The sequence below is a fragment of the Bos javanicus genome, chromosome 2, assembly GCF_032452875.1.
Source record: "Bos javanicus breed banteng chromosome 2, ARS-OSU_banteng_1.0, whole genome shotgun sequence".
Taxonomy (NCBI): Eukaryota; Metazoa; Chordata; class Mammalia; order Artiodactyla; family Bovidae; genus Bos; species Bos javanicus.
In genome coordinates this window covers 24,491,645-24,628,948 of record NC_083869.1, presented here as the reverse complement: position 1 = coordinate 24,628,948, position 137,304 = coordinate 24,491,645, and the positions used below count along the sequence as shown (strand labels likewise).

The following is a 137,304-nucleotide window of genomic DNA, read 5'->3' as shown; positions in this document are numbered from 1 at the left end:
GATAGTCATTAAAAGTAAAGCTTGATTTTTTTAACATGTGCCAGTAAGCCAAGTATTGTATAACATCAAAAACGGGATGTAAGTTGAACTTTACTTTTTTTTTTTTAAGTTGAACTTTACTTTTAAAATCTGATTTGTTCAGTGCTCAAGGCAAAATCCCATCTTGGACAAGTGCTAACTTGTCCTTCATCAGCTTTTTTTCATCAGTAAATTCTGTCAAACATGGAAGCAAAGTGAGTAGTACCCTCTGGACACAAAATAGTTGTGGCCACCAGCATACCAATGGCACTAAAGCCAGACCTTTAAAATAAGAGTTCTGCGAACATTTCAGACAGTCTCATCTCAGAAGTTTATATACATAAAACTTGATTTCTGAGAGTACATACACGTACCTAAGTCGTATAGATAGAATAAACCAATGCAAAGTCCTTCTGAAGCTATATGGAAAAAATGTGTTTTCCATCTGGATTTACTATAAGATTTTAAATTTTTTAATTTGGAAATTAACAATTGATGTCTGAAAATGAGCTCTGAGGAGAAAAAATTAGTACAATCTAAATAAATTATCTTTCAACATCCTTCTTTATGTAGAAACCAGAAAAAGCCAATGTGATACCAGTTTCTGCAGTTTTTTTAAGAAAACAATGTTCTATGGTTAAAGGTCTAGTTTATTAGCATTAATCTTTCAGACTTGAAAGGCTGTACTTTCATTTTGAGTTAGAATAAGTCTGATAGTAAGATCTGTACTTAGAACAGGATAGTTAAACACCAGGATAGAGATACATAGAACCGTGTGTGAAACCCATCGCAGCTACCTTTTGGGCTTAGTGGTCACTTCCACCCTGTGGTAGCAGCCTTCATCCCCTTTACCATCCACATACACATAGATGTACAGTGTTTTATTTGCTGCCTTTACCTTTTTCCCTTCCTCCCCTCCACTACTACTTTTTTCCATATCTTCTCCAAGTTGCATTTTCTCTACATGTAATACCATGTTTCCTTTCATGGAAACATGAAGACCGTGAAAAACACTGATGTAAAATGAGGTTGTATTAGACTTGTCTCCAGGCTTCCACCCTGTTCTAATATCTGTGTTTATCCTTTTTACATCTTTTCTCATCATTCTTGAGCTTTTCTACTCAGATGTGGATATAGATGTAGTATATATCTAAAATTTTTTTAAAAATAAATAACACGAAATTCAGTTCATACCTGAGTTAATATATAAGAGGAAGAGAAAAACCCACTATATGTCCCTGTCTCCAAATTGCAGGGGCCTCAGCTTGCTGTACCACAGTCTTATCTACTCTGAAGATTTATCTCATCCACCATTATCTTGTCCACTCGAGTTTCCTCACAGCAAAGCCTTCAATGCTGTATCAAAGAAATAAAGAATCACAGACCTCAGAGGTCAAATGATTGAATTCCTCAAATTCATTCTTAAGTTCTTTTTATTAGAATTTACAAGCCAGTTTAAAAATATTAAATGCTGATTAAGATACCCATACTTCTTCCAAGTGAAATTATTTTATATTTGTATATGATCTCTGTATACATTGAACAGAGTAGCATTTTCTTTTTAACATTTCTAGTATTAAAAATGGTTCTCAAAGATGTACAATATTTCAAGTTGAGGTTCCCATATTAAACCATTTGCCTAGATTTTTTCTTTTATTATTACAACATTCAAATGAATTAATATCTTCAAATTCAAATAAATTAATAATATATATATATACACACACACACACACATATATATATTTGTATCCATGAAGTATCCCAATTCCTGGGAAGTACAGTTATTGAGTCAAAGGGTAGGACTATCTCCATGGTTCAGTTATGTAAACATGCCATATTTTCCAGAATGCTTTGTAAATTACAGATATTAATGTTTGTACTGATTTTAATAGAATTTCAGTGCTATGGTATGTTGGTTTTGTTGTTGTCTCCACAGGTATAAAATCTCAAATTTGTATTCTTTTGCTTAATGGGAAAGCTGAATACTTTTCCATCTTTTTGTGAAATTTTTTCCCTTAGGAATAGGAATTATCCGTTTCATTTTTCAAATTTGACTTTTAGGGGCTATACATTTTTATAGACAGACAGTAGATCCAGAAGTTCACTTGCCTAAGGTCACAATGAATTAGTGGCAAAGCCAGGACTATAATACCTGGCTTCCACTCCTCCATTTCATCTTCTATCAAGTAGGCTGACCAAGTCATAAGCATGCCAACCCACTAGGCTCTTCATAAAGTGGGGCTTTCTTTTATCGCCATCTGGGAAATACCTCACTTGCATGTTTGACGTAGTCACAGGACAAATACCCCAACTGCCCTCTATTGAAAACCTTAAGTATCAGGAAAAAGGATGTTTATTTATAATGACCGAGATTATTGGTGCCTCATTTGAAGCATGGCTTGAAGTTCCTCATTTCCTCTCAACATTTTCAGTTACTCAACATCTACAACTTTCATGTTTCCATATGCCTTTACACCTTCATTGTAATACGCATTTCATTCTCCTTGTATTACGCATTGCAGTAGCGTTACACAGCACACTGAATTTACTCCTTGACTTAGGCAGAGCTGTCTATATAAAAAGTAGTATGCACACAGTACAAAAATGTAAAAGGGCATACTGTGAGAAGTTCCTTCCCCCAAACCTTCAGAAACAACTGCTGTTTTGGGTTTGGGTTTTTTCTTTTTTTGGCTGTGCAGTGCAGCCTAGGAGATTTTAGTTCCCTGACCAGGGATTGAACCCGTGGCCCCTACAATGGAAGCACAAAGTCCTAACCACTGGACTCCCAGGAAGTCCCTAAAGTTAATGGTATCCCAGAAATCATTTGAGCTATGGCTGCATGGTAGCCATTGTACAGATATACCATAAGTTACTCTACCAGTTCCCTATTATTTGTTTCCAGTATTTTCATTACAAACAATGCTGCAATGCATGCACGTTCTTGTACATATGCTGTGTGTAGAGATTAAAGTCCTAGAAATCATGACCTTTAGTCTGAACTCATTCTTACAGTGACTGTACTACTGTTTACAGCAGTTAAAATTATTAACACCAACTAAGGTTACAGATGCTTAATCCTGTACCAGTCTAGAATTAGCTGTGTAAACAAGAGCATTTTGGACCTCTCCAACCATCCTCCTCCACAGCTAGAAATAATGAATTGTCTTAAAGGGCACAGTGATTTGAACACTTGCATAGGCCCATGACTTTCTTTTTGTCTCTTCCTTTAGTCTTGCTCGATGCTGCTGCTGCTGCTAAGTCACTTCAGTCGTGTCTGACTCTGTGTGAACCCATAGACAGCAGACCATCAGGCTCCCCAGTCCCTGGGATTCTCCAGGCAAGAACACTGGAGTGGGTTGCCATTTCCTTCTCCAATGCGTGAAAGTGAAGTCGCTCAGTCGTGTCCGACTCTCAGTGACCTCATGGACTACAGCCCACCAGGCTCCTCCGTCCATGGGATTTTCCAGGCAAGAGTACTGGAGTGGAGTGCCATTGCCTTCTCCTTAGTCTTGCTTAGCTCTTCTCAAACCTTCTCATCCAGAAGAACTGCTCTACAGCAGGGTTTCTCATCCTCAGGACTGTTGGCATTTTGGGCCAGATCACTGTTGTGCTGCCTCGTGTTCAGTCTAAGTTGTGACCCCATGGACTGTAGCCCTCCAGGATCCTCTGTCCCTGGGCTTTCCCAGGCAAGAATACTGAAGTGGGTTGTATTTCCTTGTCTAGGGGAATCTTCCCTACCAGTAATCGAACCTGCATCTCCTGCACTGCAGGCAAATTCTTTACTGCTGAGCCACCAGGGAAGCCCGCTGACCTGTGTACCAGCTGGTTAAGAGCATCTGTGGCTTCTACCCCCAAGATGCCAGTAGTACTATCCCCACCTCCAGCTGTAACAACCAAACATGTCTCCAGATACTGCCACATCTACCCCAGAGGGGCAAAATCACCCTTGGTTGAGAACCACTGCTATATGGGATTAAATATTCATTGACATTTTAGCAATGACTTTTTAATTATGTAACAACACGAAATTCAAAATAAGTAAGAGTATTTGATAAGTAAATTGCCCTCCCTTCCACCCAGTCACCTAAGTCACTTCTCCAGAGGCAATTACTTTTCCCAGTTTCTCTTTTGCCCCTCAGAGTTAAATTATCAGTTTGCAAACATCCATCACTTTGTTTCAATACAAATGGTGATATACTACATGCAGTACTTAGAATCTCTTCCAGTTAAATTGAACTTATCTTTATTAGTACATATCAGAATACTTCAGTTCTAAATATGCTGATTCTAAACAGCTGTTTGATACTTACTCCATAGTTTGGTTTCAGAGTCAGTTTTTGATATTTATTCCATAGTTTGGTTTCAGTTTGTTTAACCCAATCCCATATTAATGGACATTTAGGCCGTTTCTTATCTTCTGCTCTCAGGCAGTGTTGCAGTGAATGTTCTTGTGTGTACTTCATTTTGTACACGTGGTGGGGGTATATATGCAACACAGTGATGGAATCGCTGAGAATGGAAAGGCGTGGACATTTTATATTTGGTAGATTTTGCATACATTTGAGACAATAGAGAAATCTGGACTCTATATTAGATGGTAAAAGATTTTGTTAATTTTATTGTGATCATGGTATTATGATGAGGTAGGCAAGTCACATGCAAAACTATTTAGGACATCTGTAACTGACATTCAAATGGTCCAGAAAAAAAGTATGTGTAAATGGCATACACACACACAGATATTTGTACATAAATAAATATGACAAAAGTCAATTATTGAATCTAGGTGAGAGGGATATACAGGTGTTCATCACTGTGATTCTTTCAACCTGTATGTTTTCAAGTTTTCAAAATAAGACTTGGGAAAGATTGCATATATGAAGTAAAAATAATACTATAAAGTAGGAACAATCAGTGAATAAGGAAGAGTTCTCAGAAATTTAAAATGAGTGTGTCACATAATTAAGGCAATGGAAACTTGGGATATAAAGTTGAAGAAATTTCACAGAACATCAAAAAGAGAAAATAGGAGAGAAAAGAGAAATCAGTGTAGGAAATCTGATGGCTGGCTTTATTTTCAGAGAGGAAAAGCAAACAGAAGGACATTATCAAAGAAAGGGGAGATAGTTCCTCAGAGTTGCAGACATGAATCTTCAAATTAGAAGACTTTACTGAAGGTTGAGCAGAATATCACTAAAGTTTATGGAAAGTTGACTATTTGCCAACCACCTGCAACAGTGAGAATCTCAGTTCTCACAATCCTCAGAGGTACACATGGTATGTATCCTTGAGTGAGGACTAGGGAGATTATTTCGCCCAAAGTCACACAGCTGGGAGGTGGCAGACAGGATTTGGGTTCAGGCAGTATAATTCACTTTCGTTTTTAACCACTATACCACTTCCTAAAAGGATATACATGTACACTAAATTATTAAATTTCAAAACATTGAGCATAAGAGTTCTAGATTCTTTCAGAGGGGAAAACACAGGAAACTTGGGAGAGAAGTCAGAATTTAAATAGCACCAGCCTATCAGTTATACTTCAGGCTGAAAGACAATGGAACAATGAATTCAAAGTTCTGACGGAAAGTTATTTTCCATCTAGAATCCTATACCCAAGTGTGAAAGCAAAAGAAAGGTGGTTTTAGAAATCTATGAAACCAGAAAACTTACTTCATAAACTTTATAATGAAGTTACCAGTTGATCTATTTCAGCGCCATGAAGGCGAAATCAAAGAGCATGCAAGATGTGGAGGACAAGAAACAGTAAAACAAATCTGATCCCAATAAAACGAAATCTGAGGATGGCAACTCAATCGCATGCCTACAAAAGTAATTGGTCCAAATTAGAAAAGGAAATTATGAACTCCAGAAAAAAGAAGTGTAAAGAAAGTGAGAGTCTAAATATAATAAAGTATAATTGGCTTGGGTCTGAGCAGTAACTAGAAACAAAAACAGTTCAAATTGGTTGAGTCGGGTCAGATTGGGAGACAGCAGGATGGGAGACTATTGCTTTTTGTTGTAAACTGTATTATAATTGCATGTTTTTAAAAACCATGTGATACAACATTTTGTTTAATATTACTATATTGTTCAAATAGAACTGTAAACTAAAGAAATTTTAAAAATAAGTTTATCTGAAGAAGATAAGTAGCACCTTTAAATAGACTGTACTCAGGATTTTGACAAAGCAGAAATTGCCAAAAGACAGTGAAGATGTTTCTTTTTAAAAAAAAGAACCTAATAACAACACAACTATACTTCTTTTTTTGGAAACTGATGCTAAAAGGAAGCATAGTTTACCACGTACTTTATTTGGCTATTTCAAAAGCAAACCGTCCCCACTTCTGACACACCGGCCCTGTGAATCAACACACTAAATGTAAAAGCAAAGCTTTGAAATTTTTCATGTCATAATTTGGGAGGCTTTTCATTACCCTGTGGAGAGATTTAATGCCATAAAAGTGTATCACATGAGTATCTGAAGAGCTGTTGTATGTAAAATGCTACAAGAAATACCTTATAAATTTCTTATTTAAAAAAAAATTTTTTTAAGACCTCCATTGTTAAAATGTTCCCAGGCTGGAGAAGGGACTAATCTTCTTCAACTGAAAGGGCCCCACTAGCTTCACCTTAAAACTAGAAGAGGCAGAGCTGGATTAGGTGATCTGTGAAGCCCTTTCCAGTTCTTCAACTGTATTCTTCCTCTTCCCGCTTCATAAAAGACCAGTTGGAAAAATGAGCTTTGGTTGGAGTCTCTGTTCACCTGGACAGTTCTTTATAGATTTTTCATGAATCACATTGGCAGGTGAATCTGCACGGAAGTCTTGGGCTGTGCAGTGTGCCTGCCTGGCTCCCTGAATCCCCCTTTGTGAAGGCTGTGGGGCCACCACAGTGAGGCCTGTTTGCTGTCTGCAACCAGAGCAGCTGCCGCCTTTCTTCCTTTATCCTTTCTCCGGCAAAGGAAAACGCGGTGATGTTTGTGTGTGCTTCAGATGAGGAGAATGCTCTCCAGACAGGTTATTCTCTGGCTTAAAGTGGATGGGGGAGCGCAGCTCAATGGGAAGAGAGGTCAAGGCAGCATCTGCCCCCTTGTTTGTTTCAACAGCTTCCGTCTTGAATATAGAATTTGTTGAGTGAGAGGCAAGCAGAAGTTGAGAAATGCAGTTCAAGCGGTGGTACGTTTCTGCTTAGTTTGTCAGACAGTGTGGGGGACAGAGGTGGGGGGTGGGAGACAAGAAAGGGACACACAGCTAGTCGTTTCTATTATTAAATTCCTTGTTATTTCATAATCTCCACTTCGAAGATTCTTACTGCAGTGTATTCAGGGTGATTGTTGACTAACCAAGGAGTACTGTTTCATGCTTCTAGACAGGGAATACCAAAACTGTAAATATTTTCAACCCCTGATCTTAGTGGTCCAACTGCTTTCTGTAAGAACTGGTCTCACAAAATCCTACAGGACCATATTTTACCGAAACACACTACAGCAAACAGAACCATAAAACCCGCAGAAGAATAAGATAAAAAAATATGAGAAGGTAACCAGGAATGTACCATTATTTCAGGAAGGAAAACACAGTAAAAGGAGTAATCCTACAGAAGGGGGTGAATACTGGGAGGAGAGAAACAAAGGCAGAGTGAAGGCCAAAAGAAAAAAAAAAATGTACAGTAGACAGCGACAAAGGTAATAAATACTGTGTATTCCTGTCCTCTTGAATATGGTTTGCCTAGTCTGCTGCTTTTTATTGTATATAGATGTGTGACTAGTCACAGTAAAAATAGATTTCTTCCCTTAGAAAGTTCAGCAAATAGTACATGCACAGAAGGAAATCTGGACAAATAGGTGTTGTGCTAAGTTGCTTTTAGTCGTCTCCAATTTTTTGTGACCTGATGGGCTATAGCCCACCAGGCTTTTCTGTCCATGGGATTCTCTAGGCAAGAATATTGGAGTGGGTTGCCATGCCCTTCCAGGGGATCTTCCCAACCCAGGGATTGAACCCGCATCTCTTATGTCTCCTGCACTGGCAGACAAGTTATTTACCAATAATGCCACCTGGGAAGCCCTCTGGATGAATATACATCAACTCAGTAACAATGATTACCCAGAGAGAGCTTTTCTGGGGGACTTCTACTTTCTGTATTTTCCATTTCTGTGTTTTTAAAATGTTTTTAAAGAGCACATGTTACATACATGTGTAAACAAACAAAAAAACAGACTTTAAAAAATTCTAAATGAGATCGAGAGCATTTTCCTTTCTCTTCTTTTATAAATGTGGATTCGAGATGCCAAAGGAAGCAGTACTTCGCTTTTACGTCATCTCTGCAGGAAGGATTTTAAACAGGTGCAAGTTTCCTGAGAATTTATTAGCGTTCAGCATTTTTCTCAGTTCTTGGCAGCCAGGGATAGCGAAAATCTGATTCCTCACACCTGGTGTTGCTCTTGTAAGGCTTATAGTCTCAAGGTTACTTGCTCTTTCTTTATGGACAATTTTGTGAGCATGTTAGTCTCAGCTTTCCAATTAATTTCCTAAGAACCAAAATAACATCATAATCTCCTTGGAGCCGAGTATGCACTTAAGTATTTATTGATTGGCTGATTGATCACTAAATTCTCTTGGAAACTTTTTGCCTTTCTGCCTTAATTTGCATGGATTCTTCATTCTCCAGAAGCCTGTAAGCAGGTGCTACTTTTTAGAGCTTACTAATTGAGAATAGATAATAGTTGATAATGGTACATGTTTCTACTTAGATAAACCAACTTTCCTTAGAGCCAGTGCCAAGAAATGAGGTCAGGGAAGCCCGGTCACTTAAGATAAAACTCAGCAGCCACTATGAAATACATTTTGGAGGCTCCTCAAAAAACTAAAAATAGGACTACCATGCTGCTGCTGCTGCTAAGTCGCTTCAGTTGTGTCCGACTCTGTGCGACCTCATAGATGGCAGCCCACCAGGCTCCCCTGTCCCTGGGATTCTCCAGGCAAGAACACTGGAGTGGGTTGCCATTTCCTTCTCCAATGCATGAAAGTGAAAAGTGAAAGTGAAGTTGCTCAGTTGTGTCCGACTCCTAGCGACCCCATGGACTGCAGCCTACCAGGCTTCTCCGTCCATGGGATTTTCCAGGCAAGAGTACTGGAGTGCGTTGCCATCGCCTTCTCCGAGGACTACCATATGACCCAGCAATTCCACTTCCTGGGTATATATCCAAAGAAAACTCTAACTTGGAAAGGTACATGTGCCTCAGTGTTAATACCAGCATTATTTACAATGGCCAAGAAATAACTAAGTGTCCATGAACAGGTGAATGAATAAAAAAGATGCAGTATATGTACATTGGGGCTTCCATGGTAGCTCAGCTGGTAAAGAAGCCACCTGCAAAGCAGGAGACCCCAGTTTGATTCCTGGGTCAGGAAGATCCCCTGAAGAAGGGACAGGCTACTCACTCACTCCAATATTCTTGGGCTTCTCTGGTGGCTCAGATGGTATAGAATCTGCAATGTGGGAGACCTGGGTTCGATCCCTGGGTTGGGAAGATGCCTTGGAGGAGGGCATCGCAGCCCACCCCAGTATTCTTGCCTCGAGAATCCCCATGGACAGAGGAGCCTGGTGGGCTACAGTCCATGGGGTCGCCAAGAGTAAGACACAACTGAGCGACTAAGCACATATGTACAGTGGAATACTACTCAGTCATAAAATATAATGAAATTTTCAATATCTGAAAATAATGAAATGTTGCAACAACATGGGTTGACCTGGAGGGTTATTGAAATAAGTCAGAGAAAGAAAGATACATACGTTATCACTTATATATGGATTCTATAAGATAAACTAGTGAGTATAACACAAACAAACTCACAGATAACAGAGAACAAACTAGTAGTTATTGGTGGGGAGCAGCAAGGGGAGAAGGGCACGAAAGGGGTGGGGGATTAAGAAGGACACAGTAGTATGCATAAAGTAAATAAGCTCCAGGGATATACTGTACAATGCAGGGAATACAGCCAGCATTTTATAATAGCTATAAAGGGAACACGTGTGCTTGCATGCGTGCTAAGTCGCTTCATTCGTGTCCGACTCTCTGTGACGCTATAGACTGTAGCCCCCCCAGGGTCCTCTGTCCATGGGATTCTCCAGGCAAGAATACTGGAGTGGGTTGCCATGCCCTCCTCCAGGGGATCTTCCTGACCCAGGGATCGAAACCAAGTTTCCCGCATCTGCTGTATTGGCAGGTGTATCCTTTAGCATGAGCACCACCTGGGAAGCCCATAAATGGAATATAATCTATAAAATGTTTGAATCATTTTGCAATTAATGTAATATTGTAAATCAACTATAACTCATTTGAAGAAAAAAAGATAACACTCAAATGCATCAGTGAGTGAGGTCTGGGACCAACCCTCATCCTCGTCCTTACAGTCTTCCCACCCCTTCCCTCTCTTGGCCCCTGCCACCATTCCAGGTAGGCTGCTGCCCCAACAATGGATAGGCTGTTACGCTGAAGCACTATTTCTGCTTACAAATCTCCCATAATATCTTTCAAGCCAAGAGGCCAGAGCAGCTTGAAATGAATGCAGGCCAGACTGTGCCTGAGAGCAACTCCCTGGGGACAAAGTTTGGTCTTACCCTACAGCTAAGTTAGCCCTCTCTGGTCCCATTCTTCTCTGCTTAATCACACTGACAGGCTGCTCAGGAGGGTGCAACATGCTCTTCTCTGAGCCCACTTGGATGATGCCTATAAATGGCTATAGATTCACAAAATCTTCAGAATTTCTATGTAGGAGGGTCACAGGCAATCTTGGTGGAAGGGGGTGGAACATAAAGTTTCATTGGCCCAGGAATTATATGATCCAGAAAATGTCATTATACAAATTAAAAATGGGAGGGGCAGGAGGGCCACATACGATTAGAGCCCCTCCCTGCCCCCTGATTTCCTCTAGGCATTGCCAGAGACGAGGGAAGCAGGGCACAGCAGCAAGGAGAAACCCCCTTGATTTCCTATAACTGTCTTGCATATGACATCACCTGTCCTCAAAAAAACATGGAGCATTTATACATTTTCTCTAAGGGTCCCCCTAGATTGGGTGCTAAGTTGCTTCGGTTGTGTCCAATTCTTTGTGAGCCTGTGGACCACAGCCCATCAGGCTCCCCTGTCCATGGGATTCTCCAAGCAAGAATACTGAGTGGGTTGCCATGTCCTCCTCCAGGGGATCTTCCCAACCCAGGGCTCGAACCCACATCTCTTAGGTCTCCTACACTGATAGGCGGGTTCTTTACCACTAGCACCACCTGGGAAGCCCCAGAGATTAGCCAGTAACATGTCTACCATTGTCTCAAGTGGTCCAGGAAACAATATTCTGCCAAACAAGTTGGCTAAGAGAGTGCCCTAGCAACTTTCTGCCTGAACATATATAATCGTGTGAAGCTGGACCTTAACTTTAGGGGGTCCAGTCAGCTACGCAGACAGGTCCCTGTTAAATATGCAACTTGTGCTTATGCAGGACTCCCAGTTCTTGAAAAGGATGTTCATTTGACTTTTTAATAAGTGTAAATAAATAAAAGCATTTCCTCACACTAAAACTGAACACATTGGAGGGCAGGATGGGAAATATTCTTCCCAAGCCATAGAGTAAAATGCTAAGATACGATCCTGATATAAAACCAAAACGCTAATTTTTCTGGTTCAGATGGCAAACTGACAAGTAAGTTCAGGGAGAATGAAGGCACCTGGGGTTGACAGCCCCACTGAAGCTATGCAGGTCCCAGGACACCAGTTTCCCCCAGCAGGCCACTGTAGTGCCCGGTAGGAAACACCACAGTCTCAGTTAGTCTTATGTTTGTATGTAACAAGTTTCTTCTACAGATACATACCTTAGTGTAAGGGCTAAGGGCTTCTACACCTTAGTCTTTATGTTGCATTATAGGTAATCTTCATAAGTATTTAAAAACCTAGTGAGACAAGTTACAGGATGCTGCTGCTGCTGCTGCTAAGTCGCTTCAGTCGTGTCCGACTCTGTGCGACCCCATGGACTGCAGCCTACCAGGCTCCTCCATCCATGGGATTTTCCAGGCAAGAGTACTGGAGTGGGGTGCCATTGCCTTCTCAGGTTACAGGATGATGTCTTTACAAAGCAAAAGTTATTTTCAAAGGGATTTACTTCAGGTAGCAAAATCTCTAGAGCTTTTAAATTGCGAATTGGAATCACAAATTCAGGATCTTCATTATGGAAACCAAAATAATTTCAATTTTACTACAAACTATATACAGTATTTGAAAAAGTTATGTTGTATGTCTATAATAAAATATCATTAAGTAGAAGAAGGAGGAAGGAAAAAATGACTTTTAGAAAATGAGAATATCAGAATTTATTTCTGATTTATCTCTTTAATAAAAGAAGATTAAAAGATATAAAAGGATGCTAATAATGGGGAGGGTGGTGGGAGGGGGGTTCAGGATTGGGAACACGTGTACACCCGTGGTGGATTCATGTTGATGTATGGCAAAGCCAATACAATATTGTAAAGTAATTAGCCTCCAATTAAAATAAGTAAATTAAAAGAAAAAAAAAAGATGCTAATAAGACAACCTTTTAAAAACCGAGGAATGGGACTTCCCTGGTGGTCCAGGGGTTAAAAATCCATCTGCCTTGCAGTGCAAAGGATGTGGGTTCAATCCCTAGTAGGGAAAGGAACTAAGATCCTATATGCCATGGAGCAACTAAGCCTCTGAGACACAGCTAGCGAGTCCATGTGACACAATGAAAAGTCCTGCATGATGGGATGAGGATCTGGCCTGTGGCAACTAAGACTGGATGCAGCCAAATAAATAAATTAATTAAAAATAACAAGGTAAAAACCCTATAAAACAATACTTTCACAATAAAAATATTTAACATCGCAGAATGAACTTCTCGATATAGAAACTGAAGATATTAAAAAGTTACCCTTTATTTCTTGAACTCTGGTTTTGAAAAATTATTCAACATTTTTTTTCAAAAAATACAAAATCTGAAAAATGGTGGAAGTTCAAATCAATGCAGTGCCACAACATAACCTTCATTTCATAGGAAAGATGGGCAGAAACAGAGAAGAGAAGTGAGTCAATAGTAGTTACTCACCTAAATGAAAGCAATCTAATGCCCTTATACCCAGGATCACAGATGTTAGAATTACTAGGGATCTTTTAAAGGGCTTCCCTGATGGCTCAGAGAGTAAAGAATCCACCTATCATGCAGGAGACTTGGGTTCAAATCCCTGAGCTGGGAAGATTCCTCTGGAGAAGTTACTGGCTACCCACTCCAGTATTCTCTCCTAGAGAATTCCATGGACAGAGGAGTGGTCGCAGAGTCGAACATGACTGTACGACTAACACTTTTACGTAGATGCCAGGAGTCTAGCCCTTTATATGGTCGATCAGTATGCATATATCTTATATAAATCGATGATTTTGGAGGACACACTCTGGCAGTTCTCGATCTTTCCAATGTCAGAAGCATATTATGAAAGAAGCTAAATCAAGAATCAGTGGGCAAGTTATTACCTGTGCAAGTTCATATCTGCTTCATTTCTAGCTCATCCTGGATGTCCACATGCTACGCTGAATTTACTGGTGACTTCCTCACTGGATTACAGTATAGTGGTGCCACCTGATTCTCACAGTTTTCTTTTCCTTCTAGTTGAAGGGGGATAAATCGTGCATTTGTTTTTCAAGGATTGGTGGTAGTTTAGTCACTCAGTCATGTCCAACTCTGTATGACCCCAAGGACTGTAGATTGCCAGGCTCTTCTAACCATGGGATTCTCCAGGCAAGAATACTGGAGTGGGTTGCCATGGCCTTCCCCAGGGGATCTACCTGGGTCTCCTGCACTGCAGGCAGATTCTTTACTGACTGAACCACCAGGGAAGCCCAAGGATTGGCTGAGCTGAATCACATAAACATGTGCTCCATTTCAGCTGTTTTGAAATTGGGCTTAATGCCCTCTGACATTTCTCTTGGGACTTCTAGGTTTCTTTTTTCTGCACACTTCTTGAGACGCGGTGCTCTGCTAACTTTCAGGTTCCTTTCCTGCACTCATGTCGTTGGCTTCAGTTACAGCGAGCACAGATTACGACATTAAAAAACTCTCTCCTTGGAACTGATCTGCATTTGAAAAAGGTGGGGCTTGAAGTCACCTGAAAGTATTCTTCATTCTCATCCTTGTGCATCTTATCTACCTCAGTGGAAAACATTTTTTTTCCCTTTATCTTTCAAGGTGACCCGAAAGCATACAAAACTGGGTCTCCAAGAAGTATAGGTGTGTCCTCTTATGAACTACCCAAATTCACTCTCCTTAAAAGTAAAATTATCAGGACCATGGAGGCATTAAAAGGATTGAGCTCTAACTAAGTATTCTAAGATTTGATGTTTCTGATGAGTGGAAAAGCAATTTTGTAACAGAAAGTATGTGATTCTATTTAAAATATTTACATATATTTGCCTGTAAAAGACATAGGATGACTGCACACAGGGGCTGACTGGAGAGTGGGATTGTGGTGTGTAGACAAGGTGAGGAAGGGGATTTACGCTTTTTAAAAAAATCACTTCTGAACTGTCTGGGTTTTTCACTGTGTAGTTAAGTTACATTCTTAAATGTTAATTAGGTGACATCACACACATTCACCAAGAATCCTTATCAGTCTTCACTGCATTTGGAAACTGTTATATTGTTGGTTTGACTGTGTTAATGCAGAGTTCAATTTCTTCACCAGACATTCCTTCATTCCTTGCATATCAGGTTCTTCGATGGGTACCAAGATGAATACTACCTGCTCTGTGACAGGATGGAAATGTGCCCCAGAATGCAGATAAGAGGAATAGTGAATTTGGTAAAAATGGGCACCGTCATCACTAGGGATCCATCAGCTCCCTCACTTGGTTCATAATTGGCCTTCGGAAGCCTTCATCTTTTGGCAGCACAATTAGCAGACATCATCCTCTCATTCTTAAAAGTCACATTTAGGATTAAGACTCCAGTTAACACCACTGAGCTGGAGGTGTCCTCGGGGAAAGAGAAGTCCCTGAATATACCCACTGTGGAACCCAGAATAGATTTTGCAGCTGTACACAGATCCTGTCTTGTCTGTTGTCTCTGCTGAGTAATGTAGATTCTGGGACAGCCAAGGGGGCAGGCAGCTGGTGACTTTGAACCAAATTTTACCTTTCAGCTGAATCCAGGGAAAAATAGGCAACAAAGTGGCAGACGATGATGCAAAGTGCTATGTTGAACGCTAGATTGTGCTTTATTTTTTTCCTCCCAACTTCACGTTTCCATGCACCAAAATGTTGATGCTACAAATATTGGATACCACGCTTACCTGACAGGCTTCTTCCATCCCACCTGGGCGCCGGGGCTCAGAGAGAGTGCGCGAACCGCTGCTGCAGCCCGCCTCTCGTGGCTGGAGCGGGCTCGGCCGGCCGCGGGATCCCCTACTGGCCCGGGTGCCCGAGCCGCTCCGCCGCCAGAGCTCCCGCAGTCAGCCCCCGGCGCGCACGCGCGCTCCCCTCCGGCGGCCTCGGAGCCTCTGGTTTTTGGCAGCGCGGCGAGTGGAAGGCTCCGACGGGCGGGGCGGGGCGGGGCGAGGTGCGAGAGAGTTTGTGGCCACGTGACCGACGCCAACATGGCGGCGCCCAGCGGCTTGCACCTGTTCGTCCGAAGAGGTAAGTTCCTAGAGGTGCGCGAGGGTTCTCATCGTCGCTCACTTGCTACGCAGTCGGGTTCAAAGGGATACACGTCCGCGATCAGACATCTCGGCGTACCAGATTGTGCTTTCAGTCCTGCGGACATATGCAGGCACACGTTACCACTTGTCACAGAAACAGATCCGCGTGTGTTCGTCACTTGCTTAGATCACGTCACGGCGTGGCATCTATTTGCAGTCCCTCATTGAGATTTATGGGACATTATCTGAAGTTTTCTTCGCCCACGTCAGCTGTGTGATTGGTGCAGCAAACTTATTTATTCCGGCTGCAGAGCGATGAACCTACAGTAACGGAAATGCTCCTCGACACTCAGTTGCCGCAGAGAATGCAACTTGTATCTATTGGCATTATCCAACACGTCTTTGGGGCAGCTTGCAAAATGTGATTATTCTCTTCCACTGTCTTAAGAAGAGGAGAAATTATGTCTGTTTAGCTTTAAATAGGTGTCATTCTATTATTCTTGGGTGGTGGTTTAGTCGTTCAGTCATGTCCGACTCTGGGCGACCCCATTGACTTTAGCGCGCCAGGCTCCTCTGTTTGAGGGATTCTCCAGGCAAGAATACTGGACTGCGTTGCCATGTCCTAATCCAGGGGACCTTTCCGATCCAGGGATCGAACCTGGGTCTCCTGCACTGCGGGCGGATACTTTACTGAGTGAGCCACAAGGGAAGCCCTTGTGTAAGTGGTGAAATTTTAGTAAATGTGCAAATAGTTTTGCAGATGAATCTTTGTTGGATTTGAACTGGTTTCTGAATCTTTGTTGGAAAGAATTGGAAAGTTTTTTCAAAACTGGGGGAGGAAGGGAATTAAAATATTTTTAAGAACACTTTAGGTGTCAGGTATGTAGGAACAACAGTCTTGTGAGGCAAATACTACTTTCACGGCAAATAGCTACCATTTTTAAGTGCCTTTTATGTATTAATACGTAATACCGTGTTAAGCATCTTACATGTGCTAACTACTTTTTTTGAGCGGGGGCGGGGTGCCACACGTGGGATATTAGTTTCTGGACCGGGGGCGGAGAGGAGGGGAACTCCAGTCCCTGGCACTGGGAGTCTTAACTACAGAACCACCAAGGAAGTCGTGCTAATTGCCTTTTAAAACTCAATGAGTTCGGCATTATTATGTTTGCTGATGAGAAAAGCGAGACAAAGAGGTTAAGTAATAAGACCATGATTGCACAGATTGTAAGAGGCAAAATGGGCATTTGAATATGACTCTGATTTTTTTTAAGGGTTCATTCCTCTGTCCTGCATGGCATGGTCTCTTCACAGAAATCAGTGTGCAAAGTAGAAAATCAGAGACAGGACAAATATGATGAGTGTGTGTGAAAAGTAAAGAGAAAGATGTTTTTAGAGAAGAACGAGGTTGGTAGGAGGATAGACCTGTTTTTTTGTGTGTTAGTGGAGTGAGGAACCTCGGGGAGATTTGAGGTGAGAGATGTGTAAAGAGACGGTGATGTAGGAAGTAATTTGGACGGGTTGGATGGGAGAGTGGAAACCTATGTGAAAGTACAGCCTTGTGAAAAGTGCACCAATTTACACCTCTTAAGATCTGGGCTCCAATCCAAACTATTTATTCATCAAGTTACTTTTTGTTTCCTCTTTTGACAAGAACTAATGGTGTTTAGACCTTTTTTAGGAACTGCAGGTAATGGTGAAGAGGATCTGGGCAGATAGTCAAGGTAGAGGAAGAGCCAGAACACACACATGCACACACATGTATTAAATGCATACACATATATGTATGCATGTGTATAGAATCTTTGTGGATTATAGAAACAAGATATTCATCATTTTTCTCGCTTATGATTTTGACAAATGATGGTTCAGACAATCTTGGAAAAAGCTCTTACAGAAAAAGCTGTAGTAATGCTTCCCATTACACTCCACGAGGGTTATCTTCTGACTCGAAGTGGAGGATCTTCTGATTAGAAGAGGGAGGGAAAATACGTCATCAGGAAGAAGTCTGGTGATGGGGAAAGCCCCCTTTATGGACTATTCATAACTAGTTTTATGTTGCAGACAGGTTGTCTTGTACTACCTACTCTCCACCCTTCAGGGTTGAAAATGAAGGGTAAATTTATTGAGTCCTCTCTCCTCTTTCTTTCTCCTTTTCACCTTTCAGTTCAGTTCAGTCGCTCAGTCATGTCCGACTCTTTGAGACCCCATGAATCGCAGCACACCAGGCCTCCCTGTCCATCACCAACTCCCGGAGTTCACCCAAACTCATGTCTATTGAGTCAGTGATGCCATCCAGCCATCTCATCCTCTGTTGTCCCCTTCTCCTCCTGCCTCCAATCCCTCCCAGCATCAGAGTCTTTTCCAATGAGTCAATTCTTCACATGAGGTGGCCAAAATATTGGAGTTTTAGCTTTATCATCATTTCTTCCAAAGAAATCCCAGGACTGATCTCCTTTAGAATGGACTGATTGGACCTCCTTGCAGTCCAAGGGATTCGCAAGAGTCTTCTCCAACACCACAGTTCAAAAGCATCAATTCTTTGGCACTCAGCTTTCTTTACAGTCCAACTCTCACATCCATACATGACCACTGGAAAAACCATAGCCTTGACTAGATGGACCTTTGTTGGCAAAGTAATGTCTCTGCTTTTGAATATGCTATCTAGGTTGGTCATAACTTTCCTTCCAAGGAGTAAGCGTCTTTTAATTTCATGTCTGCAGTCACCATCTGCAGTGATTTTGGAGCCCAAAAAAATAAAGTCTGACACTGTTTCCAGTGTTTCCCCATCTATTTCCCATGAAGTGATGGGACCATGCCATGGTCTAAGATGCCATGATCTTAGTTTTCTGAATGTTGAGCTTTAAGCCAACTTTTTCACTCTCCTCTTTCACTTTCATCAAGAGGCTTTTGAGTTCCTCTTCACTTTCTGCCATAAGGGTGGTGTCATCTGCGTATCTGAGGTTATTGATATTTCTCCCAGCAATCTTAATTCCAGCTTGTGCTTCTTCCAGCCCAGCGTTTCTCATGATGTACTCTGCATATAAGTTAAATAATCAGGGTGACAATATACTGCCTTGACATACTCCTTTTCCTATTTGGAACCAGTCTGTTGTTTTATGTCCAGTTCTAACTATTGCTCCCTGACCTGCTTATAGGTTTCTCAAGAGGCAGGTCAGGTGGTCTGGTATTCCCATCTCTTTCAGAATTTTCCACAGTTTATTGTGATCCACACTGTCAAAGGCTTTGGCATAGTCAATAAAGCAGAAATAGATGTTTTTCTGGAACTCTCTTGCTTTTTCCATGATCCAGTGGATGTTGGCAATTTGATCTCTGGTTCCTCTGCCTTTTCTAAAACCAGCTTCAACATCAGGAAGTTCACAGTTCACGTATTGCTGAAGCCTGGCTTGGAGAATTTTGAGCATTACTTTACTAGCGTGTGAGATGAGTGCAATTGTGCGGTAGTTTGAGCATTGTTTGGCATTACCTTTCTTTGGGATTGGAATGAAAACTGACCTTTTCCAGTCCTGTGGCCACTGCTGAGTTTTCCAAATTTGCTGGCATATTGAGTGCAGCACTTTCACAGCATCATCTTTTAGGAGTTGAAATAGCTCCACTGGAATTCCATCACCTCCACTCGCTTTGTTCGTAGTGATGCTTTCTAAGGCCCACTTGACTTCACATTCCAGGATGTCTGGCTCTAGGTCAGTGATCACACCATCGTGATTATCTTGGTCGTGAAGCTCTTTTTTGTACAGTTCTTCTGTGTATTCTTGCCACCTCTTCTTAATATCTTCTGCTTCTGTTAGGTCCATACCATTTCTGTTCTTTATCGAGCCCATCTTTGCATGAAATGTTCCCTTGGTATCTCTAATTTTCTTGACGAGATCCCTAGTCTTTCCCATTCTGTTGTTTTCCTCTATTTCTTTGCATTGATCGCTGAGGAAGGCTTTCTTATTTCTCCTTGCTATTCTTTGGAACTCTGCATTCAGATGCTTATATCTTTCCTTTTCTCCTTTGCTTTCCGCTTCTCTTCTTTTCACAGCTATTTGTAAGGCCTCCCCAGACCTTCATCCCTTTAGATTGATGTAAATTAATCCACTCTAAGTCTTTGGGCCAGTATTTATCATCAGCAGCTGTGTGCACATTTCCCTCCTGGAAAATGGGAAGAAGAGACTTTTTAACTGCTTAAGAAGGGCATAAGGGCCTTGAGCCCTGGGGCACGGCCATACTTGTTGTCTTCCGTCGTGAGCTAAGGGATGGATTAAAACTATGAGTAGTGACGTTGGCAAGGGGAAAGGACATATTAGTCTCTTGGAACATAGAGAGAAGGTAACAAGCCCTTTAGGGATGGAACTGTTCCTAGTATTAACACTGGCAGTAAATCCCAGATCATGGTGCAGAATCCCTAACGGGGTCCCAGGAACTTTGTTTAATCTCACTCCCACCTCCCACTTTATTAGAATCTTTGTTCCAGCTCCCAAAGCTTCCATGTGAGATTCTTAGGTTGCACAGTGAGTATGGGAAGGAAAAGTGTGGGGCAGGCAAAGACGGAGGCATGTTTTCTCTTTTACACTCATGTGCCTTTTATGAGCCAGTCTCTCCTGGCTTGCCCCTTTTCTCTGATTTTCCTGGACTTTCACTAGGCTTTTCTTCTACTTCTAGGTTTATAAATATTAGTGTTCCCTAAGATTCTGTTCATCCCTGTTTCCTTTCCTGATTGTCAGCAATCATGTTCACCCACCTCAAATGACTGCCAAATCTGTACAATTTTAAAAAAAAATCAGCAGAATACCCCCTAGAACCGAACACTGGGCCTTAACTCCCTCTCTCTGTTAAGCATCTTTTCCTGATGTCTCACAGGTCCCTTAAGTTCAACAAGTCCAACATGGAAGTGAGTATTTTCCCCCATGTCTTCTGCTTCTCCATTATATACTCTGTCTCCATCACTGGCATCACCCTCCAGGCACTGCCTCAGTATAAGCATGTAAGTTCTTTTGGTCCTTCCCACCGCCTTCAGCGTCTATGTTCAGTGAGTCAGTAAATCCCATTTCTTGGATGCCTCCAGCTTTTTGCATGGTCTGGGTACGAGTCTTTACCGTCCCTTGTAATTAGTGTCCACTTTAGTCTGTCTTCTTCCCTACAACTGTCTTTCTAGAATTCAGGTCTGATTATGATGCTTCCCTACTTAAAAAAACAAAAACAAACAAACAAACCCCGAGAACTCTTCATTGCTGGTCTAAAGTCTGAATCTCTTAGGATCAAAGGATAACTCCATCTCAGCCTGGCCTCAGTTTACCTCTTCAGCCTCATCTCCTGCCACTTTCCTAAACTCATATCTGCTAAGGTTTGCCATTGAGTACCTCCTTAATTGCTTTGTCTGCTGTGTCCTTTATTCACCCAGCAAATCATTCATCCTTCAAGGCCACACTTAAATGCCATCTCTCCTTTGAAGCTGTCTTTGCTTCTACCCAGGCTGAACTAACCCAGTCTGCTTCAGTAGTACTGAGGGCATGCCTTTATCACAAAGCTTATTACCCTGAATCAGAGTATGTACACTTATATGAAAAGTATTTTACACCTCCATCTCTCCTGCTAGAATGGGAGCTTCTTAGAGACAAGAATCTTATCTTCTTCATCTCTGTCTTCCCCAAATGTGGCGTACAATATATGTGCATAGTAAGTACTCACTTTCATAACTGAATGAAAGACCTTTCAGAATGCAACCTCCTGTAGAAATATTTGTGCACAAAATTTATATTGTAGGCCTAAAGAATAATTTATCTCAAAATGTCAGTTTTTGTCATATGACTGGCATAGATGGTGACTTCATTCCCTGCCCACCCCTTTTATGTTCCATCTCCCTCCAAGATTATTTTTAGGCAATTTTACTTCTGGACACCTTTTTCGGCAACTGTGAGAAATTTTGTTCCATGGAATTTGAGTTGTGAGTCAGACTTATTAGAGATAATTAGGAAAAAGAGGTTGGGAAAAGGGAAGGGAAGAGATCTGAAAGAGAAGCGCTTGAGGTGTAAGCAGTGTAGAAGGCTTATGGAAGTGTAAGCATGAAGAAAGCTTATGGAAGTAAACCTGTGGAGCGAACTGAAACCAGCGAGAGGAGAGGGGGCAGACTGTGAGTAAGTCCAGCAGAAAGCCTAAGAAAGGCACAGTTGGTGGGTATGTGAAATAGTTTGGCCTTGCCAGAGGGCTGTGTGGCCACGTGTATCAAGGTGTAAGGTATACATCAGATCAGAGCAGATCAGTCGCTCAGTCGTGTCCGACTCTTTGCGACCCCATGAATCGCAGCACGCCAGGCCTCCCTGTCCATCACCAACTCCCGGAGTTCACTCAGACTCATGTCCATCGAGTCGGTGATGCCATCCAGCCATCTCATCCTCTGTCGTCCCCTTCTCCTCCTGCCCCCAATCCCTCCCAGCATCAGAGTCTTTTCCAATGAGTCAACTCTTCGCATGAGGTGGCCAAAGTACTGGAGTTTCAGCTTTAGCATCATTCCCTCCAAAGAAATCCCAGGGCTGATCTCCTTCAGAATGGACTGGTTGGATCTCCTTGCAGTCCAAGGGACTCTCAAGAGTCTTCTCCAACACCACAGTTCAAAAGCATCAATTCTTCAGCGCTCAGCCTTCTTCACAGTCCAACTCTCATACTTTTTAGCTAACAATTCTGCTTTTAGGAATTTATCTTGAGAGAACGATAGGATGAGTGTACAAAGATGGATGAATAAGAAGGTAACTTTATAATAATAGTGATTGGGAAATATTCACCAGAATCTGAATCTGAAATGGCTTGGTAAAAGAATGACCAAATAAATTATGGTTCCCCCATGCAATGGGGTGCTATGCAGTCATTAAAAAAGATGATGTAGATGTACTGTGGACTGAAGTATTCACGCGTATATATGGAGGAGAAAAACCTGGGTATAGAACAGTAAATCCTACTTACATCAAGTTTTGCTTCCTTTTATGTATACACGCCCAAAGAGATATCTAGGATGATGTTCACCCAAGTGTTCATAGCAGTTATTTCCAAATGGTGAGATTGGACTGATTTTTATTTTATGCTTGATGTGTTTGAATTTTATACATTGAAAAGATAACATTTTTATTTTCCAAAGCTTTTGTTTAAACTGTATAAAAGAAAAAAGCAAACAAACAAATACAGAAGATAGCAAATGTTTGAATGGGACCAGATCCAAGGGGAAAATGTCTTTTACTGTGCATAATCTCTGCAACAAAGCAAAATGTCTATGTAAATTATAATATAGAAAAGGAACACCTTTACAATTTCCAGGATGAAAAAATGGTAACTGGAAATTACTTACATATACTGTAGTTTAAGATACATTTAAAGCTATTAATATTTTATCATTCTTTTTTAAGCATATATGCAAAATAGTTACAAGTGCTTTTGTTTATTTAAGAAATCTAAGGCCATAGATTTCTTTCATTAAGAATTTTCTTATGATAGTGCTTTTTCAAAAATTTAGCCTCCAGATAGCAGAGGGCTATTGTACCTTAGAAATTAGGTACTTTAAACTTTTGTCAACGACCCGAGATCCTTGGGAAACAGTGGAAACAGTGGCTGACTTTATTTTTCTGGGCTCCAGAATCACTGCAGATGGTGATTGCAGCAATGAAATTAAAAGACGCTTACTCCTTGGAAGGAAAGTTACAACCAACCTGGAAAGCGTATTCAAAAGCAGAGACATTACTTTGCCAAAAAAGGTCCGTCTAGTCAAGGCTATGGTTTTTCCAGTGGTCATGTATGGATGCGAGAGTTGGACTGTAAAGAAAGCTGAGTGCCGAAGAGTTGATGCTTTTGAACTGTTGTGTTGGAGAAGACTCTTGAGAGTCCCTTGGACTGCAAGGAGATCCAACCAGTCCATCCTAAAGAAGATCAGTCCTGGGTGTTCATTGAAAGGACTGATGTTGAAGCTGAAACTCCAGTACTTTGGTCACCTGATGTGAAGAGCTGACTCATTTGAAAAGACCCTGATGCTGGGAAAGATTGAGGGCAGGAGAAGAAGGGGACGACAGAGGATGAGATGGCTAGATGGCATCATCGACTCAATGGACATAGGTTTGGGTAAACTCCGGGAGTTGGTGATGGACAGGGAGGCCTGGCATGCTGCAGTCCATGGGGTCGCAAAGAGTCTGACATGACTGAGCGACTGAACTGAACTGGATGCAGCCCATGGGTGATTTGGAAAATACTATTAATAAGGAGCTTCCTGTGACTTAAACTCTATGTGGATAACCAGAGAACGGAGATGGATTTTTGCTATATGATATTTTTTAACAAATGGCTTTCAACTCTGTTATGGCTTGTTACTACATAAATTAAAGCATGCTTAAGTAACAATCAAATCATGGCCCCAAAGTCCCTAAAGTCAGACTTGTCCCTCAAGTCATATATGCTCCTATGTCTTCCCTCTGCCTGAGATCGCTTTCTTTCACAAAGTTCCTGTCTCCTGTTGAAATTATGAATCATAATGCACAGTACAGAACATGTAGACTCTCGATGATACTTACAGTGAAGTCGTTAACCAGAAAAAGATGTTGGCCTGTTTTGTGGACAATAATGGTATTCATAACATATGTTATTTGGAAAATACAAGTTATAGAGTATTTTAATGCAGTCTCATTTTGTGAAATCAAATACTGATATTCCCATGTGTGTCAAAGTGTATAACACAGAGAGAGAGAGAGGTGGGGTGAGGGAAATGGAATTCATCTAAATAAATATTCACAGTTTTATGAAATGCTCACTTTCCCCAAGCATTGGGAGTCTTTGAAAATGCAGAGTGGATACTATATGCCTCCAGGAATTTGGCAAAGATGGGAGAAGAGTAATATATATGCAGAGTGTCATTTGAACATCATCTTTTTTGCAGTTAAAACAGTTTTTTCTTGTAAAGATTGGTTTTCTTTTTTAGCTTTTGAATGTGCAGAATTTTAAACATACAGAAAAGTAGAGAAAGCCATACATACCCATCACCTAGTTACAACAGTCATCAGCTTATGGAGGCTTGTATCATCTTTTTCCCCAACCACTTCGCTTCCCCAAGCTGGGTTATTTTGAAGCACATTTCAGATATAAAATTCCATCTGTAGATTCTCCATTATGTAACTCTAAAAGCCAGGCGCCTTTAAAAGTTTCTTCGTCTATTGTACTTAACAGTTCTAGAATTTGCATTTGGTTCTTTGCATATACATTTCTCTGTTGAGGTTTCCTAGCTGTTTACTCATGTCTATCTTTTTTTTTTTTAATTTTTTCAAACCCCAAACTAATCAATACTTTAAAAAAAATCAGGTCTAGTTAACTTTAGAAATTATATTCTTAAATGCTTACAAGCAGAATGAAGTTTTTAAAAAAATACGAATTCTATAATAGATTATTTATATCACCTCAAGAGAAATCAAAGTTCAGTTTCTTTGGCTCTAAAAACAATGCAGAGATACAAATTTAGTTTCCAAATATCATGTTTCCTAGTCTGTATTCTAACAAATCTCTCAATCTGTCTAAATGCTTATTTCAAAGTTATTTCTGTGTGCTGAATGGTATATAAAATGTACAAAGTTGTGTTCATATATTTAGTCCCAGGGAGCTAAGTAACTTTAGAGGACCACTACTCCATGTGGTAACAACATTCCTTGATGCTGCTGCTATTACTGCTAAGTCGCTTCAGTCGTGTCTGACTCTGTGCGACCCCATAGACGGCAGCCCACCAGGCTCCCCTGTCCCTGGGATTCTCCAGGCAAGAACACTGGAGTGGGTTGCCATTTCCTTCTCCAGTGCAACTCATGTCTATCTTTTCCTTTAAGTACTTGTACATACATATTTATAATGGCTGTTTTAAAGTCCCTATCTGTCAATCTGTCATCTGGACAAAATCAGGATCTGTTCTGTTTTATTGACTGCTTTTTCTCCTTGGCCATGGTCACATTTTTCTATTCTTCATATGTTATCTAATATATAATTATATATATGACATAATGAATAATAACCTTGTGGAGATTATGTTGCTCTTCCAGGCTTGGTTTTCTTCTTTGGTTGAGTGGATCTGTTTTGTTTTCCTCTAAGTTTTAGAGTGTGGCCCTTACTCTAGGACTTTGCAGAGTTCCACAGAGTTCTTCTGTAAAGGGCCAGGTGGTAAATATCTTAGACTGTTGTGGACCCTGTGGTTTCTTATTGCAACAACTCGAGTCTGCTGCTGCTACTGCTAAGTCGCTTCAGTTGTGTCCGACTCTGTGCGACCCCATAGACGGCAGCCCACCAGGCTCCCCGTCCCTGGGATTCTCAAGGCAAGAACACTGGAGTGGGTTGCCATTTCCTTCTCCAATGCATGAAAGTGAAAAGTAAAACTGAAGTTGCTCAGTCATGTCCGACCCTCAGCGACCCCATGGACTGCAGCCCACCAGGCCCCTCCGCCCATGGGATTTTCCAGGCAAGAGTCCCATCAAGTCTGCTAATATAGTACAAAGGCAGCCTAGACAGTGGGTAAACAAATGAGCATGGCTTATGTTCCATTAACATTTATTTACAAAAAAAGACAGTGAGTTGGGTTGGTTCACAGGTCTTAATTCGCACACCTGTGCTCCGCTTCTGCGTGGTTCTTACTCCCGAGGTCTCAGCGGATCTTTCTGGTTCCAGTTGTATGCCTGTGGGCCTTAGTGAGGTCTTTCTACTCTGGTTGGGCTAAGACTTCAACTTCTTCCAGCCCTGCCACCTCTGGAACCTCTATTCGCTCTCAGCCTTGCAGCAGCCTTAATGTCTGGTCGACCCTGTGTCTCTCTGTTTTCCAGAACCCTCAGTACCCTGCCTCGCAAATCCCAGCTGCTTCACAACCAACCCTCTGCTCTCTAATGAAACAGCAAAGTGCTGTGCTTGGCTTGGGCTCCATCTCCCAATGAAAAATTTGGGATGGTTTCCCCAGGCAGGACACTGCAACCCAGCTGGACTCCCTGTGTGTGTTTGTTTACCCTCAAGGTTCTCTATCTTACATTGTTCAGCAGCTGGTGCCAAAAAAATAGCTCCTTCACATTTTGTCTAGTTGTTTAAGGCAGGAATGAATTCTAGTACCAGTTATGCCACATGGCTTGAAGAGGATGTCAATTTGTTTTATTCAGTAAGTTTATTTTCCCTTTTTTTTTTCAGGAAATTTATTTGTTGAAGCAACTGGTTCATGTGTCTGCCCTAATGGGGCTTTCCACAGTCTGTATTTTGCTGATTGTATGGATATATCCAGTGGGGTCGTTTAAAATGTTCCTCTAAGGACTTCCCTGGTGGTCCAGTGGTTAAGACTCCATACTCGCCATGCAGAGGGCATTGGTTTGACTCCTGGTCAGGGAACTAAGATCCCGCATGCCTTGCTGTGCAGCTGAAACCAGACTATTTCACTCAGAGTAAAAGCCACAGTCCTTATAATGTCCTATAAGGCCCTACTCCTGCTACTTAACACTTTCTAACACACTATATGACTTACTTATTTGTCATGTTATTTTTTGCCTACCTCCTCAACTAGAACAGAAGTTCAGGAAAGAGTTTTTGTTTTGTTCTTGGTGTAGCCCATGTACCTAGAACAATGCCTGGCACATAATAAGCTTTCAGTAAAGATTTATTGAACGAATCAGAGAAAAGTGGCTGGTTAATAATGATACAGTAAAATTATTAATAATGAATCTTTGAGTCAAATAACATGTTAAAATACATAAAGCAAGAGCTGTTAAAAATAAAAGGAAAAATGGATAAAAACCACAATCATAATAGGAAACTTTAACATGCCTCTAATTTGACAATTTAAGTAGACATAATAAGGTTGGATTTCAGAATGTTATTATTAGTAAATTTGATTTAATATTAAATTTGATACTTTGATTAGGGTTCTTTTTACAAATATACATGAAATAGGGCAAAGGATAGTAAGTTATGCCACTAAAAACCTTAGCAAGTGCTAGGAAGAAAAATTGTACATTCTGCATTCTCTGATCATGAAGCAGTAACGCACAGATTAACGAAGAAAGAGGAGATTTGCCTCAGGTGTTGTGGAGACAGAGAAGGAACCCAGATAGCGGGGGATATGTCATTTGCAGTGTACTGGCCTCGGAATACACAGTTCTTGTCTTCCATGAGTTCACAGTCCTTGGTGGAATCAGACATGTAAATGAATTTTGCAATAGAGTAAGAAGGATACACAGACAGAGGTGAGCAAATGGTGCAATGCGATCATCCAGTAGTGACTAAGGGACCTTCGCCTTCACAGAGGAGGTAAAGACGAGGCTGAGTCCTGCTGTGCCAGGAGGCCCTGGTCAGAGGAAGGAGTCAAGAAACAGGGAGGCCCCTGGTCCCAAGGCAGAGGTGGAGTGAGAGCCTCTTTAGCTTTCTGCGAGCTCTGCTGCTCTAATACAGCGGGCAGGCAGGGTGAGAACTAGGGAGCAGCCAGTTGGAGGTGCTCCTTTTGACAGTAGCGTGTACAGGATTGGGGAGCCATCTGAACAGGACAACCGAGGCATGTGTGTGAAAAGAGAGAGAGAAATCAGACTCCTGCTCCCTTAGTGTTGGAGGGATGATGGATGAACATGTAGATAGGTTTTCATGTGGAAGAGGGGACAGAAAATTGAAGAAGCTCCTTGTCCCTCAGTTACTTCAGTTTCTTTCTGTACATTTTTGCCAAGGTTAGAGATGAAATGAGGTAGGGGATTGGGAAATAGGAGGGAAAAAATGACAGATAATAGAATTGCCCAGCAATGTTGAGATCCAAGTGAAATTAGAGACCGTGCATCTGCAGTGGCCCCATTCATTGTCACTGTGTGATTTTCTCCAAATGGGCATCATCCTGTGTGTGTAAAAGAGTGAAAGTAGATAGTTGGATTGATGGAATTTTCCAGATGGATGCACTGGAAGGACTAGGGAGTAAGAGAAAAGGGGAATGGGGGATTAGCAAGAGGGGACTGAATTAGTGAATCCTAAGAGTCTAGTCTAAGCTGGATATTTCCCAAGGGCAAGGACCTTGTCTATTTTTTTTGTTTTGGGGCTCATTATTATACAGTAAATAATCTGTAGAAAGTAAAAAGGAAAGAGGCTGATAATATGGGGCGGGAGGCGGGGAGGAGTGGTCCTAAGATGAGAATTTCCTGCAAGAGCAAGGAACAGATATACAAGGATGAGAAGTGAGGGAACGAGAAAGTTCGGTGGCAGTGGTCTTCTGAACTTGGGTCAGATGGTTTTTAATTTAATTAGAGAAGGAAGCCTAATACATATGACAACCAAAACAGTATGATAGTTTTATTTTTTCAGTCTTTAAAAAAATTCTCTTAATGGAAAAAATTTCAGCTCCCTGGAATATTGTAAAGGGCACCTGGAAAAGATTGCTCAAAAAGATAAAAAATTTGGGGAAGATAGAATTATGAAGTTGTCTATGAAATGGCAGAAGATAGTGGAACAAAACAGTGAATTTGTTGTTCAATGAAGTTCTTGGGGAAAAAAAAAACACAAAAAAACATACAAACCAGTATGATAGTGCTCTGGGAATAAGAGAGAAGAAAGATAATTAAGGGCTGGAGTGATCTCTTCACAGAACTGGGCCTTAAAGGATGAGTAAGATGGTTGGCAAAAAGGTGGAGTGGTGGGGGAGGGTCATTCCTAAGGGGGTAAGGCAGAGCAGTGATGGAGAAAGTGTGTGAATACAGGAAAGTCAAGACCTGTTCAGAGGGTTCTGGAATGGAGGGTTTGGCTGGTGCTGAGAATTTGCAGAAGAGAGTTATAGGAGAGTCAGATTAATATTGGAAGTTAGGGCCAGATGATGGAGACCCTGAAGGCCAGCTTAGGGTTTATCTTACAGGTAGCAGAGACTGATGAAAGTTTTTGACAAATAAGTGAAATGGTGTCTCTGTTTTAACCTGACACTGTTTAATTCTGTTTAACACTGTTTAATTTAAACTGACCTGTTTAATTCAGGTGGTTCCCTGAATGCACTGATGAGTGAAAACTCTCACATCAGTTGGGAGATACTGGCAGAAACAAAGCGATGGGGCCTAAATTAGTGCGTTGACTGCAGGATGGAAAGGAAGAGACGGATGCAAGAGAAATGGTACAGAGAAGGAGGAATCAGGACCTGGGTGTTGGAAAGGGGACCTGAAAAAGGAGAGGAGCTGTCAAAGCATTAAAGAAGGAGTTGGCGCAAACAGAGAACCTAGTGAGGCAAAGAGGCTCAGGAGGAAATTTCAGGATGACTCAGTAAGGGTCAGTAAAATTGACCACTTGGAAGTCATAGTGACTTAGACCAAAATTTTAGCAGTGGAAGAAGAGATGAAAAGTGATGGAAGTGGCTGCAGAGAAGGGTGGGGATTCTTGGGTTCTTTTTTAAAATAACATCTTTGTCAAGGTATAATTCACAGATTTTGAAATTAAAAGACGCTTGCTCCTTGGAAGAAAAGCTATGACCAACCTAGACAGCATATTAAAAAGCAGAGACATTACTTTGCCAACAAAGGTCCGTCTAGTCAAAGCTATGATTCTTCCAGTAGCCATGTATAGATGTGAGAGTTGGGCTATAAGGAAAGCTGAGCGCTGAAGAATTGATGCTTTTGTTTTTCTCTCTCTTTTTTTTTTAATTAATTTTATTTTATTTTTAAACTTTACATAATTGTATTAGTTTTGCCAAATATCAAAATGAATCCACCACAGGTATACATGTGTTCCCCATCCTGAACCCTCCTCCCTCCTCCCTCCCCATACCATCCCTCTGGGTCGTCCCAGTGCACTAGCCCCAAGCATCCAGTATCGTGCATTGAACCTGGACTGGCTGTGGTGTTGGAGAAGACTCTTGAGAGTCCCTTGGACTGCAAGGAGATCTAACCAGTCTATCCTAAAGGAAATCAGTCCTGAGTATTCATTGGAAGGACTGATGCTGAAGCTGAAACTCCAATACTTTGGCCACCAGATGTGAAGAGCTGACTCGTTGGAAAAGACCCTGATGCTGGGAAAGATTGAAGGCAGGAGGAGAAGGGGACGACAGAGGATGAGATGGTTGGATGACATCACCAACTCGATGGACATGAGTTTGAGTAAACTCTGAGAGTTGGTGATGGACAGGGAGGCCTCGCATGCTGCAGTCCATGGCATGGCAGTCAGACACGACTGAGCGACTGAACTGAATTGAATTCACAGATTATACAATTCACACCTACTTAAAGTGTACAATTCAGTGGTATTTAGTGTACTCAAAGAGTTGTGCAGCCACTACCACCATCAATTTTACATTTTCATCACCCCTGAAACAAACCTTTTGCGTGCATGCTAAGTCGCTTCAGTTCAGTTCATTTCAGTTCAGCTGCTCAGTCGTGTCCGACTCTTTGCGACCCCATGAATCACAGCACGCCAGGCCTCCCTGTCCATCACCAACTCCCAGACTTCACTCAGAGTCACGTCCATTGAGTGAGTGATGCCATCCAGCCATCTCATCCTCTGTCGTCCCCTTTTCCTCCTGTCCCCAATCCCTCCCAGCATCACAGTCTTTTCCAATGAGTCAACTCTTCGCATGAGGTGGCCAAAGTACTGGAGTTTCAGCTTTAGCATCGTTCCTTCCAAAGAAATCCCAGGGCTGATCTCCTTTAGAATGGACTGCTTGGATCTCCTTGCAGTCCAAGGGACTCTCAAGAGTCTTCTCCAACACCACAGTTCAAAAGCATCAATTCTTCGGTGCTCAGCCTTCTTCACAGTCCAACTCTCACATCCATACATGACCACAGGAAAACCCATAGCCTTGACTAGATGGACCTTTGTTGGCTTTTGAATTATGCTATCTAGATTGGTCATAACTTTCCTTCCAAGGAGTAAGCGTCTTTTAATTTCATGGCTGCAATCACCATCTGCAGTGATTTTGGAGCCCCAAAAAATAAAGTCTGACACTGTTTCCACTGTTTCCCCATCTATTTCCCATGAAGTGACGGGACCGGATGCCATGATCTTAGTTTTCTGAATGTTGAGCTTTAAGCCAACTTTTTCACTCTTCTCTTTCACTTCCATCAAGAGGCTTTTTAGTTCCTCTTCACTTTCTGCCATAAGGGTGGTGTCATCTGCATATCTGAGGTTATTGATATTTCTCCCAGCAATCTTGATTCCAGCTTGGGCTTCTTCCAGCCCAGTGTTTCTCATGGTGTACTCTGCATAGAAGTTAAATAAGCAGGGTGATAATATACAGCCTTGACGTACTCCTTTTCCTATTTGGAACCAGTCTGTTGTTCTATGTCCAGTTCTAACTGTTGCTTCCTGACCTGCATACAAATTTCTCAAGAGGCAGGTCAGGTGGTCTGGTATTCCCATCTCTTTCAGAATTTCCCACAGTTTATTGTGATCCACACAGTCAAAGGCTTTGACATCAGAGGGCAGACATACTGAAACCATACTCACAGAAAACTAGTCAATCTAATCACACTAGGACCATAGCCTTGTCTAACTCAATGAAACTAAGTCGCTTCAGTTGTGTCCAACTCTTTGGGACCCTGCAGACTGTAGCCCACCAGGCTCCTCTATCCATGGGATTCTCCAGGCAAGAATACCAGAGTGGGTTGCCTTGCCCTCCTCCAGGGGATCTTCCTAACCTAAGGGATCGAGGATGTCTCTTACATCTCCTGCATTGGTAGGCGAGTTCTTTTCCACTAGCACCACCTAGCCATGAAACAAACTTCTTACCCATTAACAGTTACTCCCCTGGCCCCCTATCCTCACCAGCCCTAGGTAACGACTCATCTGCTTTCTGGCTCTGTAGATGTTCTATTCTGGACATTTCAAATAAGTGGAGCCACACAATGTGTGGTCTTCTATGACTGGCCTCTTAGGACAATGTTTTCAAGGTTTATCCCTGTTAAAGTATGTATCAGTACTTCATCCCTTTTTTTATTGCCAAATAATATCCCATTGAGTAGAGTATCACATTTCCTTTACTTGTTGGACATCTGAGTTACATCCAGTTTTTGACTCTTGCAAATAATGCTGCTGTGGACATTGGTGTGCAAGTTTTGTGTGGACATACATTTTGTTTTTGACATAGAGGCCCTGGCTATGTTTAGAAGCAGAGGGAAGGGTGGCAAATGGTAAGGGATAAGGACCGCTGGAAATCCTGGAGAGCAGGGGGCTTCCTAGAGAGAGAGAGGGCCTGAAAGAGGTGGAAAGCAATGGAAAGCAGAGAAGGGGGACATGTCCCCTTGGAAGTGGCGAGAGTGTCTCTGTTTCTACCAGAGGAGTGAGGAACACGTGGGGAGTGCTTTTCCTAGGAATAAAAAGACTTTGAAAATGTACTTTCTGATTATAAAAGTAATACAAAGAAGGCTGTATAAACAGAGGCTAAGAATGTGGGGTGTCAAATCAGGCTCCTTAGGTTCGAATCCTGATGCTGCTACTTACTAGTTAGCAACCATCTTGGCTGCCACACAGTTCTTAATAATAAGCCCTTCATAACTACAGTTGGCTCTTGAACCACACAGATTTGAACTGCACAAGTCCACTTATACATGAATTTTTTTTTTATAGTAGGTACCACAGAGCTACACAGTCCGCAGATAATATTTATTCACAGATGTTCTCCTGCGAGGAGGATCAGCACCCTTGAAACCAGGTTGTCCAATGGTCAACTGTATTCATAGTGGAAGTATTAAGCTACTATAAAAATATATAAAGAAGAGGGAATTCCCTGGCAGTTCAGTGGTGAGGACTCAGTGTTTTCACCTGAGTGGCCTCGAATCAATCCCTGGTTGGGGAACTAAGATCCCACAAGCTGTGTGGCATGGCCAAAAACCAAAAAAGTATAAAGAAGAAAGTAAAAAGTCAATCCAGTCCACCGTTTAGTTAGAATTGGCATTTCTAAAGTGTTTTCCCCCCCTAAGGAGGGCTGCTAGTAATAGAACCATGATTTCTAAAAATTCCTTCTACATCCAAGAGAAAGCTTATTAATTACTGAAATATTAATTTAGGAGAATTAACTTTTGAGATCCATTTGTCTTTCACATTTGGATTCTATTTATTACACTTGTTTATCCTTCTGCTCAGCCTTGTGATGATTCTGAATTTGGGGCATCACATACTCTGTCTCTGTCATCAGTAAGATTATGATTTTCCTATAAGACCAAGTAGAAATAGGTCATGGATGAAAAGAACACCCTCGCCGCACTCCCCGCCAACTGGCTGGTGCATGCAGCTGAAAACCAGCCCCTCTAAGAATTGATGTTACAAAAGGCAGCTCCTCTCTGTTGTCTTCTGTCATTTCTCCCCGACTTTATGCTCTGTGAATAGCAGCTGTTCAGGGCATTGCCAGGCGAGCGCAGGGGTGCTGCAATCAGAAATGCGAGTGAGGGACACAGCAGGAGAAGGCTAGGGCGGAGGGAGGTGTGATCTGCTGATACAGCGAGTTAAGTGGGAGACACGACAGAGAGCAGTACGATGGCCCATGGGGAAGCATGTGAAGGGTGATCAGTTATCTTGATTAAAAAAAGAAGGAAGTCTCATTCACCAGTAGAGAAAAATCACAGCTGCTGAGGAGAGTCTTGTAAAGTCTCTTAGGTGGATTGGTACCTTGTGCTAGCTTCTTTTATAAGGGTCAGATTAACTTTCTAACATTGTCTTCTACTTTAATGTTATTGCTTTAATCATTAGACTACCACCAATTCCTTCAGGCAATAGGAAGCGATTGAAGATTTAATGAGATTCATATTGCTTGTCCTTAAATGTTGATGACTTCCTGCATCCATATTAATCATTCCTGACCTTGATCTTCAATTCCTTCCCAGCACAGATTCTCATCAAGCATACCTAGTGGATCCCACAGTGTTCACCAGACACCTGGTTTGTTTCCAAAAGTACGTTAACTCTGATGTTCAGTGTACATCAGATTTTTTCAGAACCCTTGTCTGCTTTGTCTTCTAATTCTTACTATTAATATGATAAATCTGGAAAATTTAGGGGCATAAAAATCAGCAACTCTGAACAGGGGATTTAGCCTAGTTTAGAAGACTGTTCTGTTCAGCAGACCTTGAACATGCCTTAATTGGTTGTCTAGGTCAGGATGTCCAACTGGCAACTCTCAGACCTCATCCAGGCCACAGAGCGTTTCTGGGTGTCTGAAGTGTATGTGCTCCGGCTGGCGAGCAGCAGGACTCGGCCTTTGTCCCCTGTTCTGGCGGCCCCAGCCTTTAGTTCAGGCCCACCCCCTCCTGCCACGGGGGCCTGGGAAACCCTGGCTGGCCACCTGGTCTCCTCACGCCCAGCATCCGTGCGTCTGCACCCCCACCCTCGCCCCAATTATCCCCCCAGCCACCTTGGCAGATTTTCTGACCAACAGTCCTTCCCTGAACAAGGACCCAGGACAGGAGCTTGTGAGAGAGGGGAGGCCTGAGGATTCTGAGGAAAGATGCAAGTGAGCAGAGGGGTGTGGGAGAGAGGGAGAAAGGATCACGTCAACTGAAGAGAAAATAAATATGACCTTGAGTGTGAGGCGGGTCTGTATATGAGACAATGAGTAGGAAGGAGTAGGTAAGGAGGTGAAAGCTTGTGCTTCTCCATGCCAGTCGCTGAGATGAGGAACAAAAGAGGTAAATTTGCGTGTGAAAGAGGCCACCTGTGAGAGGTTGGAAGCGAAAATGGAGAGAGCAAAACAGCTCTGCTTCGTTGAACCTGACCAGCCACATCACTGGGAAACACAGTCGGACAAAGCATTTTTTTTTCAGCTTTGTGAATATATTTATAACAAAAATACTGTTATAAAAAAGTTAAATCACAAATAGGTGGACCCTTAGAAGCTTAGATTACATTGAGGTTCTTTTAGGATGTCCCAAATTCCGGCTGTGATGATTGTTTTAAATGTGGCTCATCCCAATGGAGAAGTTGAACAGTACCGATTTTGATGACGTGCTTACCATTTTTTAAAAACAAATAATTGGAGTACTTTTTACATACAAATGGAAGTTTTTCATCTTTTTAAATAATCTTCTGTTGATATCATTTAACTGGATAAGTAGCAAGATATCCTTTTTGTGAAGTGCTGCTGCTGCTGCTAAGTCGCTTCAGTCATGTCCGACTCTGTGCGACCCCGTAGATGGCAGCCCACCAGGCTCCGCCATCCCTGGGATTCTCCAAGCAAGAACACTGGAGTGGGTTGCCGTTTCCTTCTCCAATGCATGAAAGTGAAAAGTGAAAGTGAAGTTGCTCAGTCGTGTCTGACTCTTAGCGACCCCATGGACTGCAGCCCACTAGGCTCCTTCATCCATGGGATTTTCCAGGCAAGAGTCCTGGAGTGGGGTGCCATCGCCTTCTCCATTTGTGAAGTAAGTTTTCATATTTACTGATCAAAATCTTTATCCCTTAAAAAAACTTTTTAAAAATAGAAAATTTCCTATTTTTAAAAATTAAAAAAAGATTTAAAAAAATTTTTTTGACCATGCCATGTAGCATGTGGAATCTTAGTTCCCTGACCAGGGATTGAACCAGAATCCCATGCATTGGAACCACACGGTCTTAACCACTGGTCCACCAGGGAAGCCCCCCAAATTTCATACCTTTGAACTCAATTATTTAATTCCACTTTGAGAAGTCTGTATTCAGAAAATAACTAGAGATGTTGCCAAAGATTTTGTTTCAAGGATATCTATTATGGTGTTAACCTATATTAGCAAAGTACTAGAAATTCCTTAAATGTCTAATAAAATAGATGATTAAATTATGATACATCCATAAGATGAGAGAGACTATTATAAAGTCACTAAATTACTTCTTCCAATTTATCTCCATGCTATACTCAGGTGGCATTTTAAATAGCACATTGAATCAGTTCACTCCCCCTTAAAACCTTTCCTTGGCTTTCCATTGCACTAACCATGAAAATCCTAACCTCCAAGGCTTAGTACCCCAACTCTCCAGTCCTTCCACTCCTGTCTACTGGCCTGTCTTTCAGAGTTTCTCATTCCCTAAGCCCTTTCCTCCTCAGGACCTTTGCACAGGAACTGCTCCTTCCCAGTTCTTATCTGGCTAAGTCCTGCTTGTATTTGAGGCCTTAGCTTCATCAAAGGGATTTACTGACCCTCTCTACTACCCCTGAGCATGCAGGGACAACATCCAGGACAGTTCTCTGTACTAGCCCCCAGGGGAGTTAAGCTGCCACCACCTCCAACTGCTTCTGGATACTCACAAAGCCAATGCAGGAAGCCAATGGAGGACACTGCTCAGAAAACCCTAACATTTCCACATTGTGCTCACTAGCCAAAGAAAGAATGACGGATTCAGCTGAAATGATGCCTCTATCACATTCCCTGCTTCAAATCTCCCATGAATGTTTCTAATTGGTAGGGTGAAATTCAGGTGTAGAACCTCCATGTAGGGGAGTCTGGGAAACAGAGTTCTTAGTTCTTGAGTCTCTGCTATACAGAAGATGAATGAGGAGGAGGTTGGAATGGATGCTGAGACGATCATTTTTTCCACGATCACTTACTGTGAGCCATGGCTGTTATACTGGTAATAGTTTTCACACTAACCTTGTCACATCAGTGGATTACCAAGTCTTCTAAGGCAGGAGTATGAGTAATTCCTATACCCTGCCACAGAAAATACACAAGATTCTGTAGAGGCTAAGAACTAAATAACTGTATGAGTGAAATGTAGTCATCTTGCCAAGAGTAGCACCATTATTTGGATATAAGGGAAAACCTTTTAACCCAAAATGAGACAAGGTAGTAATTAAAAGAAAGTCTTTAAAACTCCAAGGAAAATTCACTTTGTTTATGTGAAAAATGGAAGTTTAATTGAGACTGTAGCTACAAATAACTTATTTTTTCTAATGTTGAAAGGAGCATCTAAATGATGCTAACGTCATTGAGTAAGAACAGCCCTATCAGAGAGGTGCAACTGCCATTGATGTTTGAAATGAAACTCAGGGTAGTCGATGGAATTGAGTCCTGTAAACTTGTGTCTGCTTATTAAGAACAGAGATAGATAACTTACTGTAATGATTAAAATAAAAAAGCAGAAAAGTAAAAAAAAAAGTTACTAGAAAATAGATGCATCTGGAAAATAAAGAGGACTTTCATGCCATGGATCACTAAGGTGATCAACTTGTCTTCATGGCCATTGACAAATTAATGAGAAAGTAAGGACTCTAATAAATTGCAGTCAAGATTTGAAGGATAACTTATTCTGTTGGATATAACAAATAAGATAAAACATAATTAGAAATGTTTTCTTTATCTGTGATAAAAGGCTTACTTAAGAGATATTTCTATAAGTAGTACAGAAGTTGGAACACAAGACTGAATGAGGAGTGGTAACTTCAGCTCTGGGTATAATTTGCCATGTGACCTTAGGCAGGTCCCTTAGTTGGCAGCCTATGGCTTCAGCTGCCACTCCTTTGCTGACCCATCTATCTATTCATTCTCCAGAGCTAACTGTCCTCTAGAGTTAGATATAGGCTGCTGCTGCTGCTGCTAAGTCGCTTCAGTCATGTCCGACTCTGTGCGACCCCATAGACAGCAGCCCACCAGGCTCCGCCGTCCCTGGGATTCTCCAGGCAAGAACACTGGAGTGGGTTGCCATTTCCTTCTCCAATGCATGAAAGTGAAAAGTGAAAGTGAAGTCGCTCAGTCGTGTCTGACTCTTAGTGACCCCGTGGACTGCAGCCCACTAGACTTCTCCATCCATGGGATTTTCCAGGCAAGAGTACTGGAGTGGGCTGCCATTGCCTTCTCTGGTATAGGCTATCCCAGTCCTAAACTATATTATGCATTTAGAATCACAAGTCTTTAATGTCTTCCCACAGTTTTTTACACTCCTTATTTTAGAACACAAAGTTCTCCACATTTTGACCCTCAGCCTGCATCTCTGTTCTTGTGATGGGCACTCTTCCCTCAAACCATGACACCTAGAGGTTTTTACAAAGACTGTTCTCTGTGTGAAATGCGTATATCACCACTAGTTTTCATCAGGTATTATGTTTATGCTCATTTTTTAAAACTCAGTACACATAGTTCCAGCAGCGTCCTTTTGGTGCCTGTAGTGCTGTTTTGTATCTGTGGGTTGCATGCATGTGTGTGTGCTCAGTTGCTCAGTCATGCTGGACTCTCTGTGACCGCGGTGGCTCAGTGGTAAAGGATTTGCCTGCAATGCAGGAGACTCGGGTTTGGAGATGTGGGTTCCATCCCTGGGTCTGGACAGGAAGATCCCCTGGAGGAGGAACTGGCAACCCAATCCAGTGTTTTTGCCCAGAAAATCCCATGGACAGAGGAGCCTGGGCTACAGTCTTTAGGGTCTCAAAGAATCTGACACCGAGCAACTAAACAACAACCACTGTGGGTTAATTGATTTATCTTTTTTTCCCTTCTGGGCAATAAATGGCCTGAACATTGGGATTCTGTAGTAGATATAGAGCAAGGTCTGGAACTTTGTATGTTCAATAAGCTTCTTGGAGAATTCTGAAGACTCAGACCTCAGTTTTAGTTGGTTTCTAAGATCTTTCAATTCAAATGTCCAGATTTTTCCTCCTTGCATTTTAACTGGCATTGCAGAGGGGGGAAAGGCGTTTGGGTAGTTGATTAAAGACAAAGAAAAGCATAGGCAGTCTTCTTCCATGCCCACCTTTCCTTTGCTTAATCTGTTCAATTTTTTATTAATTCTGAGACTGTTTATTGAGGGCTTGCTATGAACTGCTTTTCTAGTTATTTGAAACACATCAATGAACAAAACAAACAAAAATCTCTACCCTCAAGGAGCTTGCTCTGATAGGCAATAAATATATTAAGTAAATTGCAGAGTATTTTCAGTTCAGTTCAGTTCAGTCGCTCAGTCGTGTCCGACTCTGCGACCCCATGAATCGCAGCATGCCAGGCCTCCCTGTCTATCACCAGCTACCAAAGTTCACTCAGACTCACGTCCATCGAGTCAGTGATGCCATCCAGCCATCTCATCCTGTGTCGTCCCCTTCTCCTCCTGCCCCCAATCCCTCCCAGCATCAGAGTCTTTTCCAATGAGTCAACTCTTTGCATGAGGTGGCCAAAGTACTGGAGTTTCAGCTTTAGCATCATTCCTTCCAAAGAACACCCAAAGGGCTGATCTCCTTCAGAATGAACTGGTTGGATCTCCTTGCAGTCCAAGGGACTCTCAAGAGTCTTCTCCAACACCACAGTTCAAAAGCATCAATTCTTCGGAGTATTTTAGAAGGTGATAAAAATTGAGGGGATAATGGAACAGAGAGGGATAACTTTCTTTTATTTTGTCAAGACTTAGTAATAAATTACTGGAAAGAATAGTTTATTTAATTTGAGTTGTTTAAATAAGCCATACTTTAAAAGGCAGAATTTAACCTGCACCCAATTGGAAGAGAATCTGGGATTTGCAAAATTCAAGTCTTGTTTCCTTTTATAGAATTGACAATAACTGTCTTTCCCATTATGTTATTACATGTTAGTAGAGAAATAATTTAAGGAATTGCTCTCAAGGAGTCCTAGTAAATTATATGATACAAATTTTTTACCACTATAAAGAAAAAGGAAACAGAATTAAGCCACAAAGCAGTAAAAAGAAGTTTGTGTTTTACACTGATCTGCAAAGGCTGATTTAATTTTATTAATTAAAAAAAAAACAAAAAACAGTTCATTCCAAAGCCTCTTTCCTTATCTCTCCACTTCCCCTTTTTAATTTTTATTTTGGATTTTCATGTTTAGATAGAAAGTTTGGGTCCTTTTAGAATTTATAAGGAAGCCTCATCGTATGGATGAGAAGCACTGGGCTTTAGCTTTACCTCTTTGGGTGCTCAGGAGTAAGCTGGTTTTGTGGAGAAAATCACGTATCCATCTTTACTTTCAAATAACTTCATCAAAAGATCAAATATTTCACTGTAAACAGTCTTAAAAGTCAAACTGATGTTGCCTGCAGAGTCAGCTAAAAGAGTGATGAGTATTGTCTTGCACAGCAGTTGAAATTGTTTTCCAAGTCCTTCCACATGAGGTAGAAAATGACTTTTCTTGCACCCCTTTAAAAAACTATAACTCTGTGGCAATTCTGATGACTGTCAGTTCCTGTGGGGTATTTACACAAAGATACTTTTAAATGAAGAGTCATTTTTAGAGCAATTAGAGACAGAGGCTAGACAGAGACTAGCCCAGCTCGAGGCCTGGCAGGTCGGGGTTAAGGTTTATTGACAGGACAGGGTCAGGCGTCTGCTCCGCCGCCCCTGCCCCTGGTACCTGCCCTCCGGATACACCCAAGACCTCGGCCAGCCAGCCGGCCTGGGCTCCCTGCCATAAGCCACCCCACCCCCACCCCGCAGCCCCGTACAATGCGGGAAGGAAAGAAGAAAGGAGGAAGAGTGGGCGAAGTTTTGCCGAAAGAGTACAGGTCAGTCGTGAGATACAAATTTGAAAACATTCGTTTCTGTTTTTTCTGGCAGACATTGTGTCACATTAGGAAGAAAGAAATTTTAAAACATACAAAGAATTGTCTGTTCCTTTGGCTTTGTAGTTTGCAGTTATTGCATCCTGCAGAAAGAAATTGCCTGGCCAAAGTAGCCTTTTAATTTCATTTTTCAGTTTTGAGTTACAGGTTTCTGGCAAGCTCTCTGACCACTACTGTTACCTGGTGGCGCCTACATTTCATTGTATTGAGAAGTACAGACTGCCTGGATCCAGGCCTGAAGGAGCTGTCTGTGACTGATGTGCGGGGATTCGCCCTGCCCCCTGCAGGCTCTTGCTTTTCCCTTTAAGGGAATCTAAGACTGCGTCCCAGGGTCCCCAAAGGAGTTAAAGAAAAATGTGTTCCGGCATTCTGTTCGGGCAGTGAGCTTGCTCTGTGGTTTTCTGTGCTGCAGCTCTGCTTGCCCAGAGGCTGGTGAACATCCCAGTCATGCCCCTGCTTCTCCAGTGTTGGTAATTAATGCAGGGAAAATTTTTTTGTTTTTATTAAAAACAAGCAGAGACATCTATCAGTACCCACAGTCAAGGCAGAATTTGTTTGACATCTTGTGATTGCTGCTTACAAAAAGAATGACAGCAGTTATTAAACAAATAAGAAAAAAGCTGCTGTTTATGGGTCGTTTGCAGATACCCTAAGAATACCCTTAGAACATTACTGCTTTTGCTTACATGAGTAGAAAATAGTAGTATGAACAGAATCGTTAATTTTTGCAATCTGGGTTGTATGAGATTTAGAATAATAATAAAAATTCAAATATTAAGGAAATGTATTATTTTTAGCTGTGTAATATATGAGGGGCTTTTCCTTTCATTAGAGTATATTTCAAACGTTTGTTTTTATGATTAAAGGGGGAGTATTAACATTCAATGTAATTAAACTTAATTGCATTTCCTATGTGAATTATTTTTAGTCTCTTTTTAAAATGCATTTATGATTCTTTTCCTCTATACTAACTATTCCTGGAGGTTTGCCCTGATAAAACATTATAGACAAATTGTCTGTTTTCTTGGAAACAGTCAGAAGTCACAAATTAGATTTGAATTCAATTTAGAACTTTTAAAGTGAAATTCGGAGATATAATCAAGTACGAAAAGCATAAAACTCTTCAGGGTTTGCGGTTTTGGTTCTCATATCATGTTCATGTGATCTGAGAAAAGATTAGCCCTGGGCTGTTATTCTATTTGAGAGGTGTTGATAATAATTTCAGTCCCTGATGGTGTGGATTTCCATAGGTACTGGGTAAGCATGGGGTTTGCTGGAAAGAGGAGAGAAAGAGCTTCTGCAATGTTGGACAGTCTGTATCTTAATAGGTATTTGGTTACACAGGTGTATACATTTGTCAGAACTCATCAAATGATATACTTAAGATTTGAAGTTTTGTGCATATGTATACTTTACCTCAAAATACAGAAAAAAAGGAACTCTAAACACATACTCCAGTTTGATTTTATACATGTTGAAATATGGGGGAGAAGTTTACTGTCTTTGAAACTTTACTTTGAAATGCTTCCAAAAAAAAAAAGGTGGATAGTGGAATATTTTGTATGTTTGAAAATGTTCATAAAATGTTGGAGAAAAGGTGAAGGTACTGATTATGCTCATTAGAGGATTTGTGTACCTCCATTTTTAATTCTGGGCTTCCCTTGTGGCTCAGCTGGGAAATCCCCTGTTAATTTGAAATTAAGCCACTTGGATTAATATCAGAATTGGGGAGGGATGTGAATGTGAGCCCTTTAGGTAAATAGAAAAATGTACCCACCTCATACTCTAGTATCTTTTGAAAGGCCGTTACCAAGCATGGAAGCCAAGAGTGTCTTTACAAACAAGAAGAGCTCCAAGAAACCCACGTCATGCCCTCAACCAATGACCTCTCTGGGCAGATAGAAGTTGCCTCCACACCCCTACCCATGGAAAAGGACGTGACCTCCTGACACACAATCTTCACTAATGGTAGGCAGGTAAACTGCCTGCTGTATACCTTACACTAAGGCCCTATCACATGGAAAGGGGCTTTCGGTTTTCAGCCCTATCTCAGGGTTTGGCCATAAACACCTCTACTTTTATCAGAATGCCAAGCTATCCCTTCTATCCTGATAGAGGTATCTTTTTAAAGATATATGGGACCCCTGCGGTACTTCTGTTGTATGTGTTTTAATCTCAAAGGGTTAAAAGGGTGAATGGCTTGTGGTGGAATTTGAACCAAACTTTTAAAAGCAAATGATAATGTATTTTAAATGAGGCCATGTTGCTCGGAGCTTAAACAATAAACTGTAAAGTTAAGATTTGAGAGCCTCAAAGATCTCAACTCCTTCAGGGTCTCAAAGTGAACTCTGGCCAGTTAATTTATCTTTCTTCTTTGATTTTCTCACTTGGAAAATGAGAAGTGAAGCCTGACACAAAATGACCAGTCAGGGGTTCTCTGACTTTATTGTTTATAAGAATCATTTCTGTAAGAAACTTCAGTGTGTATAAAAATCATTTAGTTTGTTAAAGTAGAGATCCCAGCTTCCAACACTTGGGTTTTCTGAATTAGTAGGTCTGGGGCAGAGCTCAGAAATCTGCCTTTTAATCAATGGCTGGTGTGATACTGATGTAATTACTGGACCACATGAGAACTGGTATAGGTGTGTTTTGATGGTACTATGTTAACTGATAGATTATTTTAGCTTTTCTTAGGGAAAATTTTAAACATATACTAAAGCAGAGAGCATGGCACAATGGGCATTCCACGGACCTATCACCCAGCTTCACTAATCGTGGTTCATTCACTTCTACCCCTGTCTACTCCCTATACCCTTCCTCCACAGATTATTTGCAAAACAAAACTTGGACATATTTAGTACGCAACTTTAAATGTTGAAAATACTGTAAACAAAATACCATATTAAACATTACAAAATTTGAGCATAATTCCCTATCAAATATATCTTGTGTCTAGATTTCTTTGATTCTCTCTCTCTCTTTTTTTTCCAAGGTTGATTTGTTGGAATCAGGAACCAAACACAGTTTCCACATTGCATTTGATTGATGTATCCCTTTAATCTTTTAATCTAGAGGTTTCCCTTCCCTTTCTTTTTTTTTTCCCCTTGTGATTTATTTGTTGAAGAAACTAGGTCATTTATTCCGTAGGTTTTCTCAGTCTAGATTTTCTGATTTTATCCCCATGATGTCATTTATCATTTTTCTTTCCCCTGTATATTCTATAAATTCCACCACTTCCATCCTGAAGTTTGATCAGATTAAAGTTCAATTTGAGGACTAAAATGCACCATTGGTAATGTCATATCCTTCCATCAGAAGGCACATGTCTGTTTATCTCTCTTTATGTCGTGTTAGCAGCTGAGAGCTATTCTTACCTAGGGAGAGCCCTGTAATTTGACTTAGTAAGTAGTTCATGGAAGAACTTTCTCCTTCTCCCTCATGGATTTTTCCTTTTCTAGGTTAGGCTTTTAAAGCTTTCACAGTGAATCCATAGCTGCCTACTTAGACATTGTGTTTGCTGCAGAAAGCAGAAAAGCTTTCTTGCTTTCACACTTAGCCTCATTTTCACAATATAGTAATCTGTAAAATTTTTCCTAGTGCCTTCAACATTTTTTTCAATTTCTGAAACATCTTAAGATGAATGGATGACCACACAATTGAGCAGAAATTGAGGGCCCTATAATGAAACCACAGTTGCAGGCAAAGTGACCTGGCAGAAGTACTAGTGAGTCAGAGCATCCCATCCTGAGGGGAAGACGATGAGTTTTTAATACCTGTATTTATTTATTTTCTCCTAAAAGCAAACATGAGGTTTCTGAATCAGGGGCAGACAATTCTTACTTAAAGCAATAACTGCATTGGTTCTCTAGACCCCAGTTTTCTCCTTCAGAGTGTGTGAAGGGGTCTAGAAGAATGATGTTGGATATGCCAAGATCGCTCTAGTTACCGGGAATGAATAGGTTCATTTCTTCATTCAACAGCTACATACTTATGGTTACATGTATGCAGACAGTGAGTCCACCCTGGGGAGGATGATAAATACTAGAGTACTCCCAACCTAACACATCAAACCGTAGACCTCTCTGTCTAGAATTAGCCATTGTGTCATCTTATAGGTAATCAAATATATATATATTTATATATTTATGTGTGTATTTGATTTTATATATATGTGTATAATTATATATATATATAGGCATATATGTGTGTATTTGCTTTTATATATGTATATATAATTTTATACACATATAAGCGCATATAGATGTGTTATTTGATTTTCCCCTGACTTACATTGTGATTTCAAAAATCATTTTCTTAAATTATATGGTAGCTCAACTAGTCTTTAGTTCTCAGCCATTTCTGCTTGAGCTATGAGATCCACATAATCCAGCCAAGAATCTTTCTAAAGTGTGTTCTTAAGTCTTTGTTCTGTCCTGAATTGTGTACTACCTGGAATTAAACCAACTCACTTGAAGTGGCAAAAAAAAAAAAATAATTTTCCTCACTTTTATCTACAAATGTCATTTGCACTGACATTTTCATGAAGTTTTCTCATCTCTAGCTTTTCAGGTAGCAAGTTACTTTATACCCACTGTAGAGTTTGCTCATGTGACTAGTTCTTTTGATAAGAAAGTGAAATCCAAATTGTGAAAATTAGACTCTGAGAAGAAAATTCCAGTGCAGAGTACTAAAGATTTCCCACAGCAGGAGAGGGTAGGTGCTGTGGGTTAGGCCTGGCGAAGCTGGTATCCTGCTAGGGGAGACGAGAAGACACAATTAGACACGATAACTCTGCAATGGGAAAGTGCTTGGAAGGGAATAAACAAAGTTAAGAGGGAGTGAGTAACCGGGGAGACCACTTTAGAGAGAGTGGTCCCAGAAGGCCTCTCTGATGAAGCGACATTTGAGCTGAGGCCTGAAGGATGTGAATGAGCCAGTGACGTGAGGAGCTGGTGAAAGAGCAGATGCAGAGACGAGAAAGGACTTACTGTGTCTGAGAAGAGGAAAGGGGGCCTGGTGGCTGGCTGGCTGTGAGTGACAGGGAGAGAAGGCAGGGCCAAAGCACGCAGGACCTTCATCAACTCTGAGAAACGAATTCTGTTCTAAAAGCAGTTGATGAACATTGAAGAATTTTAAGCAGGAAAACTTAGTAATTATCTTCACCTTCACTTTGTTTTTCTATGCATGTGCAAACCTCTATGCATATGTGTTTCTAATGGTAGCATGTGTATGTGATCTTCAACTTAGTTTTTCGTCTACCAGTAACATCATGGGCATTATGAAAGGAAGATTTACAAGGAAAAATAAGTTTAATTTGCTATGATCAACATGACAAATATATATAGATATGTAAGAACTTGAAGCTATGACTAAAAATCAGTTTCTTAGGGGTAAGAAATGAAGGACAGTGCTTGTTTTTAGTGTCCATTATAGATATAAATTCGCTTAAATAATTTAAGAACATTAGAAACATGTTCTAACTTGGTCCTTGCTTTTCTCATCAGCTTATCATGATTAGTATGCTACTTTAACCATGTATTTATTGTTAAAGCAGCCTTATACTAGTGAAAGTCACTCAGTCGTGTTCAACTCTTTGCAACCTCATGGACTATACAATTCATGGAATTCTCCAGGCCAGAATACTGGAGTGGGTAGCCTTTCCCTTCTCCAGGGAATCTTTCCAACCCAGGGATCGAACCCAGGTCTCTCACATTGCAGGCGGATTCTTTACCAGCTGAGCCACAAGGGAAGCCCAACCTTATAGGCCATTATAGTCCATATGGACGTTATAGGCTTATAGGCCGTTTTTAGTCTTCTAGATACAACACAATTTGAATAAAGAAGGAAAACAGAAGAATCAGAATTCAGCAAGAAGTATGTGGTCAAACCATAACAAATGAAGAAATGATCAATAAACTCTGCAGAGAATGTGTCACCTTTCAAAGTACAGTTTACTTTTGTCAATAATTATAAATGTACTTATTTATTCACTTTTAGAATATCTCATTTTTGTGAAAAATAGACCTAAAACTCCTTGAACTGTAGAAACTCCAGCATCGTTTAGTTCTTGCCCATTTGTAAAATCTAAGCAAAAGCTTGAATAGAAGAAACTGTCTATATTACAAGTGAAGCAAAGACACGGACTATGTTTCCTGGTCTTCGAGTCCATGGTAGTATGAGCTTTATGGAAAACATTTTCCAAAATACCAGGTGGATGAACAATTATAGTCTACAAAAGTAACTGCCTCAAACTCATGCAACCTGACTTAGCTCATTTTTAAGCCTGCTGCTGCTAAGTCGCTTCAGTCATGTCCGACTCTGTGCAACCCCATAGACAGCAGCCCACCAGGCTCCCCCATCCCTGGGATTCTCAAGGCAAGAACACTGGAGTGGGTTGCCATTTCCTTCTCCAATGCGTGAAAGTGAAAAGTGAAAGTGAAGTCACTCAGTCGTGTCCGACTCTTGGCAGCCTAACAGGTTCCTGCGTCCATGGGATTTTCCAGGCAAGAGTACTGTAGTGGGGTGCCATTGCCTTCTCTTAAAAATGCCTTCTCATTTTTAAGCCTACATTACAAAACAAAAAACAGCAAACCATATTGCAGAGGTGGAAATGAACTGAAGCAGGCAAGAAATAAGGGGGCTGAGGATGTGTGATGCAACATTGCTATCACATTACAGGAGAGATATCCTGGACAAACCTCTGTCTGCATTCTTAACCCATGAACCCTGGCCCCAGCCTTCAGTATTTGAAAGTATCTTTTAAAATTCAAAGTCTTGGTATGCTTCTGGTTTTTTAATAAAGTCACAAACAATAGTAATGCAGTCATCTGTTACCTTTCTGCCTTTTATGTCAAGTTGGAGACCCTGGAACAACATCAATGAGTTTCTTAATAAAATCTTTCATGTAATTTTCTTCTCTACTTAAAAATTGAAATATATTTAAATTCTCCAAATATTTAATTGAATGTGATACATTTGCTAAAAGATGTCTTAATTCTATAATTTAATACTCCTACGTATGTATATAACATTCCTACGTATGTCGCAGAGTCGGACACACAAAGAGTCAGACACGACATATATAACACTCCTACGTATGTCGCAGAGTCAGACACGACTGAGTGACTTCACTTTCACTTTCACGTATGTATATATGTATGTATGAATGATACATCAAGAAATATTTCTGTTGCTTAGTTTTAAGAATTTATGTAGTAAAAACTAAATATAATTTAGAAATATTTCATTGTAAGTGCTTCTCATTTTCAAAAACTCGTAATTCAGAAATATGTCACTGGAAAGGGAGGCTAAAGACATTTATAGTTTTTTTTCCCCTCACAGCTTCATGTTTATGAAACAGCTTATTAACAATGGTATAGCTGAAAACATTGGAAGGGTCCGCTGGCTTCCAAATATTTCCACTGTAAAACCAAAAATTTCCAACAGTTAGAATCATTCCTTTGGGTTAAGGGAATATCCACACAAAGCCTTTGTTTAATGGCTGTTATCATTCCTGTATTTGGCTAAGACTGGATTAGAAGAAATGAGGTGGTGTGTTTTTAATAGTCTTAGTGAAGAGGTAGAGAGGAGGATAGACATTCTTGGTGGGAGAGAAGGGAGATACTCCAGTACCAAGGGCTCCAAAAGAGGCCTTCAGGCTGTGGGAAAGGCAGAGACTCTACTTGCTAATTATGAAATGACTGCTCATATGGGAGCCGTGTTTAAAACTGACTGTACTGTACTCATCTGAGTTGTAGAACGGGTATAAGCAGATGGACCATGTCACTCACAAACGCTTCTGTCTCATTTGTGAGCAGAATGCCACAGGGTGTGCAGAATAACTTGGCACCTTCACTGGTTGGGGGAGAGTCTGGGGGAGAGTCCAGAAAACCGTCCAGTTGAATTCTTAGATGGGCTTTTGGCAAGCACACAGGGTTGCTTTATACAGCCTGTCTCCGATGTTTTTCCCCGAGTGTCTGAAAGAAAAGGGAGGATTTGTGGACCTGATTAAAACAAGGAAGTAACCCAGTGACTTAGAGAGGCGCGCTGTGGAATTTGAATCCTAAAATACAGCCCTCCCTCGTTGACTTTTCAGCCATGGGAATAACCAGTTGCTTCATTGTATGTTTGCAAAGTGCCTCAGCCATTTGGCCAGCCTGATGGTTACCTGCTGCCTCTTTTTATAGCCTCCGCATCCTTTGTTGTTGCCCGGCTGGTCAAACATATGTAACGGTGCCCTGGGGCACCAAGTGTACCCTCGGGGAGCTAAGTGCTGCCAGATGTGGGGAGAAAGGGTTGATTCACATGGCCATAATTTCCAATAGCTAATTTTACCTGTTTTCTTTTGGTTTTGGATTTCTTTCTTAAAGAAAAATCCATTTGGAGTTGGGTTCCCCCTCCTTTAAATTGCAGTCTTGTCTTTTTACCTCTAATCTTCTAGCCCCACCCACCTCCCCCACAAGTGAAAGTGTGAGAAGAAAAGGATGGAGAAGATATATGATATATTAAGCCCGAGTGACTAATGTTTTTACTTTATGATAAAAATTAACAAAATGTTTCTGAGTCTGACCAGTATTTTTACTTCCCAAGTGCAATTAAATTTCACTGACTCAGTCTTTCATATAGAAATCATGTACATAGAAATAAATGATATTTTAGATTAGCATCTTTTAGATACAAATTTTATCTAATCTCTGATTAAGAACACTAAATTTATTGTTCAGAGCTCTGCGTTTTTAACTAGCTATCCTGAAAACTGGTGAAATAGGGAGAAAGGATCAAGCCTTTAGCTTGATTCTCTGTATGAACTCAGGCCGACCAGACAGTAATCTGGGAAAAGAAAGAATTTCTTTATAGAGATATTCCTGCCAACAAATTCAGAAGAACTAATGAAATATTACCACTTGGTAAATCCCTAAGCAATCAATGGATCTAGGCACTGTCAGGGGCTGCTAGTATCTCAATAAGAGAGACAACTGTCAGAGCACCACCAGCCCTTAAATATTCTTGCCAATAAAACAAAAGAAAAAGAACTTGAATCAAAATGATCGCTGGGTTTAATATTAGTCCGTAGGAAATATATGGAAAGGAGATACCATTAGGTATAACTAGTGAATTCCAGTATAAGGGAGATGCTAAGGACAAAGCAATGCATTTCTTTAACAAATAAATTACATGGAAGAAAAAAGGAGAAGCATTGATTAAACAGGCATAAGAGACATGTCAAACAAATGCAATGTGTAGCCTCTTCTTTGGATCCTGTTTTAAAAAACCATTTGTTTAATAAAAAGTTTATATAATTATATATATAATTGATATATATGTATTTAACAAAAGGAGAGTACCTAAAGACTACAGCTATTTGATATATTAAGGAATTACTATTAATTTTTTAGATATAATAAGTTTAGATTGTTTATTCTTTATAAAGTGTCCTTATCTTTTAGATATACATACTGAAATATTTACAGATATGGTGTCTAGGATTGGTTTCCAAATAGTTCAGTGGGAAGGGAAGATAGCTGTAGGTTAAACAAGATCAGCGTGAGTGGATAATTGTTAAAGCTAGATGACGGGTACATGGGAGTTTGTTATAGTAATCTGTCTATCCTTGCATATGTTTCTAATTTTCTATTTTTAAAAAGTTTAAAAAAAAATAGGTTTAGGTTTGAAACTCAGATCTGCCACTTGTAACTTTTGTGATCTTGTGGAAATCCCTGAACCTCCTTGAGTCTCAGGGGTTTTTTTGCTTGAAAAGCACATGCAGGAATATCTTCTCAGTTTACTTTACACAGGTTGTTGGGCCAAATTAAATAATCTGTATTAAATTGTTTTTAAAATTTCTACAAACATGTCAGTTGTTTTACCATAGTTATTATAAAGTTTCTGAAAGGATACGGTTTTCCCCCTAAGAAAGTTTGGTAGCTTTTTCTGCTTCCGCAAGCAATATTGTTGTTCCATGTATATTATAGTAGCCAAAAAGTCCTAGAATAAGAATAGTTACATGGCCATCAAGTATATTTATTAACTAGTTTATAGTAATAGAGTAATTATGAGAATTCATTTTAATTTTTTTCTAATACAAATTTCTCATAGCTTAGTCGATTAATTATAACATAGACTGTATGTCCCTCAGGCATGTCCAACTCTTTGCATCCCCATGGACTGTAGCCCGCCAGGCTCCTCCGTCCTTGGAATTCTGCAGGCCAGAATACTGGAGTGGGTAGCTGTTCCCTTCTCCAGGGGTCTTCCCAACCCAGGGATGGAACCCAGGAATCCCTCATTGCAGGCAGATTCTTTACCATCTGAACCATCAGGGATGCATAATATAGATAACTATGCTAGTAATATTTTCACTGTATAGTAAGAATTGTGAATTATTTGATTTCCTATTTTCCTTGATTTTTAAAAATTGCTTGAATTTAACATATTAAGAAATATTTTGAATTACTTGCATTATAACACACAGAAACCAAGTTGTTAGAATCTTTCTCATATTGTTTTGGCTTATTTTGTTTTCTAATTCTAGCTTTATCCCTCCCTCCCTCCTTCTTTCCTTCTTTTCCTGCCTTCTTTCTCTGTCCCCTCTAGCGCTTTATTGTGATGTATAATATACAAAGAGAACCGTATGCAAAACAAATGAGTAATTTAATGAGTGATTATAAAACACATATATTACTACTGTGCCAGTTTGAAAAAAATTCAGAACATTGCCTGTACCTCAGAAGAGCACTCATTGTCTTTCCCAGTCTACATCTCTTTATCATCTTCCAGCTAATCACAGTCTTGACTTTAATAGTATTCACTTTCTTGCTTTTGTCTATAGTTTTACTCCCATGTATAGATTCCTAAAGAGTATGATGCAATTTTGCTTGTTTTTTTTCTTTATATAAATAAAATCACAGATTCTCTTTTTTTGTTTCTGACTGATGATTTTATATTTTGAAGATCCATCCATATTATTGTCTGTAGCTACATTTGTTTTGATTCCTGTATCAGTCAGTTCAGTTCAGTTCAGTTCAGTCACTCAGTCGTGTCCGACTCTTTGCAACCCCATGAATCACAGGGTGCCAGGCCTCCCTGTCCATCACCAGCTCCCGGAGTTCACTCAAACTCATGTGCATCAAGTCGGTGATGCCATCCAGCCATCTCATCCTCTGTCGTCCCCTTCTCCTCCTGCCCCCAATCCCTCCCAACATCAGGTCTTTTCCAGTGAGTCAACTCTTCGTATGCAGTGGCCCAAGTATTGGAGTTTCAGCTTTAGCATCAGTCCTTCCAATGAACACCCAGGACTGATCTCCTTTAGAATGGACTGGTTGGACCTCCTTGCAGTCCAAGGGACTCTCAAGAGTCTTCTCCAACACCACAGTTCAAAAGCATCCATTCTTCGGCACTCAGCTTTCTTCACAGTCCAACTCTCACATCCATACATGACCACTGGAAAAACCATAGTCTTCCATTTTATGAATTTATCATAATTTACCCATGCTATTTTTGATGGGCATTTGAGTTAGTTCCACTGTTCTCTATTACAGACATTCTTATAGATGGCTTTTGGTGCTTCTCTGTAACCTCTATGCATTTTTTTTTTTTCTAATTTTATTTTATTTTTAAACTTTACATAATTGTATTAGTTTTGCCAAATATCAAAATGAATCCGCCACAGGTATACATGTGTACCTCTGTGCATTTTTGTTATGTGTATTTCTAGGGGTGAACTAGTGACTTCATTCTGACAATTTTGCAATGTAGTTGAACCAATCAACACTCTCTCCAGCAGTATCTGAGTGCCAGCTGCCATGCTCAGCTTCTTGATCTCTGAGTGCCAGCTGCCATACTGATAAGTACTTAATACATATGAACTTATTTTAATCCTCATAATTTTTTTATTTCCCCTTTTTTAACGGATGAAGAAACTGAGGCACAGAATGTTTATGTAACTTGCTGAAGGTTGGTAGCTAGTAAATCTTAGAGCCAGAACTGAAGTTAGACAGTCCAGCCCCACTGGCTCCACCTAAGTTATGAATGGGCCTCCGGCCCGTATTGGTGAACTCTGGGCAGAGTGACAGTAGTCGGGGAGAACCACCATGTTTCCTGTCCGGGTGGCTGTACTGGGGCTTGAAATGTTCATTCCAGTGCTAAGGGTCGGGGAGGGGGTATTGCTTGAACTTCAAAGCGGAGTTGCTTCCTTTCACTTGCTCTGTGAGTTGGAATAAGCTGAAGCAACATGAGGATCCTGCCTCTGGGGCTGGTACAGCTCTTATGAGAAGGAATGAGATTTGGCTTTCTCTCCTCTGTAGTATTTTCAGGGCCACTCAGCCTGCATCCCCTTTCAAGTAGGACCTGGAGAGGAAGAGGCCATAGAGTGGACATTTCACTTTCCCTCACTGTCCAGATAGAACATCTTTTCCTCTAGAAACCGCACTGTGAATGGGAGCAACATTCCCAGGCTAGCCCAGAAAACCCATAATGTAGCTAAAATATTAGGTATTTGCAGCTGAATTGTTTCCTAGCTTTTTGTTTTCATGGCAAACGTGTAGTATTTTAGTTACATCTTGGGCAAATGGGTTAGCCTAGAACTTAGCCATCTTGTTTATGTCAGAAAATGTTTTCCAACAGCTAAGACCACATATTTATCTTGGTGTAGAACTAACTTTATCCCTAGTATGGATCACTGACTACCTGAGTATTCTGCTCTAAGCAAACTGTACAGCATACATTTATTTGATAGTAAGATGAAAAACATCTCTAATAAGATAGGGAATCATTTTCCATGGACACACTCTGACAGGGACCAAGCTTTAATTAGCTAAGATATTTAAAATTTTAGCAATACAAAAATCCATCTGCTTTTCATTTGTCATATACGGGCTTTTATTTACCAGCCTACGTGGAACATTGAAACATTGATGTTGCCACCTGAACCACTTATAGATCTTCAGATCTGTGTGGGAAAAGGAACAATAATTATAATCTGCTTCAGGCTAGAATAATTCAAAAGGAAATGTGCATTACTAATATGGCAGAGCTCATAAAATTTCAGTGTCAGTTTGCCACTTGTGGTTGAAAATTGGAGTCAGGCTGGTTGGCTAGAGGCAAAAAGACTAGAGTTACATAATATTTATGAGTTCTGAAGTTAGCAATCACCAAACCCAAATACTGCCAGCTTTCAGATTGGTCAGTGAGGTCAGCATCATCTAGTCATGGCAATGTAGTTCAGAGCTGAGTAGATTTGGTACTGATGAAGCATTACTTCTAAGTATAAATTCTGTCTATGTCAGCCCACTGCTACCTCCTTTACAGGATTTATAGCCTTCTAATTTTAAATATTATCCCCAAGATATTTTCCTGAGGGGCCCCATACGATTGTGCAAAAAAGCTGCTTGCTGCCTAAGGTTTTATGACACAAAGGTGGATGTGGAACCTTCCTCGCTGCAGTATTATTTCTGCAGCACTTCCAGTGTTGAACTTCTGTGAAGACTTTCTGCCTCTCTGTACATCATCAGAGTGGTCAAGCCCCAGCCAGCACCTTATATCACCCTGTGCTCAGAAACAGTTTGGTGTCCAAACCTGTTACTTACATAGTATATGTAAGTAAGCAGCTAAAACTCAACCCCAGGATGACGCCCAAGAAGCACATGTTGTTGTGAACTGAAGATTCCAAATGTTTCTGCCATCAAGAAGCAATCAGCCCTGGGGCTGTTCCTAACAGGAGCAACTGCAAGTTGATGCTCATTTTAAATGCTTTGTTTTCTCATGCGTAAACAGCATCCTAGATTTAAAGTAATCTTTCGATTGCCTATACTTCTTTGAATTCATAAAAAAAAATTTATGTTTTTCAGTGCTAAATCAAATGCTCTTTGAATGTTTTATTATTGGAAATTTCAAATATAGGTAAAAGTAGAGAAAAGGGTGTAATCCCCCATGCTATTACCTGTGGATAAGATATTTATAATGGAAAAAATTAGTCTTTTTTTTTTTTCCTGCCAAGAGTATGTCATAGGGATTTCACATACTTGCAGATGGAGTTGGAATTAGAATTCTAAAACGCATGGAAGAGAATACATCAGGAGAGCATTTGATCTGAGGAGAGCAAATCCTCAAAAGAGAGGATTTGGCCCCACACACCTTGGCTCCCTTTTTTACAACTTCAAAACATATTTGTCTTCCCGGGGGAAAGTCAAACTGAATACAAAAGGTCCCTGGACACTAAAGCTATGCAGCGACCTTGTTCAGAAATCTGGCAGATTACTTTTAAATTTATTTTTAATTAAAGTTCTGGATCTGCAACTTCTCTGGTGTTCTAGTGGCTAAGACTCCATGCTCCCAATGCCTGGGTCCCTGGTCAGGGAACTAGATCCCACATACCACAGCTAAGAGTTTGCATTCCACAACTAAAGGTCCCGTGAGCCACAGTTACAGCTGCAGAATGCACAAAGGCTGAATGGAGACAGGAACCCTACTACTGAAAAGATTAGAGTTGTCCCAACCTACCCCAGACACATAACACAAAAGCAAGGCTAAGGTGTAAAATTAGGTAAGCGTAGAATAATAATAAGTCTTAAAAAGTTTTAATGTTCTCCCCTAACCCCTCATAATTAGGTCATTGCTTTTGAGGGCAAATAATCTTTTAAAGTATTTTATTTTTAAAAAATATTCTAATTTGTTTATTGGTCTGCATCAGTTTCTGGTTGTGGCAGGCAAACTCTCCGTTGTGATGCGTGATCTAGTTCTCTGACCAGGGATCAAACCCAGGCCCCCTGCATTGGGACCGCAGAGTCTTAGCCACTGGCTCACCAGGAAAGTCCCATGGGAAAATATTTTAAATATCAAACTTTTCCAAAAAATCTTTCCTTTTTGGTGCTTTTAATTTACTGGCACTTTTAGCACCTGTTAAACCTATTGGGTTCAACACTTCATATATGAGAAGAGGGAGGTAACACTGGGGAAAGACGAGGTAAGGGGGTAAGTTGGCAGTGATGGAAAGCAAAGTCCAATTAACCCCACTCAGCCCCAACACACTTCTTTCCATTGGAAAAAGTATGTGAGTCTGATATTAAGGCACATAAATGTATGACACTGGAGTGTTAAATCAACTTTTAAACTTAAGTTTTTTGTATGTTTTTCTTTTTTAAGTATTGTCCTATGTGCTGTGCTGTGCTTAGTCACTCAGTCATGTCCGACTATTTAGGCAGAAGACATAATGGTAAAATTCCATGTATAATAGCAACCCAAAGTATAAAATATCCTGGAGTAAACAAATAATAAAGAATTCACAGGTCTTTATTAGATGTCTACCGAGATAGACATCTAAATGTCTACTGAGATAAATTAAAGAAGACTGCAGTAAAGAACCCACCTGCCAGTGTAGGAGATATAAGAGACGTGGGTTCAATCCCTGGGTTGGGAAGATCCCCTGGAGAGGGACATGGCAACCTACTCCAGTATTTTTGCCTGGAGAATCCCATGGACAGAGGAGCCTGGTGGGCTACAGTCCATAGGGTCGCAGAGAGTCAGACATGACTGAAGCGACTTAGTACGCATGCATGCAGTAAATACAAGGACATCTCTTAAATAAAACAACTGAATATTTTAAAAAGTCATAGTCTCCCTAGATTAATCTATAAATTCAATATAAACCCCATCGTATGGTTGAACACACTTTAAAACAAGGTTGGAATGCAAATGGAAAACTGAAAAAAAAAATTGAAACAATATACTACATGAACATTTAATGTTTCTAATTCACAGAGCACACTTAAAAGTAAATCCAATAAAAATCAACCTATAAGAGGCCTAAATGGGGAATTCATAAAAGTATATCAGTACATAAAGAAATCTTCAATCTCAGGAGTATCTGAAAAAAATAAGTAAAAGCGAGATGCCATTTTTCATTTATCAGACTGACAAAGATTTCATCACTAATAATATTGGTGAGGGTGTAGGGAAGTTGACACCTTTGGGAATGTAAATTTCTCTTTTGTGGAGAGCAGTTGTGCAGATATGTCAGAATTTTGTATATTTTTTAACTCAAGAATTCTACTTCTGGGAATTTAAGCTAAAGAGAATAATTACAAATACATATATTTGTATAAAGTGTATTTTGCAGGGCAAAAAACAAAAGAGCTCACCGAAATGCTCATCACTGGTTCAATAAAGGGCTATTTTACTCATCCATATAAAGGAATACTGTGAAACCAGTAACCCAATAGGATAAAAGGTTTCATGTAGACTGAAGCAACTTAATACACACACACGTAGAGAAATGGTCTAAAGTATGTTTGCTGAATGTTAACAGTGGTCATTTGAGGAAGCTCTTTACCCTTTTTTTCTTTATACTGTTTATGCTTTCTCAATGTTATGTGTGTGTGCATGCTAAATCGCTTCAGTTGTGTCTGACTCTGTGACCCCATGGACTGTAGCCCAATAGGCACCTCTGTCCATGGGATTTTCCCTGCAAGAATACTGGAGTGGGTTGCCATTTCCTCCTCCAGGGGATCTTCCCGATCCAGGGATCAAACTCTCATCTCCTGCATCTCCTGCATTGCAGGCAGATTATTTACCTGGTGAGCCATTGGGAAGCCCCCAGTATTGTCATTAAAGTGTTTAATATCATCCATATACCATTTCATAATCAGGGGGGAAGAAAGTAAGTTTCCTATGAACTCTGGCTCATTCTGTGTGGTTTCAGGCAAGGACAGAGTGCATCTACTCAGGAAAATGACCCTTGAGAAGTGGATTCAGAAAGAAAAAGTTAATATCAGACACTGGCTTCTTCACAGCTGCTAATGACCTGCTCAGGAGTTTCCGATGGGTGGAAAGTGATGCGTGTGGCATCCATCCATTTATTAGAAAGGGCCTAATTCATGTGGAACAAAGTGGTGGGATGGTTCTGCAGAATCGTCTTCCAGCATGTTGCCTAGTCATGTAGACCAGAGCTGCATTCCTCGGTCAGACTCAGTGCAGAGATCAGTCATGACGATGAAGGGAGGAGGAAAGTAGAGTTGCTGTTCAGAGCTTCACATCTGTCAATTTCCGTGTTCCTTACCAGATTCTTGTTATGCAGAGCTGGAGCAAAGTGATTCGTAGCTATTTCTAAAGGCTAGTTCTGCTTTTCCTTTTCTTCCCTTCACTTCTTAGGAGCCTTCACTGTGTGAGGACATAATGCTGTATCCTCGTCTGTGGGTGCTGTCGTTATAGTCATGCCTAACTCTTGGCAGCCTTGTGGACTGTAGCCCACCAGGTTCCTCTGTCCTTGGGAATCTCCAAGTGAGAATACTAGAGTGGATTGCCATGCCCTCCTCTAGGGAATCTTCCCAACCCCAGGATCAAACCCGCGTCTCTTTTCTTTTACCACTAGCACCACCTGGGAGCCTGTGTCCTCATCTACACTGCTGTATATTTGCATAGATAATATGGGTCTCATTGTGTCCTTGGGGCCTCGGCCCCTTTGCAGCTGGGTTCCGCACATTTTTTTCTTTATTCTCTAATGGAAAAGTTTTCATAGATTTCCATCTGATGCTTTTTTTTTAAAAAAAAAACTACAGTTTGGTATCTCAAAAATCTGTCCCTGTGGGTGTTCACTTGTATTCTGAAAATAGAGCTAGGGTCTTGAAATGGTTTCTGAACAAATAATGAAACATGTGTTCAAAGTCTGTAACTCTTCCTTCTCCTTAACCACATCCTAGATAACCTGCCATGGTAAGTGTCATTTGTGTGAATAGATTCTCTAGTTTTAGTTTTCAAGGCCTTCTTTTTTTATTCTAGCTGTCTGGATGATTAATGTGACTAGGAAAATACTGTTGACCCATTTAAATCATGTCAAACAACATCTATTGCTCATCTACATAATGAAATACACACTGAACATTACATCTTAAGTGTGGGAACCAGTGAACTACAAAATAATGTTTTACTCCTGTAGCTTATGAAATAAAATAAAAGACATTAGGACTAACTGTAGCATTAAACATTAAACCATTCAAATGGTAATTGTCAGTGAAAATCACCTGTAAACTGAAACAGCTAATGCCATTTCTGCTCTAGTAGCTAATTAGAAGAAGTGGGGTGGTTACATGCAACAGGGTGAGTTTTAGATAAATCTTTATGTCAAAGCATGTTTTAATATTACTTGACTACTATGGGATTTATTGTATATAGTTGAGTTTTTTTCACTTGTTAATCAGTGGTTGTGAAAATAACAGTTCACTGAAAAATTAGAAAAAAATTGTTAGACATTTTTATCATGGTTCCATTAAATTGGTCCCTGAATACCTTTAAAGACAGCTGATTTATAGTTGAAACTATTTTGATCTGTGATCAGTTAACAAGGATAAGCTTTGACTACTTTTGAAATATTTAAATTTTATAAGGACATCAGTTGGCATAGTATTTAAATAAATGCAAATTTTAAAGGCACTCAATTTAGGCTATCAGGTTACCATAGTTACACCTTTCCATGTTATTTTGTGTATCTCGTGTAAATAGATCTGTGAGTCACTGATAATTATTTGTTTTTTTGTTTGTTCTGTTGGTAATTCTGTGTTTAGCTGAATTTAATACAGTTCACACAGCTTGCTTTGGTTTATGTATATTTTAGTGTTTGTGATTGACAGTGATTGAGCATTTCTTATGGAGTGCTTGCCTTTTTTGTCATAAATGATGTATGTTGGTAGTGCTTGAAATGTAAATAAGTTCTTCTTGTATTACTGTTTAATAAACAGGAATTTTTATGCAAAGAAGACTTTTTAGTACATTTAAACAGTAAGGTTTGGTGAGCTCTAGAATATTTCTATTAAATAGTCTCACACCAAAAAAAATATGTTTAAACTCTTACAGACTTCGAGGTACTAGGGTTACCAAGGACAACGTAACAGTTTATGGATAAGCAAAACATTGACTAAACATCATTTAGTAACAGAATAAAAATAGCAACATTCTGATATCTCAAAATTATTTGTGATAGGCAACTTTACAGAAAATGTCTTCATAACTGAGTAGAATATTTCTAGAACACAATTTCTTTCAATCCACCCCTTGCACAAATATAAAGCCTATTCAATATACTAACATGTTTGGAAGGATATGATTCTTGGAAAAGCTAGAATCTTTTATGCTTCTAAATGGAAGAAAATATTTTCCTCAGACTTTACTATCAGCTTTCTAGCAAGGCCCCACCAAGAACTCTCAGAAAAACATCAAAATTAGGAAAACTAGGCTGTGCATAATTCATCCTCCTGAGTTTAAGCGTTCTCTCAATATGCTGCAATCAGATGCTGTCCGGTTTGTATTTATACACCTGCAGTCTCATTTGATGGTCAGATTATTCCTGTGATAAAGGCAGGAGAGGACCTGTGCTTCGAGTAGAGTGGTTTTAAGTGGCAGTTCTGGAACCCAACCTAGGATCTCATGACTGTTTTGTGAGTCGCTCACTTTATGGTTATCCAAAACACATTTCAGCATTCAGTCTGATTAGTTCATTATAGAGTGGCCTTCTCCACAGCCGGGGAACCAGTGATCATAATGACCTTTTCTGTGCGTATCCTGTGCCACTCCACACCTTGTGTCATGCAGTTGTCAAAGCAACCCTGTGAGGAAGGTGTTACTATTCCTGTTAACATCTGAGCAAACTAAGGCTTAGGAGAACTTGCCGAAGTACACCAGCCAATGCTTGGAGAAGAGAAACCAACTTAAACGAGAACTCAAGGAAGTATAGTTAGAAAGGCACACCTTTGGGAGGGAAATCCATGTCGCACTACAAACAAAATGTAAAGTGTTTGAAATTCCACTCTTTCTTTCTTTTTACCTCCAATTGGACTATATTTTATTGAGGCATTTTGGGGGTTGGTATTTTTTTCTTTTGTAACACTCTAATAGAAGTATAGTTCAAAAAATGTTCACATTAGACAATAGCATGCTTCAAATATTGTATCCATCAAATATTTCAGAACTGTGGCTCTATTGAAGACTTTAATCTAAAAATGAGATAACAAGTTTGTCGTTCTATCAAGTATGAATGACCTCTGTCAGCTAAGGTTTTTAAGTAATATTATATTTTCAAATATGAGAGGCAGTCTGCTTTATACAGATAAAGAGAACACATTTGGGTAGTGGTGATGGTTTTCATTTTTAATCCTTTTGTACAGAAAATAATGATTTTATAGCTGAGCATCTATATCTGAAAAAGAAAAAAAATGAGACAGTTTGTAAGCAGTCTTTTAAACCTGTTGTATTTTAATACATTGTACTTTTTGCATTAATTCTGAAAGCAATGGAGTGGTTATTTAGTCATATGGTCAACTAAAGCTACCCAGTTGAATTGTATATAAAGTTATTTGTGGCAACATAACTATGTAACTTCAAAAAACTGCCTTCAGATAATTTGGAACCTTTTCCTTTGCTAAAAAGGTGACTGTGTATTTTCTCTCTCTCTTTTTTTTTTTGTGTGTGTGAAAAGGACTTCTTGATGAGTGATCTTGACTTCTATTGTCTTGAATCTGTGCAGTCTCAACTTCAGAAGGCTGGAAATACATTGTTTTCCTAGAGTTTAGCTTTCTCATTTTCAGTTGTGATTATTGACCTACCTACCTACCTACCGCTTCTATTGCCTGGTTAGAGGGCAGAGACAAAGCTCCCATAATTGTCAAAATACCACTGCAGTATTTATATTCAAATGGTTTCTTTTTATTTCATGCCTTTCACTTGTAGTTGTACATTGAAAACATTCTCAGGAAAATATTAAGATGTAGTTTTATGGGGTTTTGGGCGGGGGAGTGCTATGTGCTCAGTCACTCAGTCGTGTCCAACTCTGTGACCCCATGGACTGTAGCCTACCAGGTTCTTCTGTCCATGGGGACTCTCCAGGCAAGAATACTGAAGTGGATTGCCATGCCCTCCTCCAGGGGATCTTTCCAACCCAGGGTTCAAACCCAGGTCTCCTGCATTGCAGGCAGATTCTTTACTGTCTGCACCACCAGGGAAGCTAATGATACTGAAGTTTGGGTGAAAGCTCTGAACTATTTTATATCAGTTGCTTGCATAAATAACTCTAAAGGGCTCATAGAAAGAAAGAAAGGAAAAGAGGAAAAGAAATACATCCAACAATATATCATGTTGCATGTAGAATTCAGTTGACCTTGTTGTGGGAGAGTAAAATTGCACTTTTCAATGCTTTAATACAATTGAAAATACTCATACTAAAGCTGTACCTTTGATCATAAATTATAAGTTCCAATGTCTTCTGTTACTTGATATTTTTAACCAAATAGCTAGTATTTTGAGCAGTATTTTACATGACAGTAGTATTTAAGAACAGTCTTTTTTAAAGAATTAAAGAACTTTCTTAGTATGTGAATTCTTAAGCTGATTATATTTTTATATAGACTTTCTCTAAAATTGAATTCCATTTGTCATTTCTGTGAAATTGCTGTTTCTAATGCTTTCTTGTGTTCTCTAATATAATTTTTTTCTATTTTTTCCTCTGCTTTAACCCAAGTATGTGAGGTAACAGAAATTTTTTTTTTTTTTTGAGAGATGTTGGAAAGTTGAAGTTTGCCAGATGTTCTGTGCTAACCTAGAAGTGTGCATTTTCTGGGTATCAGGACTGTGTGAAATTCTTTCCTGTTACTTTGACAGAATGAATGTTTGCTTTTGGGTCATTTTGGTGTCGTACTTCTACTCTGATCAGAGCTTGTCTTTTATTCTGTATTTAAATGATATCACGGCATGCAGAAAATCTGGCAAAGAAAATGATATTTTGATGACATTTTTCACAGGGCTCAACTAGAATGAATTATTACATTTTAACCACAGCCCTAATAAACAGCTCCTTTATTTCCCGTGAAAGGATACAATATTTCTTTGTCCAAGAAGTTGCCTGAGTATATGTATTGTTGAAGTGTTAAAAAGCTGCTTTTCTCTAAACTTTAGCTGAGACACAATGGGATTTTCTAAGCATATACTATTTCAGTGTGACTCAATATTTTATGATTATAAAAATGAATTTAAATTCAAATTTTGAACTGAACATTTTTCACCTTAAATGGAGAAATTTCATATAATAGCCTTGGTTCCTTTTACAGATTAATCATTTCTATGTAACTTCCACTTATCCACTTAAATGAGCTGCTTTTAGTTTTAGATTTTGTGTTTTACTATAATCTTTGACATTCTTCCCCAGGCTGGAGTTGGGCCAGCCTAAAGGAACTTTTTTCTAGTTTCACAAATATGACTCTACTTAATTAAATAGGTATACTTATTGATCTGTGTTTCCAGAATAGGTTGGGTTGTTTTTGTGGCCCAAAAAGAGAGGAATGCTTTTTGTTTAAATAACAGATCCTTAGTTGCTGGTGGTGTAAACTAATGAATAATCACATATTATCCAGTTCACTCTTGTCGAGAAACAAAATGAAACATTTTTCCTCAACCCATTTCTGAACTTGTCATTGACGATATACTCTATCAGTTAGTACTGATACATTTTTTAAAAGGAAAAGGGATATAGCACAAAGCCAACTTCCTGATGGAGCCGCCGGGAAGGTCATGTTTTGCCTTGACCCCGGCATCTTTCCTGAATGTTTTTATTATTGGTGGAGGGTGCCCCCAGGCGCTGCCCATTCCTCTTCCCAGAAGTGTTCTGTGGCTGACTTTCCAGCTCATCTTCTCTAGAACCAGGATTCCCAGGCTTTGGTTTGGGGGCTTGATGATGAGTTCTGACATCCATAGCCTCGTATGTGCGATGAGGACTACTATCTCACCTTCATTTGACTATTTAGTTGTTTTTTTATTACTGTTATATTTATTTATTTATAGCTGCTCTGAGTCTTCATGGCTGCGCAGGCTTTTCTCTAGTTGTGGCCAGCGGGGGCTACTCTTCATTGCAGTGTGTGGGCTTCTGATTGCAGTCAGCCCTCTTGTTGTGCAGTTTGGGCTCTAGGGCGTGAGGGCTTCAGTGGTTGCAGCACGTGGGCTCAGGAGTTGTGGCTCCCGGGCTCTAGAGCACAGACTCAGTAGTTGTGGTACATGGGCTTAGTTGCTCCCCAGCATGTGGGATCTTCCTGGATCAGGGATCGAACCTATGTCTCCTGCATAGACAGGCAGGTTCTTTATCACTGAGCCACCAGGGAAGCCCTGGCTAGTTAGTTTTACTTGTTGTAGTGGCTCAATTCTATTTTAATATGAGAATGATAAAGTCTCATAAAATTTGCAAACTTAGACCTTTAAGCAACTAGGACAAATTTTTATGTTTTAGCATAAAAGTGACTTGTGACTTTTTCCATCACTTAAAATACTTTGCATATTTCTTTTATTTCTGTGGAATCTTTGTTGCTGTTTTAGCAGTCTTAGCTATAAGTAACTTCAAGGACAACACTGTCGGATGTCAAGTAGAACCTTTATTTCAGACAAGTATTTTATGCCAGTGTACTCTAGACTGTGTGCTTTATTTTGAGCATTAAAAAAAGTGATCTGTTTTCCAGTACCTGCATAACAGTTGGCCTGCATCCTCTTGAGAAATGTTGTTTAATAAACACTGGAGCTTTATCATCCAGAGGCTGTTGCCAAATGCTGTTAATTAAGCAAAAAAAAAAAAAGGTTTTTTTTACAGGTTTGTGAAACAGATCCACTCTTCTCCTTGTAATGGCATCTTGGGTTGAAATCCAGGAAGTAATGGTGTATGGTGTCCATATCCATGATTTCCTGAGTTGAAGAAAAAGTGTGGAACGCATCTGGGGAAAAGGAGGCTCTTTACCAGCTTGTTTCCTGTAAGCTCAATTGGAAGACCTTGTCTGTGCAAATAGATTTCAAAATAGAGCCTGCCCTTTGACTGTCTCCATAATTACATGGCTTGCTCTGTATTTTATTTGGCAGCCAGAGCAGTTAACCCCTGGAAGGAAGGGGCTGATGGTATGGCCAGCTTAGCTCTCCAGACATGTCCATGGGAATGAATAAAGCACTGTTTGGAGAAGCCCATGGCTAAAAACACACCAGAACTCAACTGAAACTTTTAAAAAACAAGTTTAATAATGTTCGCTATGATTGGGTTAAAACCGTACTTTATCCTTATTGTGTAGATTGTAGAGAGGTATTAATTGTTTAAAAAAAAATTATGAGTTGGGGGGAGTTCCTTGTTGCTTTGATGTAATCAACATCTGTCAACAGAATGAATTTGCTTTTGTTTAGTTCCAAGGGCCCTTGTCCTTTAGCTTTGCCCAATCAGTATCTGCTTCAGCCTGGGGCATTCCCCTAGCTGTTTGGATTCCCACTCCCCCCTCCACCCCACCACCAGCTTCTTCTTCTTCAACAGATGCACAGGTTATTTCTTGTGAAATGTGAGCTTCTCTCCTCCGTAGTCTCCTTGAAATGGGAAGAAACTTTCAATCTTTCTCATTTACTTTTGAAACATGTACCTCTTAGTACTGGATTATAAAAATCAATGGGAGCTACAGCGAGTGAGACACACTATTTAATTTTCCTTTCACGACTTTTGTGCAAGTTATCAAACGTATCAAGCAGACAGTGTTTTAGGTCAGGAAATATGCATGGCTGCGTTCCCCGTGCTATGAGAGCCTGCGCTTCTTCCCTGGGTAATTGGTTGGCGTTCATGAAGTGCGATCTTTCTGTGGTTCTAAATCAGCACCTTGAAAATGTATTTCTGTGGGACATTTTCTCCTGAGCCTACTGTAGTAACCAATATTTCTAAACAGTTCAAAATAGATTGCTGTCACAAAGTTGCTTTTTTTTTAACATTAATATATTATTTTAGGAAATAATTTGATTTAAAATTAAAATCCTCAATGAGTGTAAGAGCCATATTTGAAAATGAATTAGTGAAACATTGTTGTTTTCTCTCTTAGTAATCATAAATCATTTAAATCTGGCAGGCATTCCTCCCTCCATCCAAAATAATTGCCTCCATTTGTAAAATCAATTAGATGTTGATACGCTATAAATAATAGTTTTGTTACTAGACTTTGGCATTTGCTCATCATTATGAACAAATACATTCAGCAAGACATTTTACAGGGTGTCTTTTAAATTGCATATTATCTCTGGTTGACATTGTTGGCTAATGTAAAGTTACACAGGCCACTTTATTGTGTTGTTTTCTGCCCGGATACTTGAAGCCTCTGAAACATCCCATAACTTCGAATTGATGGCACTGTGCAGGGTAAAAGTGCTGCCCTGGAAACGTACAATGAAACAGAGGTATTGGTAGCCCACACTTGAGAACAAACGTACTTTGTTCAGTTTTACAACCGCTTACGATACTAAGCATTTTAAATGTCTCTTTGAAAGTTCATTCAGAACGCTCCCTTAAAAATACTTGTTGACCAAAAGAAAACTTGCATTTCCAAGGGTAAAATCGGTTTAATTAAGGGTCATTAGTAGAGGTGCACATAAAAACCCAGGGCTCAGTGGGTGAAATGGAAGCATTTCATTATGTGGTATAGAATGCATGCGCAGATAACAATTAAAACGGACCCTGAGTAAGAGGCCAATGAATATAGGGCATGTAGTGCGCAGCAATATTCGTTATTTTGAATGCATTCCTCCCCCATCATACTTGAATTCAGCGGTCTCACCTTTCAGACTTAATTGGTAAAGGGAAATAAAATGCAGCTTTTAGAAATTGATGTTATTACTGAACATGAAAATATTTAAAACCGTAATGTAGATTTACATTGCAAATGCAAATTTAGGATATGAAAAATGTACCTCAGGATCCAAAGGACATACAGCAATTTCAAGAGACATTCAGGCCACACCGTATGCTCCTCTGCAGAGGGAAAGAAGCAATTGCCTGTTGTTTTCAACGTTCAGCTTAAACTAGGAGCTGATAGAGTTTTATGACACTGAAAATAAATTCTTATTATTACCTGTGATAACTAAATATTCTAGTATTCATAACAAATAACGTATAGATTTACTGCCTAAGGAAACTATATAGAGTTTCTGTTCTGTAATTTATAGTGACAGCACTCACTATGATCATGTGTTTTAAGATCAAATTAGTCCAAAGCAGCTCCTTGCTGATCAGGGCTCTCTTCTCCTGAGGTTTCTGATGATTTCCTACTAACGTGTCCTAAACTTTAGATTAGTCAATGTGCCCCTTCTTTCCTGAAAATAACTCTTAACAAAAGAGGATTTGCTGTGTGTCTTGGGTGAATGATGGTTCCCAGAAGACCAAGGGGCCAGTCCTGAGGCTGATGGAAACCTACCTGGTGACCCTACCTCTGATGATGGATCTCCATGCATCAAATTGACTGTAACACTGACAGTAGCAAGTTGGAAATTAGATATAGTTATAAAAAGTTCTTCTTATAACTGTATCTGTTCTTCTTGTATTGTATTGTTCTTACAATATTGTATTATTCTTGTATTGTTCTTCTTATAACTGTATTAGCCGTTCTTCTATTTAATTATCTTTTAAAATTGACATATAGCTGATGTGTCTCATATGTATTCATTTTGGATGTACGAAGCAGTGCTTTTACAAAGAAAGGAAATATATAGGAAATTGAACAAACCTTTTCTAGAATAATCTCTAATAGATAATGTAGTTTGTGACCCTGAATGTAATTGGGATAGGAGCATTTTAATTTTGCTCACTGTGCATTTAGAAAATTTGCTAATTGCTGTTTCTTTTTTAAAATTATTTATTTATGGCTGTGCTGTATCTTTGTTGCTGTGCGGGCTTTTCTCTAGATGTGGCGAGTGGGGGTTACTCTCTAGTGGTGGCGCCAGGGCTTTTCATCATGGTGGCTTCCCCTGCTGCAGAGCACAGGCACTAGGGCAAGCAGGCTTCAGTAGTCATGCCCCATGGGCTTTGTTGCTCCCCGGCATGTGGGATCTTCCCAGATTAGGGATTGAACCTGTGTCTCCTGCATTGGCAGGTGGATTCTTTACCGCTGAGTCACCAGGGAAGCCCAGTTGCTATTTATTAATTACACTATGATAAGCAAAGTTAGGGATCTCCCCCCCCCCCCCATTTTTATGCCACATTAATTGGAGAGCCATTATCTTCTAAAGGCACATATTGATGTAAGACCATTTCTTCATTTCACCTGTAAAAACACTAAATTGGTATTTTTTCTGGTTTGTAATGAATAGTTAGTGGAATAAACACAGTATGGTACCTTATTATCCTGTTACTTTGTGACAACATTTATAGGGTATCTTTTATCAGATTGAAAGAAAAGGTTTTGCTTCCAATAAAAAATATCTTATGAAAGTAGAGTTGCTGAGTACTTTGCAAAACCATAATTGTCAACAGACTGGATATGTTCAGGCTATGTTCCCAGTGTTTAAGTCCTTTGTGTATGTGTGTGGGGGGTGCCTGCCTCTTTTTTGGCAGCGAGCTCATTATTTAGCAGAACAGGTATGTTGGCAACGCTGTTCATTTTAGAAATGAATATCTCAAAAGCCTCATTCAGATATCCTAGTAGAGGCCTGATGACTTCATGCCTTGAGTTTAAGGACATAGGAAAGATTCCCCCTGTAATGACTGTCTACTTGATAATACTGATGAAGGTGCTTTCTCTTTAATGTTATCATCTGCATTGAAAAAAACCTTCATGAATCATACAATTGATCAGATTCCATATCATCCCATGGCCGGGATTGTAGCATGACAGAAGTCAGAAGCCACCAAATGAAGGCACGACTGTCAGAGCTGAAAGAGACCGCAAGGATTATGAAGCTCAGCTCCCTCCCTTTAATGTCTTCTGCGCATGCGTGCTCAGTGCTCAGTCATGTTCACCTTTTTGCGACCGCATGGACTGTAACCCACCAGGCTCCTCTATCCATGGGATTTCCCAAGCGAGAGTACTGGAGTGGGTTGCCATTTCTTTCTCCAGGGGATCTTGTCCACCTAGAGATCAAACTGCATCCCTGACGTCTCCTGCATTGGCAGGCGATTCTTAACCGATGAGCTATCCGGAAAGCTTGAGTCTTCTGTAGCGGTGGGTAGTGTCTGTGAAGTGCTCAGCACGGAGCTTGGCACAAGTAAGCTCTCAGCCAGTGTCCACTGTAGTTACTGCTCAGGGTCACACACTTAGTTCCTGGCAGGTCCAGGAACAGGATCTCTAGCTCCAGTGCTGTGTCACTTGGGCCGATTTTTCATCAAGAATATCACCGTCTGATATAATTGAATGTATTTGTTGGCTTGCGTCTTGCCTGTGTCTCACCACGGAATGTGAGCACCCAGAGAGGGACTTTGTCACTTCGTTTACCTCATGTCTAAAGCAGGACATATAGGAGGAGTTCGGTAGTGAAAGTCACTTAGTAGTGTCTGACCCTTTGCGACCCCCATGGACTATACAGTCCATGGTATTCTCCAGGCCAGAATACTGGAGTGGGAAGCCGTTCCCTTCTCCAGGGAAGCCAGCCCAGGGATGGAAGCCAGGTCTCCCACACTATAGGCAGATTCTTTACCAGCTGAACCACCAAGGAAGCCCAGGAGGAGCTCAATAAGTAATTGTCAAATAAAATAATAAACACATTTTGAGGCCTAAGGTAAACATGTTGAGTGTTGAGAGGGGAAAGGAAGAGACATAAATATTTATGGAGCACCTCCTTGTTTTTTTGGCCACACTGTATGGCTTGTGGGATTTCAGTTCCCCCACCAGGGGTTGAACCCAGGCCACAGCAGTGAAAGCCTAGAATCCTAACTACTAGATCACTAGGGAATTCCCCCATAGAGCGCCTACTTTTTAAAGATGGTTTGAGGATAATGTTATTTCTGCCAATTCTCACAACAGCCTTGTGGTGAGGAAAGCACTACTGTTCCCATTTAGTGGTAAAGAAAGTGGGGCTCAGAAGTTTTGGTGACTCAAGATCTGTCTGACTTCAAAGCTTGTATTATTCTCACTACTGCAATGCCTCCCGGTTAGATCAATTCCAAGACTTTTCATGAAAAATACATTCTTTCTGAATGTTGGCTGGTCTCATGATGTTTATTTTTTTCATGATTAAAAAAAATTTCTTTGAAATTGAGTCCCTGAAAAAACATACTTTCTAGCCAAGCATGCCAGCTACTAGAACCTGTACACACTGTTGAAAGGCAGCTTGGAGCAGCAGAGCCAGCCCTGGATTGGGACTTCCAGGACTCTAGCTGGGGCTGCCAGAGGTGTGTCTTGGTTCCTCAACCATGAAGTAGCGACATCAACAGCTGTCCCCTCCCCAACAGCATTGGCAAGACTCAATGTGTGTGGAGCACCCAGCACTCTGCTTAATTACAGAAACTGGCTATGAAGTGTTCACCACTACCACTGTTACTATTTTTATTAGTCTTACCATCATTAATAGTCATCATAATACATGCTTTTCTCATAAGGGAAACATGTGGGAGCTTAACTTTGGTCCTACCTAGGGATGCAGTTAGGGAACCCAGAATCATGGATTGATTACACCTGAGCCTTTCCTTGGTGATAGCTGGGATCCAGATTTTCCATTCTGTATCCACAGACTAAAGAGCCTCATGATGAAAGTGAAAGAAGAGAGTGAAAAAAATGGCTTAAAGCTCAGCATTCAAAAAACAAAGATCATGGCATCTGGTCCCATCACTTCATGGCAAATAGATGGGGAAACAATGGAAACAGTGACAGACTTTGTTTTCTTAGGCTCCAGAATCACTGCAGATGGCGACTGCAGCCATGAAATTAAGATGCTTGCTCCTTGGAAGAAAAGCTATGACCAACCTAGACAGCATATTAAAAAGCAGAGACATTACTTTGCTGGCAAAGATCAGTATAGTCAAACTATGGTTTTTTCAGTAGTCATGTATGGATGTGAGAGTTGGACCATAAAGAAGGCTAAGTGCTGAAGAACTAATGCATTTGAACTGTGGTGTTGGTGAAGACTCTTGAGAGTCCCTTGGACTGTAAGGAAATCCAACCAGTCAATCCTAAAGGAAATCAGCCCTGAATATTCATTAGAAGGACTGATGCTGAAGCTGAAGCTGCAATACTTTGGCCACCTGATGCGAAGAGCTGACTCACTGGAAAAGACCCTGATGCTGGGAAAGACTGAAGGCAGCAGGAGAAGGGGATGACAGAGGATGAGATGGTTGGATGGCATCACTGACTCAATGCACATGAGTTTGAGTAAGTTCTGGGAGATGGTGAAGGACAGGGAAGCCTGGCATACTGCAGTCCATGGGGTCGCAAAAGTCGGACATGACTGAGCAATTGAACGACAACAACAGTTCACAGACTGTCCAGCCAGACCTCTGTCAGTCACCTCCCTGCAGCAAGTATCTGGTCAGCAAAGGGAGTTTGGCTTGAGAAAGACGATGGATTAGGCCAACCCATCACCACTTTTTGAAAAAAAAAAAAGTAGTAACTTTTAATAGTTTTCGGATGACTTTTACATTTTCAGAGTGTTTCCTTGTGTGTTGTTAGCTCATGTTTCTTATGCGTGGAAGAGGATTATACTTTATGAAGGCAAACTGACCTGTGTCCCCTCAGCTTTGCACTCAGGGGGGAGTTATTTACCTTTGTGTACCTCCACATCTTCGACTATAGAGCGCAGTGATAACAGATCACAACTTGCATGGTTCTCATGAAGGTCAATGAGCTAACATATGTAAAGGGCCTAGTGCAGTAATTGATACATAATAAGTTCTCAGTGAAAAAGCTATGACAAACCTAGACGGCGTATTAAAAAGCAGACATCACTTTGCTCTCAAAGGTCTGTCTAGTCAAAGCTATGGTTTTTCCAGTAGTCATGAATGGATATAAGAGTTGGACCATAAAGAAAGCTGAGCACTGAAGAATTGATGCTTTTGAACTGTGGTGTTGGAGAAGACTCTTGAGAGTCCCTTGAACAGCAGAGAGATCAAACCAGTCCATCCTAAAAGGAAATCAACCCTGAATATTCTTTGGAAGGACTTATAGTGAAGCTGAAGCTCCAATACTTTGGCCACCTGATGTGAAGAGCATTGGAGGGGACCCCAATGCTGAGAATGATTGAGGGCAGAAGGATATGAGGGTGGCAGAGGGTGAGATGGTTGAATGGCATCACTGACTCGATGGATATGAATTTGAGCAAATTCTGGGAATAGGGAAGGACAGGGAAGCCTGGCATGCTTGGTTCATGGGGTCGCAAACAGTCATCTCAGACACCACTTAGCAGCTGAAGAACCACCATTAAGTTCTCAGTACTGGAAGCTATAGTGAAGCCCATAGTTTCTTTCTCATTTTGCTTTTTCAGTATTCTTGAAGGAACTACTGTTTTTTGAGCATCTACTAAATGTAAGGCACTTTCACATACTTTATTCCAATTAATTCTCACTTGAGACTGAAAACAAGATTCTTGCTCAGGCCCACACAGTTGAGAAGTAGTAGAGCTGAGACAAAAGTCCAGGCTTCTGATTTCTAGCTATCTGCTTTTACTAGGAAACTGCCCTGCCCCCTCTTAGACCAGTTCACACCCCTGGGGATGGTGGTGGTGTCTTTAGGGAAATACTGTACTTTATAAACTTTAGGGAATATGTATCTGCCTCTGTCAAACAAAGGTGATATTCCTGGCAGTATTTTGGCTGGTATTTGGAATTGTTCAAAATATTGTTTAAAATACAATACCTGAAACAGCTCTGGAAGTTTTATTCAACAATATTATATTCAGCTTTCTGGAAGAACATAATTGAGTGAAACTTAGGACACGGACAGGCTTCCCTGGTGGCTCAGACGGTAAAGAATCTTCCTGCAATACTGGAGACCTGGGTTCAATCCCTGGGTGGGGAAGATCCCCTAGAGAAGGAAATGGCTACCCATTCCAGTAATCTTCCCTAGAGAACTCCAAGGACAGAGCAGCCTGGTGGGCTGCAGTTCAAGGGGTCACAAAAGAGTGAGACATCACTGAGTGACTAACTTTCTACTATGAAACTGAATCAGTGACCACTGGAGTCTGTTTGCATCTGTGCCTTTTTTCCAGTTCACTTAGAGATCTTGAGTTTTGGGGCCAATACTTACCTGTAATTTGTGTTTCCATTAGTCTAGGCCAGTAATTCTGAAACTTTAGTATGCATGAGAATCACCCTGGGTGAGGGTTTGTTAAACACAGATTGCTGAATTCATCCCACAATTTAGGTCAGTAAATTGAGGAGGGGCCCAAGAATTTGTATCTTTTCCCCATGTGATACTCAGATGCTGGTCTGGGTATCACATTTTGAGAACCAGTTCTCTAGATCAGGAGTTTGACAAACTTCTTTTCTAAGGGGCAGGTAGTAAATATGTTAGGCTTTGTGAACCACATGTTCTCTGTCACAGCTATTCAACTCTGCTACTGTTGTGCAAAAGCAGTCATGACTAATTATAAGTGAATGAGTACAACTATGTTCCAGTAAATCTTTATTTATGGATTTATGGGCACTGAAGTTTGAATTTTGCATAATTTCATGTTATAAAATGGGATTTTTCTTATGATTTTTTTTCAACCATTCATAAACATAAAAATCATTTTCAAGTTGTTGGCTCTATGAAAACAGGAAGCAGGCTGGATTTGCCCTTTGGATTGTAGTTTGCCAGCCCCTGACATGCAATTATGGCATGTAAGGGAGATTTAAACTACTGTTTTAATTATAAAAATAATGCAAGTGAATGTTCCTAAAAGTCTATTGGTTTAGAGAAAATAGAATGGATCAGGAAGTCTTCCTTCCCACCCCAGCCCCAATCAGATGCCCCAGAATCTGATGAATATCAATCTTCAGAAATTTTACAGGCATATACAAACTTATATAAATGCATAAGCTCTTTTTACCTTAATGAGTTTTTCATACATACTGCTCAGCATTTCCTAGCAATATATTGTGACCTCTTCCCATATCAATATGCAGAGATGATTTAGCTTTTTCTCTTTAATATCTCTCTACTTCTCTGTCTTCTGTTGTGTAGATTTACCATAGTATATTTAACCAGTCCCCTACGGATGGACATTTGGATTATCACTCATTTTTATCTACCACAAACAGTGCTGCGGTTCATCGTCACACTTCCATCACTACATATGGTAGAGTCCTAGGAGATGAGCCGACGAGTCAAAGGATATGTGCATTGAAAATTTTGATAGATATTTCTAAATTCCTATTGTGGGTACTTTTGGAGCCTACATTCATGTGTTTTCAGGGTTGCACCCTACATTTTTACTATTTAGTCTTTATCTGACTTGAGCATTCATTACAGTGAATTTCAGTATAATGCCTCGCTGCACATGAACTTAACACAGAGTAGTAATCCTATCGAGGGCAAAAACGTGCAGCTGACAATTTGTCCAGGATTCGTGAAAGGAAAATGACCTTAAAGAATATAAAGCCACCCAAACAGTGCCCTGAATCTAGGGTCATCCTGGACACGGCTGCGTTTAAGGTAGCACAGCACAAATTGCTCTTTTGATAGACCTGGTGTTCAGCAGACGTTTCTATATGTTTGTTTCCCACTAGGATAGAGTTTCCCATTGTCAAACATTTAAGTAAACAGAGCATTAGCTAATAAATATGCTGTACTACTATTGTAGTAGAACTCAGAATATCACTGCTTTCCTTTCTGTTTGGAGCTTTTTCATTTTTGAACCAATAAAGGATTATTATCATGATTTAATGGACAGCGACGCAACAACTGAAAATGTAGCAATAAGTACTTTTTTTTTTTTTTTTTTGCTTAACATACGTCTATTTCTGCTCCCAGGTTGTCATAGGATTTTCTCGTCACCACTCAATCATATCTATTTACACACACAGTCAACCAGTCAACAAAGAAGAAATTTCTTTTTCCGGAGACAAAGAGAGATTTCCCACAGTATAGTTTTGCCGGCTGCAGTTTCTTCAGCTCATCCAGTCCCGAAGGTACTGCATTGCCTATTATCTGTTGCTTTTTCCAGCCAAGATAAAGGTTAACTGCAGAAGCCATGGAGTGTTTTCGCGCCTTTGATTTCTGAGGCATCTGAATTATAATTTTTAAACTTAGTCTGTGATATAAAACTGTGGTTTGGGAAGTGTTAACATCCTGCAGTTCTATAATATTCACTTTTTAAAATAAGGCACTGAGCTTCTAACTGCTTAGTTCTTTAGAATTTAAATTTCTATCATGAAATTTTCCATATTAAATTTCTACCATGAAGATAAGATTCTATGTATATAGTTTCTTTAACTTTAAAAAAAATTTTTTTGACAACAGTTGGAATCATTTAAGAAAGATTCCTTGAAACCAATACACTAGGCGTTTTTTTCCTAAAGCTTGCTGTTACATTTTCTGTGTTACTATTAATGCTGTCTTTCAATTGCCCTTTAGAGTAAATTAAATAAAACATCTTGTCTCAAAGCATTCTTGATTTTTTTCAGAGAGTATAGTTCTGTGAAAGACAATCTATCCATTTTTCCAGATGCAATGTAAAGGAGGTGTGGGGATCAATTAGGAAGAGTGAGAATAGCTGAAAGAAATAAAGATTTGCCACGAAAATCACCTGCTTTCCCTCTTTCTATGACTTTTTTTGCAGGGTAGTAAATCAACATTAAGTATATCATACTCCCTGAAGGTGAGTGGCTCATTTTTGTGACAAGGGCTGACAAGACAGGCCACCAGAGCCCAGAGTATGTTTCTGGTATTTCCTTAGTAGAAAACAAAAAAGAAGTCTCCAGAGAGGTGAATGTATTGTTTTAGAATTTCAGTGACAAGCCAACAGCCCTTCTGCCTGTGGTTGTAACCTGGCCAGATTGCAAAGCCAGGAGGAGGCGGGGCTGTGGAGATGGGAGTGCTTTGTGGGCACTGGTACCGAAGCCAGAGGGAAGATGCTCACTCCACGCTTGGCTGTGGCAGCCCAAGTGGTGATGTTACCTGTGTCAGAAAGGCCCATCTGAACACAGGGATAAGTGAAGGTCCTTAAATCCTGTGTGATGCAGTTCACAAAGCACAGAGCCCTAACCTTAGCCCTTCCAGAGTTGCTGTGATGTTCATTGAATAGTGTTATCTCCCTCAGCTTCCTGTCCCCAAAGTCTGTGTAGCCTTACTGGGTGCTGTTCAACAAAACTTATGTAGCTGTTGCCATAAATAGTTGGTAAAGAGCTGTGCAAAACCTGGGTCTGAAAGGAGCTCTGTGTGTGAGACAGTATTTATTTGCTGAATACCGCCCATGGATTTAAGTTAGTGGGGGAGAAGGTTCTCCAAGGGTGGTCAGAGTTGAACATTTTGAGTTTCAGAGGAGGAAGGAGTTTGTTTTTGACAAATTATGAAAGTGTGCAAAGTATTTTTTATGTACTTGGGGGAAAAGAAAGGAAAAGGCAAAAGAGCTGTTTTGTTTTGTCCTCTAGTTCCTTCTTAGTTTGGGTACAGTTGCAACATGTAGGGGAAGTGTGTATTTGATAGGCATCCATGAACTTGACAGTCTGCCTTTTACATACATTCATTGGGAGAGGGTGTTGTGGGCTACCCTTTGCATAAATTTTATCTTTGTGTCGAGGAGATGAAAGCACTCTTAATTAACCATTTGGCGGTTGGGGAACTGGGTGCTATTTGTCATCAATAGCAATTCTAAGAGGGTTGGAGGAGGAAGAAAAGAAAACTCCTGTTTGTTTTGACCAGAAGTCTCCTTCAGTCCAGTGTGACTCAAAGCACCAGTAAGGTTAACAGACCATCCAGAGGCAGCACTAACAGGCCACGTTAAGTTCAAAAGGGCAGGGGAAGGAACCGGGGGCAGCCTGGAGGGTCTGTTGTGCTGGCTTCGGAGGTCGGTGCTCCGGCAGGAAGGGCAGAGCTCCATGAAGCAGGAGGCTGTGTGCGAAAAAATGATCCCATTGTCGTGCGCTGGGTTCTGATCTTCGTTTTCAATCCTTTTTCCTCAAGCACATAAAGAAGCCAGACTATGTGACGACAGGAATTGTACCCGACTGGGGAGACAGCATAGAAGTTAAGAATGAAGATCAGATTCAAGGGCTTCTCCAGGCTTGTCAGCTGGCCCGACATGTCCTCCTCTTGGCCGGGAAGAGTTTAAAGGTGGCGTCTCACGAAGCCTCGCAAGACTTGCATAAAGGGCAGCAGACCTTCCCCACTTTTCCTTATTTCCTTTATCTCTTCTTTTGTACACATCTAATTTGTTAAAAATTAAGTCAAACCTTGGGATAGGGGACAGGAATTGTGTATTTTCTGTTTATTCAAAAGATAATTTAAAATCCAAAGTCAATGTTAAGTAGCAGAATTCTGAAGATAGCTTGAGCTCAGTCAGCCTATCCAAGTTGCTCCATGACAGACAGCTTTGACTTCTGCCCTCTTATTCCTGCCTGTAATTTCTGCTTTTATTCCCCACATTATTTCTTGTGCCTGAAGAGTTGCTTTGCCTCATACTTTGGCTCCTATTTTCTTGCATTGGTTCTGCAAAGAAAGATCAGACCAGACACACCAAGCTGTAGGTAATTCAGCAATGTAATTGTATGCAACTATCTTACTATAAGATTTAGGTCTTTCAGAATAATCTGAAACTGAATCTGAATCCTGCTATGTAAGGATCATAAAAGAAAATACCAGCCTATAGTTTCCAAAAGGTGGGCTGCATTTAGGAAATGAGACTCAAATATGAAACACTTGGTGTAACATCTGTGTGATAGACTTGTTATCAATGAACCATAATGTGAATATAAAATAACATAAAGAAAACAGTTGAAGGAATGTTAATTTTCAATAAAAGATCTTGTTTTAGACTTTTACTTATAATATATGAGTTTATGGAGACAGTGTTTACGTGCCCACAAAACTTGATTTTAGTTTTCTTTTAGTTTGGGAGCAATTTGGGTATCTTCTAGTAAGGGAAAAATATTTTTAAAAACACACTGATTTGTTTTGGTATGAAAGAAATCAAGATCAGTGAGCCAGAATCTCTACAAAATGTATCAAACTAATTTTTTCAGATGATGATCCATAACCTCCATGCCATCACTGCAAAACCCACGTAATGTTTTGCTGGGATAAAAAGGCATGGGTCGACCTACTTTTCAAGGTTTGTCACCTCAACTGACGATCCTTTTGACAATTTATATGCCTTGATCAGCCGAGGCCACTAACCTATTGAGGAAGAGGAAGGAGTTGCCTCAGAACGTGTTTTTGAAATCTCCAGGCTAAAAAGGAATCCTGTCATTTAATGATTCACAAATGATTGAAAGGATCTTAGAGTTTAAAATGGCCATTTCCTAATAGCCCATAACACCACCATATACCCAAACAATTGTCAGAAAGGCACAGTTTAGGATTTTGGTGTTAATCATAATTAATTAAAATGTTGTATCACAAGCTTATCACAGTAAATTTGTACAACCTCATCTGGAAGGGCTGTAGCTATAGGCACAGTCAATAAATACAGGAGATCTCTCCAACTGTCGCTTCACAGTTTCTTTATTTAATATTTCAGGTTGACATGACAACTGAAGAGATAGATGCTCTTGTTCATCAGGAAATAATCAGTCATGATGCCTACCCCTCACCTCTAGGCTATGGAGGGTTTCCAAAATCTGTTTGTACCTCTGTAAACAACGTGCTTTGTCATGGTATTCCTGACAGGTATTCATTGCTTAATAACATATTGTTCCTTTGGAAACTGAAACGTGAAACTAAGATCTGTAATGTATGTTGAAAGACACTATAGTTTAATTGAAACCTGCCTGCAAACTTTTGAAACCGATTATGGTAAAGACACAATTTTGAAGTATTTTGTTTCTAAATGGACATAATACCACCATTTAATGTTTGTTAAAGCAATATGTAATCTGAAAAAGTGGTTGTACATTAAATATTTCTTTTACCATCCACTATTGTTTTGGCTCTTTGCGAAATTAAGGTAATAATAAGTATATTTTGTTGAGAATAAGTAGATTTTTAAACAGTGATGCTGCATGTTCATATTATGTATTTCTAGTAAAAATGATATGACTAATATAAATTAAAGATTAGATACAGTTATTCCACTCAATCCTTCTCCACTCTGAATTATCGTCACTACTCATTGGGCTTCTGATTGTAGTCATTAGGTATTTATTTTTATATTCCTTTTATTGGGATCTATCACCATTTTTTTTTTCTGTTTATGTTTCAGTCGACCTCTTCAGGATGGAGATATTATCAACATTGATGTCACGGTGAGTAAATCATATAAAAAACAGTCTTTGATCAACTTCAGAATTGCTGGTAGCAACAGGAAGAAGAGTGGATTGAAAACGTGAACTGCGCCGATGGAAGTGCTGTTTACTTCTAGACCCAGACGCAAGCAGCTGGTTTCCTTTTTTGTCTTTAACGCTGTGTTTATTCCAAGTAAACCCAGGCCTGACTTGAATTTAGGGCTGGAATCAGATGCACTGAGATCAATGTTGGCCTAAGTGAAATGTCAACCCAATCCTGCTATGTGTCATGTTTTTGAGAAGGTGTAATTGTTATTGATCCACTGTGTAGTTAATGCAGAGCCCTACAGCACTGGGCAGCTGCTGAAGCTAGATATATATGAGATGAGCTAAGGCGAAGAAAGCCAGCATTTTTCCTTCACTCTGCCAAGATTGATCTTCCTCTTCCTGCTGATTTTGAGTGGGGCCTGTCATTATCTTACTCTGTCATTAGGGGCTACATTGGCCTGTGTGTGTCAGTCTATTTGGACAGAAACTCTTTTGCTAGCAGTGTTCCTTAGATTTATTAAAATCCCTGAAGGTAACGTTGTGTTCCATTTCTGGTATAGACAGCCTTGAACTCCAAGCGTACACGCAGAGTGCTTTTCTTTCTTGAACTTAAGTTTTCACCAAATGGTTAACAGCCTTTCTTTCAAATAACAGCCCCAGGTAATTTAACACAGGAACTTCAAACTGTACAAGCTCTAACCTTTTCTAATTTCCTTAGCCTTTCACAGTTCTCAGACTTAGGTTATTTGTGCTTTGACAGTTCGTTTTACTAAAAAATTATGTAACGGTACCTTAGGATAATGGAGATTGTACATAAATTCTATACATCTGATGATTAATAAGTATATTTCAAATAAATAAATAAATATAAAGTAAACATCTGCTGAGAACTAGTTGAGACAGACAGCATTCAAGGAGTATTTTCTCTATTAGTGAGAAAATATTCTTAGTAATATGATTTCATATCCAGGTCATGAAACGTGGATGGGAGTGGGAATGTGGTAGAAGTTGGCATCCAGTGGTTTAGTTCAGTCTGCTTTTTAGTTGTTTAAATTAATTCAGTCTTTTCTCTTCATAGCAATTTGTCTTAGTATATAGCCAAAAATTCGTTTATGGTGGATACTGTCTATATCATTTTGTCCTAGTTACTTAGAATATTTGAACATTTGCTCCACATATATTGCTGCTCTCTCTCCAGCTCAGAATATGTAGAAGGAGGTATTTTATAAAGTATACATGAAATAAAGTATTTTTCATTATGCACTTTTCTTTTAGATTAAACCTGACTTAGAGGCTATCCATTTATTATCTTACCTAATCATCCCTAATAAAATATTGCTGCTTTCAATGAAATCAGCATGCCCTTCCCACCTGTTTCCAATGTGCCCAAAGAGAATAGTCTCTGCCTTTCCTAAGTTTCCTGAAGACTTTCAGTAAACAATTTCATTTTTAACATTCAAATGATCAAAGTGAAATGTTTTCGAGTGTCTCAAAATGTGAGGACTTTTCACATGGCACAGTGGTAAAGAATCTGCCTGCCAGTGCAGGAGACACAAGAGATGTGGGTTCGATCCCTGAGTCAGGAAGATCCCCTGGAGAAGGGAATGACAGCCCACTCCAGTATTCTTGCCTGGGAAATTCCATGGACAGAGGAGCCTGGCGGGCTACAGTCCATGGGGTTGCAAAGAGTTGAACACATCTAAACACGTGCACAGAGCAATGTGAAGGGACCAAGGAAACATGCAGGTCAGTAACTGAAATTATATTTCTTATGAAATATTTTATTAAATGAAAGGCTTCATTACTTATCAGAAAATACTCATTACATTTTATAATTGTTTACATCTAGTATATATCACAAGAAAATAGACTTCCCCTTGAAAGTTGAATGTTTAAAAAAAAAAGATGATGTGATATCCCATAATAGTTGCTCAATAAACATTTTAAATGTTATTAAGTTATTAATAAATGAAGAATTAAATAAATGAAGAATAAAACAAGAATAGTTTGTGGATAAAACCAATAATTATAGATAACTGCCACAGACTTTCAAAAGTATTATTTCCATATATATTGAATCTTTCAAGTAGTCATTTTCAGACTAGCGAAAAGTAATATGAAAAGGCAAATAATGATTTTTTAAATACATTTTTACTTAAATAGCAACTATAGAAACAGCGTTACAATTTTGTCTTAATAATTGCTCTTTATTAATAAATGTTATATTCTTGTGTATAAAGTAAAAATTTGTACTCTCTTGGGTTACAAATGGGAATAAATATATAAAACACTGTTGTATTGCAAGGTGACTTGATATAGTAGAAAAAACACTGGATTAGAAGCCAAGAATCCATCATATTGACCTGGATCTGCCTCTTGTTTTCTGCCACTAACCTTAGACAAGTCACTTGTCTGTGCCTCTGTTTCCTGACTTGAAAAGTGAAGATAAAGACTTCTCCTGCCTCCCTTACAGAGCATACAAGAGTATTTTTATTGAAGACGAGTATACAGATTAATTGCATATTAAAACAGAAAGCTTAGATAAACATCCTTTTTATTACAGTTCCTGCATTCTACTTCATGAGAAAGAGAAATGTGAAAAATAATTACATAGGACAAATTTATGCAAAATAGCAAATTCCATGCTGTATCAAAGGATCAATATTCAACCAGTCTCCTCTACCTTCTGTATTTATTACAGTGTTTGGTGATTATTGATTTTTATAATGAATATGGTGTCTTTCAAGATCCTGCAGGGCCTTCTGAGTCATTGAAGACAGATAAAATGTTATTTTCTGTCATTTTATTCTTAAACCTGTTTTGTTATATTCTGATTCTTTAAAAATCCATGTATAGTGTTTTCTGTTAACATTCTGCTATCTGGAATATTTGATTAAGATTTCACTTCCAGACAGGATTTTTCTATAACTTATTTCATTCCGATATTGAGCCACTTCAGTTCTTGGAACTGAATTCTTCTTCTGTCTGTTATAACACTGACACATCTATCTTATTTCTTCTTGTCATTATCTATCACTTCCAAGTGTGGGACTGGTAAATAAAAGATAAGTATCTTTATGATACTTTAAGAAACCTTCCACTGTGTGAAATACTTCTGAATTCTCTAAACCTATTGCAGTAATTATGGGTCAATGTCTTTGGTCACTATTTTTGCATATATAATTTTGCCTCAGAAATAAAATGAGGACTCAAACTGTTAAAGAATATTGATAATCATAGTGCTGAAAGAGCCATGCTAGTCATGTATTTATTTAAACTTTTGTAATATCATTGTGTGTCTGTTTCGTGTTTCTGTAAACTTAATAATTCTGGAAGGGTGAAACACATGAATTTACTAAATATATAAAGGAATGCAAGGTAGACTGTAGGAGAATAGATTTTTAAACAAGGACATATTTGTACATTTCTGCCTGTGTTTAGGTTTACTACAATGGCTACCATGGAGACACCTCAGAAACATTTTTGGTGGGCAATGTGGATGAATGTGGTAAAAAGTTAGTGGAGGTTGCCAGGAGGTGTAGAGATGAAGCAATTGCGGCTTGCAGAGCAGGGGCTCCCTTCTCTGTCATTGGAAACACAATCAGGTAAGCCTTACAGTGACAAATAAAGGGAGGGTTGGCAGATGGTACAAAGGTTATTGGTGGCTTGGTGTAAAGTTGATGACATGTTTTATGATTCAGAACCGTCATTTCAGTCTGATATCAGTATGTGAACTGCCAGGCTGCAGTGCTGTTCCCTGAGTTTTAAAAAAAAGAAAATGATTTCAAAAAAGTGAATTATATCAGGTCAACAAAGAAACTGATAGAAGCAGCAAGCAATATTCATATGACTGCTTTAGTTTTAGCTCGACGTATTGGTCTGTAGTGTTCCTATATTCAAACTCATACCAAACATGGAAGAGTAGCTAAGAAAAGGTAAGTATCTCAAATCTTGAATAGGAGACAGGAGAAAAGCTAGATTTTATAAAGGCATGAAGTGAAATTATTCCTGTGACAGAAAGATAAAAAGCATTAGCTCAAGCAAGGCTTACCTTTCAAATTAGTGGATTAGCAGACAGCCTGAAAGGGTGATCTTTTTTTTTTTTTTTGGTCTGGTTCATTTTTCCTGTAAACCAATGTTTACTTTCCACACAGCCTTCTCTGCTTGCTTTTTGAGAGTATGTGTATTTTCTGAATTCAAGACTTTTCTTTGTAATCTGTTACCTATTTTAGATCTCTTTTTTTTCCCCTGTTTTGAAGTAGATGTGCAGAATATGTGTTTTCATTTAAAAGTAACATATTTTCTTAAAGATGGTTACATTAGTACCTTTTAAAGTACTGCTCTCATTAATATGAACCATTGAATACTTCCCAATTGTCTGAAGGATGGAAGGCTTAGTCACCTTGAAAAGATGCTGCCTTTTTTCTTCGTAAGCCTTCGAATACTCTAAGAAAAAAGGCAGTAAAATATCAGTTAAATGTATTTATGGCTTTAAAAATATTGTAACAGTGTCTGAATCAAACTTTAGTAAAATCTCTTTGGGTTATATCGGAGAAGCTTTTATTGAAGACTTTGAACAAAATTGTGTTTTTGACAGTTTTAAATTATAGGCTAACTAGCCTGGGAAAAAAGGATAGTGTCTCTCTGTTCTTTCATAGGAAATGTTGAATCAGACCCCTACTGGGAAAAGAAATTTAATGCATATCTCACTATCTTACTGTCCATGAATATAATAGAAATGAATTCAAAATGCAGTTTTATTTTTGCAAATGGGATGAGTCGATAGATGTACCTCATATTTTTGAACACCTAGGGTTCAACAAATTTACTGGTGGTGCTCTTGCATTTTAACAAAATTTATTCTTCAGTAGAAGGGGGCAGAGAACACTAGATTCTTATTCAAGCATTCTATCGAGCTCTGCATTCATGGCTGTGTCTAAAGGGCATGTCAGCCTTTGATTCTCTCTGAGAGGTAATTATCCTTTTCCTGTCACGGAACAACAAATGATAGCTAACTACAGAGGCACATTTGCAGTAGTCACATTCATCAACTGCAGGAAAAAAAATTCAATTTAATTGTGCAACACAGCTGCACATGGGCTTTTGAGCATTTCTGTTGTTCTCCCTGTCTCGCTATTCCTCCCTTCAGATCTATTTTTTAAACTTTTTTTTTTCTGTTTTTTTTCCCCCTTTTTTTGTCTCTTCTTCCATTTTTACTCTCTGTACTTTCTTGTTAAAGTAATTTTCCTTTGTGGCTCTCATTCTTTTTTCCCCATTGAAGGCTATGAATGTAGAAAATTATCACAATTACTCATATAATTGAGCCTCTTTGTAGCAAGTGCAACTCCAGTAGCCTTTCTCCATCATGAAAATGGTTTCATTATAGGGTTTTTCATATTCTCTGACACCATCTACACAGAGGAACAGGCGTGCAGATGAGACGTACTAGGAACAGGCTAGATCAGTAAGGTCACAGTAGGAATAATTAGCTCTGCTATGGAAAGAGCATCTAGGCCTTTTACTGCTACATAAATGTACTGTCCGTGGCTTTTAGTCACAAAAAAACTTACTAACAAATGGAGCTCCCGCCTACTACTTTGAAAAAAAGATTTGTATCAACACTACAATTTTCCATCATTAAGACTAATAACACAGAGCCTAGTATACATCAAGGGGAATAAAAAGAAAAATCTCACATTCAAGTGGCGGCTGGGTGCTGACCTTTGTTCCCTTTTTTTGTGTACGACTTAACTCTTTACAAAAAAGAGCCACACGCCACACCAACATGCAGGTGAACTCCAGCTAGTACTAGCAAAGCATAGCATTCAGTTGGAAAATCTGATAAATCTCCATGCAGGATAATGCATTTCATTACATATTCACTACATTAATTCTAGCTACATAAAAAAAAAAGAAGAAGAGTAAAATTGAAAGTGACATTGAATTTTAGCTATCTGGATGCAAAGGTCAGTTTTCGTAGAGAATGAATCTGCATGTACAGGCTGCTTTGAAAACCAGATCAGTCCCAACAACTGCACTCACAAAACTATGTGAAAAATAGCATAGACAATGAACTTTTCCCGTTACTCTAATGCATTTCATTATTTAGACGGTTTGTGTCTGCCTCTGAGGAGGAAACTGGCCCCGAGTCTAACAAATATTTGTTCTGATGTGTTAAGGCAGTGTTTCTGGACATCTGTTATTTCGCCTTTTCTTATTCAGGCAAACCCTCAAGGGAGTAAATAAACAGTCTCCACCTTTAAGCCAGAAGTACTCGGAATCATTATAGACCAAAGGTTTACAAACATCTTTCAACTCAGCCTCGATTAAGATATTCACCATCGTTTGCATAGCCTCTCTCTACTGATACACCACTGAAAGAACATTCAAGCATCTTTTAGTAGGATCATGTCAAAACCTGGAGATCTTTATAGGAAATTTTGAAATTCTCTGAAACCTAAAGAATAGGATGATGTCTCCGAAGAAGTGTTGGCTAAAAGAATTCTCCCTGTGCCCTTCTTTTTTATGAGGGATGTCTAGTGATCTTTAGGTTACAGCGTTATTATGCTCACTGTACCTCCATTTGCGTTAAAATATTTCTAAATCTGTATTTTTGTAATTATCCTTCGATGATATGAGCTGTACATATGAGGATACTCTGAATGTGTACATTCATGCATCACAAATATGTGACAGTTCAATCAAAAATAATTTAAACTTATCCTTGTAAATGTCATGGTGAAAGTATCAATGAATGGTTTTTAATGTTTAATTCATAAGTATATGTTTTGATATTAATTTAGAAGAATATAAAGCAGATTTTTTAAAATAATCTCTTTCTATTAGATTATGCACATTTAAACAATAAGTGGCTCAGGCAAAATAAGTCATTTTAATGTCATCTGTGATGGATTTTTTCTTGACAGCTACTGTAAATTACAATTACACTGCTTCTCTCTGCACATGAAAGTAAGCATTGCAATAAATTATCTTTTATTTCAATCCATCATGCCTGCTTTTCAGAAACAGAAAACCTCAAATAAAAGTTCAGCACTATTGTAAGAAAAATACAGTAATTTGTAATCCAGTTTGAAACAAAAAAAAATGTACTCCTCTTTTGGAAAACAGTTGTTGGCTTTCAAAAATATTACTAATTGTACTTAAACATTCCTTTTCAATTAGAGGGAATCCTTGAATTTGTGCATTCCTGCATCCAAAGACTTGGAGAGGGAAATAGCAACCCACTCCAGTGTTCTTGCCTGGAGAATCCCAGGGACGGGGGAGCCTGGTGGGCTGCCGTCTATGGGGTCGCACAGAGTCAGACACGACTGAAGCGACTTAGCAGCAGCAGCAGTAGCATCCAAAGACTACTGCTTAAAATAAAAATCTGAAAAAAATTAAGTAAAATTCCATGACTTAGAAAATCAGGTGCCATTTGAGATCCTTTAATTAGAGATGTGACCATTTGGAAATCAGTTCTGTTGATAGAATTCATATAGAAATAGTAATAAAACTATTTCCATGTGCATTTTTATTCCTTTAGAAGAGTGTGTACTTAAAAATAGTACTCCTCTGCCCTCTTGGGGAATGTATTCTTAGTCATGAAATATAGTTTAAATGTATCAAGAATTTTAATTTATCTAGACAAAACTTTTGTTGAGGAAAACTATCTCATGAAAGGGAATTCAATTAAGAGAACAGTCACAGGATGAAATTCCTTAAGAGAGATCTCTCTCTTAACTCTAAACCACACCTGAAACATGAACTGTAACACAGAATAATTTTCAAGTTCATAAACTCCTTTATATGTCTCTCTCCTCCTCCCCAAATATTCCATATGAAGGGCTTCAAATCCCAAATGTGCTCAGACTTAAATAAGTGAGCTGCTGTCTTAGAGAGTTTTTAGTTAGAAAAAATCAGAACAGAAGAGCTAATACTCGGAGAGTTCTCTTTAGCAGATTTCAACAAAAAGAAGGCAGATTTCATCTGTGTAATATCCAAGGCAAGAAGACCTTCATGCTCAGAAATAGGTCACAACCCATGATGGCTGGTGTTAAGGAGTAACCGTATGCTTTGTGGGCACCCCTGCCCACCCAACACTTCCACTTCCCCCAACACACTAGTCAGGAGAAGCCTGCATGCTCCACTTTCCTGTGCCACAACTAGGATTTCTAGTACTTGATTTCACTTTAGAGCAGACATTTGCTCCTACAGATTGCTTGGATTGTCTCCACGAAGTTAGATTTAAATCTTAGAATCATGTAAATTAATCTTGGGCTTCCCTTATATTCCAAAATAGAAGAACAGTACACAGTACAATAGTAGAAAGGGCATGCTTTTCATCAGTAATTAGAAACATTAATGAGATTTTATTCCATTCAGTCCCAGGAAGTATGTGTTAAAACAGCTAACTGCCAATCCCAAAAGAAAAGACCCTAAAAAGCAGACAGGAGTTTTTATTTAGTTCCTGAGAATCAACCACTGAGACAGGTACTCAGCCAAGGAACTGAGGGAAATTTGTCCTGATCTTTTCCTCTCTCCTCATGGCTGTGAAATCCTCTGACCTTTGCATCCATGACACATACATTCTATGATCCTCCTATAACCAAAAGTTTCAGCAGGATCCAGGCAGTAAATTGTTGTAGAAAGCACTCAGATATCTTTAGCCACCTAGTAATTGCACAGCTTCTTTTATGAAGAGGAGTGAGAGATATGAGGGGGGAGGGACCCCAAGTGTTTTTTCATAGTGGGCTTTCTTCCTATCCTCTCATCAGAAATTAAAATGAAGATTGCCACTGTAACACACGTTCACAGTGTAGCTGTGATGCTTGCCAATCAGTTAGAGCCTATTTTTTTTTTTTTAAGAAAAGAAAATAGAAGAACAGTTTATAGTGAATCCTCTTAGAATTATTAAGGTTTGTTGGGACATAGATAACATAATGGGTAGATGGGTAGATAAGACCTATTCTTACTTAAAAAAAAAATCTAGATCAGCATATCTTACTGAATAATCTCTCTTCCAGTCTCTATCTACTATCCATCCTGAGTTTTTATTCAGGACTTGTGTGGGTCAAATAGAAGCCACTTGGAAAAGTTGTTATACCTCCTGTCCAGAGTGAAAAGACACACAGAAATAAGTATAACCATAAAGAACAAATTAAGAGAGAAAAGCATTCACTTACCGTTCCTCTCCTCAACACATGTATAGCTCACCTATTTCTGTTACATGGAAATTAAATCTGAATGAGAGACTGCCCATCTGATATTTATGGTGACATCCTGGCCTAAGTGAAGACATTTTACAGGTCTGGAGATGAAGGTTAAAAATGTCTAGAGAAAAGTATTTTGACAGGAATGCTCATAAAGATGCTGCTAAATGCCTTTAAGTTTGTGGTAAACCAAACCAAAGGGCTGCTGAAAACTAGCTTGGGATCCAAGAACTTTGGTTTGGTTAAGAATTTAAATAGTAGTCCTATAAATCCCAATCCATTATTATGTTTAGGGTTAAGGCACTTTGCTCTTCATCTGCATGAAAATATAAATTGTTCATGGTATGTACATTCTTGTCTTTCTGGTGCTCCCAGAAATGAACATGTCCACCTGAATTCAAAAACAACTCCTTAATCTTGTAGGTGAAGGTTTTAGGGTTGGATTCTAAGATTTCACTTATATGGAATAAATGGAATCCAAAAGATTTGCATGTAAAAGTAACTAATGTAGCATTAAGAATTAGGAATCACAATACTAGCTTCTCTTAAGCATCATAGCAATTAAAAAGCATATTTTATGAATTCTGTTAATCGTATAGGTCTTGAGTAGAAATCTCAAATAATCACAAAGTTTTGAAGTGCTTCAAGAATATTGACAAAGCAGATGTGACCTTTTGTATAAATGTGTCTATAAAATGTTTGATGTTCTGAAATAGACCAGAATAAGCAATTATAGAAGTCACATTTCAGATTGTAATTTTTTGTCTGGTTGGTTCCCAAGTCAGTAATAATTTGTACAGTCTTCTGGTGAAACTCCATACGAATCAGGCAGGTTTGTATGACCTGCATTACCTGCACATGTATCTTGGTTATATTACACTGTATATATGTGCATGAAGACTCATTGTCTAAAAGTGACCTCGTTTGAATGCTGTACTCAAGTAATTGAAGCAAACTATTGTGTTAGCTACATATCTTTTTTCTTCACGTATCCAAAGGGAGTTGTTGCAAGCTGTGACAAAATATAAAATTTTTCCAGAATAATGAAAACAAATTGTTACCATATGACTCTAAATAGAACTGATTTTTTTTTTCTTTTTCAGAGAATACTTTGAAGGGACTTTGTCTTATCTATATATGCACTTAAAATGATCCAATTTAATTCAGTATTTTGTTTGGTCACTTTTAAAGCCAGATAACTCATCAGAATGGTTTGCAAGTCTGTCCACATTTTGTGGGACATGGGATAGGATCTTACTTTCATGGACATCCAGAAATTTGGCATCATGGTAAGAAAGTTAGTTTGGGAGCTGCTTATTGAAAGGAATCAAGATAAAGCAGTTTTGCTCCTGAATCTCTTGCTGCAACATGGAATTCACATTGTCATCATTCCCTATGAGGGTGTGTGTGTGGGGGGGGGGGGTCCTATTTAATCCTAACCAGCATGTTACTATGTTACTGAATTAGAGCCTGCCATTTCAATCCCCAAATAAGCTTTGTTTTGCTTTTTGTCTTCTCCTGAAGGGTGATGGCTGGAAGGCACAAGGGATATTTGTCTAGAAAAAGTTACTGAAAACAAAACACCACTGCATCAATGTCCCAGCAGCATGCCATAGGACTGTTTTCTGTTTTTCTTTTTCTACTCCCTACTCTAACTGCTGACTGTTGTGGTTAACCTTCATTACATCCTACACAGCGTTGACAGCTGATGTATTTAGCAGCGTGTACTCTTTAGTGATTCCTAGATTATACCCAGAGTCTCCCGTTTTTCACTGCCTGGATGTTCTCCCTACAGTGAGAAGGCAAGGGTGGGCCAAAAGGGGTGGGGGATTTGGGTTAGACTATGAAGCAGTTCTGTGGAGTGTCCCCAAGAGGCATGCATACCTGGACAAGCACCAAAGGAAAGTTGATCCTGGGGCTTTGACCTGTGTGCTTGGGGGTGGGAACAGCCCCATAGAGGAACTACTAGCTGGAATCCACCCCCTGAAAGATCCCTAGACACTCAGCAGGTCAGAACTTCCTTTAGGCCAAAGAACTTCACCTGAGCCAGCTGTTAAGAGGCCCAGGCTAGAGTGCAGAAAGGGCCTCTCAGGTGAGTGCCCACCCAGTGCCAAGCCCTGGAAATATTTCAGGTCACCCTTGTTCTTCCCTTTTACCAACCTGCCCTCCCTTTGTCTCAGTTCCCAAGATGTCTTCCTCTTTCCTTTGGGAGGTGGAAGCCAGCAAACCTCAGAGCAAGTGGCCAGAGCAAGGGGACAGTAGATTGGGGAGCCCAAAAAGTGTCTCAAGCACCTGGGCTGCTCAGCCTTGGTGCACACGTCCTAGGGGCCCTGACCCCAAGCTCAGAAAATGCAGAGGCTGAGGGCCCAGGAGCCCTGTGCTTAACCCCTGGGTAGCCACCACTCAAGATTCTAGCAACCTCTTCCTAAAAGAAAAATAAAATGACCACTTTTTTGTGCAGCCTAACCCTTCTAATCCATTTCTCTCTGTTTTCACCATATCCCATCCCCACGCCCCACACTTGTATTTTTGTCTTACAGCGAATGACAGCGATCTACTCATGGAGGAAGGCATGGCGTTCACCATAGGTTAGTGCTAAGTTCCTCTTCAGAGAGCAGGGGCTCCCTGGCACGGAGCAGCAGCGCTGGCCTAGGCCAGGCAGTCCGGTGAAGGACTAATAAAGCCAATCAGTGTAATGAAATAATTCAGATGCATAGTAAACCTAATTAAATAATATCCTCTAGCCCCATCTTCCTAAATCAGATACTTACCAACACATTTAGGAGACGGCAGCCGTCCAACCTTTAATTCTGTTACCAACATAATGTAGTGTTTGGTTTTTTGTGTTGCCTTTTTGTGGGGGGTGTTTTCTTCTTCTTTCATTAACACCCAGTAACTAGAGGCGATTAAGTCCCTTGCTCCCTGTCAGCAAGTGGCATATACTCTCTGTCGACCCATTCCTGGCTGATCATGTGATTGGTGTCACCACCAAATTCCAATCACCTAAAGCCCCGAAGGCATCATATTTCTGACTGTGGGGCTTAATGGAGAAGCAATTACAGTGAAATAAGAAAATTGTTATTTGCTGATTAATGAACATTTTGAGCATGTTTTAAAAATTCAAATATTTTAAAAAACCGACTGATATTTATAAGAGGGACTGGTGTTTGGGTGGTTATTATCCACAGGGTCCTAATTAAGTCTTGATTAAAATGCCCTTTTTTCTCTAAAAAAAATTACGAAGTAGGCAATTTCATACATTTTTGAATGCCATAGCGTTTCCTCTTCCTACTGTTTCGTTTGTAGCATACTATGTAAGCAACATCAATTAGCGCTTGCGAGATGACAACATGAACTCGTGGGGGGAAGCACTGGGAGGGAGGGGGGAGAACCTTCTTATTCTTTTTTTTTTTTTTAATAATCAGTTGAAACAATGTTTGACAAGAATTTGATTAGATCACTGCAGTAAATATTTTCCTTCTTACAGAGCCAATTGTAACCGAGGGATCCCCTGAATTTAAAGTGCTGGAGGACTCGTGGACTGTGGTCTCCTTGGACAATCAAAGGTGTTTGCTTTCTGCCGGGTTGCTTTTAAATTGTCCTGGAAGGGCAGGTTCGTCCCACGACGCGGGCGAGCTGCTGATCCCTGCCCCGCCGGCGCTTGAGCTCGCTGATCTCGGTCTTGTGTTGTTTTAGGTCTGCCCAATTCGAGCACACTGTTCTCATCACGTCGAGGGGCGCGCAGATCCTGACCAAACTGCCCCACGAGGCCTGAGGAGCAATACGAAGGTCGCAAGAGACCCGGGGCCCTTTTTCTTAAATTGCTGAAATCCACCTGGAGAACTTTTAGAAGAAATTGGCTAACGACAGGTCCCAGAGTAACCTACCTAGCACCTAGCAGCGCCGGCTAGGGAAAATGCGGTAGGACTTGGGAGCCGTTCTGAACACAAATCTGAAGCCCCGAAGTGGCCCTGTGCATTCGGAGAGACGGATCCTGGCGCGTCTGTTTCCCAATGCGGGAAACGCATCTGGAAAGGAATGGGGACGCCCTCATTTGGAAGACTAATAAGTCTTAGACATGCATACTTTTTTCTTTCCCTAGCCTTGACTCTGCCCGAATAGAAAGCTTTCACCCCTTAAAACCACTGTCTTGCGGTTAATTTTTGAGTCTCTGAACTTTTCACTCGCGCGCGCGCAGGAAGAAAACCCGAGCCTAGCTGTTATGATTTTGTTGTTGTTGTTGTCTCTTTTCCCGCCCCCTTTGTGGGTTCCACATTGGCCGGCCCCGAGGGCGCTGGCCGGGCCAGCTGCCCCTCAGCCCTTCCGGTTCTTTCCCCTTCGTAGCTGCTTTGCGATGAAGAGATTAGCCGGCGAATGGAGGAGTTAGTTACAAACACTTCCTTGCCTCTAGACCCTGGCCTGGGGTTATCAGTCCCCAAACTTGCCTTTTCTGGTCCCCCGTGGTTCCTTCTCCCCGCCCTCAAACCGCTCCGCGGGGCCATCCCAAAGGCTACTTTTGAGAGACCCTCTCACCAACATACAGAGGCAAGCTAAGGATTTTTCTGCTCTGGGAGTTCACATCAGTCCCACGGGACCAGATGTGAGCAGTGTCAGGCGGGTATCCTCCCTAAATTGATCTCTCCCAACACTGGCATTCTGCAGACCCGCACTAATGCACTGGAGACCCAGCACATCCCTGCCAGAGAAGACACGGGTATTTTTTAGGGCAGGGGCCTAGTTAGGATTGGAGCTGACGAGTTTAATTCAGCCTGCCAGCAGCTCCTCCTGCTTTAGAAGTGGGAAATCCAAGGGTCCACACACTGAGTCTCCCAAGGCTCATCCCTGCCCTGGCTACTCTGTCTTTGCTCACCTGAGCTCCTGGGGACCTCTCCACACCTGGGCTCAGAGGTGGAGAGGGTTGGATTTCCAGCAAGCCACATACAAATTAGTGTCCCCCTGGCCATGATTTTGGGGTATTCCACCAGTCAGTGGTTGTGCCAACTCTTGTTTCTACTGAAACGGGTTATACAAAGCTGCCATCCACTAAATATAGATTGGGCTCAACTCCAGAGCACCAAGGAAATGTGGACACCTGTCACTGCCATGACAGGTGAGCTCTGTGATAGGACTGGAGAGCCAGTTCATCTTTGTGACACTCAGAGTGTGGGGAAAGTCATAGGAAACTGAGGCCAAAGAGTGAGCTTGGAAAAGTGACTAGTTTGAGCTTTTCCCTGAATTTGGGATTCTCTTGGGCTTTCTTCCTCTCATCCAGGCAGAACTTGGACTGAGGTAATTCCAATTCTAGCAGATCTGAGAGCTGGAAAAGATGAGGGAGGGGTTGCAGATTTACAAGATCCACGGACAAACTTTAGGAGTGCTGAAGATTTGGCCAAGAAAAGGCCTAGAGACTGAAGCTGCTGTCCCCAGAACCACCAGAATTTTCTAGAGAGGAACAAGGCCCAGATCACCTTAGGAGAGTTTTGCCAGAGATTGATTTCATTTCTTTCCTAGATTAGGCAGATTGCAATGAGTAGCCAATATCTTATCCACAGATCCATTTACCCCAAGATTCCCCAAGAATAATTTCATTAGGAATACAGAATTTTACCAGCCACTGGGATAACTCGCTGCTTATGCAGTAATTTTTCCGAGGTGGAGGTATTTGTGAGACAGATTTATAATCCTACTTATTAAAGTGAGTAAAGTTTGAATATTATACATATATATGCATATATACTAGCACCAGCCAATAGTCAGCAGCTCTGTAGGAAACAAACTTGAATTAGATCAAATTCCATTAAACACGCTTTTAAGTTGAAGTTACGAAGCAGATTTTAGAATATCTTGTCCAAGCCCCCACCCTCAACTCGGACAACTGAACTGGCCCCAAACCTCACCCCGGGTTGCAGGGTTTCCAGCCATACGTGACTACTGCTAACACCACCAGGCGCCCGGTCCCTGGAGTCTCCAATTAGGTTCTACTCGGAATCCGGGGTGCTCAGGATAAATGGGAGAGTTTTGTTTCCTCTCTGAGATGGGACAGGCGAAGATACAAGCAAAGCGGCGTTTTGGAACAGGTGTCGCCTTAGAGGTGGGGGTTCGAAGGGAGGCACCCTGGGCTCTTAGGCGTAAGATCACACACTGAGAAGCTAGTCAAGGCCGGGCGTCTCGGAGCCCGAGGGCCCGGGTTCAGCCACCCTTCCCCGAACCTGCTTCTCTGGGGCTAAGAAATAATTCCGGAGTGTAGACACTCCTTCGCCCAGATATAATCGATTTTTAAAAATAAGCCAGGCTCTGAAGCCGTTTCCCGTGCGGGTCCTTTGTTCCCCGGATTCAACCCGGTCCCCTGCGCTGCGACACTTGGATCCCTCTTCTAGATGTGAACCAGAGAGCCCTAGAGACCGTCGCAACCTGCGGCCGGCTCTCTCCCCTCTCTCCCCTTCCCCCACCCTTCAGTTCTCTGGAAGAAGCTGGCCCGGGGCAGACCAGCCGTCGGGTTTCCTCGCCCGTTGCCCAGAGTACCCGGGATCGCCAGCCCTGCTTCCCTCCGTCCCAATCCCGACCTCGCGCCAGCCGCGGAGATCACTTACGTGGGCAGGGCCCGCGAGGCGCGCGGGAGACAAGGGGCCAGGGCGGCATCCGCTGCTGTGCAGGGCGTACCTGACTCCACACCCCAAAACAGGCACTAGGAAAGAGCAATTAAAATCACAAGTGCAACACGGAAATTAAGAGGAGTGTAACGGCTTCGGGAGTTGTCTGGTGGCGGAGTCATTAGCTGGTTGTTGCTACAAAGCCTCGCCGTATGCTTCGATGATTAAGGGAGGAAAAAAGGGGGGGGGGTGGAGAAAGTAAGAAAGAAAAAGAAAAAAATGAAAGAAAAATCTTTTTAAACGCTGGCAAACCCGTTATTGGTTTGGAGGATTGGTTGTTTTGTTTTGCTTGGGTTTTGTTTTTCTTTTTGCTCCAACCACGCTGCCTGAAATATCTCTACCCCCAACATCGCACCCTTAAACCAAAGGAGAGGAATTCCGCGGGCAGCAGCTGCTGCTACAGAAGTTAAAAAAGAGAAGCCCCTTCCGCTAATATCTGTAACGACAGCACCGATGTAATTTGTTTTGAATGTTCATTTTTATTGGTGTTCCCTCTGCCAAAATGTGCTTGATTACAGAGGTTTGTCCTGTGATCATTGCGCACTCTAGACAGGGGAAGGTGCATCGGCGAAGGTTCAGCTCAGGCCAGATCAAATCCTGGGCTGTTTAACGCTGAAAGGCTGCATGTTGCTATTAGTGTTAAATATATGGCTAATTATGCGTATGAAAATTAAACATCAGTGTTATGCTAATGGGGCGCCTTCAGCTGCGGATCCGAGCACTTGAGACTACCATTTAATCAAATGAATCAGTAACTAATACATCTGCACGTGTGAACTTTCACAAGATCATTTCCCCGTTCCCGTCACACCGCTAAATTATGAAAGAAATAATTATCAACACTTTCTAATTACCTAACAAAGTAATTTGGGATTCACCGTGGGGTTGGCGGGATAGGAAACCAACAGCCCCTTCGCAGCCAGCGTGGTGCGCGCCACGCCTCACGGGGGGTGGTGGCTGTGTGGTGGTGGCTGCGAGGTGGGTGGGGGGGGAGCTTTTGTGCGCTTTTCTGTACCTAGAGCTCCAGAAGATAGAAGGCGCCTTGGCAGCTTTTGGCCCAACTAGCCCTGCCCTGGGCTCGGTGGCGCCCGCTTTGACCCTGGAGATGAGAGTCCTGGGCGACCATGAGAGACGTGTCCACAGAGAGACACGCGAGTCTGCGACTGGCCTGATTTTGCCGCGGGTTTTGGTGTCCCTCAGGACTCCTGCACCCCGGGTACTATCGCCAGACCCCAGGAGGCCGGAAAATGACCAACTAGCACCCGCGGCTCAAGCCGAACGGAGCCCGTCAGCTCCTAGGCTTCACTCTGTGCCGCGCCCTTGGGGCGAGTGAGCCGGGGCGCTCCGCGCAGAGGGAATGGAGAGGGGAGGGGGAGGCAGAGGAAGGTTGGGAGGGAAAGAGGAGGTGGGTGTTGGGGGGAGGGGGGCGGTGCAGCAGCCTTTCCTGGGAGGAGAAGCGCGGGTTCCTGGCTCTCTGATCGCACTGTTTTAATCAGACCGGTGCAGCCTCGAGCTGGAGTGGCCAGCTTGGCCTGGAGCAATGAGAGAGGGCCCCAGAGAGCGGCGGCGGCGCGGCGGCCGAGTGAGTGAGTTCGCCCGGAGAGCCCCAAACCCGCCCCCAGGGATGTGGCAGAGGGGACCCAGGCCAGGGAGGCGCGGCCAGGAGAGCACTGCGTTAGGCACAAGACCCTCTGGAGGATAGCGCTCGGTTACCCTCCTCCAGCGCTCGGATTGCGCGACTCAGCGTACGGGAGGCCGTGGCCGGGCTCCAGAGCCGCCCTAGTTCTGCACCGGACGAGTAGCGATGGTTAGAAGAAGAAGTGCCCTGGGCCCCGGTGTTGGGGGAGGGCGGAGGGTGGGAACTGTAGGAGGTGGTGGGCGGCGGTGCCAACCCGCTAGTTAGTTTCTGGGAAGCAAAGCGCGCCGGAGAGACGGGAGGCTGAAGAGCCGCGGGCCGCGGAGGGCCCGGCGCGGGCGCCGCAGCCCATTGTGCGCCTCACGCTGCGCGCTCTGTTGCAGAGGAGCCCCGGCCTGGAAGTGTGGATGCGTCTCTCCGGAGGCCGGGCAGCCTCGCCCGCTCTAGTCCAGCGGAGCCGGAGCGCCTCGGACCAATCCCCGGTGATTATGCAAGACAGCGGACCAATCAGCTCCGCCAGCTCATGAATATTTATGACCTTGGCTGAGTCAAAGCTTTGAAGCGAGTTTGGGGAGCTCGGCAGCATCATGCTTAGACTTTTCAAAGAGACAAACTCCATTTTCTTATGAATGGAAAGTGAAAACCCCTGTTCCGCTTAAATTGGGTTCCTTCTTGTCCTGAGAAACACAGAGACCCCCAAAAGGGAAGCAGAGGAGAGAGAGAGACCCACACCCAGACCCCGCGAGAAGAGATGACCATGACCACCATGCCAGAAAGTCTCAACAGCCCCGTGTCGGGCAAGGCGGTGTTTATGGAGTTTGGGCCGCCCAACCAGCAAATGTCTCCTTCTCCCATGTCCCACGGGCACTACTCCATGCACTGTTTACACTCGGCGGGCCATTCGCAGCCCGACGGCGCTTACAGCTCGGCCTCGTCCTTCTCCCGACCGCTGGGCTACCCCTACGTCAACTCGGTCAGCAGCCACGCGTCCAGCCCCTACATCAGTTCGGTGCAGTCCTACCCGGGCAGCGCCAGCCTCACCCAGAGCCGCCTGGAGGACCCAGGTACGTGCGCCTGCCAGGGAAAGGAAGAGGTACGGAGGGAGGGAGAGAGGGAGGGGGAGAGAGAGAAAGGAGGGAGACGAGAGGAGGAGAGAGAGGTGGGATGGGGGTGGGGAGGGCGCCGGAGCAGTGAAAGGTTTCGGGTATCAATCTCTGCATCCCTGTCATAGGAAAGAAATTAAAAAAATATATATCCACCCAATTTGCAACTATCCAGCAAAGGATAAATCCAAGAGCGTCCCCTGGCATTGGCTGGGCCTCTGGGCGGCTCCGTGCGCCAAGCACACAATGCCCTGCTGGAAAACAGAAACCCACATGTGCACGTATTAGTCTCGGTAATTATTTATTGCGTAGCGCTATAAACAATGTATGCAATTAAGGGTAATTAAACCTCAACTACCGCCTGCAAAAATAGCAAACTTTCCCTGCAAAGGCAGGAGCGCGCGCCTGCAAACTGCCCCAGTCCGCCTGCAGCTCCCGGGGTCGGGCCCTTTGGACTTGGCCGGACCCTTCCCTGGCTTTTGGAGTTTCTTGAGCGATCTCCCTCCTGCTCCTTCCTCTGCCACCCCTCTGTGGTTACTTGCTCTCGGCTCCCCACACTCAAGGCAGTCCCTCGCCTTAACAACGGCCCGCACTTCTGCTGTCCCTCCAGGGGCTGACTCGGAGAAGAGCACCGTGGTGGAAGGCGGTGAAGTGCGCTTCAATGGCAAGGGGAAAAAGATTCGCAAACCCAGGACGATTTATTCCAGTTTGCAGTTGCAGGCTTTGAACCGGAGGTTCCAGCAAACTCAGTACCTAGCTCTGCCCGAGAGGGCGGAGCTCGCGGCCTCTTTGGGACTCACGCAGACGCAGGTACCTCGCCGCTGCCCCACCGTGGCGCCGTGCAGGCTTCCCGCGGCCCAACTGCCCCCAGGAGCTTCATTTCTTGCTCTCTGGGCCTCGGGGGTCGGTATGCGTGTGTGTTTGTGTGTCCTATCCCTCGCTCTCACATCTCTCCTTCCTCCGTAGTTTTCTCTGCCCTGGCTCTGTCGCTGCACTCTGTACTCCGGGCTGCCAGCCGCGCGGCCCTCCGTCCCTGGAAAATCTGATTAGGGGCGCAAGAAGGATTTCCCTAGGCGTTTTGTTTGGGGACTCAGAGGTCACACGTGCCCGAACAACTGGAACAATAGACTCGGGGGTTAATCCCTTCTTTGCCTTTAAAGTGTATGACTAATCACTCGGGGCCTGGGCCCAAGCCTCTATCTCCCTCCTCCTCCTTCTCACCGAGTTTGGTTGGGGGTGGGGGAAGATCCTTTCCTCCGTCCTCTCACCTCCCAAGTCCCAGAGCCTGGAGGAGAAACGGACCCTTCCTTCCCTGTTTTCTCTAAGATTCTGGGGACCCCTTGGACGTTCTGATCACGACTGCCGCGGGTTTCCAACGTCGAGGCCGGGATTAGGAGCAGAATTGGGAGATGCTAACTAAGGAAAGGTTGATTTGAGTCCAAACGAAAAGTTTAACAAAACCCGGTGGCCTCCTCAGTCAGCCCGCAGCTCACTCAAAGGCAGAGATGATGGAGAAAAGAGAAGGCGGGTAACATTGCAAATAAATTTCCTCCACTTCCTCTCTCCACTCTTTTATTGATGTTCACACTGGAATTGAAGGCTCGGGGTTTTGTGGGCTCTGTGTCTTACCCAGACGATTGCCGGCCTCGGGCTGAAGGCCTGGATCCCGGCGACGCTCACCACCACGCCCCCTGGCTCTCAGAGAGCGGCTCCAGCCGGCCTCTGGGGCGGGCGATGAGGCCTCCCAGCCTTTGGTTCTTAGGCGGGAAGGACGACGTGTATGCTTCTCCAGCAGGGAGCCGCCGGGTTGCGCAGAGCAGGGAGCCGGTGTGTGAGTGTGAGGGGTGGTATCCGCGTATCCTCTCACGCTGTCCCACGGCTCCCTTATCTCCCCAGGACCAAGGTAGGCGCAGTGGACCTAGACCGAGTCACGTTGTTGTCCGCTCTTGCAGGTCAAGATCTGGTTCCAGAACAAGCGCTCCAAGTTCAAGAAGCTGATGAAGCAGGGCGGGGCGGCTCTGGAGGGTAGTGCGCTGGCCAACGGCCGGGCGCTGTCTGCCGGCTCCCCGCCGGTGCCGCCCGGCTGGAACCCCAACTCCTCTTCCGGGAAGGGCTCGGGCGGCAGCGCGGGCTCCTACATCCCCAGTTACACGTCGTGGTACCCCTCGGCGCACCAAGAAGCTCTGCAGCAACCCCAACTCATGTGAGGTTGCATGCCCACACCCGCCCGCCGCCTTCCCGTCTCCCACGGCCCGGGCCCCTCCCGCCTCCCGGCCCATCCACCCTGTCCGCGTGCCCTGGGTCTGGAGAAGAAGGGCCCAGTGGGGAAGAAGAAGAAACAGTGAAGGCAGGACGCCCGCCGCCTCCTCCGAGTCTCGTGCGCTCTGGCCCGGCGACTTCCCCGGTGCCCACGCCCGACCTCGGCCGCGCAGTGACAGCAGAAAGCGGCCTGGAAGCGCAGGTACAGCGGTCCGAGCCAGCGGGCAAGGCAGCCAGAGCCCGCCGGACCCGACCGCCGACCCTCAGCTGTATGGGACTATCAGGAAAACAAAACCATGTAGAAAAAGCAAAAGCTCTTTTCTGTCCTGTCCGTCTCTTGTCTTCTTTCGCTCTGTATCTGTGCGCTGACGAAGTCGAGGTTCTCGTCCGTCCGCTGTCCTAGTTCTTCGGCCTCTGAAAAAAGTCATCAGGTCGGAGGAGGCTTGGTCCACCGGGCCATCCAGTTCCGGATACTGGATCGTTTTGTCTTTTCGGACCTTTTCCTGGGCCTGCCTAACCATCGACATGGCTCGTTCGGGGATTGGGGGAAACGAGGGAGGGGTTTTTTATTTATTGAGAAATGGACTTCTCCTGAGGCTGAAGGAAGGTTCGGCCCATTCGCGATTTTGCGGGGCGCGAGGAGAGCAGGGTCCAAATGTACCCATTCCTTTAAACGCACTCGGAAAAACGAATGAGGAGGACCTGGTGATTTTTAACTTATACAGTAACTTTTGTACTTCGCTGGTATGGAGAGGTTGGAGCCGAATGATTTGCATTTTTTACATGTCCCGTATTATTTTAAAAAAAGAAGAAAATAGAGAAATGAAGCCAACAAAATTTCCTCATCTCGGGAAGAACGCGTGATCACTTTTCCTGGTTAAGAAGAAAGATCCTAATTCTTTCCTTGTAGGGAGACAGAGAGAGCGAACTGAGGGGCAGGGAGAGAAAAAAAAAAAAAAAACAGGCAGGGTGCGCCAGTGTCCTAATGCCAGGGGTAAAGTAAGACGAAAGCAGCTTTACAACAATCCCCAGAGGCTCGACCACAGAGCACCACCTTGAATGCACAGTCTTCGGTGCAGGATCTATTTGCTGTACATATTATTATTGTTATTATTATTGTTCTGTAAACATGTTGCACAAACTTAGCTTTTTTCCGTTCTGTTGTGTGTGGCTGTAAAACCCAATGCTTTGTGAAATGAGAATCTTGACATTTTACTTGTGAAATTTGGGAAAATGTGATCAATTGAAATCAACCGTGTTTTGTGTTCTCTATGTCAAAGTTTAGTTTTATATTGAGAATGTTAACTTATTGCTTTGTATCTGGGGGGGGAAAGAACTTTGTAAATAAGTTATAAAGTTTCTTTGAGACAGTAAAATTATGGTTTCAAGAAAGAGTTGGCTGTCTGGTGTGCTGCGTGAGGGGGTGCTGGGGCCGCACCAGCAGGCTCCCACCTCTGGGGACAGAGAAGACAGGGGCAGCCCCTCCTGGCTCCAGACATAGCAGGATAAGAGTGGAGGCCTGTGAAGCCCCTGCTAGGACCATTCCTCAAGCTGAGCTCCTGCCCATCAAGGGTCTGATCCCTGCCTGAGTGAGAGGGTAGTGGCAAGGGTCCTTGGGAAGGGGAATCAGGAAGAGGTGCTGCCTGGCAGAGCCAGGGCTCGGGAACCAAAGGGACTGTGAAGGCCATCTGAGGTGAGATGGAAGCAGAGCTCACAAGTAGCCACCCTGGGAGACGTGTGGGTTCCCTGTGCCCAGCCAGCCCATGAGGCCTGGAAGCCTGAAAGTGGAGACACTCGACTTTGCCCCTTGCCTCTGCCGGGATCTGACCTCCCGGCTTTTTCAGGCCCGCAGGGCGCTGGATCTCGACGAGGAAAAGAGGAGGCCAGACGCCGGAAAGGGGCCGGAAGGACACGTCTGTCATGCTACCCCCCAATCAATCAGCGAGCTCCGGGGGACAGTCCCAAGGCGCCACTGGGCCCCTCCAGAGCCACTCCCATCCACCCAGGCCCATCCATAACCAGAGGCCCCTGCCTGCCTAACGACCCCGGGCTTTTCTCTTTGACTAGGAGATGCTGAGGTGCCGTGGGAGGGGCAGGTGGGCTCCGCTGACTCGTTAGAACCTGAGAGCTTGTCAAGTCAAACCCCTATCCCACCACCATCCCCAAAGTCCCAAGGCCAGGTGGTTAAGGGGCACCTCCAATGGACCATTTTGATCAGTTCACTCCTGAAGAAGGTGGGCTCTGAGCCGCTAATATCAGTCTGGCACCCTCCTCCTGGGCCTCAGACCAACCTCAGCCCCAGACCCCACAGCGACCTGAAAGAGCTCGGGAAAGCTGCGGGCCCCGACGGGATGCTTTGAACAATTCCCGCTTCCCTCAAACTCGCCTTTCGACATTGCTTCCCGCGGGGGCTGGCCCTCTGCCTTTGGGGGTCCTTTTGCAGCGCGAGGTGGGGAGCAGAGAGAGGAAGGCAGTGATCTGTGTTGTGACAAGCACCCATTTTTCAATTGGTGCTGGTGAAAGATCAGATGCACCAGGGTTTTCTGACGCCCTTTAGGAGAGGGAGGGGAAGTTGGGGGGGGTTGCTTAGTGATAGAGGGAGCAGGGAGGTAGTAGGGGATGGAGCCCGTTACCTCGAGGCTCCTTCAGGGCCTGAGATTGGAGCTTTTCCTCTTCTACAGGCCCCCAGAACCTGGAGCACTAATGGCGGTGATGGGACCTCAGAGACCTGGATGCTGGTTGGGCAGTCGATGGCAGAAGCTAAGGAGAGAGAACTGGTTTCCCTGGGTGGGATCCCGTGGGGAGGCAGGGACCTTCCTAGATTTGGTTTCCCTTGCAAGATGTGACTTTGCTAGAGGGGAGGTTTTGGCAGATTTCCTCCATGCATCCAACTCTGGTACCTCAGACGATGGACAGGGCCCAACGCCTGAAGCCACAGACAAAATCTGTTTGGTCAAGCGGATTTTAATACTTTGAGATATTAGCTTATACTAATTTAATAATCTCTTGCTAACAGTTCAAATAGAGAAATTATTAGTTTTAGCTCAACGAAGGCGGTCTTTAGTTAGGCTCTATTATAATTATAAGCGGTTGTACTTTTAAAAAATGTTAATCTCAATATAGGCCTAATTAATGCTGCCTTGTTACTGACAAGTAGTTCATCAAATATCTGATTCAAAGATTTTCATAATGAGTACATTAATTAAACTATGAATAATCTAAAGGTGGTTATATTTAAACAATACCTCATTATAATGATTAAATACTGATTTTGAATATTATGTCTTAACAATTGTCACTTAGAAAACACAACCTTTCCTTATGTATGAGTCTGTAATGGCAAAATGCAATTTTGGGATTTTTTTCCCCTTGTTAAAAAAATGTGAACCTCATTTTAAAACACTTCTGAAATAGGTTACACACAGCTTAATGATTATCAAAATGACTCTTTTCTGCAAAAAAAGACCCCAAAGTGCGCATACAGCTGCAAACCCAAGAGGGTCAGCATCATTTCACTGTATTCTCTTCTTGATTACAAGCCGGGCCCATCAAACACAACATAATTACAGTAATTTCAGGTTTATTTATTCTAATGCAGTTTCCCCATCTCTCTGGTAATTATGAGCAATTTTTTCGCCCAGGGAATCTTTTTGCATTAACAAAAGAGATAACGCACTGAAAGCCAAATTTGCTGTGCATTGAGAAAAGGGAAAAAAAAAAAAAAATCAAATAGGTGCGAGCTGCCATCTCTGCAATTCTCCGGTACCGGAGCCGGCAAATTGCTTGCAGGTGTATGGAACAAGCTTGTCAATGGCCAGGCCTCCAAATTAGCAAATGCACAGCATCGAAGTAATGAAGACAGACTTAGCAAAATTGCCAAACAACAGATACCTCTTTAATATCTTCTCTCACACACTTTCTCTAAAATGGGTAAGGGTAGGGGTAGAGGGGCAGAAGCAGCAATCCCCAGCCCCCTCCTCACTGGTTTTGGGTTTCATAAGCCTGGGACTTTGTGGTCCCGCAAGCTGTGGTCTAATTGTGGAAGAAACATTCTCCTAAATCTAGGCAATATAATACAAAATTGGAAATATGTTTATAATTCACAACTTTCCTTCATTGTTATTATGTTTTATTTTTCTTTCTTTGTTTCTTTTTGAGCTCTGCAGCAGGCTGGGTCAGATGGTGGTGCTCCAGCTTTCCCTATCCTGCAGTAGTTTTAAGAGCCACAAAAAAGTTTTAGAATTTCCCCCACCTGCATGCACAGAAGTATGAGTTTATTCTTAGAGTCATTTGATGTAGAAATAATCAAATCTCTCCCTTTGAAAAAATCATCCATTTCTGTCACCTAAGGAAAGGTAGAACTGGGAGCTGGATGTAAAACCCGAGATACGCGATCCCAAGAAAAAGTGGGAGGAAAGAAGCAATCCCGGCCCCTAGTTATATATTTTTATCTTGCTACCCATGACTTGCATTCTGTATCTTAAAAAAAAAAAAAAAAGATTTCAAAATTCTCCAGCTTTTGTCATCTCACTGCCTGGGTTAAACATCCTTAAATCAGAGGCTAAAGCGAACTTTGCTGCTCCTCATCCCTCATGGCCATAGAAATCTCTATCAAATGCAGAGAGTAAGGGTCTCTCCCTCCCATGGCTCGAAGAAACCCTCCTTCCATCCCAGCTCCACAACAAACCCCAATTCCGTGTTGGCTGGCAAACGGTTCTAAAGGGTATTTTACCCAGGCTCAAGAAACTGTCACCCCCACCCACTCCTTTCCTTACCCCCGCCCTCATTCCCCAACCTTCAGGGATTAACACTTCCTGAAACATCAAGTGTTTTTATAAAAAGGAAAAAAAATAATCCTGACATAGCTGACAAGAAGTTTTGATGGAAGAATTAGCTGGTGCATACATAATCACTCCCCCACCCTCCTACTCCCGGAGTGGGAGCCGCTGCGGCGGGTGCAGCTCAGCCTTCCAACCCTCTGAAAAATGAAACCGGTTTCCACCCTTACCTTCTTCAGTGTCAATTTCAGACAATCTGGACACAATCTTTGCTACATCAAATCAAAAGGGTCGAAGGCGGCTTTTGGCTGGGAGAATGACAGGAAAGAAAAGGCAAAAAAGAAAAAAAAAAACAACAAAAAAGAAAAATAGGAAATACAAAACCGACCAAAGCGAGCAAAACAAAACCAGAAAACCAAAAAGAATCCCCCAGCCCCGTCCTCCTATCCTGAGGTAAAGAGTGGAAAGAGGTCCCCAGGACCAGGAGCCTGCGAGCGCCGGAGGCTTTTTGCAGCGCTGCGCTTGCAGAATAGGACTGAAAATTTCGGCTATATAGCCTCTGTCTTTATAGCTGATGAAAAAAATTGCAGATTATTAGCATAAATGTTTACTCTTCATTACGCTGATGACATTGTGCACTCGAGATCTTGGTAATCTTTGGGAAAATTATGAGTAATTTTTAAAAATTTTAAAGCAGCAGCAGTTACCATGCAATTCAGGCTAATTCTGCGTAGGCTCCGAACGGATATAATTATCGAGGAGTCAAGATGTTATGCTAAAAACTATGCATTGATATTCCCATTTATTATGTACATACAACTTTGACAATGTTGATGCTTGAAATAGCAGGAAATTGTCTTGCGCAAAAATTACAGTCCATATTAGGACATCTGAAATTGCGAAGAATTATATAGTAATTGCAGGCTTTCAGATGGGAGAGCCAGAATGCTCAAACTAGTGCAAATGTGGATAAAATTACAGATCAGAGCAAAAATTAGGGAAAAAGGGGGTCTGGGATTTTTCAGGTTGGCTATAGGATTCCGGAAGTGTCTAATGCCACATGATTGCTGCAGCTTTAGGGGAAACATTCATGCCTCAAATAGCGCCTTGGCCAGGGTGGCTTTAATTGAGTTTCTTGGGCTTTTTCTTTTAATGGGGGCAAATGAGAAAATTGGCCACCCAAGGCAAATTTTCACTGTTCTCCCCTGAACCTGTCGGGAAGAGAATCCCTTTTCCCGCGTGCCTGCTGGCCCTAGCTGAGATACCCGTGAGGCCGGGGCCCCCGACCCTAAATGTGGTAACGGGGCAAGAAAGTGCCTGAACCGGATGCCCACCTCCTCCCAACATCTATTCTTTTTTTTTTTTTCTTTCCAATTCTCTCTTCTTTCCTTAGGCCCTTTTCCCAGATTCTTACAAATCCCCTCCAGAGCGCAGCCAGGTAGGGCCCTGGAAATCTGCAGGCCGAGTCCAGGGGGCGGGAGGTGGGGTGCGGGGGTAGCTGGCTGAGGAACTGTGAGGCGATCACCACACCAGGACAGAGTGCCGCTCCGTGCCGACGGGCACGAGCCTGGTTTGGAAGCTCTGGGAGGGGGCAAGGGAAGGATCTGAGGATCCTCGGGGCCCGCCCAGCGACCTCCTCGGCGTTCCTTTGATCTCCACCGCGGAGAGATAGACCCCCCACCCCACCCCAACACTCATTCCCGTTCGGGCGGCGCTCCTCTGGGGCACTGAGACAGCCTGCGACTTTAAGAAGCCAAGGGCAGTGCTGCCAGGAGACGGGGCGGGGCTGGGGCGGGGGTTGCGGCGGCTCCCTGCCGGAGAGAGGCCACCCGGGAACCCGGACGCCGCTCGGAGCAGCCCGGACTCCGTCGGGTTCCGGGGCCAGAAATCGCCATTGTTCCGTGAGCGACGATTTCATATCTAGGGTATCTGAGCCTCCTGGACGACAAAAGGAGGATAGGAGCGCGGGTAGGCAAAGCCCGCCATGTTTGTTCCGTGCGGGCCCCAGTCGGCCCGCTGCGATCACCCTGGCGCGCTCCGACTTCAATCCCGCCCTCTCCTTCGCCTTTTCTCCTTCCCGGGAGTTCTAACCCTTTGGCCCGCAGCCCTGGCCCGCCACAGGAAGCCTTTCTCCACCTTCTCGGGCTCCGCGCCCAGCCTTCAATCCCCCTGCTTCCGCCCTCAAGCTCTCAGCGCTGGCGGAACCCGACCCGGGACGCAGACAGTGGCACCAGGACTCCTGAGGATTCCCCACCCCCCACCCCCCCTCCAAAAAAAAGGCCTCCGGAGACTCCAGGGAGCTCTGCGCAGCCCGCCCACGGCTAAGATGCTGCAGTGTTGGCGGTCTGGCCCGACCCGGAGGACGGAGAGGAGTCGAGGCGGCCGGGGAAAGAAAGGTCTATTGAGAGATTCTGCCTGCGTTCTCACGTGCAGGCGGAGTGGCTGCTCCTCCGAGACCTGCCTGCCTGCTCCTTTCTTTTCGAGAAACACAGCTTCTCCCCCGCCCCGCTAGGGCCCAGGCCCCGGGGTGGAATGTAATATCTTGTAATGTGGCAATCACTGCCAAACCGGTCCCCTCCAGGGGAACTCCCGGCAGGGGGGCCTTGGAGAGTTGTGGGGCCTCTGCATCCGCCCGCGCAGTTGAGTTTGCGGGGGGCGGATGGGAGGCTGGGCAGCGGGTTAGGCTTGTGTGGGGGCGACGGGGACAGATCCCAGAAGGGGAAGGAGGCTTCCCTGGGGTGGTTTTGGGTATCTCGACCCTGTGAGAGCCACAGTCTCGGGCGATCCTGGTCAGACCCGGCCAGGGACCCGAGTAATCAAGACCGCAGCATCGGTCTTCCTTGGTGGTTCAGTGGCTAAGACTCCCGGCTCCCAATGCAGAGGGCCGGGTTCGACCCCTGGTCAGGGACTGCAATGAAGAGTTGATTAAAAAAAAAAAAAAAAAAAAGACTGCAGGCTCGCATCCTACCCACCGGCTTACGGGGACACCAAAGTCAAATGCAAAGGGACCACTATTTAAGGAGGAAGAGAGAATCTGTGGTTTCATGCTTGAAGAGGTCTCTGACCCCAAACAGCCTCAAGGCACTGGTGGTCGCTGTCCCCTAACGGGAAAAGACCCGGCGTGTGAAACTTTTCAGGGAGTGCATGGGACGGGGACAGGGAAGGGGGTGTTTTGGGGAGGGCTGAGTTGCTTCTGGGTTTTATAGAAGGACGTCAGTGAGTACGTCTCTTTGAGGGGGCTTTCTGCTCCTGGACATCATTCTCCTTTCCGGGACCTTTTAACAGTGGGGAAACCATCGGACCACTTCCTAACTCCTTTCTTTACCCCTTTTTTTTCTGCCGGCCCCCCTTCTACCAAAGAACTGTTTGTAAACAAAACTCCGGTCTTCCAGCACTCTCTCCGCCCCCGCCAAACCTGATACTTCCCCCAAACTCGCCCCACAAGTCTCGGAAATCCTTACACAGGACGGATATTCACAATTTTCACAAGTAATCCTGAAAGAAGGCGGAGGGGAAGCCTCCTAAACGATCCCACATTGCAGCCGCGCTGATTAGGCCTGGGATCCGTTCCCTTTCTCTCTTCCCCCTCCCACCCCCCAACACCAGCCTGGGAGCGGCGGGAATTTGGGGCAGCGGGTGGGGTGTGTCTCTACACCCGAGAAGCACCCAGGGCAGGGTGGCCCGCGGCGGGGCGCGTGCAAGGCACGGGTTGGGGGAGGGTGTTGGCGGAGGTGGCGGGGCGATGCGAGGAGCAGGGGACTCAGGAGCGCCCGGAGTGCCTGCAGTGGGAGTTGGGACTCAGTGCTCTGCCGGAGTTCGAGCGACCCTGCCGGGTGTGTGTGTGTAGCGGAAGGCGTCGGGCACCCCTCACTCTTCGGCTGCCCTCCCCCTGCTTCCCAGCGCTTGTCATATCCTGTCTCTGGCCTGATATTTCACGAGAGCAAATGGAAGGGGATTACAATGAAGATTTATGTGTGTTTCGAGCGGGGCTGGTTTCCCAGTGTAGGGAGCTGGGATCGCCGCTTCCCATTTCCATTTTTCATTCGCGCTTTGGGGAGCGCAGGCCGGCGTGGGGCGGCGGGGCGGGGGGGGGGGGGGGGCGGGGAGCCTGTCTGCGCGGCGGCGGGCTGATCACAGGGCTCCGCGTCTCCCGGCGGGCCGCGAGACTGGGAGAAGGCCTCGCCAGCGAGTCGCCCCCGGCGGGGCTGGAGCCGGCCCCCGCCTCCCCCCAACCCGGCTTTGTTTCTCCCTCCGCTCACCCCTCCTCCTCCCCGCCCCCTTACTTCTGGGACCCCGGTGCATCCTTTGCTTTCCCTTCTCTTTGCCCTTCTCCTGGTCTGCGGAAACGCCCCCTTCCTCTGGCCCCTGCACCCTTCTGCTCTCCGCTTCAAGGGCTTCCCGGGGAAAGGCACGCCGTGGCCCGGCCCGACCCCGCCGCCGGCGGGTGCCAGGTTCGGTGACTCCGGCGAGTCTGCGGAGCCGCGGCCCACCCCGGAGCTGGGGCCGCCCGCCCTCCCGGCTCCCAGGCTCGCTCATGCCAAGGCCTGTTGCGTGATTCCAACTTGGGCTGACATTCCCTGCCCCGGGCGCTCCGGCGTAGGCCTCTTAATCATCTTGTCTGCTGCAGATCCTCGACACCAGCCAATTTACTGCCCCGTCTCTCCTCGCTAGTTTCAGGAGGGGGAGGGGAGTGCGCGCAAAGGAGGGGAGGGCATAGTCAACCGCAGAAAGAAGGCTGGCACCGGCTACTGGCACTCAAAGAAAACCACAGAATGTGGCGGTGGGAGGCGGGGGGAGGAAGGGTAGCAGGAATGGGGGTCTGCTAGGCGCCGACTGCTTAGGGAAGTCAGAATCGTGGGGTCAATGAGCGTCATCCCGGGCTTTCCCAGCCCTGAAAAACAATGCAGGAATGCAAACGGACACTTGACTGAGCAGCCTCCCTGCCTTCCCCAGAGCCCCAGCTCCGTGGACCATGCTCTGTTGTAAATCAGATTCGATGCAGGCCTCAAATCAATCTGGTCAGAAAAGTCAAGATTCTTCTCAGGGATGCCTCGAAGGTCACCCTTGTCCCACGTCTGTTTTTTGGCAGAGATTAGTTGAGGACACACAACAAGGATGGCCTGGCAGAGAGGAGTCCTGCATCTGGCAAGGAGGGCTGTCTGACTTGCCCCCAGCCTCCTCACCAGTGGACACTGACCGCTTCAGAGGGGATGGCTAAGGTTCAGGTTCTCATACAGGAAGGGGCCAGAGCTCTCACAGCCCTAGAATGCTGTTCTCCCACACAAGGTGAAGTTGGAAAGGACTCTGGGTAAAACTCTGGACCTCATAATTGCAGGCAAAAGTAAAACCTCACTATTTGGAGGCATTGGGATAAAACTATGCTGTGCTGTGCTAAGTCGTTTCAGCCATGTCTGACTCTGTGCAACTCTATGGACTATAGCCTGGCAGGCTCCTCTGTCCATGGGATTCTCCAGGCAAAAATACTGGAGTGGGTTGCCATGCCCTCCTCCAGGAGATCTTCCCGACCCAGGGATTGAACTCACCTCTCTTAAGTCTCCTGCACTGGCAGGTGGATTCTTTACCACTGACGCTACCTGGGAAGCCCATATACTACTATACTGCTAGGCAAAATTTTATTGCGCATTATACACCATGTTACATCATTGCCTGGTTAAATGCTCACAACTCTGACATAGCTATTATTATCTGTTCCATCTTATCGGTCTGCAAAAAGCACAAAAAGTTTAAGTGGGTAGCCTAAAGTCACCCAGTGATTGAAGTCAAGAAGTTTCCAAGTGTAGGCCTTAGTGCTTTCAAGGAAAAACAAAACAAACTTTTAGTTCTGCAGACTTTTAGGTCTGCATTACACACCTACCCCGGGCCTTTGAAGGAAATGCCAGAAATTAGGGTCACTTCCAAAGCTGGACACTAGCTGTGTGGGACCCAAGGTGGAAAGCAGAGCTGAATCACGTTTGGACCTTTCCCCTCGGAGATGGTGAGGTGGAGCATCTGTGAATGGTGCCGATGCCACAGCAATTTGCACCGGTCTCCGTGGGAAAGTGCATGAATTTGTGTCAGTGTGATTCGTATGTGACTGTATGGATGTGCTTGTGAGAGTCACAGTGTGTGCGTGTGCTGCGTGTGTGCTAGCGCAGCCCTGTGTGCCCGTGGTGGCCCCGCATTCCCAGTCTCCTGAGAGCCTGGGTGACTCACTGAGTTCTCCACTCAGTCAGCCCCAGAAGAGCTGCAGGGCAAACGGAGGGGAGGGTCCGAAGCAGGGGTCTGACCCGGCTTCGGCAGGTTCCCCGGGGCGGCGGCCTGAGTGTACTGCCCGGCCAGCACCGCGGGCGCGGGGGCGGCTGAGACCGCCCAGACGCGGGGCTGTGGCGCTGGCGCCGGCGCCGGAGGGGCCGGGCGGGTGGAGGCTGGAGCCACCCGGCGCTGAGTGACTCACCGCGCCGAGAGCTGGCGAACCTCGAGCCGGGACTCGCATGCGGGCAGAGCGGGAACCCTCGCGGCGGCCCTGCGCTGAGTGCGCCTGTCCTCGCCTCGCCGCACCTCACCGCAACTCGCAGCCTGTCACTCTTGACCGACCCAGTTCCCCCCTGGGCAGCAGCTCGAGCTTCCAGGTTGTGACACCAGGGAAAAAGTGCACACATCCAATGAAAACAATAATTTATTTAAATAATCTCTTCATATTGTAAAATCAACATTAAGAGCATGTTGTTTTCATAATAAATAACCCCAAAATACCTTTCATTTCAAGAACAAAGACTTTAGGATAAGATAAATCCAAATCAGTAGCTTAAACTGAGAAAATCTTTCAAGGGAAAAAGAAAACGGAGGGGTGCTGAGGTCACTGCTAAACCGCAGTTTTCACAAGTGGGGGTTTACAAAAAAATGTCTGAAAAGATGAGTATGTTTATACAAATAAATCAGTGGGAAAATCTGCACAGACACGTTTATTTACAAACGCTATGTCCAAGTCCAGGCTAATACTCCTGAATAGGTTTTAAAAAAGATAATTTAAACACATTTTTTTTTTTGCAGTGTCCACATATTAAAAAATCGTTTTTCCCCAACATCAAAATGAGGTCATCCGCAAAGGCACCTAAACTTTTAAAAAAATAAAAATAAAAAAACTCCACTGGTGAAGGATGAGGAGAGAGCTAAGGGAGCGAGGGGAGCGTTCCTGGGAGTAGAGCTAAGTCGGGGGAGGGACGCGGGCTCCAAGTGTTGGCAACAGCCGGGCAGAAAAAAAAGCGGCGAGCCGTCGGGGTCAAGGGGGCGTTGGGGGGGGGTGGGGTGGGCAGGCAGGCAGGACCCAGGAGGTCAATAACCCCAGAGGATAGGAGCTGAGCCTGGGGGCGGGCGAGGAGAAAGGAGTCTCAGAGGGCCCGGGCAGCCTCTCGGGCGGGGGAGGCATCCCTCTCCGGGACTCAGCTCGCGGCCCGCGGCGAAAACGGCGCCGGGCTGCCTCGCCGGGCGGGGAGGGGAGGGGAAGCTAGTCTGAGGCGGGGCTCGGGTCGGCAAGGCCGCCGTGGCAGGGTTTCTCCCGCGGATGCCGGGTTTCTCCGGGAGGAGCCAGGCGCGCGAGAACACGCCTTCCAGTCCCCGAGGGTAGCAGGGCCTGGGGGCAGGCCATCTCGGGCCGCCACCTCCGCGAGTGGTGGGTGGCATCCTCGGGCCGGACGGAAGGACCCTCTGGCTCTGGGGACGAGCAGTGAGGATAACTGGTCTCTGCACTCTCAGTCTCTGGCGCGGTCTCCGGGGGTTAGAAGATCGTTCCAGCGCTCACCGGGGCGCCCCCGCCGCCACCGTGGTGGTGATGATGGTGGTGGTGTGGCTGCGGGGTTTGCGTCGGGTGCAGCAGCGGCGCGGCGGCCTGCAGGTGCGAAGCGGAGCCGGAGGCCTGGTGGTACCACGGGTAGTTGCCCAGGAACGCCGAGGCCGCGCTGCTTGGGCTGGACCCGGAGCTGCCCGCCCCGCTGCCGCCGCTGCCCGGGCCGCCGCCGCCGCCCCCCATTCGCTGCGGCGCGCCGAAGTCCCAGGAGGCCGGCGCCGAGGCCGGCGGCGAAGCACAAGGTGGCGAAGCGCTGGCCCCCGGGTGCTGCTCCGAAGGGATCTCACCGCTTTTCCACATCTTCTTGAACTTGGATCGGCGGTTCTGGAACCAGATTTTGACCTTTGTGGAAAAGGGACCTGAGCATTAGTGGAGGAAACTCGGCCTGGGATAGGGGAAGGGAGGAATCTTAGGAAGACCGCCGCTAAGGGGCGCGGGGTGGGAGTGGGGTGGATTGTCAGCGTGGGCAGGTAACCGGATCACGTGCCGCGGCCTTGGAGGCTGTGTCTGTTCCTAGGAGCGGTATTCTCAAAACAACAATAACAACAAACCGAGACAGCCGATGTGTGTGCACGGAGACTGATAGTGACCGCGGAGGGGGTCAAGAGGGCCAACTGTTGCACCCGCTTAATCAGCAGTGCGCAGAAGGACAACTTGGCACGCGATTTCTGCCCACACTGGCACTTCCCTTCCATCACATCACCTGGGGGATGTCAGCTTCGGGCGTAAAAGGTCCAAGGCGCGGCCTCGAAATTCTTAAAATTACTTAAGAAAAACATAGTCCTCAACCTGCCTGCTTCCCGGCCATCCCAGGCCAGTGCCCTCCTCATGCCTCCCAGGCCGTGAACCCTCACCTGAGTCTGGGTGAGGCCCAGAGACGCCGCCAGCTCAGCTCGCTCGGGAAGTGCCAGGTATTGAGTCTTTTGGAAACGCCGCTGAAGAGCCGCCAGCTGGAAACTGGAGTAGATGGTTCGAGGTTTCCGGACTTTCTTTGGCTTCCCGTTTACTATCCGGATTTCAGGCTCGAGCTCTTCCTTCTCTGCAATGAAATGGAATCGTGAGAAACATGCAACCGTGGGAGCCCAGGAGTGCCCGCCCGCAGGGAGGGTAAAGTGGAACTTTGCCTAAGCCGGGAGGCGGGCTATTGGAGACGCTGCTTTGAGCTCTGGCGCAACTTTGCAACGCTCCGACCCATGCCGCCAACGAACCCGGGAGCTGGCCCCTCCTGGGAAGGGGAAGACCGGCGCAAACCTTGGATAGAGGAGCAGCAGGTGGTAGGGAAATGAGGCTACCGTGAGGCATGCACCTCGGCTGACGAGGCCGCCTGGTGCCACCACCTGAGGTCCCACCTCCTGAGGGACGTATCCGGTGACCCTCGGCCGATTGAAGATTTAGGAGGGTAAAGGGCGCGAGGCGAGCAGGGAGCAAGCAATGTGAAAGGCCAGGGCTCCAGATAGATCCCGCCCCAAACATTTTTATCCGCCCCCACCCCCCAGTAACTAGACCGATTTGGCACCCGTGATGCCAACTTTAAGCATACCAGGTTCGTTGTTGGCCGGGGACGAACTGGTCCCGTAGGGCGCGTAAGAGGTGTAGGCGGCGGTGTAGCCCAGATCGTAGCCGCTCTTGGCTGAAAATGGGACGTTGTTGAGGCCGCTGGCGTGGTACTGGTAGGAACCCATGTGCGCGTAGGGCGAGCCGCCGCCGCCGCCGCCGCCACCACCCGCCGGGTGTTGTTGGTTGGTGTAGTAGCTGCTGTCGGTAGCTGTGGACACCGGGAGAGTGGGCGACTCCTGAGGCTTGTGGAGGCTGCTGCCGTTGCTGCCGCCGGGGCCAGCGCCGCCGCCGCTCGGGGGCTGCTGGTGCTGGTGGTACGTGCTGGAGGCCGTGATCTGGGTCGAGTGCATATCAGCCACCAGACTGTCAAAGACTCCAGTCATCCTGGCCCGGGACGGGAAAGAGCAGGGGTGGCGGGCGCGAGGGGGGTAGCGAGGCGCCTCCTCCGTCTCTCTCTGTCCCCTCCAGCAGCCAATGTAATTACAGAGGGGGAGGGGGGAGGAAAACAAGAAATGTAGCAACGGTCTAGGCAACTCCTCCTCTGGGGGAGGCGATCACCGTGCACTGCTCGGGACAGCTGCCGCCGGCCGCATCCTCTCTCCGTCTCTCGGGCTGCTCGGCTCCTTGCCCAGCGCGGGCTCGGGCGGGGGGCGGAAAGCGGAGGGGGCAGGGGTGGCGGGGCCTGGCCTGGGCTCCGGGAGGAGGTGGGAGCAGGTGAGCAGCCCCGAGCGGCTTTACGATTGTCTGTGGGGCGGGCTCCTGCAGGGTGGGCATTTAACACTCATCACGTGAGCTCAGGCGACGTCACCTAGCAACGGCCAATCCGAGGCTCCCGGCCACACGGCTTCTGGCGCCCTGGAACGCCGGACCGGGGTGGGGGGTTGGGGGGGCGGTGTCACAGGGCGGGCGCTGCGGCTGCTGCGGTCGTGGGTGCAGACAGGCTGCTGCCTAATGTGAGCCAAGAGGCTGGAAGGCGGGGGACGGTGGGGAGTCAAGGTGGCCGATGGCAGGAGAACAGAAGGCGTGAAGACGGAGACGATCATTTTGCCTCTGAGGAAGAAGAAATGGGGTCTTCCATCCCATTCTGTGTACAAGTGTCGATCAATGCCAGTGATTCCTACTTTCATGTCCGAGGTCAGCATTCAGATATTAATCGAAATAAAGCGATCCCGAGACCGCGGCCAGTTCCAGCTCCGCTTTTCCTCGAAGGGTCTGACATTTACGGTTGTCAGCCCCTAGACACTTGACATAGCCAACTGATTTAAATTAACCATAATACCTGCTTCCTAACCAACCCAGAGGGATATTAAAACAATTAATACGGTAATATTTAAACTATTTTCTTTGTTCCTTGAGAGAAGAGCTATATAAATTCAAAGATATTATTGCTAATGATATATTTGAAACCATTTCCCTTTACACTTTTCTGACACAGGGAGACTCTTGAGTAATTACGTGTATTTGATGGCTAATTGACGACCAAAACATGATCCCGATGATTTCCTCTCTAGGTTGGAAAGCTAGACCAGACTGATCACATGGCCTTTCAAGTTCATTCTAACTCTAAATTCCATATTTTTATGAAAAAAGAAATGGGATAATACTTTGGTGAGAGTGTTGTCTTGATATTACAAATCTTGGTAAACTTACAGAAGCAAATAGAAAAGTTTTATCTCATGTACTTAAGACTTTTTAAAGTTATTTTCATCTCAGGATCCTATTTGACCCTATCGCTGCAATTTTTCTTTTAAATCTGGTAGCGACTTCTTCTGTATCTGTTTCCTCGTGGTTGGAAACCATGGCCCGGTGTTGAGGGACACTCGCCGGTACTGGACTCCGCAGTTCCTGCCTTGTGGCGCCACCTGGTGGAGGTGTTCGTGATTGCGGTGGACCCAGTAGACGGTCTAATGACGCCGAGGCGCCAGCCTCTGAAACCCCCCAAAAGAACAAAATAGTAATTAAAAGCCACAAAATTGTGCTAGTGCGTGCCATCTGAAGCACCCCGTCCTAAAGACATAACAGGTCGCTGAAAGAACTTGTTACAACAACTGCCTAATGGAAAACAAGTTGATACTTTGAAAAATATCTTTGGTTTTCTTCCTCAGAAAAAGCAAGTGTGTAATTAAAACTCCAGCATCCACAGAGCTCACTCTCCGCGGAATAGTGAGGAAGGTAATCGGCCTTCAAATCTGCCTGGATTTAATTCCCAGCCGTCCTTTTGGTTACAAAAGACCCCCAGATGGAGAAGGGTGAGCAGGTTTAGAAAGCCTTGGGAGGTGGGGCTCACCACTGGGGCGCAGCTTGCTGCTTTGGGGGCTCCAGTCACAAACTTAACCTCTTGATAGGTAATGAAGCCTGCTTTTTGGTGTCTTCACACCACATGACGAATCTTTCTGTCATCACAGTGATAGCTGTTTTGACCTAAGGCAGAAACTTGTTTTCCTATTGAAAATGAAACATAAAATATCCAATTTCCATAGTCTTGACTCTCTCTGTTCCTTTGGTCCCACCAGACTTTTTCATGGTGGCAAGTGTGTTGAATTTTATTAACCGTGAGAACCTGCATTAATGGCATGAAGTCTAGGTCAGCTGAGATCTGGAAAATGGCATCTTCCTGGAAGGAAATATGACCCCAGTTCCCCTTTAACTGGAAAACAAGGGACTTGTGTGTGTGGGAGAAAAGACCAGAGGCAATGAGCAAAGAGAGAGAGGGAGAGTGACGCAGAATTTAAAACTGCATTTGGAGAATCAAGTAAAGACCTGAGATGTTAATTCTGATAATCCAGGCACAAATCTGGGTTTACCTAAATTATCTGATCGCTGCATCACAATATCCAAATAATTTTCTCCCTTTGGTCTAAAGTCAGAGAGGCAGTACTGTCGAGAATTGATACTCTCTTCAGCAGTTCAGAGTTAGGGGCATGCCTCTCTCCATAATGATTGGAGAGGAGTTTAGCGGGGCTCAGACCGAGTTTTGGGGTAATTAGACATGTCTTCTTGCCGCCAAAATTCCTCCTCCACCTCAAGGCACCCTCCTTCCCGTTTTCTGCTTTCAGTTTTCTAGAGACGGATGGGGGAAGGAGGGGGCTCAGTGTCTCTGCTCTGGTCTTGTATGTTCCACATCATCGCTGAGACCTTCCTGCTTTGGATTCTAGGCCCACCAGGGTGTCCCCATGGCACTTTATCTGGTCACAGAGTCTCACCGTCTCCTTCCTTGGGAGCCTTGTGACAGCCCTTGCAGACAAGGACGTAATCATCGTTCCCATTGTACACAGGAACACTGAGGCTCCAGGGTGGAAACGACTTCCTTTGAGTTAAGTACACCTCCTTTCTCTGTTGCCATAGTGTAAACCGCAGGGTATTTACTGTAAGCCTCGGTTGAACAGCTGCCGATCTCCGGAAGACAGCGAGCGGCTCTTTGAACAGGTCTGCTGCGCCTAGCTTTCAGTTCCTGCCCCACCGCTGGCCTGGGTCAGGAGTCCAGGGCGTCGCCTGGCTCGGCGCACCGTGTCTGCGGGACCACTGGGCGTCCTCCATTACACAGAAAGCCAACTCCGAGGGGTGCCCTGGGGGAGAGGATGCCCCCTGCCGGCAGAGGGTGGGCGCCCGAGGGCTGTTCGTGCGCAGCCAGGACAGTCACATTCTCATTCACCTACTTCGCTCGGGGTCACACACGCTGCTGCTAGACTGCCCTCTGTTCCCACTCTGCCGTCGAGGGTCCCAGGGACACGGATTTCCGGGCCATTGGTCCGAGAGGCGTTCTTTCGTGTTTTTGTTTCCAAAGTATTACCTCTAGGGTCCTGCAATTTCAGGTCTTTGGGGAATTCGTCACAGACCTCGGGGAGAGGGTTTGGTTTCTGGGAACTGCTCATCTCCATCTTTGCAGGAGCAGCCTGGCCGTTGCATCTTCTGGGGCCCAACTCTCGCTCAATCTTTTAGCCTCACTCGTGTCCTCGACCTGGTTCCATCCCCCACCCCCGCCCCCAGCCCTTAACGAGGCCTCGAGGGACTCCTGGTGTGGCCAGCCCCTCCCAGCCCCTCTGGTCTGTAGGCAACAGGGATCAATGTTCTTGAATCCCACACATTTTTCGTCTCTCTTGCAAAGACTAGAGGAGCGGACATAGTAGACACACTCTGACTGGAAGGAAAAAACCCTCTGGAAAATTTTTCTGGGACTGCGCCTGAGCCGGCGCAGTGAGTAGAGAGTGCAGAGAGTAGATGGCCTTCGGATCGTCTGCCCTGTGCTGCCCTGGCAGCCCCCAGCCACATCCTCATCTCACCTCTCCAGTCTTCACTCACAGACTCTGGCGTTTCCGCACCTTTGGCGGCCGCTCGCCTTACCTCTCCTTCCCCGGCCTTCCCCATGAGCTTGAGTGTCTCAGCCAGCCAGTCCCGCTGACCGCTTACCATGCCGGGTACCTTGCCAGCTATTGGGAGTGCCTGTCTCCCAGTACCTTACAGTCTCGTGGAAAAAATACGTATTGCCATGACTAATAGTGACGGCCAGCATTTGTTTCTTGAGCGTTTCAGGATTGCCAGTTCTGCCAAGGACTGAGCCCAGGGAACCGTCTTATGTGGTCGAAACAAATTTATCCACATCGCGGAAACCAAGGCTTAGAGAGACTTTTTTTTTTTTTTTTGCTTCAGGAAACGTAGCGGCGTCGGGAACTGCAGGTCCGGGCCACAGAGGCAAGGCCGCTGTCACCCGAGGCCGAGTTTCAGGCCTGGGGGTCCCGGGAAGGCTCCGAGGCAGCGGTGCCAGGGGTGGACTGGACGGAGCTTCTCCCGGAGAGAAGCCTGCGCCGGCCCTGCCCGGAGGGGCCCCAGCGGACTAGGGAGACCCCCGGAACACACTCGAGGGGCCCTGTAGGGGGCGCGAGGGCAAGGCAGGCGCCCCCTCCCGCCTCGCCCGCGAACCCCAGCTCCTAGCCCCGTGTTCTGTCCCCGCAGAGTTTGCGCACCTGAGCCCCCTGCTCTAGTGGGTAAACCCGAAGGGCCTGGCGAGAGCGGGCGGACGCTCGGCGTTCACGGCCGCGACCCGCTGCGTCCTGGCGCTGGGTGCTCAGTTCAGCGTGCTTCTTTTAGAACTTTCAGGCCAATTTCCCGGACTACCTTCTAGGTCTTCCTGAACCAGATCCAAGTCCCTGTCGCTTTATCGCCTATTCCGCGGTTTAAGCAAAGAGAGACAAAGCGGCGTTTCCTGACCCGACCAGGGCGCCCACAATGGGCGAAGGGTTCCCCGGGCTCGGAGGCGCTGCCAGGGCCGGACACTCGGCAAGGCGGGCAAATGTCAGTGGGCGAGAGGGACGCCTCCTCCTTCCGCGGCTACAAGCTTCAGATCTCAGGCCCGGCAGGCGGGCCATGCGCGCTGATGGAGTAAGTTACCCCCTCATCCCCACCCCTTTCCCCAACTCCGATCCCCAGTTCAGTACGCTGGGACCTTCACTTTCAGCTGCAGCCACGTGGCATGATAAAAGCTGTGCAAACAGATGGCCTTCAACAAGGTTTATTCTTGAAGCTGAAAGGAAAACAGTCTCTGACATGCCCTGCCCTCTGCCCGGGGCTCGGTACAGCGGACGCCGCAGGGAATGTTAGAGCCGGGCGAGCTCAGGTGCGGGCGCTCGCGGGCTGCATGCGGGGCTGGCCGGGGAAAGCTACTTTCATTCTAGAACTTTCTGCCCTATGAGGTGCCCAGCCACGGCTGGCTGCTGCCTGTCTGGTTGAAAGGGCAACTCTTCCCATAAGAGGGGCGGAAGTGAACCTCTCCCTATGTACGCGCCCACACTCGACGGTCACCCCCCGAAGCTCATGCGGGGGTTGTCATAGCTTGCTTCCGAAACTTTCAGAGCCAATTTCGCCTTCTGCTTTACTGATCTTAGACTTTAATTCAGGTCCGATTCACTTTATTGTCTATTCAGTGGTTAAAGCGTCCCCTTCTTCCCCCACTAGCACCAAACAGGAAAACAACTTGGAAGGGACCTTTGAAACTTAAAGTATCTTTTTGGGTGCTCGGATTCCTTTTTCTCCACCCTCGCCCACGCCCACCGCTCATCACACACTAAAGAGTTGTGCCACCTCCTGCGGATGCAAAGAGGATGTGTTTGCAGACTCCTTGTCTCTGGAGCCAGACTTTGTTGGGCTGAACCGCTGCTGGTACTGTGTGACCTTGGGGCAAGGACTTCATTTTTCTGTGCTTCACTGTTTGCATCTGTAGAATGCGAGTAATAATACCTTTCGAGGGCGAGGGGCAAAACAGGTGAAGAGGGTTAAGAGGTATAAAATAAGTTACAGGGAATATAGCCAGTATTTTATAATAAGTATATAGGGAATATAATCTATAAAAATGCTGAGTCATTTGTTGTAAACCTGAAACTGACATAATATTGTAAGTCAACTATACTTAAATAAAAAACAAGCAAGCAAACAAAAAACCAATACCTTCCTCCTAGGATTATTGCCGGGGAATAACGGGCTTCCCTGGTGGCTCAGAGGTTAAAGCGTCTGCCTCCAATGCATGAGACCCGGGTTCGATCCCTGGGTGGGGAAGAACCCCTGAAGAAGGAAATGGTAACCCACTCCAATATTCTTGCCTGGAGAATCCCATGGACAGAGAAGCCTGGTAGGCTACTGTCCATGGGGTCACAAAGAGTCGGACACGACTGAGCGACTTCACTTTCACTTTCTTGTCTGCTGCCCATGTATCTGAAGAACTGGGCATTCTCTGGTCTAGGCACTGCAGGCTCTAAGAGGCCAAGGCAAGGGTGTTGCCGGGTTTTCTTCTCCAGTGCATAAGGACTTCTTCTCCAGGCAGAGGGCTGAGAGCAGAGGAGGCCTGCTGACTCCAGTGGACAAGAGCAGGCCGGGGATATAGGCATCTGTCTGTATCCGCAGTGCATGGCCCATGTGTCTTAAGGAGAGGTCAGGAGCTGGGATGTGGGGAGCGCAGGGCTGCCTGCAGCACGGAATTTAGGAAAGGCTCTGAAGGCTGTTCCTGACCCATGTGGCATTGCACTACCCTTATTCAGTCCCCTGGGCAGAGCCCAACTGTGCAGAGCCTTAAGTACTTTCCATGTGTGGCATACCCAGGCTACTTCTATATCTCTTTGAAACTGAAGAGGGGGATGAAGAAGAGCCCTGCAGTTTGTTCATAAGAAGCCCTCTATAGCTATGTCCACCTCCTTGCATCCTTTTGAAATAAGAGGAAACACTGCTGTTTTAAAAATTACAAAGTAATTTGTAAGAGAAGCAAACAGTATTAGAAATATATTGGAGTGGTTTAAAGTATAGAGTCTGGGCTCCATTTCTCTCTTTCTTTTTTTTAAAGACTATATCCCCTGCCTATCTTTATTTCTTTAAAAAAATTTTTTTTCTTTATTTGACTGCTCTGGGTCTTAGTTGTGGCATATGGGATCTAGTTTCCTGACCAGGGATAGGATTCAGGTCCCCTGCATTGGGACCTCAGAATCTCAGCCATTGGACCACCAGGGAAGTCCCCTGGGCTCAGTTTCTAACTTGGCCATTTGCTAGTTGTGTGACCTTGGGAAAATTACTTAACTACGCTGTGCCTCAATTTAGTGTTTAATCAGAATAAAACCTCATCATTTGGGATAGTGATGGAAAATTGTGGAATAGACCAAGTGCTGTCTGCCCAAATCTGATTTTTTTGGGGAACACAGCTAGACCACCATTTCCACATGACCCTTGCAGTTAGATTAAAGATGTAATTCAATTCTAGGCAATCGATGGACCAGAGTCACTCGTGCCCCTCCTAGGATGCGACATTGAAGACAGAGTTGAGACTCTGCCCTGCTCCAGTTCCACTGGATGGAACCAGAGTCAACTATGCAGATGACATGGCCTTAGGGTAATCACTCAGAGCAATCTCTCCTAAGGAATCTTCAGTACTTGCCTTGAAGGGTTACCTGGCCAAGAAATAAACTTCTCATATTTTAAGCTACTGACTTTTGGGATTTAAAAAATATACTTATAGCAGCAGCCTAACTCTGATGCTGGGAGGATTGGGGGCAGGAGGAGAAGGGGACGACAGAGGATGAGATGGCTGGATGGCATCACTGACTCGATGGACGTGAATCTGAGTGAACTCCGGGAGTTGGTGATGGACAAGGAGGCCTGGCGTGCTGCGATTCATGGGGTCGCAAAGAGTCGGACAGGACTGAGCGACTGAACTGAACTGAACTACTGTAATTAATATGACCTTAGAGTCAGTATATGATGACTTTGTCAGCAAGTTACACAAAAGAAAAAAAAAAACCCAGAACGTATTTTATCTGTGAAAGCTAGAGATGGAATTAGAAGCTAAGTGTAGAACTCAAACCATCTGATTCCTCGGTGTATTCAGTCCATGAATAGAAATAGGTCAGCGCAGCTCATTGTTCTCATTAGGAACTTAAGTCTTAAGATGATCATTGTTGAGGTCCTGGCAAGTCTAAGTCTAAATCATATGTGTTTCTTTTTAAAGGTGACAGGCTGCAGAAGTTTTGTCACCCTGCTACGTGTGGCCCTCCTCTTCATGTCATTGTCAGTCTTGCTTTCGGCACATGCTTATTACTCTTAGGAGTTGTCATGAGGCAATAACCCCACTTCCTACTTCAGTCTATTTTGGATCCACAGTATTGCATTCGCTTGGCAGAATTCAGTTAGCCTTTGCCCTGCTTCATTTTGTCTCCAAGGCCAAATTTGCCTCTTACTCCAGGTAGCTCTTGTCTTCCTACTTTGCATTCCAACACCCAGTGATAAATAGAACATCTTTTTTTTTTTTTTGGTGTTAGTTCTAGGAGGTCTCCTAGAACTGATCAACTTCAGCGTCTTTGGCATAGATGGTAGGGATATAGACCTGGATTACTGTGATGTTGAATGGCTTGCCTTGGAAATGAACTGAGATCATTCTGTCATTTTTGAGGTTGTGCAGAGTACTGCCTGTCAGACTCTTTTGTTGATTATGAGGGCTGTTCCATTTCATCTATGGGATTCTTGCCCACAGTAGTAGATATAATGGTCATCTGAATTAAATTTGCCCATTCTGGTCCATTTAGTTCACTGATTCCTAAGATGTCGATGTTTATTCTTACCATCTCCTGCTTGACCACATCCAATTTACTTTGATTCATGGACCTAATATTCCAGGTTCTTGGGCAATACTGTTCTTTGCAGCATCAGATTTTACTTTCATCACCAGACACATCCACAACTGAGCATCGTTTCCACTTTGGCCCAGCCGCTTCATTCTTTCTGAGGCTGTTAGTAGTTCTCCTCCGCTCTTCCCTAGTAGCATACTGGACACCTTCAGACCTGGGGACTCATCTTTCAGTATCATATCTTTTTGTCCTTTTATACAGTTTCTGAGGTCTCACAACAAGTATACTGAGGTGGTTTGCCATTTCCTTCTCCAGTGGATCCCATTTTTTAAGAACTCTCTGCTTTGACCCATCTGTCTTGGGTCATACATGACAACACCACACGGCTACATAGCTACATGGCTCATGGCTTCGTCGAGTTATGCAAGTCCCTTCACCACAATTAGGCAGTGATCTGTGAAGAGGGTGTAAGCTAATGGGATGGGCCAAAATACAGGCAGTACAAAGGCAAGAGGTACTGATAATGAAATAACTTCAAATAGGAAACACATTCATGTGGATGCATGGCAAAACCCACCACATATTGTAAAGTAATTATCCTCCAATTAAAATATATATAAATTAATTTAAAAAAAGAAAGGAAGCATGGCAGGAAACATCCCACTAAAAGGGCCCTAAAGGCTTTCTTTTAAGGAGAGTATATACAAACCTAAGTGAAAGGACTTTGAGATGTCATTTTAGACCATTTCAAGATAGTAGTTTTGCTTATTGCCTGGTTCTCAGCAGTGTTCTCCTTGCCTATGTCAAACTACATAGTCAAGTTTTATATGGATAATATGCTTTGATTCCATCCAGAACTGAGCAAAGTGTATTTCCTCCAGAAAAGTTTGACCACCAAGGAGTCACATGGACTGCTGCCACACCTAAGACTTTGATGACACCCAGAGATCATTTAACATAGTGTCTTCATCTACATCAGCCCAATTAGTAATAGAACCAACAAATTGTATGTTTTACTATAAGGAAAGTGCTTTTTTTTTTTTTTAAACAAAACAAAATGTAATCATTTACTCATAACATCAGTAACCCCCCAGACTCTTCACATCTTGTAAAGGAAGTGGCAGCTGAACTTTGCAGCCCCAATTGTGGGGCATGCAGGATCTTAGTTCTCTGACCAGGGGTGAAACCCGTGGCCCCTGCAAAGTGCTAACCACTGGATCACCAGGGAAGACCCAAGCCCTGACTCTTGTACCCTAATAGTTTCTCCCTGGGCATGTCTCACTATATGGAGGATTCCATAACACTCTTTTTCCATTACACTTTTGATACTCTGACCGTCTGGTCTTCTTATCCTAATCCAAAGCGTAGCTGGGGGAATCCTGAGATGTTTAAACAAGGTTTTACTTAAGTCTTGGGATAATAGGGGAAAATAAACACCAAAAGTATCCTGGACCCAGATGGCCAAATGCTGTAAACTCTTTGTTGGTTTGGACCATCTGTATCTTATATGCAGGATCCCATCACCTCGTGAGTGACTGAATGAGAAAAGTGACACACCAGAGACTTGAAGGGTAAATTAGACTCACTGCTACTGCTAAGTCACTTCAGTCATGTCCGACTCTGTGCGACCCCATAGACGGCAGCCCACCAGGCTCCCCGTCCCTGGGATTCTCCAGCCAATAACACCGGAGTGGGTTGCCATTTCTTTCTCCAATGCACGGAAGTGAAAAGAGAAAGGGAAGTCGCTCAGTCATGTCCGACTCTTAGCGACCCCATGGACTGCAGCCCACCAGGCTCCTCCGTCCGTGGGATTTTCCAGGCAAGAGTCCTGGAGTGGGATGCCATTGCCTTCTCCGAAATTAGACTTAGCAAGGTAAAAAGTTGAGAAGAATATTATAGGAAGAAAGAATAACATGTGCAAATTTCAGAGTCTGAAAGGGATATTTGCAGACATGGAAGAAGATCAGTTGGGTTGGACCATGGTGCCTGAGAAGAGCGTGCAAGATGAAGCTGGCAAGGTAGGAAGGAGCTCCATCATGTAGGACCTAAGAGATTTTTGACCTAGGAACAATGGGAAAGCTAAAGGTTCAAAGGACTTAAAAAATTAAACTTATTTTGATTTAATTATAGATTCCCATGCAGTTGTAAGAAATAACAGACATCTTTTGTACTCTTTACTCAGTTTTCTTCCAATGGCAAGGTCTTACAAAGTTATAGTATAAATCACAACCACTCCCACCTGCTTCTTGAGCCCTCACAATGACTAAATCTGTTCTCCATTCCTATAATTTTTGTCATTTCAATAATGTTGTATAAATGGAATCATATGAAACCTTTGGGTTTGGCTTTTTTCATCAGCATAATTCTCTGAAGAGGATTCATCCAGATTGTATGTATCAATACTTTATAATTTTAAAAACTTGTTTAGTAAAGTGGTGTACTACTAGTTTAACTGTTCACCCCCTTTAAGACACCTGATTGTTTTCAGATTTGGTTATTATGAATGAAGCTGCTGTGAATATGTGTGTATATGTTTTTGTGTTAACAAGGTCTTTGTTTCTCTGATATATATGGTCAGAGGTACTAATCCAATATGACTGTGTCTTCGTAAAAAGAAGAGATTAGGACACAGACACACACACAGAGGGAAGGCCATGTGAAGACACAGGGAGAAGACAGCCCTCTATAAGCCAAGGGGAGAGGCGTCAGAAGAAATCAACCCTCTGTTGGAGATGTTAGCAAAAGCAGAGTGATAATCATTTTGCAATATGCACGTGTATCACATGAAATTGTATATCTTAAACTTATACAATGTTATATGTGAAATATATCTCAATAAACCTGGAATGGAAAAAAGAAGCAGCTGACACTACTGACACTTTGATCTGTGATTCCTAGCCTCTGGAATTATAAGAAAACAAATGCCTGTTGTTTAAAGTGTTCTTTAAAAAAGAGAAGACAAGAAAACCTCTGCAACAGAGCCTATTAAGAGGATGATAAGACAAGCTACAGGGTGGGAAAAAATATCTGCAAATAACGTATCCAACAAAGACTGGAATACGTAAGCAATATCTGGTTCTTGGTTATGGTGGAACTACAAATTAATACACTGCTGAATTGTCGAACAGAGTGGCTGTACCATTTCATATTCTCACTAGCACTGTATGAATTTAGTTTCTCATCTTTGACCTCACCAAATTCCATTAATTCTACTTCTTAAATATTTCTGGAATTCACTCATTTCTAACATTTTCTCTCTGTAGTTTAGCAACTAAATTACAGGGGAAAAAATACTTGATTGACATTGTAGTGATCATTACCATTCCTGTCACATTGCATAATTATCAACTCTGAGTTTAGTTTTAAACAAAATAAGTTTGAGGTATCTCCATCAGTTACCTATTGCTGTGTCATAACCTGCCCCCAAACTCAGTAGCTTCGAGCAAACCCTGCACCAATGGTCTCCATGACCTCAGTCTGCTTGTGAGTTGGTTTATTTTCAAAGCCTAGGGACTCCATTTCCTCACTGGGATATTCTGAGGATTTGTATCTTAAAATACATCAAACATTTCAAGTGAAAAGTGTTGTAGAAGGAGGGCAAAGAATCATTTATCTAATTTTCATGTTTACATAGCATTTGTTTTAAAGTAGTAAGAATCTAAATTCCAAATGTGGTTACAAAATCAGCCTCCACTTAAACTAGTAAGTGCATTTTAATGAAGCTTAATTTAAAAGCATGCATTTGCATATTGAAATTTGCTTGAACCGACTTGTAGAGTGTGATCTCCAAAGCACGGGTTTTCCTGTCGCAGTTCTTTCAAATTACTTTTCATGGCCTGGAAATCTTAGCTCAGTTGGTATAAGGGTTAGTAAAATGGAGAAGGTTCAAATTAAATTGTTGTATTAGTTATAATACTTTTCCAAGTTGTTCTTAGAATGTTCTTGGGATTGCTTAGAAGTCAAATGTCATGCTTTGGAATAGTGCGTTAAACGTGTGTGTGTGTGCATGCTTAGTCACTTGGTTGTGTCCTGCTCTTTGTGATCCCGTGGATTGTAGCTTGCGGGGCTCTTCTGTCCAGGGGATTCTCCTGGCAAGAATACTGGAGTGAGTTGCCATTTCCTCCTCCAGGGGATCCTCCCGACCTAGGGACTGAACTCTTCTCTTCTGCATTGGCAGGCTGGTTCTTTACCCCTGAGCCACCTGGGAATCCATGTTAAACATAATTTTATGTTTACAGCTTTTATTCTACAACTCATCTATATTTAAATCAATAGGCATGAGAACTTAACATATGGAAATTTATCAAGTCAGAAATAGTTGGCTTCCACTTTGCATACCTTCATCCAAAAATCAAGGTGTATTAATACACTTGTTAAAATCTAGTAATTCCAAAGGGACTTCTCTAGTTATATAAGTGAGGTTGATTTATTTATTCTAAACCTTTATTAATTGTGAAAGATAACACATATAGAGGTGCATAAAACACAAAATATGATAGAAAATTATAAAGTAGATACAATTAGGAAAAAACACAAAACACCATCCAGATTAAAAAAATAGAACGTTGCTGTTGCTGCCTGAACTACTTCCTACGTTTCCCATCTGGATCACCTCTCTGACTTTTATGGTAACCGCTTCCTTGCTTTTTAAAATTTTGCCTGTTTTTGAACTTTATACCTAGATGGACTAATACTAAGAAACACTGACTTGGACTTCCGTGGAAGTCCAGTGGTTAAGACTGCATTTCCAATGCAGGCGGCATGGGTTTGATCCCTAGTCAGGAGCTGAGAGCCCACGTGCTATGTGGCATGGCCAAATAAATAAATAAAATAAAAAAGAAACACTGACTTGGCTACCTAGCCTGCCCATATCAGATGTGAACCTGGCTAGGGAACACAAAGCCACAGCTAATTAGCCTCTCTGTGTGGCTTGTGAGGCTTTGTTTTCCTAGTGTCCATCCAAGAAAAGTCTTGGTCTTTTTGGGTTTAAGTGACCCACCCAACTTCTTGTCCCCCCAGTTTCATCTTCCAGAGTCTAGACTCTGTGCTGCGTTAAGTTCCGCAGTTTGGCTTTTTTTCTGTTCTATACTTAGTCTTTACCAAGAGATTAAATTGCTGGTTTTTATTCAACACTATGGAACGTTTTCTTTTGTATGTTTCTTTTTTGCTCAACTTTATCAGATTCATCCATGTTGTAGGTATAGCTGTTGTTAGCTCATGTTCACTGCTGTATAATATTCCAACATGTTTAATATATAACAGTTTATCCATTCTATTATCGATGGCATTGGATTGACTTTATTACTGTTAAGAACTTCTTGTGTTTGTCTCCTGGTGCAAATATATATGCGTTTCTGTTGGATATGTACCATGGAATGAAATAGAAGGATCATAGGATATGTATATCTTATACTTTAGTAAATAATTCTAAACTGGTTTTCAAAGTTGTTGTGATAAGCATTTGTGCAATATACTTTTAAAATATAGAAAAATATAGAATTTTTGTTGTCAATATAGAAATGTATTGACAATATATTTGTATATCAATATACAAATATATTGTTGTCAGTATAGAAAAATAAAAGATAAAATAAGTTGTTCTTTAGTATGCATCTGTTAAACTTTGTCATTAAAAATGTCTGCTCTAAGAGATGAGTGTAAGTGAGCTCAGGCTTGAGGAAACTGGTCCACTTTCACGATAGTTCCTGTTCCAGGCATTTCTGGATACCCCTGATAACATGGTGACTCTTCAGGGGAGACTAGTATACTTGCAGATTAGGACACTGGTAGATACCCAGGTGAGGATCTTGGAGTCGGTAGGACAAGATCTAAGTGTTCTTTTCCCAGGTCCTGTGTTCCCTGTGTTCCACCCAAAGCAAGAGTCCCTTTGAAGGCAGCTTTTTTTTTTAAACAGTGACTTTCTGTAGAGTTGCAGTCCCTCCTGCAGTATGCTCCTTGCTCTAAGTGTGTTTTCTTAACCATCTGATGTTCCAGTTACAAGGCAGGGCCAGGTTTAAATTCCCTACCCCAAATTATATGGCTTGGTGATTTGCAAATGGCTAAATTAAGAACAGAGGATGAGATGGTTGGATGGCATCACCAACTCAATGGTCATGAGTTTGAGCAAGCTCTGAGAGTTGGTGATGGACAGGGAAGCCTGGCGTGCTGCAGTCCAGCGGGTCGCAAAGAGCTGGACACGACTGAGCGACTGAACTGAACTGATTGAAATCAAGAATGAGTTAGGGAAGTAGTTTCTCACTTTTTTTTTTTTTTTAGCATGACAACCTATTAATTTTTTTATTGTAGACTTTTCTAAACACACACAAATGTATAAGGAATGGTATCTCATCTATCCACCTCCGAGATTTGATAATTATCAATTTATGGCCAATCTTGTTTATAAATCTCTCGCTTCCCTTCCCACTGGATTGTTTGGAAGGAAATCCAACATGTCAGATGATTTTATCCATAAATATTCAGCATGTATCCCTAAAAGGTAAGGACTGTTTAAAAAAACACAACCACAATACATTATTACACAAATAAAACTAACGATTCTTTAATATCATTGAATATCTTCTGAGGATCCAAGTTTTCTCCATTGTCTCATGAGTGCTTTGTTATGATCGGTTTGTTAGAATCAGGGTCTTATGAGGTAGGCATATTGCATTTGGTTTCTAAATCTTATTACCTGTTTTCCTCACCCTCTTTCTTTTCTTCCCATTGGTTTATTGATTAAACTGTATCATTTGTCCAGTAGAGTTTTTCTGTCTTAGATATTTATAATTTTATTCCTGTGGTGATGTGAATTTTATTTCTGTGGTGATAAGCACCATTTTAAACCATATAATAGTAGTTATAATTTTAGCATCTTTTAAGAAAATGCATAATGATAAAAGGCTACCAAAAATTCAGTAGTAGTGAATGTGTGCTCAGTTGTGTCCAACTCTTTGCAACCCCATGGACCGTAGCCTGCCAGGCTCCCCTGTCCATGAGATCTCCCAGGCAAGAAAATTGGAGTGGGTTGCCATTTCCTACTCCAGGGGGTCTTCCTGACCCAGGGATCCAACCCGAGTCTCTTGCATCTCTAGTACTAGCAGGTGGATTCTTTACCACTGCGCCACCTGGGAAGCCAAAAATCCAGTAACACTTTCAAATTACTTTTTGTATGTGTGTGTGTGTGTGTGTGAGAGAGAAAAATAGCTGAAAAATTGTAAGTCAGTGAGTTTGCAAATTTTGTGGTCAGGACTCATTTACTATTGAGGAGCTATAATCAAATAAAAGTTACTTATTTGTTCATTGATATCTATTGTATTAGAAATCAAAACAGCAATTAAAATACTTGTTTGTTGATTCATTTTAAAAATAATAGTGAATTCATTAGATTTTAACAAATAATACACTTGTGAGAAAAGTGACAATGTTTTCTAAAACAAAAAAATTAAATAAATAAAACAAAAAAATTTAGCAAGTATAATATTGCTTTCTTTGTAGATCTCTTTAACATTTTGCTTGATAGAAACCAGTTAGATTTTTATATTTAGTTTGGCATTCAATCTGTTACAATTTTTACAAACTGAGTTGCCTCTGAAAATTTTGCTGTACATTTTTTTGTGTGTCTATGTGGCCAGGTCACTTGGCATACAGGATCTTAGTTCCCTGACCAGGGGTTAAACTGTTGCCCTCTGCAGTTGGAAGCATGGTCTTAACCACTGGACTGCCAGAGAAGTCCCTGCGGTACATTTTTGAGAGACTGACAGTGAAAAAGGCAAATAAAGCTTTTGCTTTATTGTGAAAACAATTTTGACCTCATGGAGCCTCTGAAAGTGTCTAGGGACCCCCGTAGGTTTCTGGACCACACTCTGAGAACTGTTGGATAATACTGATGAATGGAAGATGTTATTATTAGTAGTAGTAATAAGTTGAGAATGCTTAGTAAAGGTATGTATTTGAGCAGCCCTTGCAAAAGTATTTCTCAGCTTCCCTTTCCTGGAGCTCCACGATTTCTTACTCCTTGCCCCAAGTTTGGGACTGGCAGTACAAAAATATTCTGTAGATGTGGTGATGGCATTTTAATGATCTGTATGTCTTTCAAAAAGTGCTTATAATCTCTCCACACATTACTCATCCTCCGCTCCCCCCCACCACCCCAGCCTCAATTCCTTAACAAGCTTCATAATTTTTTCCTGAGAGAGCTTCCCAATTTTTTCATAATTTGGAAGTGTGAATTCTAGTCCCAGGCCTGTTTCTAGAGAGCTGGGTGACCTTGGGCAAGCCGTTTACTCTCTCCAAGCTTCTGTTTCTTTAGCTATAAAATATGAGCTGGATCAGGTTATTTTGATGCCTTTTCTGGGTCCCAAATCCAAGAAACGCTCTTATGGCTCATAAATAAGTCCATCTTGATGTTTCCTTTAGCTCAGGAATTTAACATGGGCCTAGCACACAGAGGAGCCCACAGCAACCGGAGAAGAGGGGATTAGGAGCCTGTCCGGTGAGTCAGAGGGTGAGCAAGGATTGAATACGCCAAGACAGATTCACAATGGAAATAGGAGTTCCTTGCTGAGGAGTTTTGCAAGATTTCCCACACCAACAAATATCCTCAGAGAAAGAACCAAAGCCCAGCATTTTTTTTTTCCTCCTGAGATCTTTTTAACCTTCTAAACTTCATTCCCTAAGGAAAGTGTCATTAAACTATAGCCTGGAAATTAAGACTGGCTTTTACACTTTCAAATGGTTGAAAAAAAATCAAAAGATGAATACTATTTTTTGACACGAGAAAATGGTGTAAAATCCAGATTTCAGTGCCCATCAGTTTTTTTTGGACCCAGTCACTCATTCATTTATATAGTCTGTGGCTGCTTTTGTGCTTCATGGCAGAGTTGGGGTGATGGGACGAATACAGTGGGGCTTGCAGATATTTACTATCTGACCATTTCCAAGAATTTACAGACCCCTGCCCTAGTGCAAACCTATAATTTGCATTTTATAGCTGTCCTTTCAAAGGCTGATAAGAGTCAACGAACACTTCTAAACACTCATTCACACACCTTCTCTGACTTAGACTTCTGAACACCCATTCAGGCAACTTCTCTGACATACATTTGGTTTGACTTTAAGATTCTCTTAGGTCTCTAATGGCTTCTGTGTCAAATCTTTCTTTTATATCAAAACTCTGCTCTGACACCTTTAATTAGACATCTCAATGCCTGTTCTAGGGAAGTCTGAGGGCTGAAACAGATGCTTTTCTGTGATCCACGCCTCTTCAGATCTAACTGAAGCCCCCTATCCTGGCTTCACCTACAGAATTCCTCAAATTCAACACCACCTGCACCGTTCAGCTGTCTATTTCCAAGGCCCCCTTTCCTATAGCAGTTATTGAGAGTGGCGGGAGGAGAGGTGATTTTATGTTTTTGTTTTTGACTAGGGTACAGTCTGCTCAGCTAAGTCCCATTGTAGTTTTGTCACTTCATAGTTTTCAGTGATCTTTTCTGCTTTTCAAGGATGTAAGCTGAAGTTTGAGTGAGCTGGATAAAGTTAATTCAGCAATTAAAATGAAAAACAAAACACAATGGTCCTTCTTCCTCTCTTGGAAATCCTTGGAATTTTTGAAGAAACATAGCTACCTGTTCTAAAATGATTCCTAGGATTTAATTTATAGAGGTTTGAGGTTTGGCATGAAGATGTCAGTGCTGTTGAATGAAGAGTTTACATTGCATCACATAAGGCCCCCGGGGAAAGGATGGGCAGGCGAGGGGAGGGGAGGAATCATCAAGAGCCTTTCTTGGTGAAAGGCAAAGTAGGAGAGAGTGAATGGTTTAGGACTGGCTAGCTTGAATAACTGCATTAGGCCTTGGGACAGAGGGGCTGTGCCTCGTTGCTTGGTAACTGGCCCTCAGTTTGATTTAGGGTGGGGGAAATATTGGCTAGGTTGTGTGAGAGTTAGATAAAGAGATCATTGGGGGTATAGATGGGAGATTGATTGGTTTGCATATGAAAGGTGTGTTCCTTGGCAAGTTGTTATTACCTTTAGGAATTAGTCAAGCCTGGAAGGGGCAGTCTATTTCTGGGTCTGCAAGGGCCCCAGAGTATCAAAGAATACAAAAAAGAAGAGAATATTGTTAACATAATTGGCTCTATGATGAATGGATGCCAGGTAGACAAATACATAATTTAAGAAAACACAGACCATTAAAAAAGTAGCAAATTAATTGAATTTATATATTTATTGGAATGATGATTTTTACCATTAAAAATAGAAATGTTGAGTTTGAACTGGTTTAAAAATTAATAACAAGAGGCATAGAAACAAAAAAATTTAAAGCCTATATAAAAATGTATAATGTGAAAATTAAAAAGATTTTTTCCACACCTCTTACTAATGTCATTTCTCACTTAACTATTATTAATGTTTTTTTCCCTAATATGCTTTTCAATGGTGAAGAATCCGCCTGCAATGCAGGAGACCCAGTTTCAATCCCTGGGTCAGGAAGATCCTCTGGAGAAGAAAATGGCAACCCACTCCAGTATCCTTGCCTGGAGAAATCTGTGGGCAGAGAGACTTGTGAGCTACAGACCATGGGGTTGCAAAGAGTCGAACATGACTTAGTGACTAACATACACACCCCATCTCACTAAGGGTGAAAGCAGTGTCCTCACAAGTCTACAAGGCCCTGTTAGCCCTGCCTGTGCTCCTGCTTGCTCATTCCCTCCTTCCCCCCGAGCTGGAACCCTCGAGGCATGCTCCTGCCTCAGAGCTTCTGCTTCTAGTTAATTCCCAGGCTCCTCCTCAGGACAGCAGCCTGACAATCTCCCTCACTTCCTTCCATTTTTTACTCAAATATACTTCCTAGTCTGGAGAAGGCAATGGCACCTGACTCCAGTACTCTTGCCTGGAAAATCCCACGGACAGAGGAGCCTGGTGGGCTGCAGTCCATTGGGTCGATGAGAGTCGGACACGACTGAGCGACTTCACTTTCACTTTTCACTTTCATGCATTGGAGAAGGAAATGGCAACCCACTCCAGTGTTCTTGTCTGGAGAGTCCCAGGGACGGGGGAGCCTGGTGGGCTGCTGTCCATGGGGTCGCACAGAGTCAGACACGACTGAAGCGACTTAGCAGCATAGTTCCTAGTGGTCTAGACTAGATACTTCTATCCCCTTTCCCTGATTTTTTAAAAAATTCCTTAGCCCTTTGTACATATACCTTTTGCTTTTTCTCTAATTTATTATCCATCTTCCCCACTGGAATGTAAGTTCTGTATATGCAGAGATTTTTGTGTACTGCCTGGTACACAGAAGATGCTCAATAAATATTTCCTGACTGAATAAATATCAAGCACATTTATATGATATATATTTATTTGTATAATTTTCTTTATTGAGTGGGATCACATTATACGTGTGATCTCCAACTTTTTTTTTTTTTCAATCCATAAAGGAATCTTGGCTGTTTTTCCACGTGAGTACATCTGGATCTGGATGCAGTTTATTCTTTAAAGTAGTACATAGTATTCTGGAGTATAAATAAATTCTAATTTATTTAACCAGTCATTTTCTAATAGTCATTAGGATGTTGAGAATTTCACCGTTTCCTACAATAACAACAAATCAAAGAAAAGAATGCACACCAGATTCAGGGTATAAGACTTTTTCTAGAATGACTTGGAGACTATTGGTTATTTTCTGACTTTCTTGTGCTGTTATTTATATTTTTCTTTAGTCTTTGCTACTCAGTTGGGAAAAAGGTTGCTCCAATGAGGTATAGGCAGAGATGGACGTTGAGACCATCACAAGTATTTACAATAATTCTACATTAATAGCCAGTTCCTAGAGCTGAGGGCAGACCTCCTTGCAGGCAGGGTACAGGCATGTGGTGGGAGGCCTGTCACCCGCAGAAGTCTGTCGTAGGGAAAGGAAAGGGAGGACCCCTCCATTTCCTTTGGCCTAAGGCACCCCACTTATCCACACCTGCATCTGGTCCTGTATGCCTCTTGTTGACTTGTCCATTCATCTACCATGTGCCTTCAAAATTAATACCTGACACTCCATGTGCTGGCCTATTTCTCTTCTCTGCAGTCATATCTTTCTTCTGTCTTCTATTCATTTAGACCTCGCTTCTCAATCTTTTCCTCTGTAGAACATAGTCACGTAGTCTAATTCCCCATTGAAATCTGCCCAGTCTCTGACAGCTTCCATACAAAAGTTCAAGCTTCATCTCTCAGTGATGCTTAATGATAAGGGCTTCATCTTGCCTTTCATTTCCTCCCTGGCCCTGGACCAGACCATCTGTTCCTTCCTAGCCTCTCTGTTGCTTTAATCTGCTCCTGCCTCTGATCTGTGCTTGTTACACCTGCAAGCCCAGCCCATGTAATATGCTCTTCCTCCCTAACCTTTGGAAACCTCTTCTGCTTCCTTGACTGATTCCAGTCATCCAAGTTCCCTGAGCCATTCTGCAGGCGACTTGAGCTGTGTTCTCTTGGGGACTGGGTGTTTCCTCTCCATGCTATATCCTGTTTAGCACTTTTGAATGTCCCCAGTTTGGCTTACTTAGGGTGCTATGGGCTTCCATTGCCGAGGAGACTAAGCTGGGGCACAGGAATGATAGGAAGGGCTGGTGAGGTGGCTGCCAAACCTGGTGTCACTGAGTTCCTGGTGCCCCCAGCTCCTCTGAGTTGCCACTGAGGGAGAGGTCACTGTTTCAGGAGGGAGGGGAAATTGGGTTTTAGAAAATACTGCTGGATTATAGAAAATATTATTTTTACTAAAAGTTAGCAGTGTGTGTGCGTGCTAAGTCACCTCAGTCATGTCCGACTCTTTGTGTCTCTATGGACTGTAGCTCGCCAGTCTCCTCTGTCCCTGGGATTCTCCAGGAAAGAATACTGGAGTGGGTTGCCATGTCTCCCTACAGGGGATCTTCCCACCCAGGGATTGAACCTGCGTCTCTTAGGTCTCCTGCAGGTGGGTTCTTTATCACTACCGCTACCTAGGAAGCCCAAGTTAGTAGTTCTTAGTGGTTTTTTCCCCCAATAATCTGGGCCTCTTGATGATAGCTATGAACCTTCTTTCCAAAAAAACACACATAGACAGATTTTTGAAGGAGCTTCCAAGATGTACCAAAAGATACCGTGATCCCCCCAGCTTAGAACCAAGTTCTTTAGATCGTGTTTTATACACTCTTTGGTGTTGTATTCCCCCCACCCCCTTGACCTGTTCACTCATTGTGACTGGAAAGCATTGTCTTAAGGAGATAATGAAATAGACGCAAAATGACTCTTACGGCATCTTTTTTTTCCTCTTGGTTTTGGAACAAATTTTACTTCTCTTTGCAAATGTTCTATATTGGGATTTAAAGAGTTCGGTAGAGCTCTTTCCCTACACTGTGCATAAATTTAGTATCACAGGTTCTGTCTTATATCTGAGTTATTGGTTTTGTGGTGCAGATTGGTGGGAACTTCCCTCTGTGTTGCACTGGGAATTCTTCAGTACTGGTTCTTTTCTTCCTTTCTTACACAACTCTGTTTAACACTGGTGGAATGAGTAGAACAAAGGGAATAACAGAACTAGGATAGCCTAGGTGTTAAGAGCAAGGGTCCCCATGGGCAGGCTGATTTGAGTTAGTCAACTCGGAATCTTAAACTGGTCACTCAAAGGCCAGAGAAACCAGTGGGTCATTTTTGTTTCTCCTGCCCAGCATTTCCTAAAACAAAGTTATCTTGTTCTCAGTAAAAGATGCTATCTTGATCTCAGTAAAAGCAATATGTAATTATTTGCCTTATACTGACCCTCGTAAAGTGTTACGTCAATTGCCTGACCTGGGGCAATTGAGTTTAGGGTTTCATTTCCCCAACAGTAAATCAGGCAGGATGCCTATCTCAAAGCC

The 137,304-nt window shown here is 43.0% G+C and overlaps 3 protein-coding genes and 1 non-coding gene across 8 annotated transcripts; 3 read left to right on the top strand and 1 right to left on the bottom strand.

Moving 5' to 3' along the window:
- The first annotated feature begins 15,613 nt into the window (after positions 1-15,613).
- Positions 15,614-92,651, top strand: METAP1D (methionyl aminopeptidase type 1D, mitochondrial). 4 transcript variants are annotated; one of them, XM_061435401.1, is made up of 10 exons: positions 15,614-15,714; positions 74,840-74,997; positions 76,991-77,140; positions 78,546-78,694; positions 79,227-79,269; positions 82,738-82,901; positions 89,697-89,794; positions 91,046-91,093; positions 91,993-92,071; positions 92,202-92,651. In XM_061435401.1, the coding sequence occupies exons 1-10, from the start codon at positions 15,675-15,677 to the stop codon at positions 92,278-92,280; spliced, it is 1,008 nt and encodes a 335-aa protein (XP_061291385.1). In that variant the 5' UTR covers positions 15,614-15,674; the 3' UTR covers positions 92,281-92,651. The 4 variants fall into 4 exon arrangements, with proteins under 4 accessions (XP_061291385.1, XP_061291381.1, XP_061291392.1 ...); XM_061435397.1 differs by having other exon boundaries at positions 91,993-92,118; XM_061435408.1 differs by lacking the exon at positions 15,614-15,714 and adding an exon at positions 41,001-41,102.
- A 4,879-nt stretch (positions 92,652-97,530) lies between these two features.
- On the top strand, positions 97,531-102,191 carry DLX1 (distal-less homeobox 1). Of its 2 annotated transcripts, XM_061435305.1 has the most exons (3): positions 97,531-97,855; positions 98,505-98,704; positions 99,847-102,191. In XM_061435305.1, the coding sequence occupies exons 1-3, from the start codon at positions 97,543-97,545 to the stop codon at positions 100,099-100,101; spliced, it is 768 nt and encodes a 255-aa protein (XP_061291289.1). In that variant the 5' UTR covers positions 97,531-97,542; the 3' UTR covers positions 100,102-102,191. The 2 variants fall into 2 exon arrangements, with proteins under 2 accessions (XP_061291289.1, XP_061291299.1); XM_061435315.1 differs by lacking the exon at positions 98,505-98,704 and having other exon boundaries at positions 99,847-99,923.
- A 9,398-nt stretch (positions 102,192-111,589) lies between these two features.
- DLX2 (distal-less homeobox 2) lies at positions 111,590-115,206 on the bottom strand. Its single transcript, XM_061435291.1, has 3 exons — positions 114,315-115,206; positions 113,629-113,813; positions 111,590-113,116 (listed from the first exon to the last, which is right to left on the bottom strand). The coding sequence occupies exons 1-3, from the start codon at positions 114,712-114,714 to the stop codon at positions 112,706-112,708; spliced, it is 996 nt and encodes a 331-aa protein (XP_061291275.1). The 5' UTR covers positions 114,715-115,206; the 3' UTR covers positions 111,590-112,705.
- Positions 115,207-120,805: 5,599 nt separating this feature from the next.
- TRNAW-CCA (transfer RNA tryptophan (anticodon CCA)) lies at positions 120,806-120,877 on the top strand. Its single transcript has one exon. It is a non-coding gene; the product is annotated as a tRNA-Trp (tRNA).
- The last annotated feature ends 16,427 nt before the right edge of the window (positions 120,878-137,304 follow it).

Excerpts from the sequence above, each read along its gene's own strand:
- METAP1D (XM_061435397.1), top strand. The coding sequence starts at position 15,675 with ATGGCGGCGCCCAGCGGCTTGCACCTGTTCGTCCGAAGAG. Across the intron at positions 79,270-82,737 it reads TTATCAACATTGATGTCACG|GTTTACTACAATGGCTACCA; the intron begins GTGAGTAAATCA and ends GCCTGTGTTTAG. Across the intron at positions 89,795-91,045 it reads TCCAGAAATTTGGCATCATG|CGAATGACAGCGATCTACTC; the intron begins GTAAGAAAGTTA and ends TTTGTCTTACAG.
- DLX1 (XM_061435305.1), top strand. The coding sequence starts at position 97,543 with ATGACCATGACCACCATGCCAGAAAGTCTCAACAGCCCCGTGTCGGGC. Across the intron at positions 97,856-98,504 it reads GAGCCGCCTGGAGGACCCAG|GGGCTGACTCGGAGAAGAGC; the intron begins GTACGTGCGCCT and ends CTGTCCCTCCAG. Across the intron at positions 98,705-99,846 it reads TGGGACTCACGCAGACGCAG|GTCAAGATCTGGTTCCAGAA; the intron begins GTACCTCGCCGC and ends CCGCTCTTGCAG.
- DLX2 (XM_061435291.1), bottom strand. The coding sequence starts at position 114,714 with ATGACTGGAGTCTTTGACAGTCTGGTGGCTGATATGCACTCGACCCAG. Across the intron at positions 113,814-114,314 it reads CCCGGCCAACAACGAACCTG|AGAAGGAAGAGCTCGAGCCT; the intron begins GTATGCTTAAAG and ends ATTTCATTGCAG. Across the intron at positions 113,117-113,628 it reads TGGGCCTCACCCAGACTCAG|GTCAAAATCTGGTTCCAGAA; the intron begins GTGAGGGTTCAC and ends TTTTCCACAAAG.